The sequence below is a fragment of the Phoenix dactylifera genome, chromosome 16, assembly GCF_009389715.1.
Source record: "Phoenix dactylifera cultivar Barhee BC4 chromosome 16, palm_55x_up_171113_PBpolish2nd_filt_p, whole genome shotgun sequence".
NCBI lineage: Eukaryota > Viridiplantae > Streptophyta > Magnoliopsida > Arecales > Arecaceae > Phoenix > Phoenix dactylifera.
Window position 1 is genome coordinate 11,793,999 of NC_052407.1, and position 144,179 is coordinate 11,938,177.

The window sequence follows — 144,179 nt, forward strand, 5'->3', positions numbered from 1 at the left end:
GTGTTTAGTTTCACCTTGCTTGTGCACTGGAAATATCTTTGATACCTAATTAAGCTAAAAATGTTAAAAAAATAACTTCTAGTTAGTCTTTTTGGATAAGATTCAGAATTGCTATAAGTATGCTGATAAGATAATGTATGATGTGGATTCTTTAGATGGTTGTTAGATCATTCTTAGAAGACACTATATACATGATCGAGACATGATTATCTGCAAGTGATAACATTAGTTTCTGAAAGATAGGAAAGAATCTATCTACAAATAAAGCCATAAACGAAAATTGTCCATTTCTTTGGACCTCAGCTTTTTTATGTTTATACATTCTACTTTTGCCCTTCATCATTTTCTCCATTCCGACACCTATGTCGCCTCATGTTACTATTTTGTTTTTGTATTTCTCTTCCGTGACATTGTTGCCCACAAGACAAGATAGAGGCAACAATGAGTGGCCGCCCTCGGATCCTATCTTATTCATCTTTTGAGTTGGAGGGCTCTTGTTGTTGATCAAAGCTATCTATGCATTGCACGATTGACAGCCATTACATAGGTCCTATGAATACATAAATTAAACTCAACTCAACTAACACTTAATTCCAACTAGTCAAGGTTAGTTGCATGAATCTTTTCCTTTGTTTTGCTCCATTTAGGACCATACTTTCTGAAAGATATAAAAGTATCTAGTCTTTCTTTCTTGCTACTTTATCTTATGTGATTTTTGATCGACCTCTACCCTTCCTTTCTTCGACATGTATTAAATAAATTCTTCATACTTGTGCATTCCTTGGTATGTGTTATACATGTCTAAACTATCAATGGCATCATCCTTCTATCAATTTGTCCTTAATTAGTACAAACTTTTTATCGATAATTTTATTTCTTATTCTACTTTTTCTTGTATTACCACAAATTCAACTACACAATAAGAAATAAATAGGACTCAAATAGCGACATGTGCCACTCTGAAAAGAATTAAATACTCGAATGGCATCTAGTTCGAGCAATTTGGGATGCTTGAATGGTGTTAGTCCTGGCTTAAAGAAGTTTTCAATATTCAAGTCATTTGTTTTCAGTTTCAATAATCAAGTTATTGGTTTTCTTTGAAAAATAACCGCATTGTTCGTCTCTTCAGAGACATTGTAGACATTCAATAAGATCGAGGCAATAACTACATTATTCTACTGATAGAGGCCCCACCTATTGACTGTACAATAGTTATAACAACCATTTTTATCCTACAATATTTAATATTAATATTTCTAAAATAATAACTTTTATAATGGTTTTATGAAGAGAAGTATGGTGAAAAGTAACATTATTGTTTAACCAATTACTGCTCACTTGATAAAAACTAAAAATTGGCATCATAAAGACTATGATATGTTTTCCCAATATTTTATATGTAGTGCAATAAAAGGAGCCTAAAACTATATGAGCAACATGGTGCATGGTAGGGCACTATATGAGCAGCCCAAGCTCTCATAATGCACCAATTGGAGCCCATCTCTCAAGCGGAGACCAAAGATATCCATGGTTTAAAATAACAATGTTATAATGGTTTCGTGCTCCCTCCATTATATCATATATAAGAATAAAGAAAAAGATAATAGTTATTATTATAGCATGCTACCTTTTGTTCTAATTATCAATTATAACAAATAATAACAATTATTTGGCATTTTTATTTTTAATAACATAATCTTTCTACCAAAGTTTGATTTTTTAAGTTTTTCTTTCTAAAAAAATGTTTGTGACACATCAAAAAATAATTTTTTATTAAGTAAATAATGATTTGGATCATAGGGCATTGTTATAACTACTACAATGGTCAATAACAATTTTTATGGCGTCCACTATAATAATGAAGTCATAAATCAAACCTTACTAAGATCCATGGAAAGTGGGTATGCTTAGAGAGAATCTAGCATTATCTCAATATGACATGATAATCGGTAGGGAATAAGATTTTATTGTTAGAATACCTAGGCTTTTATGCTTGATAGGTGAAAAATGATTATTGGCAATCTAACTTAATTTTGAAATAACAATATGGTTTGTTTCTTTTCTTGAATCTTATAATTTTGATTGCATTAATAACAAAATGCAAATATTTCATGTAGTAAAGAGTTACTCCTCTACTGCCAGAAAAGAGTTAGTCGTATGTCATGTCTAATAAATTTTTTGCTGAGAATACTATTGTGAATCATTTGATGACTGAAATATGAAATTCTAAAATCCTCATTCAGTGGGATAGTAGATGGTTTGCTTATGCTCAAGACTCTATCATGATACTAACAAGAGGTAAGGGTAGTGGTTGTTTTCTTATAAAGTTCACTTCAAAGTGTGATAGGCTATAACTATATTCAAATTAGTCTATCTTGCATGTTAATATTTCATGAGGGTTATTCTATTATAATGATCCCTAGTGAAATCATGATTGGTTGGTGTAATGGTTATAAAGACTATTCTTTGTCACTTAATATGTGATATAGTTTTTAGCATTAAACTAATGACTTTTATAATAGTTGCTGTAGTGGCATATAATAAAAAATATTAGAAAATAGCAGCATTATTTTTAAATAATTTTTCGTTTAATAAAATTATTATTTTTAGGTGGTACAAACACTTTGAGAGGGAGAATTAGTTAAAAATTTAAATTCTAAAGTAATATTTTATTTAAAGAAATAATATAAACACAAATAACGGTTATTTTCTTTGTATTACAAGAGAGTGTTATCACACAAGAAGACGTAAAGATTGTAATCTTTTCCTCCAATATTACATAAATAATGTAATGGAGGGAGCGCAAAATGTATAGCAATTTTGTGCTAAATGTATAGCAACTTTGTTTAAGAAAACCTATTTCATCTGTAGGTACCAAATGGTAATTTCTTTCTGCTAAATGTATAGCAACTTTGTTTAAGAAAACCTACTTCATCCACACTTTAATTGATTTTGCATTAAAAAATTTTCCATTCTATACAATTAGAAGAAGGGTTGTTTAATAATTTATTTTTTCATGTATAAATAAATACAGTTGTTCACTTATATAGTTTCTTTGATTTTTGAGGAAGTAGATAATTTGTTTGGTCGTTGTTATATAAAATTTTTAATTTGACAATTATCAATTTACAAATGAACAACTACTTATCCATATTAACCTTATATATAGTTTTTACATTGAGTCATGACCCAATAAATTTCCTCATATTGCATACATGTTTAATATTTTGGTCAATTTTTGTTGCAAAATTGTAGATTATTCAATATTATCAAATAGCCACACAACTCATCTTTTTTATTGTTATATAAATTATTCATCTTTTGATATATACTCTCTCATTTGGTTCTGCCCTAATGTTCTTGTGCAGTATGCAGCAGCTCTTCTAGTTAATGCCTACAAACAATTTGTTTATTTGATGTTGAGAGAGATAGATACTTTCAGCAAAGATCGAGTTCTTAAACAGAGGTCTTGAACTCTAAGTCAAAAAACTCAAGGTTGGTAAGATATTTAAAGGTTTGGACATCCTGTTTTGATCTGACTAGGGAGAAGGAGGAAATTCTTTCAATCTATTTAACTCAAATTGTTAAGAAATAGAAAATAGAAAAATTGGGGAAAGTAAAGTCCAGGTCCCTTTTTTTTTCACTAATGAATGATAAAACTAAGTTACAAAGCCTCTATTTATGCGAGTGAGGTCCATTCTCTCACAATTTAGGTCAAATTGTTTTCCCAGTCAAAGGAGGTTATAGCTTTTTCGAATAAATATGACTAATAAAAATAATTATAAAATAATAAAAATTTTATGCGAGGTAGATCTAGATTTTTACATCGGCTAATTCTTTCTAGATTAGAAAATAAAGCCTGTCAAAATCTTTTTCAAAAAGAAAAAATTGCTTTGATTAGCCTATTTTGAGATCAAAATATTGAAATTCGGTCTTGATTACTCAGTTCCTGCACTCGTATAGGTTGTGTTGCATCATAGAGCTTGTCAAGTTTGCCATTTTTTTTAAAAAAAAAAGAGCACCTCAATTAGACATTGCACAGGTAAGTTAGGGACTGAATGTTTGGTGCATGATTTGATCTCACCCTTGAGCCTTGTCTGGTCCTCGTAATTCTCCTAAATCATTTTCTATATGTAATGATGGTGCACTTAGGAAATCAATTGAGCATGAAGTTCATTTGATTAGGGACCTGCACTTTGCTAACCTTGGTCTTTATCTCAATTTAGATATGAAGAATGAAAAAAAAGGACAGATAATTGAGCTCCTTTATCAACCGGTAGTTAAGCCCAATAGTTCTTTTAGACTACCTGTGGTACTATTGTTGAAGAAAGAAATGGTAATTGGAAGATATACATCAGTTAACATACCCCAAATAAAATTATTATCAAGAATATATACCGTTGGTCTTGGATTAACAGAACGTTTACTAGATTAGTTAAGCTTGCATGCTATTTTAGCAAGTTGGGCTTGTAATCAAGATACCGTCAAGTTTCGAATATGTTTGGAGGACACATGAAAGATAATCTTGAGGAATGAATATCTTATTTGGGTGGCTAGGGATAACGTTTGGTTTGTCCAGTGCTTCAATTTAATGCAACTAAGGAATGATGTATTATGGCCCTATATTGAAGACTTTGTTATTTGGACAAAGTATACCCATAGTTGGGAGAAGTATACCCAACACATCGTATAAGTCTAAGATCTTACACAAAAGAAATCAACTGGGGTTTAGCCTCAAGAAATGCGAATTTGGAAAGTAGTCTCTAGTCCATAGTGGATTTGTTGTGGGTGGAGGGAAATTGAAGATTGAACATAGGAAGATATATAAGTTATCTTTAGATTCCAGACAATGTCAAGGTAATGAAGTTTTATGGGAGAATATCAATATAATTGAAAATTTATGAATGAAACATGACTCGTTGATAACATGGAACCTTTAAAGAAGACAAATGGAACCAAGAAAGTTGCTCTAATACCTCGATATCTAGGGCCTAAAGGTCCTTGTCATGGACAAAATCCAACAACAAGCTTCAATTAAAGAATCATCGAAGAAGTGTGGGACCATAATCACATTGCAGTTTCCCCCCCTTCTTTTTTCATTTTCTGTTTTTTACCCCCATTCTGGCAACTTATTCCAATGAGACAAATACACGGCTGTCATGACCGGGAACCAATCAAAGATTTTTCGGAAATTCCTGTTCTCCCTCGACCAGAAGAGAAGGCAGCCAACCCTATTACTTTGGCCCCTGGTGAGTCCCGAGGGATGGCTACGACTTGTTCACTTTTTTTTTTCTATTTGGATTTGGATTATTGTTGCTTCATTATAGCCCAACATAAAGACAGCACCCTCTTTTTTTTTTTTTTTTTGTTCGTTTGTTTGTTATGCCAAGCTCTCTTATTTATTGGCGAAATTTTTAGTTAGACTAGATCTAGCTACTGGATCAATCCAACTGCACACCAATATGTCTGTAGTGCTCTCTTTTTCCTCCTATTTCTTTTTTAACTATGTTTGTGCATACCGATTTGTGGTTGGACTAATCCACCGCAGAACCGGTGGATCTGACCCAATCAATAATTTTTCTTTTTTAAGGTAATAGGTAGCATGTTCAATACATTGCTCATTTCGATCGAGCCTTGAAGCCTTTCTTAGCAAGCCTATTTGCTGTTTGCATCTAAACGTGAGATTTTTGTTGGATTAGATCTACTGCAAAGCTAAGTTGGTGGACTAATCTAATTATGAACCAACATGTATAGATATGTGTATTATTTTTTTCTTCTTTCTATTTTGTTTTTGTCTACTTTTGTGTATATTGATTTATAGTTGGATTGATTCATTTTAAGGTGGACCTAATCTAACAATAATTTTCTGTGTGTGGACAGCTGAGCCACTTTCTGGTGGGGGCCACAGAAGATGACCACCGGATGTGGATTTGGATAACCATGCCGCTACCAAGTGATTTTGGTGCCGTACGGTGTCTCCGGAAGCAGCCAAAACTAGCAAAAGTCCAAAAAACCGGAGAAAGTTTATAGTAAAAAAATATAATAATATTTCACTGGTGATATTTGCATAAATGTACTACCTTATAAGTCGCATCTTCATTGTAGCAGGTAGAAAACTTTTCGATGCCATTTGCTTGTTGAGCAAAAAAATATAATAATATTTCACTGGTGACATTTGCATAAATGTACTACCTTATAAGTCGCATCTTCATTGTAGCAGGTAGAAAACTTTTCGATGCCATTTGTTTGTTTAGTGCTTGCCATGGCCATGGTGCTTGGGCAACGTTATGGCTCCCTAATTAGGGAACGGCAGGCCAACTCTAGTGCAAAGCAAAGGCACCTTGTGCCTGAGAAATTATATCATGCATAGTGTGCACCGTACAATCATGTATACCGTCAATCACAGCTATTTATTTCTATAACAATGCATCAAGATGAACGTTTAACGGATGAGGCCTATAGAAACAAGCAACTGTGATTAGCAGTGTACACGATGATATAGTGCATTGTAAGGCCTAGTTTTTTGGTACGACCCATCATTAAAATAGGCCCAAAAATAATTGCGATGGGAGAGGAGGACTCCCAATGGGAGTTTGCTTCTTCCCAAACACGTCAGAAGAAGAGTTTTCCTGTTGTTGGACTTTGGCGAGACTTTGGAAATCGATCTATAAATCCACTCCTCTCTTTCCTCTCATGATCCCACTTCTGATTCTTGATCAAGTATAAAGGCCTTAGGTATGAATGCCACCTTATCTTTGATACCATCTTGCTATCAAATATGAAAGTGATGCAGTATTTTCAGTAGACAACACGATGATGGAATATATTATTATGCCTCCATTTCTTCTTTTCTCTTTCTTAAAGTGCGGCAAGGACTCTATGAAAGATGAGGGAGCATCGGAGCAATAAAATCCTCCTTTTGAGCCCACTTCTGTACAGATTGGAATAGTCCCAAATGCACCTCTTCTTGTTCTTTGATCACTTTCTAGAATTGTTCCTGATATATGCTCGAAAAATAGTAAGGCTCCTCATCTACAATGGATTCGTCTTCTTATGCTTTCTCGAGCATGTAATACATTAATAGGTATAAGTTTCTTAAAGTTGGTGCGGATAGAATCTCTTAATAATGTTAATTTTCTATACGTGTGGCGATAAGGGCCTTGATTTCGTTGGTTTGTTGAGGCTGAGGTTTTTACTAAGGTTAAGATTATGGTTGGGCTATGGTTGTGGTTGCGGTTGTTGTTGTAGTTGTTGGGGTTACTATTGTAGAGGGCTTGACAGACATGGAGTGGACTACTATTGGGAAGTTTGAGAAGAGGAGGTTGTGGAACAAAAAGTGTGGGATGAGGTTGTAGAATTTTGTGGTAGAGGTAACTGTGGGGCAAAGAGGGATCATTGAGGTCATGAGGCTAGCTAGTTGATGGTAGGGTTTTGTGGTTGGGGTTGAGGTTGTTGGGTCTGAATGGTCATTGATTTTTTTAGTGAGACTTCCATGAATATGCAGCATTGACTACATCAAATTACTTATTTGAGGGCACCAGCTTCATGTTAATTTTCGGCTTTTTGGATATAACTTCTTAGAATATTAGCATATTAAGCCTTCCTGCTTTATAGACCGTCTTAATCCAATTGGAATTCTGGCTTAGTGTATTGAATTTTTTATTAGTCGAGACCGAGAAGAATGATGACATGTAAGGGAGGAAATTCTTAAGATTATCATACTAATGGAATTCTCCATATGGTGGGCTTCTCTTTCATTCTTGTTGATACAATGCGCCACTTCGCTAAATAGGAAGTGAAAGACTCTTTAGCTTCCTGAGTAATGCCTCTAGATCAGCCCTCTTAGCCACAACATCAATGTTAAGTTCATAATGGTCTTCACTGGCTAGTTAGCCCATCAAAAGTTGTGATTTCAGTGATGTCTATAGAAGTTATCCACTCTTTTGCAATTCCATTTAGTATGTTGAAACATTTTTACCAAGATATGGTCATCATTGGTTGCCTCTGACATAGCACCATAGTATATTTTTAGGTGATTGGTAGGACAACCTATGGTGTGCCCTAAAATATATGAAGATTGAAGGATAGATCCCAATCTTGTTTCTTGTTCCTCAATTCTTTTTCCAATTTTCTCGACCTTTCCCCCATAGAATCCTATGATATTGTCATGGTCACCATATTGTTTTGGTGCGAATGATTAAGTCATTAAGAGGAAGATCGGTCCAAGGAATTGAACTTGAAACAAAGGGGTAAATGCATTTGGGGCACTTGAAGCATAGGTTTGATAGAACCTATGATAGGATATTATTCATCACTTGCGAGGCACAAGAGAATTAGCAACAACCAAGGAGGCCTCAGGAATGCCGGGAATCGAAAGTGGGTGGAGGCTATGGGGTTGCAAAGTGTCAAATTAGAGAAACCATGATTTAAACTAGGATTGCTTGAATTTAGATTTTGGAATGAGAGAGCCATCTTGCCTTATCAGAAAAGAAATTTGGAATGGTGGATGGCACCTCATGATTGTCGGGGGCAAAAGCAAAAGAAGATGGCACCTTGTGATTACAAGGGGGCAAGACTAGAAAGCACACTGGGATTGTTAGGAACAAAAGTAGATGACATCTTAGGATTATCCAGGCCAAAAGTAGATAGCACCTTGGTATTAATTATGGGGGAAAAGAGTAGATGGCACCTTGGCATTAATTATGGGGGAAAAGAGTAGATGGCATCCTAGAATTACCAGAGAAGAGTAGATGTGGATGACACCAAAGGCATAGATGATTCAAAGAATGCGGGAACCAGTAACCCAATGAATGGCCAATGGTAGACCCGCAGGAGCCCCCCCATCTTCGCAGCTCTGTGGTCCCAAGGAGCGGGATTTCAATAGAAAAGGGTGTCAAAAGTATGGGCTTGGTCCCGCCCCAGGAGCGTACGGTGCTTGCTGCCAAACCCATGACGAGATAGAACGACTCGTAGGTATACTCGGAGCTCTATTCCGGTTATCCCCGGAGTAGTTGGGCTGGAAAAGTGTCCAGATATCACTAACCACGGCTTCGAAAGAAGTTGATAAATCGAAACCCCTAAAAGGATCCGACAACGTGACCCTTAATACTGCTGGTCGGGATTATAACCTTGAGTCACCCTTTCTCTCTTCAAGCCCCCTTATATACAAAGGCCTGCCCGCTTGACTGACATTCGCTTCTTGCTACCTATGGAGACATCACCCTCTCCCTTTAGGCTGCTTGCTTCTGTCGTTCTTCCTATCTAGTCAAGTGGTTGAACCAAGCCTCAGGTAGCTCTTTCGATCTCTCTTCTCCGGCTTGGAAGCAAAAGCAGTTGAAGTGATATCCCAGCTAAAGCGGAAAAGAGTGAAAAGAGGAAAAAACGAGCCTGTCAATCCTAAGAGTGTGCGTCGAAGCACAAGCTGAGTTTCAAAATTTGGACTTCTAAGATGCAAATCAAACTCATGTTCCGACAGTCAAATTTTCTCTTTAGCTTGGTCAGCAAATTAATGTGACTTGTGAGGTACAACAATTATTAGGAAATAATCGAGTTAGAGCCGTAGCTATGAGTGCTATAGATGGGCTGATGAGAGGAATGGAAGTGATTGACACGAAAGCTCCTCTAAGTGTTCCAGTCGGCGGAGCTACTCTCGGACGAATTTTCAACGTTCTTGGGGAACCTGTTGATAATTTAGGTCCTGTAGATACTCGTACAACATCTCCTATTCATAGATCTGCGCCTGCCTTTATACAGTTAGATACGAAATTATCAATCTTTGAAACAGGGATTAAAGTGGTGGATCTTTTAGCTCCTTATCGCCGTGGAGGAAAAATCGGACTATTTGGGGGAGCTGGAGTGGGTAAAACAATACTCATCATGGAATTGATCAATAACATTGCCAAAGCTCATGGAGGCGTATCCGTATTTGGCGGAGTAGGCGAACGTACTCGTGAAGGAAATGATCTTTACATGGAAATGAAAGAATCCGGAGTGATTAATGAAAAAAATATTGCGGAATCAAAAGTAGCTCTAGTCTATGGTCAAATGAATGAACCGTCGGGAGCTCGTATGAGAGTTGGTTTAACTGCCCTAACCATGGCGGAATATTTCCGGGATGTTAATGAACAAGACGTGCTTCTATTCATCGACAATATTTTTCGTTTCGTCCAAGCAGGATCAGAAGTATCTGCCTTATTAGGGAGAATGCCTTCCGCAGTGGGTTATCAACCTACCCTTAGTATAGAAATGGGTTCTTTGCAAGAAAGAATTACTTCTACCAAAGAGGGATCTATAACTTCGATCCAAGCGGTTTATGTACCTGCGGACGATTTGACCGACCCTGCTCCTGCCACGACATTTGCACATTTAGATGCTACTACCGTACTATCAAGAGTATTAGCTGCTAAAGGTATTTATCCAGCAGTGGATCCGTTAGATTCAACGTCAACTATGTTACAACTGTCCAAGCTTGATCGAAGGTAGAACTTTAAGCGTACCTTGCGCTTCTTCCCGCTTTGGAACTTTTTGTGGATAGGAAGTAGATGTTGCTTGATCGAAGGTAGGTATGGCAAGAAGCTGAGATGTGGAGGCTTGCAAGATAGTCCTTTAGGCTTCTTGAACATGCAAATCAATGGTTGGTGTTGGACTATGTGCAGGTAAAGAAACCTGCACATCACTCATCGTCGAGTCCATGTCTAGCACGTAGGTGTAGCTACAAGTTTTATTCGAGATCTTCAATGCAAATATAAGAATTTTGGTCTACGCAAAATGATTGCCTAATCTAATGCACCTCCCATGCATAGCAAAAAAATAAAGGGCCATTCTTTGAAAATAGTGAAATTTGTAGATTACGTGGAAGATGCAGTTCAGACCCGCCACATCGAAGCGGTCATGAATAATGATCCTTTTATGGAAGGTTATTGTTGATAGAGATACTACTTGGTAGAAGGTCATGGAACTAATTTATTCCAATAGGGTATGGACCCCAGAGGACAAACCAAAAGGCTTTTAGACTATTGGTAAATGGGTTTTTAGAATAAAATAGCACCTAATGAAAAGGTGAAGACCTATAATGCAGGGCTAATGGTAAAAGGCTATACAAAAAGGCTGGAATTGATTACGTTTAGCATGCATAATGCCAAGAAAGTGGTTTCTACCCCTTAGACACGGAATTTCTCTCTCTAAGAAAATCTCTCAAAACACAAGAAGAAAGAGAGAAGATGAGAAACTATCCTTATCCTTCAGCAGTAGGTAATCTAATGTATGCTACGCTCTATATCTGTCCAAATATCTGTTATATTGTCAGCACTGTGAGTAGGTAACAATCTAATCTAGATCCTAAACATTGGACAGCAGTGAAACATGATCTTGAATATTTGAACAGGACTAAACACAATTGTTTAGTGTTTGGTAGAGAAAATCTAGTTGCAGAAGGCTACACAGATTCAAATTTTCAAGCAAATGCTGATGATAGAATATCAGCTTCTAGTTTTGTGCTCACTCTAGGTAAGAGAGCAATAAATTGGAGAAATTGCAGGCAAATACTAATGCAAAAATCTAAATTAGAAGCAAAGTATGTAGCTGCAGATGAAGCTGCAACAGAAGCTGTATGGATTCTCAGGTTCATACAAGAACGCGGAGTTGTTTCCTATATAGGCTCTCTCATTACTCTTTCCTATGGTAACGCTGGAGCAGTTGCACATACCATTGAGCCAAGAGCTCATGAGAAATATATAAAAAAAAAACATAGCCTAGTAGCATTTACTAGTAACATTGCCTACACTTGTTATGCCTCGAACAAAGAATAATTTGATTCCATCATTGAGATAATGATCTTAAGTAGGCAAGTGGGTATATTGTAAGAATGTATTTACCGTACAGATCTGGTTAAGATCAAGGGGGTGGTTCTATTACAATTAACTAACCGTCCTATGACTTGAGAGATCAATATGCATTTATCTAACATTTATATAACTTTGATGTTGCCGACCAGTTATTCTGAATTTAAAGACTACATACGAGCAACATTGGCTTATATACGTGTTGAATAAATTATATCAGATACTTAACAAAGAATTCACCATTCTCTTATATATAAGAGATATTCAAGCGATTTTCATATGAATGTTGGACTCAAACAAATCCATCTGTTTATTTTCTAAAAAAAAATAGTATTATATATGTATAAATATGCAAATCCAATTAAATGAAATAATGGTAATGAGATTACATGAGCTAGTGATTTGATAATGATAGAATTCCATACTTTATAGCTCATAAGGAATATGGTATGATGGAAGGACTGATTAGTATGGATTATAATGAAAGGGACCTCAATATAAATTCTCATCTCTGTAGGGATCAATTGCGATATATTGATAGATATTATTGCAATTGGTGGAAGCTCCAAAAGTCTTCTAAATTAATATGAAAACTGAAACAATGAGTAAGGAAAAGGTTTTCTAGAACCCAAATGATTGTGTCAACTACAATATAATGATGGATATTATTATTAATGACTATTACTATAATATGTCAAAGCTGTAAAAAAAGTCTCCTAAATTAATACTAAAAATGAAAGGAGAGAAAAGGTTTCTGGTGGTCAAGGATTGTGACACCACTAACCTTAAAAACACAAAATATTAGACGTAAATCGTGTGAATTCCTTTGATGGCTGGATACTTGATTCGCTAAGTGAGGTACTATCATGATTTAATACGAAATCCATATTGTTCATACAGTTGATCTTGGATTTCAAATAACCTATTATTATTTATTTAAATCTTAAAAAAATGTGCACAAACTTGCAATGCACCCTAACCAAATCTTATGCAAGTGCATGGCAGATAGCATAGCCTCAGAATCTTATGCAAGTGTGTGTGTACCTAGAATAGTAAGCTTGGTTATGTAATCTTTTCTTTTGGTGTGTATAAGAGAACTCTTGTAAGTATCTCTTTATTTTAATGGCAGTTATTGTCTGAATATTTATGTTATTTCATGTCTCTTTTTTGATTTAAAGCCAAAGACAGATCTGGTATAAAATACTGTAGCAAACATGATGATAATACTATAATAGAACTGTAGTAGTACTGTAGCAAACTACTATGGTAGTACTATAGCACGACATAATATTTTAATAAGTATTATTTCCAGATTACACTATAACCATCAATTAATCTAGATTGGACCATAACATACAATCAATCTATCTAGAATAATTATAAATATTTATATTTCATAATATGCTCATCATCTGCTTAGCTTCTTAAGCTTATAATCTGCTTAGCTTCTTAATCTTATAAGTAAGTGATCAGTTAATAGTTCGGAGTTTATGATTTTATCATGAGTTTCAACCACCTGGATGTGTCCTAGGTGCAGGTATGGTATATATAGTATATACTATACTATACTAGTATATACTAATAGTATATACTATACTACTATATACTGCTCTACTAGTATATACTATACTAGTACATACTATATTAGCGCATACTATACTAGTACAACCATAACTAGTACATACTATACTATACTGGTATATACTATATCGGTATATGCTATACCGGTATATCCTATATCTGTATATGCTATACTGGTATATCCTATATTGTATATGCTATACCAGTATATCCTGTACCGTATATGCTATACCAGTATATACTACTATAGTATTATATACTATACTATAATTGTATATACTGTATTATACTAGCATATACTATAGTATAGTAATATATACTATCCTACACTAGTATATACTATACTATACTAGTATATACAATACTATACCATACTAGTATGTACTATAGTATATATACTAGTATATACTACACTATACTATTATATACTATAGTATAGTATACTAGTGCATATTGTACTGTACTAGTACATACTGTATACCATGCTATACTATAATATAATATTATGCTATACTAGTATATACTATACTATACTATACTATAATACTACACTATACTATACTATACTATATTATACTATATTATGTACTATACCATACTACACTATACACTATACTATACTAGTAGACTCTAAAATTTGAGCACCCGGCTTTTTTGCTTCGCCATAGAACTAGATACCACTACTTCCCCCTATAAAAAAATCACCACATGGCTCTGATACCATTTTCCACAAGCTGTCAGATATATACTATGCCCGCACCTAGGACATATCCAGGCAACTCAAACTGAGGATAAAATCATAAACTCTTAACTATCAACTGATCACTTAATTAGAAGCTTAAGAAGCTGAGGAGATTATGAGCATATTATGAAATATAAGCATGTATAATTATTCTAGATAGATTGACTGCAAATTACAGTTCAATCTAGATTAATTGACGGGTACAGTATAATTCGGAGATAATCTTTATTATACTATGCCGTGCTACAGTACTACTACAATACCACTACTATAGTTTGCTATAGTATGCTATAGTTTTGTTAAAGTATTATTGTAGCGTTTTACTACAGTTTTTTATATTAGATCTTTCTTTAACTTTAAATTAGAAAAAAAAAACATATGAACAACATAAATATTCATAGAATAACTATCATTAAGATAAAAAGATAATTACAATAGTTCCCTCATACACACCAGAAGGGAATATTACAAAAACAAGCTCACAATTCTTATGGGTTTACATAGTAGTCCAGTTTGGTATAAGATGGGTTCAAGAGAGAGAAAGAAAGTGGATGGAAGGATCAAAGTTGGAGTTTGTTGTGGTAGGGGAAGTGTGAGTGGAAGTGAAAGTATGAAGAGTGTTTGAAGAGAGGAGAGAATAAGATGGAGGGAAATGAGGAGTAGTGGGGGAGTACAACGGAGAGAGTGTAGGCTGCTGATTTGTGGATCGATGCTTGCAAATTAACCTCCTATCCCTTTTTATAGGCGAGAGGCTTCTTAGACTTGAATTTTGTTGAAGTCTGAAACTTAACTCTTTTTAAAATCTAAAAGGTATTTTTATCTTTTGTTGTCTTGAAGAGAATCTTTACTGTTGATGTCGCTTCAGGTGATTGATGTGTCCATCTAGAGAATCTTTTGTTGCAGATGTCGCTTCAGCCTTTTTAATGGGGACTTCTGGAGAAATTTTACTAGCAAACTTTTCTTTTGATATAAAGGGGGGTGATCTTCTAGCATTACACTCCACCATTTGTAACAAAGGGTGTGTATCCTATACTGTATAACACTTTGATGGTATTAGATATTCCTACGTATCCCAGGCATCTTATTCTTATGCCACCCACCGAACCACCTGACCAAGCCAGCGGCTTTCAGCAAGTCAAAGGGATTAGCAGGAAAATGTCTTTGGCGAGCTTCCCCCTTTAATCCTCATCTTCTTCTCTACTATTTTGCGTCGTACTCGGGGAGAGAGAGTAGACAATCCATATAAGGCTGCAGCAGAGAGGGAAGCTTCTTCCCTGACCTATATCTTACCTCCAGCCTCCAGGCCAAGCTGGTGAATCCAAAATTCTATCCAACCCCCTGCTTTTGAGTCCATGCTCATCACTCATCAGATTCATGTAAGAACTTATTCGCTGCCACAAAGTTTATTTACCTTCTTTTCCGTGATTTATGTGGCCTCTAAATATGGGAAGCGTCAGTAGTTTCAACAAGCCTTGTCTATTTTGGGGTCATCTAAAACTGCTTGTTTGTTCGGAAATTTAACTTAATTCCGTTGTTTTTTTCTCAAGGAAAAAAAAAAAAGCCTAGTTTCTTAGTTCTTATTATATCAGATATTTTGTTTGCTTTCTGTTGGGTTCTCTCCATGAGAAAAGGATGGTAGGTTTAACCTATAAATCTGCGGTAGGTTTTGGTGGTAACGTAGGCAGAAAGATGTTCGGATTCTAGGTTTCTCTTTGCCTGAATCGGGCAGTGACTCCAGTAGGCTGAGATAGAAATTAGAAAGGTCAATTGAAGTTTCTGTGGAAAAGGAAGGAGGCGGGGAAAGATTTCCAATTTCAGAAGTTATATTAGGTTGAACTTGGGCTTTATATGCAACCAAAGGACATCAGAAGGTGGATCCTATAGAAAGGAGAGGGGGGCATTGCTTCAATCTGTTGTTCTGGATTCTAGGTTTTGGGAGGTTCTCTTCTTGGTACCTTAATACCTTGTGAATTAATTGACAAATATGCGGCGTGTTCGAGTTTCATCCCACCAATCCGCCGTGCACAAGCTAGGTGATTCCCAGATGAAACTATCTCCCAAGTTTAGATTGGCTATTACTCCACCATCCTCCTCATTTCAGTCATCTTCTGCAACATCAGAATTGGAAGCACCACTAGAATTAGGCCCCCTCATTCCTGGCCTCCCTGATGATATTGCCCTCAACTGCCTCCTCCGGCTGCCTGTCGAGGCCCATCTAGCCTGCCGGCTGGTCTGCCGGCGATGGCATCGCCTGCTGGCCAACAAGGAGCACTTCTTTAGCCAAAGGAAGGCTCTGCGCTTCCGCAGCCCTTGGTTGTTCACTTTAGCTTTCCACAGATGGACTGGGAAGATACAGTGGCAGGTCCTGGACCTCACTCACTTCTCTTGGCACACCATTCCAGCCATGCCCTGCAAGGACCGGGTCTGCCCTTGTGGATTCGGGTGCATCGCCATTCCTCCGCAGGATGGTGCCCTCCTTGTCTGTGGAGGTTTGGTCTCTGACATGGACTGCCCTCTCCACTCGGTATTGAAGTATGAAATCTATAAGAATCGATGGACCGTTATGAGTAGGATGCTCGCTGCCCGGTCGTTCTTCGCTGCCGGGGTGATCGATGGCATGGTCTATGTTGCTGGAGGGTACAGCAAGGACCAATTTGAGCTCAATTCAGCTGAGGTTCTTGATCCCATTACGGGGAATTGGCAACCTATTGCAAGCATGGGAAGGAACATGGTCTCCTACGACTCTGCAGTGCTGAATGGGAGGCTTTATACGACTGAAGGCTGTGTTTGGCCATTCTTGTCTTCGCCGAGGGGGCAGGTTTATGATCCGAGAGCTGACCGCTGGGAGGATATGGCTGTTGGAATGCGGGAAGGCTGGACAGGTTCAAGTGTGGTTGTTGATGGGCATCTGTTTGTAATCTCGGAGTATGAACGGATGAGGGTGAAGGTCTATGATGTGGAGTCTGATTCGTGGGACATCGTTGACAGCTCTCCCATGCCCGAGAGAATTCGCAAGCCTTTCTCGGTGAATTCCGTTGGTCGTAGGATCTTTATTGTTGGCAGAGGCCTTCATGTTGCAGTAGGGCATGTAGAGAAGTGTTACAGTGGTTTCGATGGGAAGGCAAAGAAGCAGAGATTCTCCATTCAATGGCAAGACATAGATGTGCCACAAGAATTTGGCGTCTTGACATCCTCCAGTGCTCAGGTTTTATATGCTTGATCATCTGTTTATCAGTTTGGCTTTGCTTATGTTGTATCAGAAAACAGAAAAGGCTTAACGACAAAATTGTACAGTTTTAGCACCTGTAATTAGATGCAATGATCCATAAGAGCAGGTCTAGTATTTTTGTCTCCTATGTACGCTTTGATTGACCTCATTGGACATGCCATGTATCTTATTGCAGTGTGCTTATTAGGTACTTCTAGGTCCCATTGTTGGTAAGTCATAACGGCTGATATGTTTTGTTAACGAGCTATGAGCAAGAACACCCAATTGTGTCGATGGTAAAACTGTAAGATATTCATAGCCATCACGAAGATGATAAGATATTCATAGCCATCACAAAGATACTCTTCATTTGGGGTGGGTTGATAAAAATTTTTGGCTGTCATATGCTGAATGCTTTTAGATTTACTTATTTGAAATTTGCAGCTTTATTACTTGCTTGTCCATGCTTGTAGCACCTCCTGTTAAGTTGTTTATAATGGCATTCCTCTCAAAAAAGTGATTTATGGTAGCATGATTCCTGAAGGAGTTATTAGAGCAGCATAGCTATACAAATCTTTCCTTAATGACAGTATTATTGACACAAAGGCCTTAGCTTGGAATATGTTGTAGGTTTGAGTCCTTGGTTTTACACAGGAGATGTTGGTGCTGACTTATCCAAAACTTGCTGTTTATTGCTGTGTTTTGCAGCGTCCTTTCGCTTATGTTGGCCATGCTTCAAGCCAAAAGCATGATCTGATGATGAGAAGACAAATTAGATGAGACAATTAGTCTTAAATTTGTTTGTTTATTCTTACTTATAGGGTGGAAAAATAGACTATCTACAGAAAGCAGTGCCATTTCCCAAATTTGTGGTGATGAATGTGATGTAAGCCCTGCCTATCGACGAAGTGGTGATGAAACTAGGGTTAAAAATAAGACTCGGGATCCTTTATAGTGTGCGATTAGCACCGTCGAGTGTTGTGTAGCACCCGATGGCTACTGTCAGAAGATGAACGCCTACAAATAGCAGCAGCCATGTATGGTACATAAGGCCATCTTATTTGATAGTCATCCATCTTCTGATAGCAGCCATCGAGTGTTGTACAGCATTTTGCAGTGCAAACTATACACTGCAGAGAATCTGTGTTCTAAATATAATCTCCATGAGCCCATTAGAGCACATTTGGCACAGTAACTGAGCAGAAAATGATGGAGACATGAAGGTGCTATCTAGCGGCTTCCTGAGGGCCTTTTTGGATGCTCGCAACCAATATTCATAGGCTAACTCCGTCTGGCCAAAAAAAGTAGATAGAAGCCGCTCAATCTTAGTTGGCTGAGACTGTTACATCCTGTAACCGTAAGGCCATGGGGTCACCACTCAGGAGGTATTCCACATATCTGAAGAATTAAAATTTCTTGTTCTCAGGGTCCCAGAGGATTAGGGATGTCTTCTTCCAAACGAGCCCCAAGTCTCTTACTGAAGATCTGGGATCAAATCTTTCCATGATTATGAGTTTATGATTGGAGGGTTTTAGGGGTAATGAGGGGAGGATGGCTCCATTTTTGCAGTGGAGTGCAAATTTTCTACAGGCATCACCTACCAGCGAAAAAAAAAAAGCAAAGAAAAAAAGAAAACATGGGAAAGCCATCTGCGTGAGAATTTGTCCCCCACATACATTGCTTGGACAACCAATCACCTTGGAGCAAGTCATTCCAGTCTTGCTTTCTGTGAGAAACTTGGATTCTTCTTTTCTTCTCAAGCAACAATTCCTATCTAGAATAGCAAAATATGCTGAGGCATCATAATCATTATCAGAATGTGCAAGCTTTTGCATAAAATGTGTTTTCTAAGCTTTCAACACCTTGACATAATGACCTCTCAGATATTGCAATCATGAAATTCTCGGAAAAAACCGATAAAGCTTATCATGATCTCAGGTCAATAGAAACCTCATGAACATTATTTTCTAAACCAAAGTACGCTATATCGGTACCAAACTTCATACCAGTGCCATACTATTATTATATTAATATGGTATGGTATAAGGTTAGTTCGGCACATTGAATATCGGTACTTCCTCTGTATCATATATCGATACTAAACTAGTACGATATTTTTCATACCATTTGGTTTGGTACAGTATGGTGGACCTTGCTATAAACATATCATGTTTTGCCAAAGATAGTCACGTTCCCGTGTCAAAAGAAACCTTATCAACATCCTTTGCCAGCGGTCACTGCACTCCGTAAGCAAGGATAATAGCTGAATCTTCGACAGATGTCTTACAAGGAAATCGAAATGTATTGCTTTGGCCATTGCTGCTACAATGTCATGTTATCAACCCTTTATTTCAGAATAGGGGATCATCCATCAAATCCATCCCTTGAAAGCAGCAGCTACTATTAATTGGAGAGTATCTCTATGAAATCTTGAATAAATAGTGCTTGGCGAAGTTCTCTCTGCTTCCTTGCTCCTCATCCTACTCTCATGAGGTGCTGAATAAGAACATGACACACAATATGTAGGGAAAGAGGAAATCATTGCAAGATGGCCAGATCTCTCTGAACCTTATCAAGCTAGTCAATTTGACAAAAAAACCTAACATCCAGATAGGTAAATAACTTTCTAAAACTCAAAAATACCGGTGAAGCACCGGACTAAAAAAGATACCTTCGCATTATCAAGACCAAAACCTCAAGGTCACCATGCCTTCTATAGAATGTTAGCATAGTTAAACCAACAGAACAAGAATACTTATAATTGCTACAACAGGAAACATTAGTTGAAGTTGACAAATGCCAGGCCATATCATGAAAGAACCATCACAAGGCAGAAGCAAATCAGATGGTATGGAAACACTATGAGGTAGAACCCCAAGGAACATGATGTTTGAGAACACAGGATTCCAGCTGTGATGCTAAAAGGAAAATAACCGCCTGCAAAAGCTTTCTATTGGCAGAGCTGCTCTACCGCAGCCACAATCTGTGCTGGCTGCACAAGAGTCCACTCCTCCAATGACCCAGCATATGGTGTTGGCACATCCTGCGATGACAAGCACAAGATAGGAGCATCCAAGTAGTCCCAGAAATTGTCAATGATGGCCGCCCTCAGACTGGCACCGATTCCACCAGTACGCATGCATTCCTCCACTATCAGCACGCGATGTGTCTTCTTCACGGAATTCCCAATGGTGTAGAGGTCAAACGGCTTCAACGATCTGATGTCAATGACCTCAGGATCGTATCCTTTGTTCACCAGAGTCTTCGCAGCCTGCATCACATGATACCTCATGCGTGAGTATGTCAGGATTGTCACTTGCTCCCCAGGCCGAACCATCTCTGCCTCCTCCAGACAACAAATGTAATCCTCATCAGGGATCCTTTCCTTCAAATTATACAGCAGCACATGCTCAAACAGTACCACAGGATTCTCACTCCTGATGGCTGCTTTCATCAGTCCCTTGGCATTGTAGGGGGTCGAGCAGGCAACCATTTGCAAACCTGGAATTGACTGGAAGTATGATTCCAACCGCTGTGAGTGCTCTGCCCCAAGTTGCCTCCCTACGCCTCCAGGCCCTCGAATCACAATTGGAATGGTAAACTGGCCACCAGAAGTGTAATGGAGCATACCACAATTGTTTGATATCTGATTGAAGGCCAGCAGGAGGAAACCCATGTTCATGCCTTCGACAACTGGCCGTAAACCCATCGTTGCAGCACCAACGCCCATGCCTGTGAAGGAGTTCTCAGCAATGGGAGTGTCAAGAACCCTCAGATCTCCATACTTCGTTGCTAACCCTTTGGTCACCTTGTATGAGCCACCATAATGACCCACATCTTCCCCCATTACACACACTCGAGGATCTCGGTCCATCTCTTCTTCCAGACCCTCTCGTAGAGCCTCAAACAACAGGAGCTCATGCCTGAGGATTGATAACACAAATTAGATTTCCACCAGATCTCATAAACTCGAGAAACAATATACAAGCTGCTTGCTTCTAAATTTTTACAAGGGGACATATTCGCAGCATAAAACAGCAATTATAATTTTAACAGTCCAGTGAGATTTTCCAAAAGAACCGTTCTTATAATGAAATGAGTCTTGTGTATCAAGTGCCAAGAAATGGGAAGCATACAGGTTCATGGACATAAGTATTAGTTCTAGCAGAACTTGGAACAGATCACAGATGAATAGGTAGACATAAATTTATCTCATGAAAGTAGATCCTAGGAAGCATCTTACATAAATTCTGCTAAAGTTGATAAATCATTAAAAGCTTATCTGTTGATGCCTTTTCTACAAGATTATTTTTGTTTGGAAAAAATAAAAAAGGAGCATAAAATTGATCCAGAGGTAAATGTGGTTATGACTTATGATAGTCATGCTAACAGTGAGTTAGAAGCACTTGACGGCCAGTACTAACAAGTACAAATTTCTGAAGGTTAACAAGTACAGAAAGAATAGTAGCGCGAGCAAGTACAAATTTCTGGAAGTTGGCACTTGAGGCAGATTTTGCAGTTACATGTCATTCTTCGTAGACTGTATTATGTATTATCTAATAACTAGAGTATATATGGCTGATGTATGTGGTCTTTATGCAAATACATGTACGAATCCAGCTTGAGGGCATACAAAGTGTAAAAAGCAGAACAGAGAAAAACAGGGAAAAGAAAAAGCCAAAAAGCATCATTATTGATTCTTTATTTCAAATCACGAACCACCTCATAACAACTGTAAGACATCCAGAATCATTCTATTGAAAAGACCTCCAATGTTATCATCCTATCACTATATTCACGAGGAAAAGGTACTTTCATACAATGAACAGACAATAGGCACATTTCTTCCTCAAGTCTCCTATTAACCGAACACAAATCCAACCCCCCAATCAACAAGCATATGAAGCAGGTATCCACACTGCATGTGGAAGTTATCATGCATCGATGATCAAGTAGTTTTGCCAATCTCTCTAATGAGAGTCATGACAGGCAGCAATTTTGTCCAAAATGATCAACCAAATAAATAACAGATCTTTCTAGGAATCTAAGGTATGAAATCATGCAAGCAACATTAGTTGAAACAGTCAAAAAGGAATTCATCATCAAGTCATTCTTAAAATTCTCATCTTATCCAATGTAGAAGACAATGATGATTTCTTTGATATTCATTTTTAAAGATTCTTCCAGGGCTAGGGGCACCATAATCTCACATCCCCTCTCCGCTCAAAGCACTGACTCATCACTCATCAGGGCCTTTCACCAATGTTTCACTTCTTCACCACTCTCCACCTCAATACCGGCCATAATGCCATAAAGCCCCTCTTTCCCTACCTCCAAAACTTCCAAGACAGAGCAGTGTCCGTAACATTCAAGTTGATTTTTAATCTATTCAAGTGAGTTTTATACTGATTTTCTGAATCATGGAAAAATATGAATTAGTTGTTTATTAATTTCTTTTAATAAGATATAATACTCTGTGTTCAAGAACTTACATCAATTAAAGAAACGCCTGTAATGTCCGGGCCCAGAACCTACTAGGCCCAATAAGAAATGGGCCCAGTTAAGGGTTGGGCCCAAATTCCACTGTGGGCAGTGCTGTATAAGGATTGAAATAAAAAATAATAAAAACGAAGGGATAAGACCGACAGGGAGGGGTGACCCTCAACCCTGCTGACAGCCGCTGCCGGCGCGCCGGAGACAAGGGGGGCGGCGGCCAGTCCCGAGGTATGGAGGAATGGAGAGGGAAGGGACCTCTCAGAGGGGGTCTCATCCTTAAACAGTCCTTTAAGCCTATGCCGGCAACCCCAAAATGACAGACCCCCTAAACACCGAACGAGAGAAAGAGAGAGAGCCCGGAAGCTCCAAGAGGAAGGAGGAACCCCTAAGTCGGCAGAGGTGTTGGAGAGGAGGCACCGCAGGTCATCCCCGGAAATGGTAAGCTCCTGTTACCAAAATAAAAATAGAGGAGGGACTCCATGGACCTCAGTTGCAGTCACTGCCGGCTCTCGGTAGGGGGCTGCAGTCGGCCGGAGTCCATTCCCCTTCTTCTTCTTCAGTGGGATAGGGGGTCTCAGTGAAGAAGAAGAAGGGAGGAAAGAAAAGAAAATGAAAGAAAGAAGAAAAAGGAGAGAGGGAAGAGGGGACTCACCCGTGTGTGGCCGCGGGCATCGGCCGCAGGCGCGGCTGTGGACGCCGCGAGCTCGGCGGTGGCACTGCCGACTGTGGCTCGGCCCTCCCAAACCCCCCTTCTTCCTTCACAGGGGAAAATGGAGAGAGGAAGAGAGAGGGTTTGGGAGTAAGAGAGAGAGAGAATATGGGGTGGTGCCGGAGGGGAAGGACCAAAGAAAAGAAAGAAAGAAAGAAAGAGAGAGGAGGAAGAGGCCGTAGATCCGGCCGGAGGAGAAGAAGAAGACCGGAGGACCGGCCGAAATGGCTAGGGCTTCCGATCGGAACCAAGGAGAGAGAGAGAAAGGAGAGGAGGAGGGGACTTGCCGTGTACGGCCGTGAGCGTCGCCGGTGCGGGCTCGGCCGGGGAAGCCGAGAGCTCGGCCGCGGGCTCGGCCGGGGAAGCCGAGAGCTCGGCCGCGGGCTCGGCCGGGGATGCCGCGGGGCTTGGCCGCGGACGCCGCCGGTCGTGGGCCGTCTCCCTCCGCTCGCCATCCTCCCCTCCGCTCGCCGTCCTGCCATCGTCGGAGAAGAGAGGAAGGGGGAGATCGGGAGAGAAGGAAGGAAAGAGAGGAGGAGGGGAGGAAGCTTCGGGAAGGAGAAGAAAAGAAAAAGGAGAAGAGAAGAGAAGAGAAGAAAAGAAAAAAAAAAAAAAAAGGAAAAGAAAAAGAAAAAGAAAAAGAAAGAAAAAGAGAAACAAAAAAGAAAAGAAAAGAAAAAGAAAAAGAAAAGAAAAGAAAGAAAATGAGAAGAGAAAAGAAAAGAGTGGGTTAACGGGCCGGAATCGGGTTCGGATCCGAAACACGTTAAGCCCAAATTAAATTGGGTCCGAATCCAATTAAGCTGAGTTGGTCTCAGCATACCTAATTGATTGTAAATCAGGCCCAATTCAAGCCCAATTTAACTGACAGAAGGTCGAATTGACCTTGGGCTAATCCTGACTCAGACCCAAATGAGCCACGTTGACCAAATCAGAGGACCCAATTGGCTAGAAAAGGTTGGACCCAATTATAAACGAGGCCCAATCCTTTAATTAAAAACCCAATCAACCCAGGTGGACCCAATCTGGTTTTAAATCGAATCCCAAAGGCTTCAAATTGGACTTGGGCTAAATCCTTGGATAGGATCCAAGCAAGTAAGTTCATAGTATGATGAACTAAGAAATTTTATAATAAATGAATGGGAAATAATGTAATCCCTATGATGTTTTAGGTGATTGAGGATTAGTCACCTGGACTTGAGCAATTTGGAAAGCGAATTGAAGTAAGTAATCTGTCTTAATCTTATCGTAGATCTTGTATTACGTTTTATAAGATAAACCAGTGTTTTTCATACAATTTGAATTGTATACATGATTTGTGAAGAAAGTAAGTAATCTGTTCTAATCCTATTATAGATCATGTCATGTTATTAATGTTTTCCTAAGCATTTATTTTAAGTACATATGTTTCATGCATGATATGTTACAATGCATAAGTAACTTGCATGATCCCAGAAGCTATGGCTATGTATGTGACATGATGATACTGATATTTTAATCATGCATGTAAGTTTGTAAAGCCTTAGCTAGCCCAGAGGCACTATAATGGGCTCAAAGATGCTACTGTGAATGACTGAGCCGCCAGTGGCTGAATAGTAACTGAGCTGCCCCGCCAGTGGCTGAATAGTAACTGAGCTGCCCCGCCAGTGGCTGAATAGTAACTGAGCCGCCCCGCCAGTGGCTGAATTGGAATTGGGCCTGCCCCGCCAGTGGCTGAATAGTAACTGAGCTTGCCCCGCCAGTGGCTGAATAGTAACTGAGCCTGCCCGCCAGTGGCTGAATAGTAACTGAGCTGGCCCCGCCAGTGGTCGAGTCTGACTTCGCAGTAGCATCCAAGAGAAAAAGGACCACGGTATGCCGGTGGCACGATTTTTCCTACATGTGCATATTACATGATTCCTTGACATTGTAGGATACTGTTTTATTTACTCAGCATGGATATTTTATTGATTTAGTAGTATTTAAGAGCATGACCACGGTATGCCGGGGGCACGGTTTCATATGCATATTTATGAAAATGATATTTGAAGCATGGTCATGAGGCTCGTTTCAGAGATTGGGTATATGAGGCGGGTGCTTCCAAATCCTGCAGATGTATTTTTGGGGAGAAGCAAAATCGGTGAGGGGTGAAGGACGCTTGCGTGAAGCCCCGGAACCGGCCAACATCTGGCAGGGGAGCCCCGTGTTTCCTCCTCATGTGGGCCCGATAGTCACGTGCCCTGCGCAGGCGGGCCGTGACATTTATGAACGTGCCTGACCAAAGCATACATTGTTTTACAACGGGTTTTGAATATATCGTTATGAAATGTTGTATTTTGCTATAACCGATATCTCCTTTAAATTGCATACATATTATGCCATGAAGATGATTAGATAAATATGCATGTCAGCTTCTCAAACCCTGCATAAACATGGTTACCGTTATGTTCGATCCGGTAAGATTATGTATGATTACTTACTGAGCCGTGTAGCTCATATCCGTTCATTTACTTTTTCTTTCAGATCCTCACCACTGATAGCTGCCAGAGACACGTTAATTTGGTATTAGCGCTTCTTTCTTTTGGGGTAAAGCAAGTATATACTTTTGTGTATATAAACTACGTAGAAGCTCTGTATTTGGGTACTGACCAGCATGTTGTACTAGATGAATAATAATAAAAGATTTGGTTGGTTTGACTACCCTATTTCCCAGGTATGAGGCTGCGTGCTATTGTGGGCGGTAGTCGGCAATAGCACGGCCGTGTCACGGATCCGGATCCGGGGCGTGACAACGCCAAAGTTCACAAGAAAGCACTATGGGTTTCTACTAGCTTTTGAAATATTTTAGAAGATTAAAAAACAACAATCAAAATGTTCCCATCCTTTTACATACCAGTTTAAATTACTATCCTTGAGTTAGAAAAAGGAATAATAAAAAAAAATCTTTATAACCTATTGGAGCAAGGAAAACTGTCAAAGGCCTCAAAGGAAATAGGAAGTGCAGATGCCTGATAAATGCCATCTATATAAACCCCCAAATAAGGAGAAGAGCTCAGCAATAGGAACAAAATTAATATTTGTATTTAGAGTGGCAGGATGAGGCACGATGATTTTGTATGCCCGAAGTAGAATTTGTATCATTGAGACTTATAGAGATGATAAGATGAAGATTAAATGAATTTGACTTTGTAGGAAAAAAAATACCTCACTCGGTACAAGCTTCATGTAGGCAAAAGCAATAGTCTAGTAACATTACAAGTTCTAACAGCACCATGAAACCCAAAAACAGATCAACGAACAATTGACTTCAAAAAAAGAAGTAACTTATATGCATATTTCATGTGGGAGTAAAATTTAATAATTGATTCAAGGTCAAGTTAAAATATTTTCTCCACCATGATGGTGAACATGTTGGAACCTAGAACTAAGGACACAATGGTTCAAAAAGAGGCACGGCTGTTCAAGTAAAGGAAATGACTTTCTTGACTGATGGTTGAAAGTGCAGACTATAGATGCTTGCCTTTTGAATCCGGAATAACTGCAACCATATGATCATGGTGCATGGCAATATGTGATGCACTGCAAATTGTCAACTCTTCATCAATGAAGGAAACTGTCTATGGTCTATACAAGAACTTTTGATTCCTAGGCTCCTAAGGAAGCATAACAAGTTTTTTGCATGCAGAGAGCATTAAATGAAAGATAATTAACAGAGACTTGGTTATAGTGATGTCTAAACAGCATGAAAGAGCAGATGGTATGAATTTGAACTTCTATGATAACCTGCACAGGAGAAACTAAAATACCTACTTTATACTGACATGTTACCAGCAGGCTGAGAAATATTGAATAAAGGTTCCTCAGACTCCCAGTAGCTTGGAAATAAGCTGCAATTTGATTTGGTTTAATATGTTGGAAATGGAGTTTGCTGGTTTCCCATCGAATTATATATTGTACCAGATTTAACAAGAAACTTTCAACAATTAAGGATGAATAGGAAAACATATTGGTTTACATATTTCTAAAGCATGACAAAAAAAGGGATAGCAGAAAGTCTAGTAAATGGAGATGACTTGGAGAATCAGTAATTGTGGTCTACAATCAACTTTTCATCTGATCTTCACGAATCTGAATGAAGAGAGAAATGAGGTAAATCCATGGAACAAGAAAAAAATAATGATAAAAGGAAAAGCAATGGAAAGAATTAAGGGTCAAGGAACCAACTGTATATAGCTGTTTGTTGTTTTTGAAAGTAATATTAGCTACAAGATCTGCAATCTTGGTACCAAATACCATATCAATATCTTACTGGTTCAGTACGATACAATCGGTATAGTATGACTAGTATAGTATAATATACATCTTGCACTAAAACAGCTCTTTAACAATTTTTCTCACTTTTTATCTTGGTATATGTCGATATAGGTCGGTGCGCCTCAGTATGGGTTGGTACACATGTCGGTACATCTTGATATACCTCGGTACGGGATAGTACGTCTCGGTACAGAATGATACGATGCCCGTACTGATATGAACTTGAGTTTCGTATCAGTTTCCATCTGGTACAGTACGATCCCCTCGTACCATCCTAAGTTTCATACTAGTTTCCATCTGGTACAGTATGATCGCCCCATACTGAATGGTCGGGGCGGTACGGTAGAACATAGTTAACTATAAATGCCGATATCATGAAAGAGAAAGAAAAGAAGGAACAAAAATCAAGGACCAAAAAAGAAATATAAAATAAATATTAAGTGCTCTTGTTGCTAGCAGAGAGGAAGCTAAAACAAAATTGATTTACTATGAATGAAGATATTTGAAGATCACAAAAGCCCCTCATTTAGAGACCAGAAAACCAATTTAAAGTAAATAAACTTCCCTAATCAAAACTACAACAGTCACTATCTCTTTAACATATCAATCCTAATAAATTCGGACACATAAAGGGCAGAGCAGGATGCGGGCCTTGTGGGGGCCAATCTATACAAGCACACATGCAAGTGCAAAGACACATACGCATATACATATATAAATATAATAAAATGTGTGTTAAAAGATAAAGTTTTCTTTATAATATTTCTATACTGATGTTTTATTCGGCATGAAATGCGAGTCCTTTAAACTAGATTTGTTGCAGATTTTATTATTGAAATTGCAATACTACTCTATAGTAATAAGGTAATACAAGCAAAATTAATTGGCTCAAACTTATTTCTGGGCGTGGCTTTAAGCCTTTGATTTCCATATATAAGTTAGTTTCAAATTTTAAGATTTGAACAAATAATTTAATTAGTTATCTTGGATGCAAAAATGAATGGACCACATTTTTTCGATACTAATTAAGATAGCGAAAACTGATTTCCTTCTTAGAAGGCTAAATTAAGGAGTGAAATTTTTGAAAACACCTGATTTTTGGGGAGTTTATTATTAGGAGAAGGGGGTTGGCATTTTTTCGTACTAGGTGGAGGAAAATCCAGTGAAAGAAATTAAAACACGGTGGTTTCTCCAGAGAAAGAAAACAGAAGACAGTGGACAAACCCCTTATAATTGAACAAAAAAGGAGCCAATGGCATCTGCTTGGGACAAATAAAGAAGCCTGGAAGGGAAGCTGAAGTTGGCCATGAAATCCATGCACTAAAAGAAAAGGAGGGGTGCGGTGGGGTGGGGGGGTGATCCTCTCCTAGAATCGTAATTGGATGTCAACATCTTTTGCACTTCCGAGAGAGTTAGCATCTCAGCTGAAGAGATCTTGGACCAATACACAAAAATACATCAAAAAGTAAATGCAATAATAAATCTTATATAAATTTAAATTATCTAACCACTGACAGCTATGCAAGAGTAGTTATCCCACTTTCCATGAAAAAATTAAAAAAACAATTAAGATAATTGTGCTTCTTCTCGCCACAGATCACATCAAGCAGAAAATATTATTACGAGGGAAATGTTCAATAATGGTGCCTCGAATAAACTTGAAGCATCAAAATGGGTGGAAAAAAAAGCAATTTTCTCAATGCAAAACATAATGAATAATTGAATATTCAACAACTCATAGTCAAGATTATTGAAAAACCAGGTGTATGGAGAGCTTACCCAGGTTTGGAATCTGTGGATTTTGCAGAAGCCTCACTCTTTGCCTAGAAACACAGAGTACAAACCAAGTTAACAGAAAGAGCATATTTCAATAGCAACAAGCGTATAAGACCAACTAAGTATAGATTCTAAAAAAACCAAAAGTCAATCACAAAAAAAGGCAGTCTCATCCAGGAATAAATAAATGTGCCCACAAGCATGCAATCTAAATTAATGGAGGTTCCAATAACTAACTGCAACTGCATTTGCGATCAAATTCCCCCCACGCAACCTGGTGTTAAAGCCAACAGAATGTCTTCCATCAGATTTCACAACCAAAAGGCTTCCTTTCCTTCCTGAAAACCAAACATGGAAAGCAATAATTAACCTGCGATCCAAATTAGCTCAGAAACTTAAGCATTCATAAGTTTCCGAAAGCCCACTCCATTCTCTAACAAAAAACCTGTATAAATCAGAGCCCAGTTGCTATAATTTACAAAATAAAGCGAAGACGTTGAATTTGAATAAATTTCCACCAAATAATCGTAAAAAAAAACGCAAGAAACAGCAACTGTAACATATCCAACCACTGAAACAATAAAAGAGCAAGAAGAAAACCAAAAACCAAGAAATCTTAAGGATAAACCCATAGATCAACACTATCTCCTCAATTCTTTTTCGGAAACGATTCAGATGGATGAAAGAGGACCTGCGGGAGATCGGAGCAGCGATCCGAACCGAAACCTCTCGGAATTGGCCCCGAGATTCGAGGAAGCCCTTAGGGGTGCCGCCGTCTGAAGCGCCGCTGCCATCCTCGGACCGATCGAAAGGGAAAAAAAAACTCTCGAGAAGAAGAAGACGAAAGAAGAATCGGAATGGAGGACAACGCGCAAGGAGAGAGAGATCTGGGGCGCAGATTTATACTGCAAGGGAGGCGGAGATACCAAGACGAAAACAGGCGAGGAGAGAGAACGCTCTCTCTCTCCCCAGGACTCCAGGGGGCGGGTTTTCGGGGGGGCTCGGTTCCATCGCATGAAATCCGCGTCGCGTTTCCTCGCCGCCTGGCCCATCACGGCCGTTGGGAAAATATCGGATGGTGGGTATTGGTGCCACTGGTGGATCATACGGCGAGATCTGCGATCACGATCATACGGTGGTTGTTCGAGAACAGCGGGGATCGGACTGTGGGTATTGCTTGTTTTGGTTGGTCCGTCAGCCGTTTACGGTTTTGAAGGTGGTCTGAAAGTGCAACAGCAGGCAGATACCAGTTAGCTAATGGTATTATTATGAGCAAATCAGTGACTAAATAAATGGTTAGCTTTTTTCAATCTCTTTTAGGAATAAATAGGAAGCAAGTGGTAACATCAAAATGGTCATTTCATTAATTAGCAATCACAGATTCACATGAAATCTTTGCGAGTACGTATCTATATGCACCAAAATATAATTGATTATTTTTTTTGGTACATCGGCGGCCCACACATAACGGATGTGAGCAATACCCAAAAAGTTAGCAAGTAAAATAGATTGCAGGAAAGACGGGACAGAAGCCTGGTCCATCCAGTTAAAGTGGCCTAAATGATGAGCCGCATAGGAGGCTACCCAATCTGCTGCACTGTTGCCTTTTCTGTAGACATGAGAGGTCCGATGGAATATGCATTCACCTAGCAAACGATGAATGTCGTGGAGCAGTCACAGTCCCCCATTAGCGCCTCTAGTCCTCTGGATCCCCGAATCATCGTGGCAGAGGGATAAACTGATAATTTTGACTCAAACCTAGCAATTTTTTCTCTAATAATTAGATCAAGTTTGGATAGTCAAATTTAATCGGATTAAAAATAGATTGGATTTGGGCTTAGCATCTCAACCCAACAACTCACCATAGGTTAAAAGATCTTAAAATCTTAATTTTAGATATCTGAAATATTGTGAAAATACCAATAGGTCATGCATTTGTTGACGATGGTTCATGTGATTAGAAAGTTTATGTAATTAACTATTCGAAAAACATAAAAATAAGATCTAAAGTGCATAACTTGTTCAAAATGCCATGCTTTGTGCTCACTTTAATTTAGTCTCCTTTCTCTCGCTTTATTTGGATGTAAATTTCTAGAGGATGACAAGTTTTAGGTGAGGACCTCAATCTTCTAAGTTTCCCCCCCATTTTGCAGCTGTATTGTTACCCTCCCTAATTCTTTGCCAATTTTGAAGCACAATATCATTCAATTCTGGTTCTTAGTCCACTAATGTTCAAATCTGAAAATTTTTTGCCTTTAGAATCATAGGTTGCACTACAAGGCAATTGGAATGTGGTCTGAAATAGAGCTTGAAAGAGCTTTTAGGATGGAAACCGAGAATGTGTCATTCACAATTTTGACAAAGTAAGAGGTGGTTTCTGGGGTAGAGCTGCAGGCTGCCTGAGCAGATCTTTGACATGCGAGGTGAGTGCTGCAAGTCAGTTCGGTTATCTTGAAGGGCGATTCAGCCACGGTGATCAGGTGGATTTAAGAGGGCCTAAGGAGCGAGAGCACGGACCACCCCTTGATCCGGGATATTGGGATGATGACTAGAGATGTGCTGGCCTTTCAGGTCAAGCATGTATTTAGAAAGGCCAATGGGACGGCCGACTGGGTGGCTGCTTATGCAGCTACCACTCAAGATACACCCTGTGGTCAGGAGAGGGGGAGCTGCCACGGGCATTCTGTGAGCTTATGCTTTTTGATTTTATTGGATATATTCGTACACGCACTGTATGATGAACCCGCCAAAAAAAGAAAAAAAAAAAAAAGGAAAAAAAGAGGTGGTTTAATGTGGCCAAAGATGATGGTCTATTCCATTACTCCAAGTATAATCCCTTCCTTTCAATTCAAGGTCAATCAGGTCAAAGGAAGAGACAAAGTCAAGAAATGCTAGGTTGTCCATGACACCACTATCATGGCAAGATGGCATCACTAATTGGTACGGGGAAGAAGGAGAGCAAACAATAATCCATAAGATAATCGCTGTAATGGGGGAAGGGAATGGCCATGATTTTGCAAAATCCAACCATCCATCCATCAAAATCACTAAGGAAGAGGTATTAAACTAGCTTAAGGGAGCTTCAACACTTTGAAACAGCACAGATTGGTTTTCAACTATAGTAGATGACAACCAAAACAAAACAATCCCATACAAGGAAAAAGAAACATGGGAGAATCTGATCTAGATTCCTCCTACATTCAGATAGAGAAAAGGTGACATAGCTTGGGTGGATGCCTTGGATTTTTCCAAGGAAAGGATGGATTCAGCTATCCTTGGATTTCTCTTTCAGAAATATGAACCCACAAGTTTTGCCTCAGTCCAACAAGAGTTGATGAGGCACCGAGCGAAGAGGCATTGGTGATTCAGGCTGAGATTGGACTAAGGTAGATTAGAAAATCATACCAAGCCGCCCTCTTGAGCCCTCTCCAGTATGAGAGGGCAGGAGGAGCTCTCCCTAGGTCCCTTGAGGAGATAGCATAAAGAGGGGTCTTGGCTTTCGATTTGAACCATAGGGTTCACCATGGGCGTAGGTTCAGCCATGGGGATCAGTGGACTTGGGGGTGCCTCCCTTGGAGGCTAGTCTGCTTCCCATTGTTGATGAGGAGGTAGGACTGAGGGGGGCGGTCTTCTGAATGCAGCATCCTTGATTGAGGTCAATATTCTGTAAGTGGCATCTCTGAAAGCAACAAAGATGGACTTAAAAGCTTTCACAAAAAAGTATAAATCTGATAAAAGGAGAGGTTCTTCCCGACTAAACATGGAGGCATCACACTCTCGAAAAGGCTGAAGCCAGAAATAATCCCTGAACTGAATCTACATCCCAAGCATGGAATGGCACTTCATCAAGTTCTAAAAAGACTTTGATTTAAAGTTTTGAGGGGCTGCTCATTTTCTCAGAGACCAAGGACGAACTCAGAAGCTGAAGAAGCTTTGCTGCTTTTTCCTCCATGATGGCGAGCTTGGAGCAGGTGGTTTCGAGAAGTAAATAAAAAAAAGGGAAGAGGAGAATCGTATCCAAGTTCCAGAGGATCTCAACTATTGTTTGGTGCAAATATACTTCTAAAAGGTTGAACTTTGGATGATATCCGTATGGGGTATATTTAGTTTGGAATTGGCTATTTGCTCGATAGATTTTAAATATTTATATAGAAATAAAAAATTTAAATAATATTTCTCGAACAGTTATTTTGGATGAGGCTCTAATTTATTATAAATAGTGTCAGAGTGAACTCGGTTTATAATTTATGTAGACTAGAAAATATTGCTGTATAAATTCATTAAAGCTGACCATTGGAGAATTTTTGCACTTCATCTTTTTTTTTTTATATATATTTTCATCTTTATTATTAAATAGATATTATGAAATAATAATTAATTTTTATTAGAAAACTTTATTAATATCGCTGTTTTAGGATGTCCGCAGGTTCTTAAATAAGTATGACTTATCACAGGCTTCACACATCTACAAGGATTAAAGCTGCAGATGGGTTGGGTCGATCCATAACCCGACTCGACCCGCCCCAATTAGACTTGACCCGGGCTTAAATTGGAGGATCCGCAAGGCCGGAACAGATTCTAAAATTGGATCCGTTTTATTTTCAGATTGAGTCTAAATTTACTAAATTTTAATCTGATCAGACGACCCAAATATAAAATATTAAAATATTATTATAAATAATAAATAAATTGGTCAAAAATTTGTTTACGACACTATGCTGGTTCCACACGAAATGTTACGTTAAATGCAGTTAGATGAGGCAGACCAACCAGCCATATAATATTATATTAAATATCTATTTGACTTCATGAGGTAGATCAGCCAGGACATTTATGGCTTTCTTGGTGCCCATCATTTTAGGAGCTTTGGCTACCTCACTCCTGTCAAAAGGAAAATCTCCAAACTTGAGAGCCAGTACTAAATAATTGGCACACCCACCCCTCCAGTGATCCACCATCCGGCACGGAAGAGGAGGTAGCGGCGGAGAGAGAGAATGGAGGCAGTGTACTTGGTGGGTTCCATTGCCTCCACCACCGTGACCTCCTGCCTCCTCTCCCTCTCCCTCGCCGTCCGTTCCCTCCTCTTCCGCGCCCTCGCATCTCCCGCTCGCAACCCAGGCGGTAGCGAACCAAGTACAAACGGCGGCGGCGGCGGCGATGGAGACATCCCCGCCGTCCGGCTCTACGAGGGGCGCGTGCGGCATGCGCGGAGGCGCCCCGTCCCCCATGACTTCGAGTACCCCGTCCGCTACGCACTCATCGACCTCGACCGCGCCCCACCCCAGCTCCGCCCCTCTCACCTCTCCGCCGATCGTGCCCGCGAGGTCGCCGCCACCAACGGGCCCGTGTAATACTCGAAAGCCCGTAACTTTCCTGTTCTTTTTCTTTCTCCGTTCCCCTATCTTTCATCAAAATCCAATCTTTTCTCTCTCTTTTTCAGTCTTCTCCTGACTATACCAGCGAGTGTGGGATACGAGCAGAACCCTCTCAGCGTTTATTACTGCTATGATGCCGCTGGAGAACAAGAACAAGAAGGAGATGTGTCTTCTTCTCGCCTCAGGATGTGCATCGCAGAGGTGGGTAATTTCGAATGCCGTCTTCCCCTTTTGTTTCGATTAGAGCAGCATAGTGTGAACAAAAAGTCATGAACTTGAGGGGGTCGACGACGATGGGTCTGTGACGGTTGATGGTTGCTGGCGGTATTTCAGGTGACGAACACGCCGTGGGGGGAGAGAGTGTTGTTTGTGTTCAACCCAGGCTCCGATTTGGTTGCTAAGCCCCTGCATGTCAGCCCATTCATGGTAAAGTCTTTCTAGCAACCATATTTTATTGATTAGTGAATATGTATATATATTTTCATATGAATTATGAAGTTCTAGTTTCTTTTCTGCTCTTATCTCCTGCAACAGCTCCTATTAGTGTTATTTTTGCTGTCGCACATCTTTACAGAGAACGGCAATGTGAAAGTGTATAGTAATGAAAATGAAAAGGTACTTTTCCTGAACAAGGCAATAAGATGATTAAGAACAGTTCATAATAATCGGCGATTTCTTTAATCTTTTTACTAGCCAATATGAAAGTTTATCATAGATAAGTTGTCAAACCATGTCTTATTCTGGTCTAGAGTTCTTATAAAAAAAACTTTTCCATTTCCTTGCAAATACACCGATTAGACCCTTCAAATACCCCATCTAGATTCTATAAAAAGAGATGTCTGTTTCATGAAGTCCATTGTTGTCACACTGGGAGAAAAATTTTCGTTTCAGGATAACAACATTTACATGTTCCCTGTGAAGTCATAAGTATATAATAAATGTCGGACATAAAAATTCCATTTCATAGAGCACATTCTTGATATCAATACTCATTGCCTTTGCTTGAGATTGACCCCAGTTGAGATGCAGTCCAATATAGCAAAAGCTTGAACGTTTAATGGAACTTCGTCTTCTGGCTTTTTCTTCAACACTGACATATTGACACGTACTTTCCTTACGAAAATCTAATCAGAAACCATGCATTGCTTCTTGATTTTGGATCCTTTTCAACTCTTTCTTATTATCCAACTTATTGGGGACAAATTCATACTTTATAGGAAAGCAATTCAATTCTCTTAATCAAGATTTTCTTGAAATGGGCCTCCATCCATCTTCCCTTTCTTTGTGTATTCCAACCACTATAAATGTCAGCTTATTGAAGCTTTGTAAATATTTTTAGTTCCTTAAGTCCTAAGCCTCTTAGTTGCTCAAATCCTATGTTCCACTTTTTCATAATTTGCTTTTTAAGCATTCAATTAGCTGAAATTAACTAAAGATTGCTGGATATTGACACATGGTACACGATTCAAAAGTCTAGATAAGTTGATTTAGAAAAGTAAGAACTAAGGACCTTCTGGAAAACAGATAAGAAAAGCTATCAACAGCTTCTTAAGTCCACCGGTTTTTTCTTTCCCACATTCCTAGCCTTCCAAATTCCCCAAAAAAAGCCCTAAATAACTGTTTGGGAACTCTTAGTGACCACAAATCTTCCGTAATAGACTTTTCTAATTCATTCATAATACTACGTGAAAGCCTTGTTGAAATTTAATATTTAACAGAACATATGCACTTAAAACTTTTTTTATTTAGATAATTTTGATGAAATAATTCTTTCTTTTTTCTTGTCTTTTATGAAATTTATGAAAACAAGAGTGTTAGTCATAAATGGGATGAGTAATATGACCAAACAGCTGTATTACTTTAAATCCCTCAGCTAAATCCTTATACCCCCTTATCAAACTCATGGAGCACCATGTCATAATGGTCAATATCAGTGGGAAATCAGACCTTCACATCTTTTGCTGCCAAAAGTTCCTTCTCATGACCCGTTTGTTAAACCAGTATGTTTAGATGTCAAATGCGAACTTATAAACAAAGCATCCAACTACTACCGGAACTCAGTTTCACATGCAGGCTTAGATGTACATTGCATAATCCTTAACGTTATTCGCTTTCTAGAGATCTCAAATTGCTATTAGTTAAAAGGTATATCATATGCAGACAAACAAGATTGTAGAATGCTGCTAGATCAGCAGTGCCCTGCAGCATACAATTTTTATCTTGTGATCAAAATGCGCACCTTACTGATGAACTGTTGAAGGGGCAAATTTTGTGTGTTTCCTTATGGAATCTCACTTCATGGTTATTGACACTTGCATATTGGGAGGAGATGTCATGGGGAATAAACAATGTAGATATGATGAATTACGGAGCAAGAATGATCTTGTCAGAGGAATTTCTTGTGTATTTCTGATTTCAAAGATACCCTCTCAATTGAGAATGGATTGTTGTAATGTTACCTTAGCAGCTTATTTTTGGATTCTTTTCATATTTCCATCACTTTGTTAGGATTACCATAGTTACTTCCTCTTGTCAGTGACTAAGCATTCAGAAGATTAAGTTATTGTGTGGAACTTTGCTAAAACTGCTGTGGAAGATAGAAAGCATCGGCTCTTGCAATAATCTGGTGTGGCACGAGGTGTATAAGTGAGGAATCATGAGGTTTATGAAAATATAGACAGGACAGTGGTCGTGTATACTTCTATGTTGCTTCTGATGTCATCTTTTGGAAGAAACTTATGGGGACTGGATCATCACGCTGTTTTCTTTCTAATGGTAGGCCTAAGTAGTTGTTATTCTTGCAAGCTTCTTTCTTGGTTTCTTATGTGCCTCTCTGTTAGATATCTCGTACTTTCTGTTTAGAAGAGTATGCCCTCTTATCTCCTTGGTGATGGAACAACAGCAAGCTCATAGTTAGAACAGTATGCCTTCTTATCTACTTGGTGATGGAACAGCAACAAGCTCATATGCCTCCTGTTTGTACTCTTATTATACTTTGACCTTATAATTCTCTTTTGCTCTTGGTAAGTATGCATGGGAAAATTTTATGCTTCAAACAACAGTAGTTGTGTGTCTGAGGCTGTGAGCCTCTAATGTGTGCATATTGCTGGCTCCATGCAACTGTTGGATTCTTGTCATGATGCAGCATGGTTTCCATCTATACATTAGGGTTGAAGTTATGATTGGCAAAGAGGGACTGTCTGCTTCACCGAAGAACTGCTTTCTATATTGCTACTACAGCTCTTCTAGTAATTTGTCAAAGAAGCCATAAGGTGTATCAGTGGTTTTCAGTTCCGATCCATGCTAATGCGACAATGATATAATGGATCAATGATGTAGCTGAGAGCACGTCTAAGAAAATCTATGGAAAGAATATGTAAGTTTATGGAGTGAGGAGATATACTAAATATGAGATTGCTTCTAAAATTTAAGATGTTGGAAAAAGCTTTTTTTTTCTTGTTTTTCCTTTTTTGTTTCTTTTTTTTTTTTGGTACATAAGTGGATCAACAATTAGCTTGTAGATATTATTTCTTGTTTATGTCAGTGAGAATGTTGAAACGTTGAATCTGTTCTTGCAGCCTAATGATTTCTTTTCTTTTTTGAGTATCAGAAAATAAATTGATACTGTATATTGCAAATTGAATTTCATTTACTTTCTGACATTAAGTAGTTTGTATTCAATGGTAAATGTAACTGCAAAATCAAAAGTCAAATTTACTTTATATCGCTGTGCAAAATAGAAACGATTTCACAAAATGTTATTGGAAAAGAAGGCTAAGTGAATATATTGGGATGTGCTGGTAAGAGGGCAAATTTGAACAATATTCAGAAAGGACTTTAATTAAAGTGCGATTTATTTTCCTATTATCAATACTGACTTAATAAAATTCACCAAAGAACTCCAAAACCAATAATTCACCAAAGAACTCCAAAACCAATATCAATTGAAGTGATAATTGGGAAAATGTTTAAGATGGAATATTAAAAACAGTTGAAGTTGAATAGAAATTAATGTGACTGATGTCTGCTTGCTTGGTGCTCAAGCCTTGAGTAATTGAAATTCTCATGTTATCATACGACCAATATCTATGTACAGCTTTTTTAGCTTTATTTTGGACTGTTAACTAGGATCTTATTCCTAGCTTTCTTCAACAAGCATGTCCTTGACCATCGACCTAGATACTCTTTGAAGTTTGAATTGATGCCAGTTGTGGCTAAGGTAACTTTAGGGAAGAGATGGGTTTGCATCAAAACCTAAAAGGTGAACTTGTGGAGAGGGAGACCTAAGATTCGCCGTCTTGGTATTGGTGCCACACTAGCACGGTGTTGGTACGGTACGATATGAAATTTTTTTGGCGTACTAAGTGTCGGTACGCTACCTGTATCGGGTACCGGTATTGAACCGGTATAGTACGGTACATCTCGTACCGTCTGGTTCGGGCCGGCACGACATATCTTGAGGAGACCTGATTTTAGCTTATACATTAATGCAATGGGGAAACAACTTCCTCTAGGTCAAAGCAAGAATCTACAGAAAGAGGTAAGAGGGCAAGTTTTAATATAGGAGAAAGTGTCCATCTTTAAAACACAAATTACGATACAACTCCTTTTATTTGTAAACACGAGGCTTATGAAGTGGAAGGTTGAAGTGGCACCGTATTGATGACTATCTTACGGTGACCTAATCAGTAAATATCTTTGATTCCTATGTACTTGTTTCTTGAGCTCTCATTGCTTGTGTCATTGTTATCATTAACATGTTTCTGCTCATTAGCTTTCTTTTACATTTTCTCTTTAACTTGTTTTCTTAATTATAATTGTTTTGGAACCAAATGCAGGATATGCTGGGAAATTGGAGTATGCATGCTGATGCACCTGGAGAGGATCTTTCCATTGCAATCTCAGTTGAACACCCCACACTTGGAAACTATTTCACTGCTACTTTGCATGCCAAGCAAGTCTACTCTTCATCTAGTTCACTAAACTTGGCAACATTTTTCTGGATGATGCCCCATAAGGTTGCAATCTGGATATACTGGCAGGTAATTACGAATATATACTATTGCTTCCATGACTAACACTATTGCTAAAAATTATTGTTTAAAATATAGTATGCCGTACCGGCCCAAACCGGATGGTACGGGACATACCGAGTGTCGGTATGTAAAAAAAATTCTGTATCGTACCGTACCGACATTATGCTAGTGTGGCGTCGGTACAGGGTTCGGTATTGAGATGATGAACTTTAGTTTAAAGCACTTATCATGCACCTAAAAGTTTTTTCAGCTAGTCATATGAGTATGTCTCTTTTTTTTTTCAAAAATGAGTACATCTAAATAGCATGTTTCAGTTAGGGCCTACCGGTGAATCTTGCCGGAGTTCACTCCTTGCTATTGTTATACTTAGATGAAAATACATTATTTCACGATGGTGGGGGCTTATCATCTGATTTAAGGTGAAATTTCAGTTTGAAAAGTTGCATTATAGTTTAAAAATTCAACATGGGAGTTTGAATTGTGTTAATAGATTATCAATCTAATAGTAAGTTCCTATTGCTTAGAATTTCGTGTGGGCTAACTTTACTACCTCATCAAACTAGGCCAGTTTTGGCCATTTTAATTTTCATGAGATGATATGATGTAAAAAGCTGATGCGCGAAGATTTAGTCTCTACTTTGCAATCAGATTTTGAAAATGACTCGTCAGTTTTGAAAATAAATTGAGATGTGGGGATCCTTAAGTTACTTTGACCAAAGAAGGGTAACTCTTGTTTTGATGCATCTTCCTTTTTCCAAGCACTCTAATATACTGTTGCTCTCAAGCAGGAGAGAGAATAAAATTATAATTTATTCATTCTTTAATTAAATTGATGTTTGTCGATAGTGTCCTTTTTAAAACACAGACTGGTTATATGTATTTCCACAAACTACTTATGTTACTCTGACCTTCTGGCTTAGTCTAAGGTACCGTTGCCTGACAGTTAAACATGAGTATTTGTGTCTCTTGGACAGCAGTCATTGCAAAGCTCTTATATACTAGAAGGATCTGATGCCTAGACATGCAGCTGCACTTGACACATATTTGCATCCATGTAATGTATCACCCTACATCTGGGCAACCCGTTCTCACCTATCTAAAACTCCACCCCTTTTTTGTTACCAATTGAGAAACTTGATTACAGGAGTTACTGACATAGACTTATCATTAAGTGCAAGGAAAATGAATTAAGTCGAAACATTTTGTCTGCACTCTGCAGTGATTATGTTACGAGAAAGTGAGAGAAAATAAATCGCGGGAATAATAAAATCGTGGTCATAGGAACCATTTATCTCTGAAAGTAGATTTTCTCATGCAGATTTCTGTTGGTTATGTAGAGGCCCATTTTACATTCAGTTTCTAATGAAGTGCAGGTGTATGCACGCATTCTGTTGCTCATTCCCCAAGGTGTTTTGAACTCATTGAGCATTTTCCTAAAGTGAGGATTCAAAATCACTTTGGCATGGGTAATTGATGCAAGAATAGTTGGGGATGGCTTGCAAGGTATGGGAGGACCTTAGGTCTAATTTTATTGCTCACTGTTCAGAACCTATGGTGGATAACAGTGATCATTATTTAATATCAAGGACAAACATAAGGCCAACAAAATACACCCTGGGGTTTTGGTGGTGGCAAGAATGGGAGGAATAGAATTCTCAAGAGTTTTGAGCTAATAAGTTGATTCATGGTAGCTTTTAAGCACAAGTTAGTAGATATGGAGAACATATAATAGTCTAAAGAAAATAAAATAGAGAGAAGAGGGATTGAGGAAAGAAAGAGAAAAGAAGAAAATAAGAGAGACAGAGAGAGAGAGGAGAATGGTCAACCTGGCCTGAACTTCTTTGTTTGATTTCTCAAAAATAAACCATGTGACCTTATTTTTCATCTGGCTCTAGTAGGTCCTTCTATTGACTCCATACAATTAAACTAGCAGGACCAACTCTTTCTCTTCCTTATAACTCCAGTTAAGATTCAAAGAAAAGGAATCTAAGCTATATACTACCAACCACTTTTGACCCAACTTGGACTCATGAAAACACAAAAGAGGTCACTTTTTAGCGTTCAACTTTCTTCATTGGTAAAATCAAATGGCAAGCCCATAATATGAAGTCGTTTAACTCTAAAATCAAACTCCGTACAAGCTTGAATAGATTAAACGTCAAAAAGGACTCACAACTGTGAGCTTCTATTGATGATCCATCCTCCAAACGACATCTGATAATAGCACTTTGCCATTAAGTGGCCTTGAAGTATACTCCTGTATGAATCATCCATTCTAGCAAAAAAAAAAAAAGGTATACTCTTGTATTATTCACTTCCAATATGCAGATTTCATGCTTGAGATCTTATTAATGTCTCCCTGAAACTTGATCATCATTGATAGGGAAGGAGCTAGGATTCAACCATTGAAATAAAAATTCTATCAAGAGCCCTCTATAATGCATCATATAGAGGGTCCTCCAAAATATGTCATGTCATCTAGTTTCACAATCTCAAAGCATATTAGAAAAGCCCAAATGGAAAGTAATGGAGAGAAAGAGGGGGGACCAAGCGATGACTCAGTCTTCCTCTCCTTCCTCCCATGACTTAGCCCTCACTTCTTGTTATCCCATGGAAGAAAGAGGTTTAAACTTACCTTTCTTTTCATCGCCATCGATGCTTTCACCACCTCCATGCTCCTCTTTGCCCTTCCTTGCCCTTCTTTGTCTGATTTAGGTCTCACACCCCTCGGTATTGGGGTCCCGTATCAAATCCCACTGTCCCACCGCCGCCCGCGACGGTGAAATCCGAAGTCCCTTATGATGGGCATTGCAGCCTCCATTGTTATTAGTGGAACCTTGGATGAAAGAAAATTCTCTCAACCTAATACACCCAGTCTCAACAGCTCCTAAAACCCCTTCTTCGCCGCCCGACCTATGATACCACCTCGTGCTCCTAGGAGAAGCCCTGCATCAGGTGCTTTGCTGCCTCCAATAGTTGAGCTGTGAAGGGGTAGGCGAGGCAGCGGGGCTAGAGGAGGGAGTGGTAAGCGGTGCTGATGGTGGGGATAGGCGGTGATTGGGAATGAGTAGGACAGCCACAGAGAGGATAGCCATGGAGAAGGCGGCGAGGAGGGAGTGGAAACAGGGGTGCATGAATCAAGGCATGTGGAGAAAATGAGGAAAGGTGGGTAATCTCTCAGAATAGAGAGCTCTCCCATGTTAGTTTCTGTTTGGCTTATTAAAAGGTTGTAAAATTAGTTGATGTGGCATATTATGGATAACCCTCTATATGATGCATTATGGAGGGTCTTCTTTAGTATTTTTGTTCCAACCACCGGGGGTCCCAAGCTACTTGAAGCCTAATTCTACAATAGGGATCTTGGAGATGTCTTTATGTTAGATTATATCTTAATCTACAATTTAGATTTGAAAAAAAATATTTACTACATTGGACAAAAATAAAAAGATTTTTTGAACAACATTAACTTGTGATGGTCTTAATCTGGCATTCAGAAAAAAAGATGATTAGATAAATGATTAGCAAGTATTTTTTTTAACAAATACAACTTAAGAGTAAATAAATTCTTGGTACCAATCTTTTCTTATCCAAATGTAGTACATAATTTTCAAAAAACAAAAGAAATAAATGATGCAGTTGTATCAGGGAGCCGCTCACCTATGTCCTTGAGTTGATAATCCCATGATTTAGTGAATGATAAAGAGTATATTCTAATGCAATCTGTGGCTGGTGTGAGACTCGATATGTTAATACCTGCAAATTGTCAAATAAGGAGAGTTCAAAATGGATAAAAGGCATAGATGTTGAGTTTGCTCTTTCCCAGGATCGTGATGAGATTAGGCTAAGATTAGAAAGAGTCCATTCCGTTAATAACTTTTTAAAATATTGTGATTGGACTCATAAGCATGGACATGGGGTTATGGAGAGAGGTGCAAAATTATGGTAGAAAGTAACATGTGAGGCAATCAATCACAGTTGTGAAATTCGTTACACATGCTTCTTGCATAGCTCTTTGTTGTTCTGATTTTTCCTTCAAGAAGCGAGACAGTTCATTGCTTGCAAGGATCTTGACTACAGTACTTCAGTTGGGGCATTTTTGCCTGATGAAGCCTCAATCACAGGCTCTTCACATGGGAAGCTTCAATTAAGGGCTTTTACTGCAGTTTTTTAGCTTCTTCATCTTCGTTACATTTAATCTACAGTTTGGCTTCAAGGAGCTTTCAACACCTAGTGTTATTGTAGTTGCTTCAACACTGGTCTTTAGAGCAGCTATTGAAGAATTCATGGATGTTATCTCAGCCTTCATGTTTCCATATCTGCCTTTTCATATTTCAGATCGTCTTGTAATTAGTTTTTGCTCCTCCTGTAGTCTTGAGCAAAATCCTCAAAATGACTGATGAGTTTAAGCTGACGCCATGTTTAAGAGAGAGGACAAATTGATGTAAGAAGAAAGAAAGGAAGAAAGAGGGGAAAGAAGGTTGACGATTTAACCCGAAGTTTGGTTATGATACCATTAACTACTTGGCAGAAGACCAGGAATATGTTGTAGATAAATGCAACGCAGAAAGTTTGAAACATGATGACTGCGAAAACTCAACGTAGTTAAAGAAATGTTAATGTGCACATGTTTGCCAAAGAATGAAGGAAACTTTTATTAACTAATCTACAGTAATATCTAAAAAATTGATAAGATATCAGAAGATTATGTGATTTGGTCAGAGATGAAGAATGCTCACTTATCATTACATAAAATCTTAAATTATTTCCATGAATACCATAGTATCATGCAAATATTAGTTGCCTATAACCAAGGTTCGTCGAATTGGTACCGAGACTCGTATTGGTCGGCGATCGGTACGGTTTGGTACCGGTTTGAATCGGATGGAACCATCCGGCTTTGTCCGGTTCCGGTTGGTTCCGGCCACATCCAATCAGGTTTTGGCCCCTAGGGGGTCGGAACCATTTTCCATTGGAGAATCGACCCTGTCGGAGACCGGGTCGGCTCGGTTCGGGCTGAACCGGCTGGTACGGCTCGGTTCAGCAATCTTGCCTATAACTGCTTCCATGATGACCATTTTTTAAATATAAAAATAACATATTATGATCCAAGTAGAATTGCTTGGGATGATAAGTTATAAGCAACAAAAACTAAGTCAATGGAAGATACGAAAGAACTTTGTTTCACTTTTTCAGATCTGAATTCCACTATCTGGAGAAAAGGGAAACATGTTCTGTCTAACTTATGCTCAGGAATCTGCATATTATTCTACCACTAAAGCAGATGAGAATCTTATTTGTCTCCACGCCCTTGGGTCCATTTTAGGGATATGTCTATCATTTTTCAACAAAAAAGGACATCTGTCCTTGTGGGTTTTGTAAATCTTTCTTTGCAAAGTTAATCCATGTTTTCCAAAGTTTTTTGCTCTAATTATTGACCTGTCCAAACAAATGAATGCATCTTGGTTCATTATGCTTCTTTAGAAGATCTAGAAGATCATTCTGGCATTGATCGAACACCATGCACCTAGAAGTTTATGCATCAAATCTTTCATGAAAGCAAGGTGGCTGCAACTTTTGATTCCTTCGGCATTACTGAAACCCGTTTTATGGTTATCTACTTAGATCAAGCGTTCTCATTTCTCTTTTGTGCATTTCTTTAGGCCCTCAAGCTTTGGTGGAAAAATGTCCCTTTCTTGCAACATCCCAAGTACATAAATCCTATGTACAGAGATGATGCTCTAATACGAGATCAGGAGCTCCGCTGCTGTCCCAGCATTGGAGGGAGCAAGAACCATTCAATTCATACAAGCGATGAAGACAATAAATATAGATGGCGTGTATTCAGTTGGTCTTCATGATGCCAGCTTATCTCTGTATCGCCAGCTCATTTGTTTGTGCTGACTATATTATGTTTTTTCATGTACATCTTCCACAAATTGCTGGGATATATCCTTGTCTGAAACTCCTCGCATCTGACTGTCCCATTTATCTAGTGAAACAATGGTGGTTGTAACGGACACCTGGTTTTGACTCCACAAAACCTATGGTGCCTTTCAACCCTTATTTTTTATAGGAAAAAGAAAATTGTGTATACGTTAATTGTTGCTTACAAATCGCATGCGACATTGTATATTATGGAGGTCGATAAACCCAGTGTTTCAGTTTATCTGTTTTGATTTTGGCCATCCTATTTGTAGACTTTTTTAATTTTTTTTCAATTAGTAATGTATTAGGTAACTCTTGTATTACTTGTGTGCTGAAGCAAATAAACAATCATGAAATTCTCTTCAGTCTTGTTTTCTCATTTCTATTGATGATTGACTGAAGCAAAAAAAATTCATTCCTCATTGAGCATCTGGGCATTTGGGTTTTGAATTTTTAATGCTCATAACTTAATGCATTCCTAGACTCTTCTTGGATATTCTGAGTATCTTGTATGAGTTCAATTTTCAACTCTGTCCAGGTGCCAGAACGAGAAAGCAATCTTCTTCAAAAGGTAGGGTAAACGGGATGATGCCATGAGGTAGCCAGCCTCTGTGTGAATGTTGAATCTTTAATGCTCATCAGTTATTGCATTTTCAAAAGAGCACTTCTGTTCCTCCAAAAAAACAGCACTGCTCTCTCTCTCTCTCTCTCTCTCTCTCTCTCTCTCTCTATATATATATATATATATATATATATATATATATGTATGTATGTATGTATACAAACACAGATACATACATATGTACATATATATACATGCATACATACATACATATTATATTTATACATGTATATGTATATATACGTGCATTCATATAGATACATGCATATATACGTACGTACGCTCGCTTGGAGCATATATATATATATATATATATATATATATATATATATATATATATATACATACATATATTTATTTATTTTTACAAGGGGTTTGGAGCCCTTTTTCAAGAGGGATTGTGACGGCGCCATGCTAGCTTTTTCTTTTTTTTTAAATGTATATATTCTACAGTAGTGCAGGGCTTTTCCAAGTTTTAGTTGGTTTTAGCAGAAAATAAAGTAAATCTAGTTGAACTTATTAAAATAGTTATTTCATGAATTACATCTACGTTTTCTTTTAACTACAATTTCTGAAATAAATCTACTTTGAGGCTGTTTGTATCTATTAAAAAGAAAAAAAGGCAGGCATAAATGAGGATGTAATGTCAGGAAAAATTAGGAATAATTGTACCTTGATTGCCCTGTGCCAGCTACATTTCTAAGCCAAAACGTTACAAAACGTTGGCTTAACAAAGTCCACGACGTTTAAGGACCTCCTGTCTTTGCGAATAAAAAGACTGATTTGTTTATCCTAATTCTATTTTTGGGGTGGGTTCGGGTGGTATCTTTGGTACAAAAGAATGGTTGATTTTTTTTGCATGATATTAACCATTGGATCACATCCTATACAGATTTGAAGACACCCCGAGCTTCTTCATCGAAGGGGTCATTGTGCAATCCAACTATCTTGTGCAATCCAACTATCTTGTGCAAAGAAAGATGAATTATTTTTTCATACGAAAGATACAAACCTCTCTTCCTTTCTTTTGTGGTGTACCACAGCAATCACAAGTACTTGCTCTTGTGGACTCCATTCATGCAGCACTTATTATCTTAATTCGCTTATAGAAACAAGCATCTGCGATTGGCATGGTGCACCATCATATGATACATGTAGTGTAGGATATAATTTGCGAATAAGGTGGTATGAACTACCAAGGTGATAAGCCTATGGCCTTTCGGCCCCTAATCTCCTGTTTGGCCTCAAGATTATTGTCATTGAAAATGAGACCCATGGAGGTTGCCTATTGATAGGACTTGATGTGAGTACAGAGTACCTCATCGAACAAGTGACACAAATGGTAGGGCCTCACTCGCATGCTGTCATCTCAAATCCTTTTCAGCATCTTCTCCATGCATGACCGAAAGAGGTACCTAAAAGTTAGGCACCCACATCAGCATCCTCATCTAATGCGGATTCTCATGTTCGGCAAAAAAAAAAATTACCATCATTAATTGCTACTCTTTTATTTTTTATTTTTTTATTAAAAAACTTTTACTCTACGAGTACCAATGCAGCTAACAAAAGCAAAAAAAAATAAAATACTGTACAAAATTACTGGCAAAGATGCACGGTTCATCTATATAAAGCCATTTGAATGATGAACCGCAAATGAAGCTATCCAATTGATAGCACCGTTTGCGTCCTAGTATACATGTGTGGCCTGATAAAAACGAGAAAAGGTTTTAAATATTTTATAATAGAATAAAGATCTGATTCTATCCCAAAAAAAAAAAAAAAAAAAGAAAAAAAAAGAGGCATGCACAAAGGCAGCGGTGGAAGTTTGCATTGGAGGCAACCTCATGAGCTCCATCAGCTTTTATGGACGAACAACGTGGACAACGCTTCACAGTTTTTCCCGACTTAGCCATGAAGCATCCAAGGAGAATAACATGTGACGGTGGGACCATGCCAGCTGTTGCATCCACCGGGGAATAGGCATTAATTCTAAGCCAGATGACATCAGATAGGTTCAGAATCACGTCTTCCATCCTTCCAAAATCAATTTCTACGCATCCGAGTCCTAAAGCAAGTTTGAATGATACCCTTCTAAATTTCTATAGACTTGATCAATGTATTATTATTTATGCAACTTTTTAACTTTTATTTTTATTGATATATGTTTTTCTTTTCTTTCTTGGTAAAAGATTGGGAATACCAAAAAAATAGGAACTGAACCATACAAGTGCATTGTTTTTTAAGCAAGATTTAAGTGTCTACCATTTGTGTGATACAAAAAGCAAAGAAGATCGGACAATGCTTCAATTTTTATCTTTTTTTAATATGAAGAGAAGAGCACAAGTCTAAAATGAGAGTGTAGAGAAGCTGTAACAAACCAGGATCTCATCCAAAATGACTAACCGAAAAGTATTATTTAGATTCCTTGATCCTTTATAAGTATCCAAAATCTATCCAGCAAATAATTGATGTGAGACTAAACACATGCTCGCACGGATCCTCACATACTTTTTTTATTTAAGCTCCGTCAGGCTAAGGGTTCAAATCCATTCAAATCTAATTACAAATACCACGATCGACCTATGATCAACCCCAATGGATTCGTGATGCATTATCCCCTAGTCCAAATAGGTTATAGGTTGGATCCGCTCTGATACTATTTATCATAACCCAAGATCTCACATAAAGTGGCAAGTCAGAACATATTATTTAGGTTTCTTGATCATATATAAGTACTCAAGATCTATCTAGCAAATAATCGATATAGAACTAAACACATGCCCGCACGGATCCTCACAGAAGCAATCCATTATTTGTCCAAAAATTTTGCGCCATAATAATAGGGATAGTACCAATAATGTAAGTAATTCAGCTCCTTCTTCATCTCTACCAACCCTAGCATACATTTGATATCATGTGTCATCCTGTAGATCAGTGCGAAACAATCATCAAGAGTATGTTATGTTACATTTGGAAGCTAGTGCATTGGATGCTATGCGATAACAACAACATGTCCCATTGTCTTGGGCCGCAAGTAAACTAAAATTATACCATATTTGTTTTGTTAGCTCTAGTTTTCCTAGAGTTTAGGGAAATTTTTCAGTATAAAAACCACCTACCTTAAATAAACCCGCTCCCAGGCAAAATGATGGGGTTATTTGAGGTTGCCACAAACCTTCCACTCTTTAAGGACCTTTTTTTTGGTTTGTGAGAAAAAAAATTTCTCACTCAAACATTCTTTTTAGAAAATTGATGCTTGAAAAATTAATTTTTGCATATTTGGTTGACCACGAAAAAATTGACGCAGTAACTTACATTTGGTTGAGTATCTACTTTTCTGAAATAATTGTATAAAATACCTGATATGTCTTTAATAATTGAAAATATTTTACTCCATCTATATAAAAGCTTAAGAGCACTTTTGAAAAAAAAATAATTCCAATGACTAGCCAGTGAAAATTATGGATTCTTTTTAACAAAATATTGAAATTTTATTCCAATGGAAAAGCTACTTTTCTGTTTTTCTTTCAAAAATTTCAACCAAATATAAAGTATTTTTTTTATTTTACTGTTGACTATATTTTTCTCTCTATCTTCCTATAAACCAAAGAAATCCCTAGATTGGCTTATATACTCCTACTACAGGTCTCTCTTTCGCCCTTTTGCAAATTTGATCACTAGGTTATAAACATAGCATGTTTAAAAGGTGCATGGCAATCCTAGTGCAACATTCAAGATCTATAGGGTTTATAGAGAGAAAAGCTGCTGCGACCAAGGGGATTGCCTTGTTGCATCAATTATATGGAGCCTGTGGAAAGAAAGAAATAGTACAAACTTCAAATTAGAAGTGAACTCATCAGCCAAAACTATAGAACGCATATTGTGGTGCGATCTTGCCTAGTGTTTGTGTCATGTACATTCATGTTTAATGTTTGATAACAATGAAAAATCTATCAAATTAATCATCTTATCATCCACCGTTGCTTCTCCTATGCAACACTACCTGCTTGACTTTAGCCTTACTTATAAGAAAAGAAGCAAGGAATGATGCTAGTCTGAAGGCTAACAGCTAAATTCAGCATGAGTCGCTTTCGCAGCCATCCATTCAATCAGAAAAGAAAGAACCCGAGCCCGAGCAGTTGGCAGTGATTTGAGAAGAAACTTTCAGACAACAGGGAGTAGGAAGCCAAGCATGCATAGCTTAATAATCTGCCTTTACCGGACGGACGGGATTTCTCGGCATTTTTTCCCAGTGCACAACAGCTAATAGCTAAAGCGACGTACGTTGACGTTAGGATGCCCCAGGGGAAAGGTGGCGCAATCCGGCCACCACTCCAGAAGTCAGGGAGTATGGAGTAGCGCCGGTGGAAGTCCGAATGGAGGTCCGATACCCCCACAGGGCCGTCTGGTTCCCCGGTGGGGTATTCATCCATTGATCGACCAACAGATTATAGAGAAGCAAAAGTCTCTTGAATCTCAGTCTGAAAGGAGGTTAGGCGGGATTCCCACTTTTTTTTTTCAATCAAGGTAGGGGTCAATTTTAGTTGTTTTCCGCCGGTTGTCTGCATACATACCTGCGTGTGGAATTTCGAGAGGTTTGAACAACCACAATCCCTGTGATCGTACCTTCTCTACTGCTCTTCCTGCTGTTAACAGCGCTTTCCTTTTCTCTTTTGGAGGTTTCAGGCCTAGCTTGACGCGGCAGTAGGGACTGCTTTTCTTGCTGTTGCGGGCTGGGATTACTTCTAAGCGGGCTTTTGGTCCAAAGGACACTTCCGCAACTTCGTCGGAGAGATCAATGGAAACTCATAAAAGCGGACGGCATTGTTCATACGATCGCCGGAAAAGTCAGTTCTCACGCCGGCTATTCGCTAGTGAGCAATGACATCTGCGGGGAATAGGCTTGCATAGGAGAAGATCTGAGTTTGATCCTGGCTCAGAAGGAACGCTAACATTTGACTGATGGAATCCAAGATTAGCTATGCAAATTACAGTCTTAAACTCATGATCGCTTCTATCTGCATCTTACTATACTCGCGATCCATGACCATTAGGTTAGCCTAATAGCTGCTGTAAAGTTTGCATTCATGGATTCTAGAAGCCAATGTATAAGATCTTTTTTCCCACCTCACGTTTTGAATGCAGCATGACTCTTCTAATTATATAAGAGAACAAGTAAGGGTCACTATAATTTTGACCAAAATCTTAAACATGCAATGCACATGATGGAAGAAAAGGTATAGAACGGTGGGCAATAAAAAATAAGTTGGGAGGCCTCTAGGGAAGAAAATAATCCATGAGAAAAATCTGCAATCCTTCCTCCATCGAAATTTGCCTTTTCTCTCCGAAATCCGATACAAAAAAATGTTAATTGCAAAACCGGCAATAGTCCACATATTGAACCCAACCTTCTAGGTCTAAGATAGAGGTGATATTTAACTTGATGCATGCATGGTCTCATGCACCTCATTGTGGCCACCGCGAGTCCAAGTCCACATGGAATGCAGGAGTCGACCCCTTGGCTATCTATTTTCAAGAGTCAAGTCAAGCTAGGGTTGCCCGAAAAAATTTCATATTAGGTTTTTGGGCTTTTACCAAGGTATTTATAGCTTTACCGACAGAAGCTAACATAGGAAAGATAAGGTCTCAATAATTGTGTTATTATGTTCGACCCAATTGGATTTGTCATTGATCATTATAACTATTTTATTTATCATTATAATGAAAATTATAGGCAACAATGAAAGAATGATTATAGCATTATGTTCAAGTCACTATTTACTCAATAATTTTCTTTTAGATTTTATATAATCATCTTATCTCTTTCTAAAATTGTAGAAATATTGCTATGTTTTAAAATATTGCAGCATAATCCTCATACATTTTAGAAATAACCATGTTACTATTTCTATCACATTATACCCTACACTTGCTTTATGTCCGCTGGATCTGAGTGTAGTGAAAATCCCTTAATATGTACCAGTTCTAACAGCCTAAAGGTTTGGGTCTATTCAGCTTGTTTTTGTAACACTCTTTTACATCTCATATACACAGTTTACTAGTTAATTCATAATGCCAAGTAAATCCTTCAATTAATAACGCAATAGTAAAAGAAATGTTTGTGACAATAATACTTGCATAGTATGTACATAGATCAAGTGTTAGTGCATATGATGCTAGTATTCATGCATATTATGCTAGAGGACTATCGTAAGAAATATGAGGATTATAGTACAATAGCCTAAAATGCAGGAACTTTCCTATAATTTCAGACAAAAAGATAGGGATGATCATGTAAAAATGGTTCTTCTCTCCCTAGGTGATAACAAATTTTTTGGAACAAAAATTTAAATTTTGAGAAAAATATTATACTGATTAGAAAAATATTGAAATGTTAAAGAATGGCAACCCGACAGAAATCATTTTCACAATGTTTATCATTAACATGCATGCGCTATCGGATTCCCTTCATAATTATTATAATGGTCATTATTTTTAAATTATAAAAATAATATTTTTTGGTGAATTGGATATTATACAATACTAAATACATCCATAAAAATTAACATGCAAAATATTCAAAAGCTGAGTAGGCACCACAAAAGTAGAAGTCCATAAAATAGTCACTGTATATGATTGGTCACATAAACCCAAACTAATTCACTGCATATTGTTTGCATTCCTATAAACATGTGTCGCCTTACAAGAATGCAGGATGACAATCATTTGCTGACAATCCTGTACAAATTGGTGGGAGTCAACCTCTAGAAATTATGAAGCTTGTCGTAGCCATCTAATAATTATCAAAGAATCCCTCTCCAAATAATGAGCAAGACTACCAAAATTTTTGTTGCATATATCAAGCTTTTCCATACATCTCGTAGTTCTGCCATCAAAATTGCAGTATCAAATGAAGTCTCTGACTCCACCAGCAGCTATAAATAAACACATAGAACTCCTACTAATAATACTTGAACCACCATAATCACCTCTATTTTGAATAATGCCTTCGAAGTTAATCTTGAGGAAGCAAGAAGATGATGTCCTTCAAAAGAATAGAATCATTTGAGAAAGTGCAGAACCTACAACAAAAGAGTTATAGATTTCTCTTGCTATCAAAGATTCTTCGAGGGCAGTCACTTGGATGAATTGCTGAGTTTGAATGTAGGCTTCCATAATAATCACTCTCGGACTTTAAACCACATTAAGCTATATAATAAATAAGGATACCCTTAGACATCCATCCACTTCTAGAAGAGATCTTTAATAGTCTGGAGAAAAGCATCAAGAGAGAGATAAGCAATTGAAGATGAATTCGGAAGGAGAGCCTTCCTCCAAACTTGCATTGCCAGCCTATAGCCCAGAATAACATGAGAGATGGATTCCTGGACTCCAAGACACAAATTACAATAGGGTGAAAATGAAGATCACACAAGTGCATGGTGGCATGGCAAAAGAGTTGGTCCCATGCAACCTTCCACATAAATAGCGTTAACTTGTGGACAAACACCATCTTCCACACCCATTCTGTATTTCGAGTCGCGCGAGGGTAGGTCTGACAGTAAAAGTTCATTAGAGATCCGACACCCTCATTGTACGTTTGTCACGTCTGTACTGTCAAACTAAATAGTATTTGAGAAATATGGTATGGCGCCACAGGTTTTAAATCCCTTTAATCTTTACCTCGCGAACAGAGATGCCCTACAAGAACCGTACAAACATATATTTAGTCTCACATCAATTATTTACTAGATAGATCTTAAATACTTATACAGAATTAAGAAACCTAAATAATACCTTCTGGCTTGCCATTTTGGGTGAGATTTTAAATTGTTACAAATGATATCAGTGCAGACTCGGCTCATAACACACTAGGGGACACTGCAGCACAGATTCATTAGGACTGACCACGGGTCGATCGTGGTGTTTGTGATTAGATTTGAATGAATTTCAACCTTTAGTATGACGAGGACGTCAGGATTTAAACAGGAAGAGTATGTGAGAATCCCCGTGCAGGCGTGTGTTTACACATCGCTTTTTGACTGAGTAGATCTTGGGTACTTATATAGGATCAAGGAACCCAAATAATATCTTTGACTAGCCATTTTGGATGAGGTCTTGAATTATTATATGCTTACCGGCTGATCTAGGACCAAACCATGAAAATAGCACCAATCAACTCATATAAGCATTTTCTCTAATATGTTATCTTTCGTATGATGAAATTTAGTTTCACTGAAAAGCAATAATGAGGTTTTCCATCCAAACCCACCTACTGCACACAATACTTTTGAGATTTATTTTTTTTTAATATAACAACGCCCTCTCACACACATTGGATGTGGGTGCTGCTAATGAAATCAGAAAAAAAAAGAGGTGGCACAAAGAAAAAAAGAACAAATATATGGTTTTTCCAAAAAATCATCGAAGTGATGAACTGTATAGAAGACCACCCAGCCAGCTGTACTATTTGCTTTTCTGTGGACGTATATAGCCAGAAAGCATTTGCACTCTTCCAAGATTTTTTTTTTTTTCCCTTGTTACTCATTAAACGCACATGAAATAGTGCATCCCAAATTGCGAGGAGGGCATTTCAGACTCTTAAAAAGCCTTTATTGTGTGGTTGGCATGCTCAAGCAAGAGTTTTTGCTTCACAGTGAGCCGAGAACCAACTCATCTCCCGTACGGTAGAGAGATAAGATAATTATATACAATTGACCTGAAACCTAACAATTACTGATAGTTGCCATATATTGAAGCCTTGTGTTATGTATCGGTCAATTTGATGCATTGTTTTTTATTTTCTTACTCAATCTCCAAATAGATGTTTTCCGAAAGGACATGTAGCATATTATTTTTGATCAATGAGACAAAATAATTGCTATTATTTTACTAGTGATGAACTTAATCTTTACCTACTTAACAATAAAGTCAATTAATTAAAAATGAGTGGAGAGCAGATCATTTATCCAAGCAGCTTGTGCCATCACTAACAGTAGGAAATTTGGACCAATAATCATTGTTAACAAAATAGTTTCATTTGACCAATCAAATTTGCCATTAGCTTAATAGTAATGATAATAATTATTTATGTTCAATGACCAAAAATTCCAATACTTTATGGCTGGCGTTGACTCTAGAGATGCTGGCTACATGTGTTGTATATAATTTAAATCTCATGAGCCATGTGCCAGTCCATAGAAGACCCCCTGTAGCTTGTCAACGTACAGCCATGGAAATAGGGTTTTCGTGTTGTCGATATAATACATATCACATGCCAAATGAGGAAGGTACAATAACGCCGTTATTTTTGCTGCAATGTTTCACCGGAAGATGCTTATGCCACATCATCGACACCGACGAAGACTTGGTATAGAGGACCATTACAATGGCGGTGGTGTGGTCATCACTCTATGTCGGAAACAACATATTGTTGGCATACAACTACCATGTGGCTAACCGCTGGAAGAAAACAGATAGGCGCACTTTTTTTGTTGTTGGGATCGCACTCCTAAGAAGTCCCTGACGTCGGTGCATGATTTGGTTGATTGTTCGTTGCACTGGCCACTTTGGCTTGTTTTATATGTATAGTTGTTCACTTCTTTATACCTCATTAATGAAAAAAAAAGATCGGATATTATAAATAGGTTGGTGTTGATAATAATGCAATCCTAATTTTTTTTTTTTTTATAGATGTTGGAATGATATCATTTAATCATAGGGTTATGTAGCTATTCTAAATCGACATCAATTATTTATATATATATATATAGACACACTCATTAGATATTAATGATCCAAACAAAAAGTATCGTGCCTATTTTTTAAACGTAACTATTGAGATGGTCGAGCAGTGTTCTATAATAGCTTTTCATAAATTTTATTTAATAAATTCATATGTAGACAGTGAATTTGGACTAATTTCAATGATTATATCCGGTACATAATGGTCAAATATTTTGGTTCGAATTCTGAATGATATATTATAAATATGGAGACTTAGTGATTATAGGATGGGCGGTCTTTACACTTATATGGCAAAAAAAAAGAAAAAAAACGTGCCTAGGTAATTAAGAGTCTGGATTTCAACCCAATAACCAATATAGTTTATTACATCATGACATATAACCCATTCAGTTTCAAACATTTTATTTTTTTCTCTCTCTATTTATATTTGCACTAATTTTGTATGAGGATTCAAAAAGAATATATATTTAGTCTTACGTTAACTATACAATAAGTAAATTCTGAATAATTATATAGAATTAAAAATTTAAAATAATATTTTTTATCTTTTTTTTAGCAAAGTCCTAAATTGTTAATATATTTTTGAGTTTAGAATATAAAAGTATAATTTTTATATTTATTGCCATTGATTTGGGTTTTGAGCTTTTTATTTTTTATTTTTTGCTCAGAAAAAGGGAAGAGGGGGGGGGGGGTGAGGAGAACCTCACCCGCGTAGCAACCCTCACTGGGCCCCCTCTCCGCTCGAGAATGTTCAATATGGATAGACAAATTTTACTCATATCCTCTCCATCTGTGGGAAGCCCCATATGTGAGTACGTTACACCAGCACCATCTAAGCAACCGACAGACTAGATAGCGACTCCATCGGGCAAACAAGGCGGGGAGCATTCAGTCTCCATATTTAATCGATGTCGGCCACTTCAGTGAAATCAAAGCTCTGTTCCCATCGTGCTACCATCTCGTTGGTGTTTTGAGCAATCAGGTTCAGAATAAACCCTTCAATTCTGTCCCTTTGATGTGACATACCTTAATTGAAATCTTCCCAATAGTCATAGATGTCACCATTTCAATGGTTCAAGGAGAAAAAAAAAAAAACCGGAAAACATGTGTTTAATTTTCTCCGTTCTTGAGGGGGAGAAAGCGAGTCATCCACGGTGCAACGTGCTTTGAGGTCATATCACGAAGTCTACCGCAAGACACCACAGACTTGTTGGCTTTTAGCAGGCTCCCAAGCACGTGATTTGAAATGCACCACAGTAGTAGCGCACGGCTCCTAAAGCAGATCCCAGGTTCAAACTAGCCGTTTGTTCTATGCATTCGTTTGCAGCCAACCAATTCCCATTTATTTACTTTAGCCTGAGTCTAATCAGATTGACTTGGGTTTATATTTTAAAAATATAATGATTTATTAGAAAAATAAAGTGTTGTTGAATTACCATGTCCTTTAATTTTTAAAGGTTATCTTAAACATAACTTATTAAATGGTTGACCATTGAGTTAACAATTGGGCCTAGAGATCAACTCCGTTTGCTCTGGCATTTTAATCTAGAGTTATTGGGAAAAAAAATCTTCATGATGATGAATCTCCATATGGGTTTGGAGTGGGTCTAGCTTTATTAAATCCATGGTTCACAATAAGTTTTTCCTAACTGAATCTGGTTTTAGTAGTCAAACTCTGACCTAATGACTTACTTAATAAAAGTGCTTACCTAATAACTTTTCCTAATACAAGTTATTAGGTTTAGGTTTCTTTCGCAAGGATCTGTTTCAAAAGATTATGAGTGTAATCATAACTTGGTTAAATCAATTTTTTGTTTTGTTAAGGGCTGATTTCAACAAGATTATGGACGGACATCATCACAAATTGGTTAAATCCAAACTTGTGATAGAGATCAAAACCACGTAGCTTACAACTTGGTCCACAAGAAATCAGGTACATTTGATGGTGACATACCATAATAATTGTTTTAGGCACATTTTTTTGCTAGTGTTTTAGGCACATTCATTGGACCGATCCAATTAAAAAATGTGTGCTCGAAGCCTTCATTCAAACCCCTTCAAAAGAAAAAAAGAAAGAAAAATCTGTGGACTAGTAGGCGACCACGATATCCGGAAATCTATCATTTTCCACAGGAGAATCCAGCCTAAAGAAAAAGAACAAGGATAAAGAAAACGTGGCGAGGGGAGCCAAATGGGATCCCAACTGAAGCCAGGAAAAGATCTACTTGCGTCTTGTGCCGACTCGAAGAATTTCCCATGCAAAGCCTGTGTTCCACATGCGATTTACACCGCCGTATCAAGTCTCTCTCTCTCTCTCTCTCTCTCATCTTTCTCTCTATATAAAACCCTCTCTTTTCTATCCCTCCATCTCCACCCACTAAACGCGAAGCCTTCTTCTCCAAGAAGAAGAGGAGGTTTCAGTCGAGAAGAAGAAGATGATCGGAGATGGTTGCGAACCGGAGCTGCATCTCAGCCTTGGCGGCAGCCAGGATTGTTCTTCTGCTGAATCCAGTAGGTATTGCAATCAAGATGCCAAGAAAACAATATCTATTCATCCATTGCACTTGCAATTTTTGCTTTCTGTATATATTCCATTGTTTTCTAATGGAAGTTTTTGAAAATTTTCAGGATCGGTGGATCGTCGGCAAACTCAGAACCGAACCACCAGCAGCGGCAACAGCAGATTACTATCTTCTACAATGGTAGGATTTGCGTCTGCGACGTCACAGAGTTTCAGGTTAGCCTTCTTTCTCAATATCTTTACGGTTTTCTTGCTTACCATGATCCCTCAAATCAACATTAGCACTTCTCTCTGAAATTCTACATTATTCTCCTTATTCTAGAGTTTAGATTATATAAAAGAAAATTTTTCCTTTGAGGGAGAGAGAGAACAACACAGTCGGACTGTTGGATGGGAGGAGATGGTGGTTGTGTGAATGGACTTGGTTCGGTCGACGTTTTCTATAACGTGGATGCCTTGCAGCCACTCTCTTCCTTCTCTTTTGGTTCTCTGATTTCAAACCAAAATCTAGGCTTTTTTGACAACAACAACTCTAGCTTCTGAATCCAATTTAGCAGCGTATAAAGAGTGGTGTCGAAACCCATCCAATTGTGTATCTCTTTATTTCCTCTCTTCTTCTTTTTTCCAGACAATCTATATGTAGAAAAATTTATCATAATTAAAATGGATCGAAAATATACTTACTTGTTATAGATCGAATTGTATCAGTAGCCATAAGTATAATTACAGGATTGAAAAACGCTTGTTGATCATAACTCAAAAACCCCTTTTGCCAGAAAAAATATGAAGAAATATCACTCCTCTTCTAATTTTTTCTTTATACGTTGTTCTCCCTTTTCTCTTGTTATTTTTTTATTTTGCAACTGCCCATATATATAGATGCAGAAAATAACTACCTTTGGTAGTTATGAAGAATCCAATAAGTATCATTGAAGGATTGTTTTCCTTCAAATAAAATGGATCAGGTCAACCCATCATGGGCGGATTGACCCAACACCAAAAACCAATACTATAACATGTTAATGATCTTGTTATGCTTAATTGGGACAGGCAAGGGCCATCATATCTATGGCCAAGCGAGAGATGGATGACAGAATGAAGAAGAACCAATTACACCACCAACAACAACACCAACATCAACAAAACAATCACAACAAGTCATCTCCACCTCAACCTCCAGTATTCTCTCCTCAGGCCTTGCCACAGACTCTTGACCAAGGGCTATCGATGAAACGATCGTTGCAACGGTTCCTTCAGAAGAGGAAGATGAGAATAAATGCTGCCTCTCCTTACAATTATCGACACGAGATATTATTCTCTTCGGCATCATAGGTAGCTTGGTCTTTCGTTCCTTATTTCTCCCTTTAGGGGTTGTCAGAAGTGTTTGATTTTGGTTTCATGTATCTAAATATTATGAGAACCGTATACTTTCTTTAGTGTAACATTTTGTGCATGTTAAAATCCTTTGGTTGGTTTCAATAATGAATTATGGTGGAATTATCACGATCCTGGTTTTCTTAAAGACTTTCGCACGACTGATATAAAGTTTTTATTTTTTCCAAAGAAATATACAATTGTGTAGAGTTAAAATGAAAAATAGAACAACAGAGATGGAAGCATACCATCAAAAAATATGTTGCCTGATTAACTTTGGGGAGAAACCTTTACCAACAACTGTACATGAGTATGTATATTCCAGTTCTGGTGAACGAAGAGATAGCAAAGTGGATTTACACTCCTTAAGATGTTTCTTATTCCGACTTGAAAGTTGTCAAATAAATGGATTGTATTTAAATCCAAATGACATCCATATATTACTTGGAGGCATGTTATTCATGTAGTTAAAGAATTTCTTTATGTATTGTAAGATATTAAGAAAGGGTTGCTCAAAGTAGTGATGCCATCTTTTTCGGAGCTTAAAATGTTAGACTTATCTCCTAATGATTCAAAGCTGGCAAATTTGGCACGAGAATTCAAGATATTTTCTTAGAAGAATTCTTCTCTCAACTTAATTCTCCAAAAAAAAACTTATACCTTCAATCTTTGCGGCAGTCCATGCACAGAGAAAACATTGGATAGCCATAGAAGGCCCCGAAGTCCCTTGCCCCCCTTCTTGTAAATAATCTCTTAACCTCTCTTCTACTCTCCTTTCTGCTCCTATTACTCATCTATTTTTCCTTCTGAAAATACTTACTAAGTTCAATAAATTGGAGGTGTCTCACTTCCTCCATTATTCCTAAAAGAATTTTTTTGCTGGTTAAAAAATTTCTTGTGAGTTATATGCACCGAAGGATGTACCGTACTCATGTGAGTTACATGCACCAGAGGATGTATTGTACTGCACGCACATACACTCTCTCTCTTGTTTCCATTGAATCTACTCCACAAAACACCATGCATCAACAAGTCCTGTCACATCGTACGTTGTAGGGTCGCATTAGGTCTTTTCATGTAGATCAAAACTATTCGCAAACAATGTCCAGGAGGCGACAAACGCATCAAAGTCGACATATAAGTTGGAACCGGTCAATCACATATAAGTTGAAAGCCACGTGCTCTACGATTTTATTTTTTTCTTTAAATCCTCCAAGTTGGATCCTATTTGAGTGATTGAGCTGAAAATATTTGGATTTACAGTTGAATCAGTAAAATCAACAAAATTATAGGATTATATACTAGCTACACCTATATTCATGAGTAATCAAGAATAGTCTTGAAATAGGCCGGCCCGAATCCTGTAAAGAAAAAAAAATTGTCTTCTTAGATATAACGATATTATGATCCTTGATTTTATGGGCAAGTAAATCTATTTTCCATCTACTTTTTCTTTTCTTTTCTTTTTAAAGGAAAAAAACCTCTTTTGTTGTTATAAAATTCAACTAGCGTGAGTAAGGAATCACCTATTAAAGATATCACATTTATTGGTTTTGAGAAAGTATAGTTCCATATCGGATAGTTAAGAACTTTTGTAGTGCTTATATACTCTTGAGCCCATCTATTTAAATACTTAGGTTTTTAGATAGAATATTAATGGACACTAGAACAGATTCCAATCTTATTAGGTAGACTTTTGGATTTTATTAATCTTTTGGGTTGTTGTTGGATTTGGAGTTAACTCATCTATAAAAGAAGTTAGTCATTTAAGTCAAAAATATTAGCCAATCAGGTTAGGGGATTTGGTTTAACTCATCTACTCGATTTGGAGTTAAACCAAAACCCCTAACTTGTAGTGCATGAGACTAGTTTTAACATTAAATATAAGTTTAGTTCAAGTGTTGATCCAAAAAGTTTGATTTTGATGATACAAAATAATTGAGTAAAATGTACACTAATCAGATCTTTGGAGCGTACTAAAATACTTGCCAGAAGTCAAGAAGACATTTTTCTATAACTCTCAAATAAAGAGAAATAGAATTTAGCTATTCAAAAAAAAAGATCCGACTCAAAAAACACTTTGAAGTGATCCTTGAATGCTCATATGAAATGATAACAAACTTTAACTTAGGCTATCTCAAGAGTCGACCTCTAGAATATAATGAGTCAAACCTGGTACACTAATATAGATTGATGTGTCTTCACGAGTCAACCCCAGAAGCAAAGGAGTCAATCTTAGAATAGTCTCAAAAGAAAGACAGAGCCAAAAAAACTTAGCATATAAAAACCACAAGCCGACTCCTGCTACACAAGAGTCGACTCCAGAAGCAAATGAGTCGACGCATAAATGGCCACATACAGTTGACAGAGAGTAGCAAAATTCGGCAAGTTTGTGAATCGACCCATGAGGATCAAGAGCTGACTCCTGCTACACAAAAGTTGACCCTGAAAGCAAACGAGTCAACCCTTGAATGGTCATAGATAGAAGATAGAGAGTAGTTAAAAATAATTTATTGGAGAGTCGACCCATGAAGATAACGAGTCGACTCGTGTCAATAGTTGAGTCGACCTCGAAGATCACGAGTCAACCCTTGAAGATCATGAGTCGAGCCTTAAAAAAGACGAGTCGACTCGACCGTGCCTAACAACAGTAATAGCTAGTTTTTCTGTAAATCAGAACAACCTTATCTCACAACAGCTCTTTCGGCTTGTATAATGGCTAGAAGTATCTTCTAATTACTCCTTAGTGGTATAAATGCGTGAAAATGCCAAAAGAAAAAAAGAAGAGAGAAGTGATTAAGGATAGGAAAAGTAAATTAAAAATTCAAAAGAAAGAAGAAAAGGGATTCAAAAAGGAGAACATTTAAGTACATTCATTGAGAGCCGAAAAATCACATCCTCCACTATTGAGGGAGTGGGTAAAGAGCATTTAAAATTATTCAAGGCCAACTAACTGATTCAAAGCTCTATTTATTCTTTATATTTGTCTTTAAGGAGTTGTATTTTATTGTGTTACATACTATTCTTTGTACTCTGTTGCGACAAGTTTCAGAGACTGAAACTTAGGGAAAGGTCCATCCAATCCTTAAATTGGATTGTATTGAGCCTGAAGATAGACTCGGTGCTGGTTTTGGTTGATTTCCAGTGAAAATCAATTCGGTTGATTGTGATCCCGATCAAAACATTTGGACTGTAATCTTGGAGGGATTATAGTAAAAATTTCTAAAAATGGTGTTTGGGGGAGTAGATTTGATGCAGGGTTGTTACCAAACCGCCACAAATTTATTGTGTTTGTAATGTTTGATTTGTGTGCTTTGAACCCTTGCGTGTTTATCTACTTTTCATTATTAATTGCAAATCACACACACTCGTCAAGTTTTATTCCGTTGTATTTTAAATTAAAGTTTTTGAAAAGCCTAATTCATCCCTCTCTTGGGCTGCATAGCTGAATAACATCAAGTCAGGCAAATAGGGAATGTGTCTTTTTCAATCTCAAGTGTCTTTTTTGAATGTGAAGGATATGCTTATATGTCGTCAATGAGAGAAATCATTTGTATTGATCCTTTTCAAGGTCTAAATAAAATAGAGGATGGATTTTCCCATCTTTCCTTTTTTTTTAAAATAAACTTTTTATATTTTAACTATTATTATTTGCAATTATTTGTACGGTTGGTTCTTCATGTTTTTAAAAATTTCTATCAAGTTTTCAAGTTGACTCAATTCAAATGTAGATTAAACCATGCTGAAGGATCTGATTTATGATCCATTGGATCTACCATTAGACAAATAGAAGCTATTCATTTCCTTTTAAGTTATTTCTTGAAAAAAAAAAGAAAGAGAGGAAAAATCTTAAGCCATGAAACATTTCATGGAAGGATGGGATCTAATTATGATGGCTATCTGGTGGTTGATCTGGGGACACAGAAACAATTGGATCTTCAACAAGAAAAATTTGTTTTACTCCAATTATCTATTTTTATCTACTTCTACTATATAAAATATAATGGGAAAGGCCTTGAAGCCGGCCCCAATTAATGCGTGAAGCCGTGCTCTATCATTGTAAATGAATCCTGAAAGTTTGCAATTCTTAGGGACCACATAACTTGCAGGAGTATTAAAGAGGCAAAGAATGTGCAGGAACTCTATTTATCAATAATGTTAGAAGATGCTTGAGCTGCCTTCTTTATATTCTGCTAAGAGAGCTAGTGGCTTATGTTCTATAAGCAAATATATATTTCTCTAAGCTTTTCCTATGCTTGCATTCACTTCACTCCCCATGAAATGAATTGATAGATCATTCCCATCATTCTCTCAAACTAAACTCCATTGAGTCTGGTATCTGAAAATGACAACTATTCATGCACTTAAATCTCAGCATGGTTTCTCCTATTCCACATGCATCACATGTACTCAAGAAGCTTGAAATTAAAATATTAATGCCATGAGGACCCAAGGTTTAAAGTCTTTCTTTTGGAGTCAGCTTGAGGTACAAACTTGCATGAAAAACTATTGACAAAACAATAATCGCATGTTTAAGAAAATTTCTGATTTCACATGCATAACTTTTAACCTTTTCCAAGGGGAACCCCCCATTTGTCTGTGGAAAAGAAGGCACTCCATCCAACCAGTATATGATCTGTCGAGAATTAAGAAGTCTCTTATTCTAGATAAATGAACATTCAAACATTCTTTGCATGGAGTCTGGATATGAATGTGGAGTGAGAAGCAAAGTCCTACTTTAATTCCTAGACCTACTGCATTTAAACTCAATTATTATTAACCAACTGCAAAGGTTGAGTATTTAGGGTGCCAAACAAGCAAGCAGAAATTATCATAACAGGCATCGAAAAGCAGAGGATTGCCTATTTTGTCTTTCTTTTCACTAATTCTAAGTTTGATAAAACAATGGACTAGAGGTCAAAACAATATCTTGCAACAGTTTTGCCAATTCCTGTCAGGCACCTGGGCATTCGCATCAAACATTTCACCAATTCCTGTCGAGCATTCCAATAACGTTTTTTACAAGAAGCATAAGAATGCTTCTTGTAAAGTTTTCAGTGAGCAAATTTTATTAGAATAGAACAGAACTTTCATTTCAACTGGACTGTGAACATCATAAAATAGCAGAAGATTAGCATGCCATCATACCAGCATCTGGTAGGTATTCCAGAAAGCGGATTCAAATTCCAAAATTTGAAATTTATGCTAAGGTTAATAGGTATCTAATAACAAAAATATACAGAGGAGGCAGCATTTATAACAGTAAATGAAAATATAGACTTCCTGGAATCCATTGCAATTCTATCCCCTGGACAAATAGGCTCCTGGAATTATATGTAGCTCTCTGTCCTTGGGAGGGAATGCAATCATCCTCGAGGTGATTTATAACCTGGATACAGGGCGATGCAGGTCTGCCTCAGTCACTATGTGGCTGCGAGTGATTTCTTTGAGTGAGGTGCAACCGCTTAATGCCATTGTCAGCTCGAATTCGTCGCGAAGCATCTGAAGCACCCTTCTTACACCGGCCTCACCTTCAGCAGCCAAAGAAAACACCACGGGCCTTCCAATCTGAAGCCAGTGTGAGATACTAGAATGAAATCCAATCCTTGTGACATGAGGAAAATAAACTGAGCAAAAGTAATAGCCGTCCTGATGCCTAAATAAATTTAGTATAATGATCATGCAACTAGAACAACAATGCAGGGAAAAATATTGCAAGACCAATTCCTATTGCGTCTCATTCCTTCTACCAAAGCAATTCCAATTTACACTTACAAATACACCAGAGGCTCCCAAAGCTAAAGCCTTGAACACATCTGTTCCACGACGAACACCACCATCAAGAAAGACAGGCACTTGGCCTCTTGCAGCTCTGACAACCTGAATGTACCACCACTCAAAGCATAAGTTAAATCTTATTTTAAAATGCCTAATAGGATGTTGATGTGCAGCCACAACTGAATTACGAACATGAGGGTGTATCATTAAATTTCAGCTGATATTGCAAGGAAGCACTTTCACACAATATATTTGAAGAATCCAGAATACTAAGATTGCACAAGGCTATTTCATCTTATGTGAAAAAAAGCATGCCTTAGTTTGTAATAAAAGGCCCATTCAGACTAACAATGGCACACTAAAGATTTTCATCCTTTGATATAATCTAGAGTGGATTGTCTTTGTTATACAACGACTAAAGCTGGTATAATAAGCAAATGTACCTCCTCCAGAGCAGTGATAGTAGCAGGAACATAGTCAAGCTGGCGAGCTCCATGGTTGGACACGATGATACCAGCTGCACCATTTTGTATGGCCAACCTTGCTGGATTTGTTAAATTAAAAAATAATATTACATGTATGGACTTCTTGAAAAAGAAAAAAAAAAAGAAGAAGGAACATAATATAACAAAAAGAGAATTTTTACTATCTTCTGCAGTGAGAACTCCTTTCACTAAAATTGGCATAGAAGTGATTGTCTGCAACCACTTAACATCCTGTCCGGATCCAAAGCAAATAACCTCAGAAAGGATTGGAGAATTGAAGAAAAAGATACAATATAACTAACATTATTATAGCGTGTGTGTGTGTGCACATCTTTTTTCTGTAGATTTATGTACTTTTTTCTTCTTAAAAATCAAGATCTTGTATGTATGCGTATGTATGTGTATGGATATATATCATAACCATAATCACCTAACCTTTTCCCTATTTGGAGTCAACTCTAGGGATCCTCATCCACCAAATATTCCTATCTAGTGGCACCTTTGATGTTATTCCAAGTTTCTCTATATTCTTCCTCGGTCTCATCCATGTTAATTTTGGTCTTTCTCTTCTTTTCTTACGATCTTCAACTCAAACTACAACACCTCTTCTTACAGGAGCCTCTTCAAATCTTTGTTGTACATATCCATACCGTACCAATTAATTTTCTATCAATTTGTCCTTAATTTGTGCAACTCATACAGCTCCTCTAAAAATTAATATCTTAATCTATCCTTCCTAGTTTTACCATGCATCCATCTTAACATTCTCTTTTTTCCTGCATACAATCTGTTTTCATGTACTTTATTTATTTCCCATCACTTAATTTGTTAACACTGCCAGTCCTAAGCCTGGAAGAGAGAAGTGGAGGGTTGACATCAGGTTGATAGCTGGCTGCAAAAATATGTTAAAGACTATGAAATGGATCCAAATTTGATATGTATATATATACATCACATATACATACATAAGCTAAAATTAAAGTACTTATTTGTAGGAATACATTTGGTGCCAACTTTAATTAAATCAGCGTTTAAAGAGATGGTATGTAGTTTTACAAGTTCCTAAGCCTTTAAGAGGGAAAAGGGTTATATTGGATTGACATTTTTTTCATGAATTGAAACAACTATATGAACTGGAGACAATGGTTTAATTGTTACTAACCAAAAAGACAGATCAAATCAGTTTTGGGTTATTACTATGATAGACTTGCAATTCTCCAAACTGAGAACCAATTCATGCTTGTCTTGTATAGACAATTAATGAACACATATGGAAGTGTTTAGTTGTTTGAATTTCACACCAATAATGAATGCTATCATCCTGCTGGGCATAAATCAAGTAAAGCAACCCGAATTATTTGCTAAACTGCTTCAATATCAACAGGTGGTACAATAATAACATGATCATTACATGGCCCCAGCCTATTGGCAGCACATTTAATGTGGATTGTGGTCAAAATCCCAAACAACTCAGGCTAGTAATAATTTTTTAATCAAACACTAACCAAATAACTTTGACATACCTTCCAGCTTAGTGATCGATCAATTTGTCCAGCCACATAAGATGCCAAACCAGAGTCATTGGTCTGCACAACACCACAAATGTATTGGCGAGATTGATCGACAAAGAATTAAAATTGAATGAGAAATTTAAACTCACTCCATCCATCCTGCCAAGGTCCAACCCCTCAAAGTTCTTAAGCGTCAAAAATGGCGGCAAGGTAAATCTGTACAAACAACAAATGAAGAGATTTATTTGTTAAAAAACTTAAAGAGCATAGAAGAATAGCATCCATTCAAGGTATTCAGAATTTGCAACTGGCATTTGACATGACCCTTTGTCAAGTGGAATCTCGCAACTTCTTCATATGCCTTTTCAAGGTATTGTGTTTCGACAACTCTACAAGTATACTGGAGTTAGTGATTAATTTTATGCCAATTTCTTCTTGCTTTTCTATGAATGAATCCATGGATGATATGTTGGGAAAGGTGATTTTATAAGCCAGTTACGACCAAGTGCAACCATGTTAACAGAGTCTTAAGCCCAAAAAACTTGCAGATAACACTGGCATTGATTAGTTTTGACTAACAAGCACCACAGAAGTCAACAGTCTCAAATTATTACAGATATAACTCGTTCGAAGCAATTAAGTGATTAATTAGCATATACCTGTTTTTGATGTCTGCTTCCCTGCGCCCAAGTCTTGGAGTATCGACAGTGAGGGCTATTGCCTTGAAACCAGCCCTTTCAGCCCTTCTTACAAGCTGTGCAACTACGTTCCTATCTTTGTAGACCTAAGAAAGTAAAGAATAAATGATGAGAACAAACAAATCCCGGGAAAACTTACAGAAAACATATAAAGAGAACTAAGAAACAAAATTGATAAGAAAGAAGAAGAAACTATTTACATAGAGCTGGAAGAATCGAATTCCTGGTCCTGTCGAAGCAACCTCCTCAACACTGGAAGTAGCCCATGATGACAGCGTCTATAGAAACAAATGGAGGAATAAAAACATAATTAATGCGCACATTTCATGTTGAAATTGGCAAATCAAAGTAACACAAGCATATATATAATTGATATATGGGAAAACAATAATATGGTAAAAACAGTTACTCTGAAAAAATGAAAAGTTTGGGGTTGAAGGGAGGGGAAGAGAGAGAGGGAGAGGGAGAGGGAGAGACGGGCATATGCTCAAAATTGTGTCTAATAGAGAGCACAAAATAGCAATGTCTTTTACTTTTAAAAATAGGCAGCATTCTTTTTTCCTATTGAGAAAAGAGCAATGGAAGTGGCAAGCTTTTTGACGTAGACATGGCATTTGGCAAGTGGACAAAACTTGACATGAAATCACGTATGTTTATCAAAGGAATATTCTTTTTGAACAGCTCTGCCAAGGTACTGCAACTAACTTGGCAGACGGCCAAATTAGGATTCACAGATGTAATCTCAATTCTTTGATTTTTACTACAAAACCTAACCTACAAGGCAAGAAGCACTGGCATGCTGAGTTCATACATGACAAATGTCTATTCTGCAATCAAATATTCCAGGTCACAAGGTGCTGCAGCCAGTTCTTTTTCTTCTTCTTTTTTTCTCTTTAAGAGGTAACATGGGTTTCCCCATGGTTTCATTTCATGAAGCAGGAAATGAATACAAAAGATAGCATCAGAAGGAAAATAAATTTGTGAAACACAACAGTTTCTGAAGCTCTAGGAGTGCCAGTATGCCATTCAGGCGAACAATGAATCATCTCGGATGGTAATTGGTCTTCAGTTGCATCTTGTCCATCCTCCTTCCTTTCAGAATGAAGTATGTTTGTGAAACAAGGTCGGGAAGCTGATTTTGTCGAAATGAAACCAGCGAAAGCATAAACAGGACTCAAATACGTAAAGCACCTGAAAGGAGCTATATCCTGACTACTGAATCTAGAGCTGGGAATTCTTATTAGGGCAGGATTCTACTAACTGGCTTCTCATCCTGATATAATCAAATTTTGACATTCATCATAAGGAACAAATTGTTTGGCAGGGAAGCAGTCATTTGTTCTATTAGGGTAGACAAATTTTGCCTAACCAGCTTGAGATAGATTCAACTCAGTTTCAAGTATGTACACAATAGAAAGTTCTACCAGAAACTACATAAATAAAACATGTAGAAATCAGAGACAAAACAAGTGTTCTTGCCAATGGCAATCTCCATGTGCATTATTCTTATTTCTTGGTTAGTCAATATGGAGAGGAAGTACAAATGAGCTATCTAACAATCAAGAGCCCATTTCCAACAGAATTTTGAATGGAGAGGCATCTAAACTTTTACAGTTATTGAAGCTAAATGCAAGATATCTTTCTCATCAACAAGATAATATGCTAAGGTTCCTGAAAGCCAGCTGCGGTTTGGTAGTGATTAGTGCTTGTCTTGGCAGCAGAAACTGATGTTTGCCATCCAATTACAGTAAGGCAAGTTATTTCTTGAAGTCTGCATAAGTTTTGCCAGTGGTGTTACTTCCAAATCATTAAACTGTAAAGTACAAAAAGGCAATGACAAACCATAATGGTGCCAGCTGCTGATGCTGCCCTTGCAGTTGCATATTCTCCTGAGGCATTATATCAGACTCAATGTCAGATGCTTTTTCTTAAGAGCAAGCCCATGCAAAATACTATTTGCTATGTGAGGTAACTTATAACATCGTCATGAGTCAACAAGATGACTCAAGTTAACATAGTATCCTGATTTCTTTAAAAACAGTTAAGATATATACAAATACCTTGAGAACTCATTCATGTTTGGAAAAGGTAAAATTTAAAAATGGAGACACAAGAATACCATATCTTGTTTTTCAGCTTGTAGTATGAAACTGAGGACTCACACATCCAACAATACAGTTTCATTTTGAGTCTAACTAGGCTTAAAGCACCCAATGGAGTTATTACAAATTCCTAAAACTTGGTGCAAGCATGATGGGTACAAGGTCAGGGATACAGATACCTTCTGGGTGGGCCATTTTCTGCATTGCGGTGGGAGCAATCATAATTGGCATTGATATCTTGAAACCAAGCACAGTTGTAGCCATATCAATTCTGGAAACATCAATAAGTATACGTGGACGAAACCTAGTTCACAGCCAACGAAGGTTCAGTAAGATGAATTCTAGGGTACATTGTCTAGTAAGATGAATTCCAGCATGCATTGCAATTCTATATAAGATGCAGTGCATTACATATCTGTACCATTTTAAAGACAACCAAAGGTGAGAAACACGAATGCATACCACACATTCAGATAAGGCATCTTCATCTTATTGCAAAAGGAAAAAAGGGAAAAGTATAGGGACAAACTCTTAGTGAACTTAGTACTGACACCACATTAAACAGCTGAAGGATAATGTGCTCAATGAGAGGCATAGGAAAAAATGAAGTCCAATCCTGCAAGTGACAGAGTTGACAAGATTTCTGTACTTATAGTAATTCTTCAACGATATATTCCTTCATGCCACCCATCTTTCCAGTATATCAGAAAGGATGAAATATATAGAGATTTCAAAGAAAGGGAGGGAAAACAGTTATCTTAGCACTGGCCTCATATTAACCAGCTGAAATATATGAAATTCTCAGTTTAAACATAAGACAGAGGATGGGGAAAAATCTTAGATACTGCAGCTGACAAAATTGCATATTTCCTATCTAAGTTTAATTATAAAATGATTTATTACTCCATAAACAATTATCCTCATACTACAGCTTTGCCATATGAATTATATTTTAAATAATGCGACCTCTTAAAAAAAAAAATTCTAAACCATGTCAAGCAAATATTCTCTCTGGTTAGGATGAACTACTGAACTTGCCATGACAGTTCTGAAAGACTCTCATTCACATCTATTTGCGCTAACCACACCATGAAAAGGTCAATCTCAAAGGAAGCTAATGTGCTAGTTGCAGGAAGAAGAGTAAATTACACGAAAGACAATAGCCTCCCTCCTAAATATAAACAATTGAAAAAAGATGCACATAGGATTTTTAGTATGAGTTTGCCTACCAAAATAAAGGCCAAAAGTTTGTGTCCACAACCATCAAGAACTAAATGAATCATATGCTTAAGATATAACTATATTGACAATTTAGACGACCTGCGGCAACGAACAATATGTCCAGAAGTGCAGTTCTTTTGGACAGTGTTAAAAAACTGCCACTTATGAAAGAAAGGAGCATTTGCTGGTGTACCATCAATATAAAAGACTATGTTTCTGGCTTTAATGGTACAGGAATAAGTGTGGAATTTGGATCATCCTTATCACTATAAGAAGAGCACCAAATCCAATCTCAAATCAATAAAAGCAAACATCAACATAAGGGAAACACAGAGAATCAACAGAAGAAGCTCACAGAATCCTGGAGAATGCTTCCCTATTCTCCTTCAAAGTCCACTGATCCTCTGCACCAGAGGCATAGTAGTCATAGACCATCTTTGGCAGCTTTTGCTTGGCGATTGCCTTATACTCCATAACGTTGGTGATCTCCATGCTCAAGGCTGCAGTATCACTCACCTCTGCAACCCAAGACAATCAACAGAATCAACTGTTAGAAAACAGATGATCTGAACATCAGAGCACATATTTCACCTCATTACAGCAGAGTAAGCAAGAATTCAATCAGAAAAAAAAAAAAATCATATCAAATCTAGCAAGCTCACAACCTAATATCTACAATCCAATCCATACTAGTAAACACAGACTCTAATCATGTCTACCAGAAAGAAGAGAAACTTACATTTCCATAAGCATACATACAAATATCTAACGTAAGCAAATGTATACATGCATGCAAATACACTCAAACACAATCAAAATGAGAAAGAATCCATCACCTTCCCCCCTCAAAAAAAACAAGATAAAGAATACTGCCCCAAATGGCTAATCAGTGATTAAATTTAGCCAATAAAACTCATAAGAACTAGAGAACACGATTAAGCAAGGAGGAAAAAAGAAGAGCAATGGAAGAGAAGAGAACCTTTGTTCCTTAGAGGAGGAGAGTGAATGAAGTGAAACCAGAATATAGCATGTGGTGTGGATTAAAGTATTATATGGGTCGGAGATAAGAGATGGTGGTTCGTTTATTGGAGAGAGAGAGGGAGTGTGTGTGTGTGTGTTTCTACGTGAAGACAAAGTAGTGGCAGCGGGCGGGCGGAGGTAAGAAATTGTTTATTATTTAGTTTTAGACGAACGGGGGAAATATTGGGTTGGTTTTGGATCAGCTTTTCGAGGTGGGAACGAAGAACGGCATCTTTAGCACTGCTTCCTCATCCACAAACGTCATACTGCCATTTCACATCACACTTCCATTCCCGTTAATCTCTTCCATTTTTTTCTTTTTGGAATGCCGCAACCAAATTTCATCATCAAAAGATAAAAGAAAACAGACAAAGGCAGGAGTAGCCTTATCGATTTTTAGGCTTGTCTATTTTTTTCCCTTCAAAAACCCTGCTCCAAGACAATCCAATTGGAAGAGGAGAAAGACGGACCGTCGCATGAGTTTGTTCGGACGCTTCTCAAGGAATCTCAGCTTAACGTGAACCAGCGAAGTTTATGATTCTAATATCACTCCAATTACCTGAGTCTTGTTATTGTGGGCCAATCACTGCAAAGATCCATAAAATGAGATGATTCGTATGGTGCACAATCATATAATAATATATTTTTTTAAATATTACCGTTACTTTTGATTGGGTGGTATCCTATGTAGCTCATCACTTCGGAGATTTTATTTAAAAGACTTACGACTTTGTTTTGCCTTCCTTTTGAATTCTCTTCTATTGTCTAACTCTTTAGACTATACTGACATTCGATGTGGATGAGCTGTCGTTGTAAAATAAATAAATATTACTATTACTCCGACCCAAGGTACTTGACTGGGCTGGTGCCAAGCCACACCTAACCTCGAGGTCCCTGACCAATTGTTGGCACATTAAAAATTTTGGACCTAGTTTAGTTTTGGAATTTTAAACCCAACACAAACAATTTCAAACTAAATAACTTGTTTATATATAATATAGACAGTAATTATAATGACTTCCACTCTCCCACTTGGGGAGATGGTAAGCTAGGGCCCCCCTCCAAGTGCAATGAGGCCCCCTAACCTAAGCCATGGGCCTTCTTGATCAATCCATTGACCAAGTATTGGACAGCAATTATAATTCTTCCACTGGAGCAATTATGCAACTAGCTCTTACTGAGAAATGGCAAACCTTCCTCTCATGTACTTCACTCAACACCCCATAAATACATGAGTTTATTCATACTCTATTTTGTAAAATCTTGTTATATAAAATTTTGTTTTATAATTTAATGAGATAAAATAATAAGTAATTACATGTTAAAATATATTTGAATATCTGTACTGGACTTTAAATTAAGTCTATCATTTCATTATCTAGTTAATCATATAGAAACTATTAAGTGCTTGCTATTCATGATTTAATTTCATGAGCATTTGATTGATGTTTCATTGTTGAACTCCTTGAAATATGGTTGGTTTTAGCTTCATTTAACATCTACTGTTTGATAGCTAGTGAGGGCTCGAATCCAATCTATATCAACCCAAATCCAACACATATTAGATAGCGTATGTGTCATAACACACCCTTACATGATCTAAAGACTCACGATTTTCTTATGATAGCCGAACCTAGAGTAGACCCACTGTTTCAATAAACCAAGTATGGAACAAAATTTAGATCACAAATCCAATAGGTTTGGATCTGGAATAATTGAAACCCGGAGGATCCCATACATCCATAGAGAAAAGCCTAGTCACCATCTAAGCATTGTCTGGACTCAAGATTTTTAGGTTTTCTTTTAGCATTTCTATTGCTGCTGATGTTATTATTGCCACGGCGTTCCAAAAAGATAGGGATTTTATCAACAACCTTATCCACACCGAAAATAAATCAATAAATAAATAATTCTATCAATCCAATTAGGCCGTCAAATATCAATTACCCTAAAATTTAGCGTATATGTTGTATGAAAGGTAGAAATGCAGGAAAAAGAGAGTACATCACGGAAACAAAAAAAAAAAAAAAGTCACCCATGGTGACTCCAGAGGAGTGGGACAATGAGCATCCCAATTATAAAAGGGCACTTGGTCAAAAACAATAAATAACCTTTTCTTGTTCAAATAGTAGATAAAAAGGACCAATGAAAAGGACTAGAATTGAGTGGATCCTGAGTCAGAGATGCACAGTTGAAAATCGGCTGCTACTCTATGATATTCGCAAATTACTAGAAGAGTGCGGCTCCCACCAGACCACGCACATTTATCGAGAGCCAAACGATGGTGCAGACTGAATTGCTTTTTTTGTGGCTCATCACTTTGGAAACCTCATCTGGACGAACCGCGTATCTGTGCCAAAGCTCTTATGTAGTCTTTTTGTTTTCTGATTTTATTAGCCGCATCCACATTCGTCGTGTGTGAGCCGGTGTTGAGAAAAAAAAAAGGACCAGAATTGGATATCAACATAGGAAAGATTAACCAAAGAATAAAAGAAAATGAAGATGATGAATGTGACCTAGACATTGTTTCTTGTGTTATGTCCTTTACTCTCTTTTTTTTTGTTATAATCGTTAACAGCATAGACTTTTTAGTCAATCCAATCATACCTTAGCAAACTAATGGCTCCAAACTTGTACATGATACAAGGTACGTCTAACCTGACCCGATTACAAAGGCAACTCATATTGAAACCCCTGTTTTAGGTTGGCAAAAGCAACTTGTTTTTTTCTTTCTACTTTTCCTGGATGACAGTAGGACAGACAAAATAGGTGGTTGTGTGCAAGACCACTGTCTGATAAAATACTCTGCACTGGATGCCTACCTGCTGGTAACTTTGATGCTCCTATTTTTTATCAGGAGAAGTATAAAAAAAAAACAGTCAGGAGATCAACTGGAATGCCCTTTGCTGTTCATGTGTCAATGTCCTGATGCACCATGTTGGTGTTTTATTACTCAAGGTTTATAAATTACTTTAGGCTGGTTCATCTTGGGAGAGGGCTGTGTGGATCCAAAATTCAGTTTGGTACGACAAGATTCCCACAAGCCAAGTCAGTGCTAAACAACATTCAAACCTAAACCTCATTCATAATATGAAGTCTTAAATGGTTCATGTATCACTTTTTCATGATCAATTAAATATACGAAAACTACTTTCCACGACATTATATACTCAAACATTAACTAAAGAGTCTTGGACATCGTGACTTCAACAAAAATTTTAGAATGTAAAGAGTGTGATGCACTATCCCTATGAGTACAGCATCGAGGGTGGAAAATAAAGTAGTGTTGTCTTTAGTGTTTAGCATCACAAATCTTTTAATTTATTTTTATTATTTTTTTGTTCATTTAACAAACAATTTTTTCTTGGCACACTTGTTACATGGAGTACGTAAAATAAATTATTATAGATGATACTTGATTAAGAATATGCTATGGAAGGCGCTCTCTTTAAACTAAAATTTGCTCTGTCCTTATGCAAGCAATTGATAGCTAAATCCAGAAGCCGTCGGTGAAAATCAACAAAATTGATCGATAAAAATCTCTCTCATTTCTCTTTCTTATGGACTCTCTTAGGAAATACTCAAAGGATGCATTTGAGTTCACTCACTTTGAGAAAAGAGAAATAAACATTAATGGGGGAAGAGGAACCGGTAAATATCCCCCTCTCAGGTTGAATCCCACCCCAGCGAACAAGGCAAGGAAATCGACCTCGATGAAAAGCACCCGGATATGGGAGGCGCTGCCGCAAGGGTTCCACCGGAAAACAAAGATGCCTCCGGCGACGAAGATAATCATCACAATTCCAACTCCCCGAGGCAAGATTCCGGCGAAAAAATCACCAATCGAGCAGAGAACGGCCAAGATTTCGAGGGGAAGCTCGCCGGAGATGATCAAGTCGACAGCGAAGATTCCGAGGCAAGATTCCACCTTCCCCCTTGCCGCAACCGGCACCACCGCCGGGGCTAGCGACCGCTCGGCCCGCCGCGCAGGAGTTTCACCGCTCTGATCTCAAAGTGATCGTGCGGCCAAAAGAGGAGCTCGACGATGAGGATGTCCCGATCGACGGCCAGGATCGTCGGGAAATCAAGAAGCGGATAGCCTTCTTCTCGCGGTCCAGCTGCCGCGACTGCGGGGCCGTCCGATCGTTCTTACGGAGAAATCTCTACCCTATATCGAGATCAACGTCGACGTCTTCCCATCAAGAGAGAAGGAGCTGATCCAACGGACGGGAATCGCCGCAGTGCCCAAGATCATCGTGAACGAGAATCCGCTGAAGCCCTGCACGCGCTGCGGCATAGGGGGAGTTCGATCTGACGGTGAGCGAGATGGCCAGGGAGCATAAAGATTTTATCATAACTGTCCGCATAAATATACTAGCGTTCTATGCGGAAAGAGTCCGCATAGGCTTCTATGCGGCATCTGCCCGAATAGGTGTTTCTATGCGGCATCTGCCCGCATAGGTGTTTCTATGCGGCATCTGCCCGCATAGGTGTTTCTATGCGGGAGACACACGCATAGGCGTTTCTATGCGAGATCTGTCCGCATAGGATGTATATGCGGAATCTGCCCACATAGGATGTCTATGCGGAATCGGCCCGCATAGGCTTTCTATGCGGAAGCTGTCTATGCAGAGGCTGTCCGCAACGATGTCTATGCGGAGGCTGTCCGCATATGCGTTCTATGCGGTGGCATATGCGTTCTATGCGGTGGCTGTCCGCACAGGCGTTCTATGCGGACACCCGCATAGGCTTTTTCCTATGCGACCATTTCCGACTAGCGTTCTATGCGGACACCCGCATAGGCCTTTCTATGCGGTATATGTCCGCATAGGTTGTCTATGCTGATATTTCCCGCGGAATCCGCCCGCATAGGCTTTATATGCGGAATCTGCCCGCATAGGCTTTCTATGCGGAAGCTATTCTATGCGGAGGCCGTCCGCAACGCTGTCTATGCGGTTGCTGTCCGCATAGGCGTTCTATGCGGACATTTTTTTTCCCCCCTTTGTGCAACCACGTTTTTAAAAGACTTTCTATGCTACAGGCTAGGCATCTTTTCGAACGTCAATGTTACCAAACTGGAGCGACTTGGACCACGTTTTGCTCTCCAGCCGTCCAACCACCTAAGCAACTTCAGTTCTTTCAGCAATATCTTTTGACGGTTGTTTAATTCTACCAATTTTTTTGAAAATATATGCAACCTTGATGGCATACCTTGCATTTAAGCATTTTTGTGTTCCAAATTTCCAGACGGCTCTTGAAATGTCACGCTTGCTGATATAATAGCCTTTGTTACTTGTAAGTCAAATTAGCGGGAAATCATGGGAAATTAGCGGGAAATCTGTAAAGCATTGCCATTTTCAAATTAACCAGCTAAATCGTTAAGTGATAACCCTTGGGAAATCGCAGATCTCTTTAAATCATATTCAAATTCACCAATAAAGATCCACAAATTTACAGTTCGGTTAGTTCACTCCACAAAATCGTCCATAAATCGTTCAGAGAAAGCTCAGGAATTCAAAGACCCTAATCTTACTCGAGAGGAATTTTGCTGGAGACGCAGCAGGAGGGCTGGGAAACTTTTTATTCGAGGTCTCTACTGGTTGCTGTGATAACACTCGGGAAAAACAAGGACATCATCTAGAGACCAATTATAAGGATAGCCAGGGATGGATTTCTGATACCTGGTGATGCATCATAATATTCCAGGCAGCATTTGATCTGATACATCAAAATGGTGGCCTCGCATTTCTCTACAGGAGAATTCGGGATCTGGCAGGTGTCAGCTCAAGATTTTGAAGGCTTTTGCAGCATAACACCATTGGTACATAGGGAGGCTAATGGTTTTTGTATCTGGTTAGGAAGTCAAAAAAAACAAAAGAGCCTGGAAATATTCGATGCAGACTTAAATTTAAGAGTCTCAGCTCAATTACGATAACGAGATTAGGTCAAGCACCTAATAAGACTACATACTGGTCTTCAGAAACGAATGAATTTATATGGATTTTGAATTCTTATGAAATGTAAAACTTGTTCCTGTAAAATAGTTAGGCATTCCCATAATTGTATTTGCATGCACCTCAATTCTCATGAAATGAAAGGAACTGATGGGCTGCCTCATCTTTCTTCTCAAATAAAATAAGATACGAGTCTTCAGACTTCAGAGCAACCACATGATAATGCTAAGAATAACCAGAACACTTCCACTGATAAACAGAATTTTCATCATCAATAATATATTCTAATCAGTAGTCATAACTGTATGGAAACCTGTACTAGCATAAACTTAACTAACAAGTATATTGGGATAGATTGCATCTGTTCTGGAATTTGGTCGGCAGATAAGATATGAACAACTAGAATATTCAAGGGGCGGAGAGCCTTCTTCTCGCGGTCCAGCTGCCTCGACTGCGGCTTACGAGAGACATCTCTACCCAACATCGAGATCAACGTCCACGTCTTCCCATCAAGAGAGAAGGAGCTGATCCAACGGACGGGAATCGCTGCAGTGCCCAAGATCTTCGTGAACGAGAATCCGTTGGGCGGGCTGGAAGCCCTGAACGCGCTGCAGAATAGCAGGGAGTTCGATCGGACGGTGAGCAGGATGGCCAGGAAGCACAAAGATTTTATGCGTAAACGGTCCGCATAGACTATGCTATGCGGAAACGTCCGCATAGACGTTCCATGCGGCGGAAACAGTCCGCATAGACGTTCTATGCGGAAATACTCCGCATATTATTTCTATGTGGACTCTGTCCGCATACTGATCCTATATTGTCTATGCGGACGTTGTCCGCATATTATTTCTATGCGGCCACTGTCCGCATATTATTTCTACGCGGGAAATGTCTGCATAGAGATATTATGCGGAAACGGTCCGCAAAAACCTTGGATGCGGAAACTGTCCTCATAAAGTTTTTGTGCAGAAAGAGGCCACACAGAGTTTCTATGTGGAAACAGTCCGCATAAAATACTATAAGGAGAAAATCCCTATGAAGATTCTATGTGGAAACAGTCCGCATAAAATACTATACAGAAACTGTACGCATAAGTATTCTATGCGAAGATAGTCCGCATAAATATTCTATCTGGAGAAGTCCGCATAAATATTCTACTCGGAAAACAGTCCGCATAAATATTCTATACAGGAACAGTCCGCAAAAATATTCTACGGAGAGAACATATAAATATTCTATGCGGTAACAGACGGCTGCAAATGGTTGCCTACAGAACAACAGCAGCAGACCATCCAAGATTGCCTCGCCGTCGAGAGAATAGCCGCTTTCCTCTCAAAATGTAGCAAAACACTCGTCTAAGAATCATCACATCCTCCTTGTATAGAACCCAAAAGCAATGCTGCTCTCCCAATTTGGGAAACAAAGAAGAAGAAGAAATGCAAAAGAGATGAAAGGGAAAAAGGAAGAAGAGGCTCAAATCCAGAAGTTCCTCTCGCCTATTGCTAGAGAAGCTGACATGCAAAGAGGAGGAGAAGAGCAATTTTACAAGTCATCCATCATCTCACCAATATACGTACATACATACAAGAAAGAAGGAGAAGATCCCCCCTCCCCTTTTCTCCTCGGTCCTTCCAGAAATGCCTCGCCTATTGCTAGAGAAGATGGCATGCAAATAAGAGAAGAACAATTTTCGAAAGCACCCATTGTTGCATCAATATTCATACATAAATACATCCATACACACAAAAAAGCGAAGAAGAAAAGGAGAAGGAACAGTGCTTGAAGGGTAACTGAGAAATCACTATAGATGCTCATCTCCTCTCTCAAGTAGAAAGCTAGGAGATAGGAGAGGTGGAAGGTTGAGCCTTGTTTACCAACATACAAGAACCAGCTCTTTGAGAAGGCGATTATCTATCACATTGTATGCCTGCCCATGCTCCTTCTAATTCTTGGAACCCTTATTATAAATATAATTTTGAAGCTTATGTCTTACAGGGGCGTTTGGTATGAGGTGATCGTCTCAGGATCAAGGGTGATGTGGGTAGAGATGATGAGATCACCGCGTTTGGTTGCACCATAGTGATCCTAAATCACCTCCACTTCTCAAATTACCGCCCAACTCGATGATGGAATACCCATCCTTGAGGTCGAGAATTCAAGATCACCCTAGGGCAGTAATCCTTGAAAGTTAAAGACAAAAATACCCCACAATTTAGTAGAAAAATTGATATATCAATATACCATCAATATATTATGTCAATGTTATATATATATATATATAAAATATTATGTTGATATTATATATTACTTTAATGATATATATATTATATTATAATATATTACTAAGCATATTATTATCCTATTATTATTGAAGGATAATTTTAAATTATAGTAAAAAATATTATTATATTTTTTATTTATATAATGAAAATATTTAATATATTACTCCTATTTACCTTACTTTCCTAATCAAACTAAATTAATTAGCCAATCGCAACAAATGGGAGAAAAAGTTATCCAATGGTGAAGTAGGCATTTCAAATAACTTAATAACAAGAGACATAAAAGAATTGCAGAAAAACATAGCACAATAAGATTCACCTATAAACTGGTAGTTCATGTAAAGGAGCCCATCTATTTATGATCAGGATTTTGTGAAGGAGAAAATGTAAAAATGTAACACATTTTAGTATTGAGCAAACAATTTCTGATTTTTGACAACCAAAATACAAACTTTGAGAATTTGAGTTTTCGAAGTCAAAATCGTACCTTTATTGATACCATCCTTATCCCGAAACTTTCATCGGCCTCCAAATCCTATGAATTCTTCAGGAACAACATAAAAACACATCAGAAGAAATTTAATTACAGTAATGTAATTAAAATATTCTAAAAAAACATAATCTTCAAAAAACAAGAAATTCAAGGCAAAAAGGGAAGAGGAAGAAGAGGCTCAAATTCACCACCTTCCAGAAGCTCCTCACCTATTGCTAGAGAAGCTGACACACAAAGAAGAGAAGAAGATCAATTCTACAAGTCACCCATCATCTCCTCAATATACATACATACACACAAAAAAGAGAAGATCCCCCCTCCCCTTTTCTCCTCGGGTGATGACTCTCCAACTTGCAATGAATACAGATCGGTTGCCAGCTGTGTAGCAGGCCTTTCAGAAATGCCTCGCCTATTGCTAGAAAAGATGGCATGCAAATAAGAGAAGAACAATTTTAGAAGTCACCCATTGTTGCATCAATATTCATACATAAATACATCCATACACACAAAAAAGCGAAGAAGAAAAGGAGAAGGAACAATGCTTGAAGGGTAACTGAGAAATCACTATATATGCTCACCTCCTCAAGCTAGGAGACAGGAGAGGTGGAAGGCCGAGCCTTGTTTACCAACATACAAGAACCGGCTCTTTGAGAAGGCAATTATCTGTCACATTGTATGCCTGTCCATGCTCCTTCTAAACATGTCTACTACCATAAATAAATAAATAAGGTTTACTGCATATCTGAATATGACTCAAGAGACCCTAGTGGGTTCCCTCCCAACTCACAACCTACCAGTACTTTCAAATCAAGATCTGGTCAGAACAGGTCAGCAACACATGAATAATTTAATCTAGTATACTAGTCTAGAATATGATGTCCAGCACTATCGATGCTTGTTCAACGTCAAGAACAGGCCAAAAAGCTAATCTGATTGAAGAAATCACAGCCATAAGCAATAAAAGTAATACTAAGATAAATTGTTGGGAAATAAATCAAAATATACTTACATACTTCAAGAAATACTGCGATCAGATGGTTTTTCGACCTTAGTATGCTGTTCCACCAATCAGATATGCTAGCTAAAAAGACATCAATGGTTAGGGATTTATCGAGGACAGCTTCCACAGAAAATCATGAATCTAGCCCCTATAAGATGAGATGACCAGGAGTAGTAATAGTTCATTTGAAGGATATCACACGAATTGGTAAAGATGTTGTCATCTTCACCCAAAAGGTTCGGGCTTTAGCTGCAGCATAGGGTCCAACAATAGCTCAGAAGTGAGTTCTAAGAAACCAAAGCAGACAATTTACCTACAATACTCAATATTTGGCTTTGTAACAAATCAATCTCAGTTTCAAGAATAAATCACTGAGTCAACCAGTATATGCTAATTGTTGGTCCATTTGAACTTCAGCAGATATGACTACATCCTACAAAATGATAAGGCTAAAACAATCATTCACAACTCAATAGAATATAATCATTCCTAGATATCACAAATCTTACCTTTATGATACATAATACATTCAAAAAAAAGGCGTCCCCAAAGTTTCTGCCACACAAGATCTCGAGAAGTGTTTCAAATACATGATATGCACAGGTCAAAATGGAGCAGCTTTGCCACTGCACCAAGCCCTGCCAAGACAATACATTAACAAACATACTAAAATTACAGCACAAACTCAGGCATGAAGGCATGGAAATTAAAGAGAAAGAGAGGATGAAAAAGGAATGGTAAAGTATCTAGAACAACATGCAGAAATGATTTCCAAGCAAATGGAAAGTCATGCGGATTCAATGTAACCAACAAGGTTAATAAAAAAATTAAAGGATTGGAATTACCACACGGTATGTCACAAGGATATAACCATAACTGATGGCCAGCAGACAAAACAATGAGAAATTCTTCCGATTCTGAACTTGTTCAAAAAGGGATAGGAGCTATATAGGAATTAGTCTAATAATTCTGAGATTATGCAAATGCATTTTCAGAATATCATGTCATTGTCTCGTGGCAACGGCAAATGATACTATTTGAAAGTTGTACTAAGAGAACCAAACAATGTTGTCAAATAAAAGATTAAGCAACATACACAGCACATAAAAATGGGAGCAAAAGTAGTGGTATCCCTATCATGATGTACAGAAAACAAGGATGTAAAGTCAGCAAAAGACCAGAGCATCCCAAATTAACTGAGAGCAGAAAAAAATGAAAAAACAACTTAAATTAATTAGTCAAGACTCAAACGCAACAAATGGGAGAAAAAGTTATCCAATGGTGAAGCAGGCATTTCAGCTAACTTAATAACAAGAGCTCTAAAAGAATTGCAGAAAAATAATAGCATAATAAGATTCACCAATAAACTGGTAGTTCATGTAAAAGAGCCCATCTATTTATGGTCAGGATTTTGTTATGTCACTTCAGTTGTGGATATGATAAGAATAAAAACGGGAACAAAGATACATTCCAACACAACTGCAATTAATATAAGTTATGACGTGAATGCTTTAAGGCCTGTAGCATCACGTGAAAATTGAACTTAGGTAAGATCAACTGAATAATACTTATTGAGCATTGAATTAAAACAACAAAATGCACATTACCATAGCCAAAAAAAAAATGTTGGATTGAAAATTAACTATTTATCAATGCCAGATACAATGACGGGAAGTGCAATCATCTAGCAGACTATTTCATTCACAATTTAGACTTTAGACCAACAGAGACCTAGAAACAGCATCCATCTACTATGAAAGGCTTGACTAATTAAAAATGGGGGCAAAAGTAGTGGTATCACTATCATGATGTACAGAAAACAAGGATGTAAATGTCAGCAAAAGACCAGAGCATCCCAAATTAAATGAGAGCAGAAATAAAAATAAAAAACAAATTAAATTAATTAGCCAATCACAACAAATGGGAGAAAAAGTTATCCAATGGTGAAGCAGGCATTTCAACTAACTTAATAACAAGAGACATAAAAGAATTGCAGGAAAAAAACAGCACAATAAGATTCACACATAAACTGGTAGTTCATGTAAAAGAGCCCAACAATTTATTGTCAGGATTTTGTTATATCACTTCAGTTGTAGATATGATAAGAATGAAAAAGGGAACAGAGATACTTTGGAACACAACTGCAATTAATATAAGTTATGACGTGAATGCTTTAAGGCCTGTAGCATCACGTGAAGATTGAACTTAGGTGAGATCAACTGAATAATGCTTATTGAACATTGAATTAAAACAACAAAATGCACATTACCGTAGCCCCAAAAAAAATTTGTTGGTTCGAAAATTAACTATTTATCAATGCCAGATACAATGACCGGCAGTGCAATCAACTAGCAGACTATTTCATCCACAGTTTAGACCAACAGTGACCTACAAACAGCATCTACCAAAAAAGGGTTGATCATATCATTCAAAGTTGACAGCAAGAGGTAACAAATGCACAGAAATTACTATAATCCATCCATGAAAACACTAAAGTTATATGTGTGTCTCAGTCACAGTGGCAAAAAAATAGCATACAAAACCACATAATGCTAACATTAAATAGATGTTGGGGCATTCAACAAATGTGGTGCGTGCAACAACAAATTAAAGCAGGTGGATAACCAATTGCATCACCAAGACTAATGGACCCAAAAAAGGTTTGCTCAAAATTTGATGACCATCATTCACATGTCATCAAATGGAGCAGGCAATGGCAGCCAACCAAAACAACAACCAGCACAAATTTATGTACAACAACCAAGCAGGATGAGAGATATAAAAGCAATAAAATAATCCAAACTCTTTATATGAAGAAGCAGATAACTAGTCTTAGCATCTAACGAAATAAGCCTCCGAAAAACAAAACGCCCAGCAATTAGAAAGCAGAGAAGGCGAAGATGAAGAGGGAGGCTGAGATTCACCAATTAATCTGTAACTAATAAATCAAAATGGCTGCAAACGGTTGCCTGCAGAACAACAGCAGCAGACCATCCAAGATTGCATCGCCGTCTAGAGAATAGCCACTTTCTTCTCAAAATGTAGCTTGTATAGAAGCCAAAAGCAATTCTGCTCTCCGAATTTGAGAAACAAAGAAGAAAAGAAAAGCAAAAGAGAAGAAACATAAACAGAAAGAGAAAAAGATAACAAGAAGCACAACATTGCAGCCATTATCCACCCGAGAGTCCAAGAACAAGTAGAAGGAGAAGAAGAAAGAGAAGACCAACCAATCTTGAGGAAGAGATCTGGAAGCCGACCTAGGAAAAAGATCCCACACTGTCTTCTTCTCGTCCCACTATCTAACAAATGCTTTTTGTCTGCGGAACAGCAGACCTTCCAGATCTGCTCGCCCTATCGCTGCTGAAGGAGGAGGCATGCAAAGAAGATGAGAAGAAGAACAATCCCTTCCAGAAATGCCTCACCTATTACTAGAGAAGCTGACATGCAAAGAAGAGAAGAAGAGCAATTTTACAAGTCATCCATCATCGCCTCAATATACGTGCATACACAAAAAAAAGAGAGGAGAAGATTCCCCTACTCTTCTCCTCGGGTGATGACCTCTGCAACTTACAACGGCTACAAATCAAAATCCGTTCCAGGTCTGGGGGATGGCAGAGTTTCCAAGCTCTCATTTGTCGCAATTCGTTAAAAGGAAATAAAAATAAAGAATGATGAAGGAGAAAGGAACAAAGAGAAGAAGATCAAAACCCTTGTTACCTGTAGTTACTCAAGTAGTTCCCTTGAATGTTATAAAAACCTAATGTCAAGCAATACAACTCCGAGTTTTCCAACAGCCTGAATAGCAATTTGAGGGTTTGGGTTCTTGAAACTCTAATTTGCTATGAATTCTTTGGCGGCAATACTAATCATAGTAAAGAAATTCAAAAAACCCTAGAAAAAAGAATATTGAAAACAAAAAAAAACTAGGATTAGAAAGCAGAGAAGGTGAAGATGAAGAGGGAGGCTCAGATTCACCAATTGATCTGCAACTAATAAATCAAAACGGCTGCAAACGTTTTGATCTTGCCTGCAGAAGAACAGCAGTAGACCATCCAAATTGCCTCGCCGTCAAGAAGATAGCCGTTTCCTCTCAAAATGTAGCAAAACCCTCGTTCAAGAATCATCACAGCCTCCTTCTATAGAACCCAAAAGCAATGCCGCTCTCCCAATTTGGGAAACAAATAAAAAGAACAAAAGCGAGAGAGCAGAAACATAAACAAAGAAAGGGAAAAAGATAACGAGAAGCACCACATCGTGGCCATTATCCAACCTGGGAGTCCAAGAACAAGGAGAAGGAGAACAAGAAAGAGAAGACCAACAATCTTGAGGAAGAGAACTAGAAGCCGACCTAGGGAAAAGATCCCACTGTGTCTTCTTCCCCTCCCCCATCTAACAATGGCTGCTGCTAGCTAATGAAGAAAGAAGGAGGCGGAGGCATGGAAAGAAGAGGAGAAGAAGAACAATCCCTTCGCAAGCTGCCTATAATCATTGCCTCAACATACGAAAGGAAAAGAAGAGGAGAAGGAGGAGAAGAAGCCGGAGAAGAAGAAGAAAAAGAAAAAAGGGAGAAAGAGAGAGAGGAGAAGGTTTGTGCGAAGGGATGGGCCTCTATTTATAGTTATAGGCCTGCCAATTAGAGCCGTTATACCTGTTATAAGCTTGCTTACGTCTTAAACGATGGGGTTATACAATCTGAAGCATCAAATAAACATATTCACTGATAAATTTTTGCATGACTCAAAATTGTATCCCCTAGTCAGTTCGCAGCGCCAACTCAGAGCCCACGGATAAATCAAATCGATTAGAATCGGCTCATAGTTGATCAAGCCCAATCTGCCATTCACAGAAAGCTTATATTGAACATTTTTGCAACTACACGTGAGATGATCTCTCGAGCCGATTTCTGTAAAGCATTTGATTGTGTTAGTTGGGGCGTCGCTTCAATTTGAGAGGCTTTAACTCTAAATGGATGGAATGGATTAAAGCTGCTGTTTGTCATGCTAAATCTTTGTTCCTTGTTCATGGAGCTCAGAGAAAATGGTTCGGACATTGAAGGGGGTTGAAACAAGGTGATCCACTTGGTTGCTCAGTTTAGTTGTTGGAATGATCAAGTTGGCATCTGAAAATGGAGTTATCCCTCTATCCTCACATTCTCATTCATAAAATTTTCATTGTCGAATTTGCAAACTACACCTTCATCATCTGCAAAGCTGATGAGCTTTTAGCTTCAACTCTTAAGGTGAACCTTTATCACTCAGAGCAAACCCGTATCCATCCGGACATGATATTGCCACCCCTACTATATGCATATGTATTCCTAAACACAATCTTTTATTTGCAAAGAAGCTCCTTTTGATGGGGACATCAGGGACATCAGAGCCCTTCGTTCAGATGATCCTGAGCCCCCGGATTGACTCAAATCCGGATTGGGTCCATTTGAGTCCGAGTTATTTTCTTTTATTGCATTATTTGTTTTTGTTTTAGTCAAGTCAATTTGGTCCGTTATTTTGTTATTAGACTGGTCAATTGGGTTTATGTAATTGGGTCAATATGTAAGGTCTATATAAAGACCACCCCTCTCATGTATGAGGGAATTGATGATTGAATGAAAAAACCCTAGCCTCTTTCTTATTCTTCTTCTTCCTCCTCCTCCTCTTCTCTTCTTCCGGCGTCTCTATAACCTCTTCTTCCTTCTTCCTCCCTTGTTCTTCCTCCTTCTTTTCCTCTTTTCCTGCAGTTGTGCTACATCGGCTTGGTATCAGAGCCAGGTTGGCTTTGCCCCTGCTGCCAAAGCCATGATCCAGTTTTTGTTCTCCTCCCTCTCTCTCTTTCAGTTTTCACCCCTGTTCCCTTTCTCCCGGCTCTCACACGAAGAATAGGGAAAACACCTTCGTCGATTCGCCACGCACTCACCCCCTTGCTCACAACTCCCGATCCCACCCCCTCTCAGCGGACTCACACCACCACCCCGTAGGGAAGTAGGCCACACTTCCCTCCCTTTCTCTCAGCTCCTACCAGAACGGAAGGGGAAAATCCCCGTCGCCGGATCCTTTCCACCCGCCGTTGCACCCATGCCCATTGCCACCACCAGGTGCCGCTAGCAACGCCAAACCACTATCGGTCGCCCATGCCCCTGGTATCAAACCTCATGGAATCGCCGCCAGCAAACCCGAGAACGCCGCCCTTCCGCGTTCGATCCCGCCTTCGCCGTCACCAGCCCCCTTCAACCACGGCCGCCTTCACCGCCACTCGCCGGCCGAAACCCGTGACCAGCCGTCCCGTCGCCGCAAAGCCGCGGCCAGGATCTCCGCTCCAGCCGCAAGCGCCGCCGCAAAGAGTGGCACGCCCTTCCGAATCCGTCGAGAGGTTGAAGAAAACCAACCTAACGGGTAAGATCCAAACCCGTTACCCGTTTCTCTGTTAGCCCGGATCCATCCCCCCAAAAAAAAGCTACGCACGTGACTTGCACATGATGGACGCTTAATGGGTTTTCGGAGCGGGTCACGCCCGATAACCCGGATCCTAATGGGTCTGAGTTGAAAAAAAAAGATAAAAAAAAGAAAAGACAAAAAAAAACTTACCTTTGTTCATCTTCCCTAACCGCACGCTGCGCCGCCGCCCTCGTAGCGCCGCTCCGCCCGTGCCGCCGCCGTCTTCGCCATCGCCATTCCCGCCTTCGCCGCCCCGCACTCACCATCGCCGCCTCACGCTCTTGCCCGTGCCCACCGCCCGAACCCCATCGCCATCTCCCCCCCCCCACGCCTTCGTCCTCGCTTCCGCCTCCACCCGACACCACTGACCGGACCCAAGGGAATCTCCCCTGCAGCGCCGCTTCCACCGTCGCCATCCGCTGCTTCACCACCCGAGAGCGCCGCCACCTTTTTCCCCTCCGCCGCTCTCCATCTCCTCCTTTCCGCCACTGCGACCACCACCTCTTGGAGGCCTCATCTCCGGCCCTCACCCTTTCCCCTTTGTTTCCTCCCCACCCCACACGCACCCTGACTCCCGATAGCCCATCGAATCCAACAACAAGCCGACACCACCATAACACCAGACCCCTCCCTTTTTCTTTATTCAACGGGCCCAACTCACAGGTCCAACCCGCCACTTCAAAGCCCACACGGCCGACTCTCTGTTTGTCCGATTCTGAGCCCGACAGGCCCATTTTCACAGCAGGCCCAACAAGTTGCTGCACACGGATCTAATTGGAGCCCTTTGACGAGTCTACTTGCTGCGCCGCGTTTTTGGTCGTCGCCCCAGCCCACAAGCACACATTCTGGTCGTCTACTTCACGACAGGTAATAAGGGTTCCACTTTTTTGGGTTTGTTCATTTAATTATGTTCTAATTCTCTTGCATGATAGCCATATTCTTGCAACTTACTTTGGCTGTCAAAATTTAGAACATAGAACCCCTACTTTCAAACCCATCCTATTTGCCCTTTTAAAATCTAGATATTAAATTAGCACACCCTAGCAACTGGATGTTTCTCAATATTCTTCGATCAGATTGATTTAGGATCAGAACAACTGTACTACTTGATTGCAATCTAATTTCTTAAATTGAATAATCTTAATCCTTAATTCCGAATAACCGAAATAAAAAATCAGCAACATTTTAAACTTTATGTTATTCTTGTGAAAACTTGCTGATCTCTGAAATCATAATAGATTGCATTAATAGGTTGTCCTGCATCAAATTTGGTCCTACATCATATCTATTAGGGTTTCATTAGTGGCATTGCATTTCACATCATCACCTAGTGTCGTCATTGCATGCCAATCCGTAGTGATAGGGAGTACTATTTCAATCCACCTAAAACCCCTGTAGCTACCATGAATTCCGACATTTTGAGGTCTCTCATAGAACAACTCGATGCCATGCGGGCTAGACACGAGGAATTCAAACAAGAGATCCGTGAGCTCATGCGAAATTCTTGAACCCCTAAACCACCAACCCCCATTGCAGCCCAACCTAAAATCGATTTGAGGGCACCACCTATAGTCCTTCCCCATCCCCCTAATAACCAACCACCTCCCGATCATCAACGCAATCTAGATGAGAGGCTGCTGCGTACCATAAGAGTAGAGGCTCCTACCTTTGTTGGTCAACCCGAGCCAAGCGTGTATCTCGATTGGAGAGCCGCTATGGATAATTACCTTAAGTGGAACGAGATGACTGACGATAAAAAAGTGCGATTTGCCAAAATGAAACTTATTGGGCAAGCTCACTGGTACTGGCATAATGTCGAACATATGCGTGAGACCCAAAGGCTTCCTCGTATAACTACATGGGAGGATATGAAAGAAAAGCTAAATGAGAAGTATCTGCCATTTTCGTACCGACAACGCCTTATGGTAGGTGGCAGAAGCTAACTCAAGGGACATCGACGGTTGCTGATTACATCGCACGATTTGAGGAGTTTCATATGAAGTGCGGTGTAATAGAAGAGGAGACCCTTACCCTCTCTAGGTTTCGGGCAGGACTCCGCGAGGAGATCCAGAAAGAATTACTCCTCCGAGAGATTACCACTCTTAACCAAGCATACTAGTTGGCCCAAAATGTTGATAGTTTCTTAAGACTACCCGTGGTGAGGCCCATCGATCCTCGACCACTAGCCCTAGGAGTCCGACCTAACCAAAATTATCTCTCACAACCTAGACCGCTTTTCAATCCTCTTAATCAGCCCGGCCTAACCCAAGCATTGACTAGGACCTCCCCGATGCCTGTCCCGAACCCTTCAACTGATAAGGAAAAAAGAATATTAGGTTCCAAACCTCCTTCTCGAAACCAAACCCAATGCTTTTAGTGCCAAAAGTCCGACCACATTGCGTCCCAATGCCTTGCCAAAACTTACCTGATTACTGAACCAAAAGCTAAGATCCAAGCGACCGAATATATCGAAGAAGTCTATGAACTAAATATAGGAGATTATGTAGAAGACTTTGAAGACGAACCCACAGAATTAGACTTTGTCCAAAATGATTCCCAAAGGGAGACTATTGATCTAAGTACAACCAAGCCACTTCACATTACTACTATCGAAGAGGTAGTGAAAGATATTGAGAGCCAGTCACCTGAGTTGGCACTTATAGCTAAAGATACCCATGCGGAGTCCAATCTTGAACATTTCCCGGTAGTAGTTTCCCTTCTAGAGAAGTTTCATGATGTAGTCCTTGATGATCTTCCGGATGCACTTTCTCCAATGCGTGATATTCAACGCGCAATTGATCTAGTTTCCGGAGCATCTCTGTCTAACCTTCCACATCATAGGCTCAGACCGAATGCATATGCTAGGACCTGGAATTTAATATTGTCGACAGTTGAGTTTGCATATAATAGTTTGGTTAACAAGTCCATAGGTATGAGTCCATTCGAAGTGGTGCATGATTACAAACCTAGGCAATCCATAGACCTGTTTTTCATGTCTCATCAGTATAGAGTCTTTGAGTCTGCACAATCATTTGCATCGCATCCACATTCATTGCATTAAGAAATCAGCAATTGTAGTCACTTTAATAACTTAAAATATAAATCTCTTGCTGATTTACACAGACGTTATAAAGAGTTAAGTGAAAGAGATCACGTCATGATAAGAATTAGGCCTGAACGACTTTCTTCGGAAATGTTTAAGAAATTACAAACTTGTAGTGCGGAACCGTTCAAAATCTTAAAGAAAATCAGTTCGAATGCATATGTTGTGGATCTTCCTGATGACTATGGGATCAGTGCGACATTTAATATTGAAGATTTAGTCAAATACAAAAAAACAATATTCATGCCTTCTGACCTCTTTATTGATATACCTGCCCATGTTGGACACCCTGACCTATTACCTGCTGTTGAGCCACCACCTTCCAAATGTCATGCATGCAGAGAACAAATAGAACATATATTAGATGAGTAGGTTATATCAATCAGGAACGGTGGTTACCAACGTTACCTTATTCGGTGGAAAGGTCGACCAAAGTCTGACGTGACGTGGATTTCCAAAGCCCAGTTGCAGCGCCTTGACCCCGATCTTCTGGAGCAGTACGACAGCCGGCCAGACCTGTACTCGACGGGGTCGAGTTTTTTCTCACCCGGAAGGAGTTGATGGGGACATCAGGGACATCAGAGCCCTTCGTTCAGATGATCCTGAGCCTCCGGATTGAGTCAGACCCGGATTGGGTCCATTTGAGTCCGAGTTATTTTTTTTATTGCATTATTTGTTTTTGTTTTAGTCAAGTCAATTTGGTCCGTTATTTTGTTATTAGACTGGTCAATTGGATTTATGTAATTGGGTCAATATGTAAGGTCTATATAAGACCACCCCTCTCATGTATGAGGGAATTGATGATTGAATGAAAAACCCTAGCCTCTTTCTTGTTCTTCTTCTTCCTCCTTCTCTTCTTCCTGCGTCTTTATAACCTCTTCTTCCTTTTTCCTCCTTCCTCCCTTGTTCTTCCTCCTTCTTTTCCTCTTTTCCTGCAGTTGTGCTACATCACCTTTGCTATTATTTTGTTTAGGCACATGCTTGTTCACTAAACTCAGAAGTCAAATGAGTTGTAACTAATTCGGCCTTGATACATGCAAGTTTTTGTCTTATTACTTCCTACTGTGTATAGGTGAAATGGATTGGTTTTCAATTATCCCTGGTAGTGAGTGACCTGCAAAGAGGGAAGATTCATGCTTAATTAGTTTCCTTTGTTTTGCTTGGATCCTAAAGGTACAGTACAGTCCCATCAAAGTTAGTGTATTGAACTTACTCAAAACAATCTTTTGGATTCTAGCATCCAATACCATTCTTTCTTTTCTTCTCTTTATTTCTTGTTTTTTCTATTGAAAAAAAACAGTGTGATTGCCACCATAGGCTTCAAACCTAGGACCTCTTCCAAGCATAAGCACCAAGGAAAGGGGTCCTATTGGCTACCTTTGATTACAGTAACAATGTTTTCAACATTCATATAGATTACAATAATTATCCCAACTTGGATAAAGTTTTTTGAGACATTTCATTGGATAAAAATTGTGAATAGCTCTCTGTATCTGTTGCCTCTGCACAAGTGCTGAGAGCTGAGGGCAAGTCTTGTCCACCAGTTTTTTTTTTTTTTTGACTGCATCACTAGAGTTTCGTGACTAATTAGTCTTTTCTATGCTATCGGTGAAGTGCAGCTTGAAGTAGCTTTAGGAATTTTTTTTACCATGTCTGTAGATAGATAGCCTTTTTGAGACAGATCGGTTTGGCTGGAGTAGCTTACTAGATGAGTAGGGTGTCTAGTGAAGCACTCAGATTCATCTTTCTGGAAATTCTAATGAGTAGTGCTACAGTAAATCAGAAAAAAACCAGAAGTCGCTTTTTGTCGATCCTAAAGGGTTAATTTTGATGATGCAAAACAGTTGATGCAAAAATTGACTAATCCATTCCATGGTCCGTAGCCTCTAAGAGGAACTCATTAATGGCGATAAAAGCAGGTATGGAGAAAGCTTATGATAGAATGTCTTGGAGATATTTACATGCAGTCTTGAAGCAACTGGAGTTACTCAACTGAGAGTTAGAGATGTATATAAAATCATTTAAAAGTAGCAAAACTATGATATCAACACCAAACTTTAAATAGGTGTGGAATATGGCTGCCCCTGAGTTAAAATTTTTTGGTGGGAAAGTTAGTTCGGGCAGACTACCATGCAAAAAGGTTTTGGAAGAAAGGGGCCTATTGCACCCGAATAATGCTAGTTGTGACATTTGTCATAACATAAAGGAGGACATCAACGATTGTTTGATCAGCCACCTTTTCACATCACTAGTTTGGCTTGAACTTAGCAGACTAGGACCTGCAGCTCCTTAGTTCCACTCACTTCTGTTGACCTTTCTCTCCTGGAGTTTGAAAGAACTGGAATGGTATACACTGGATGGTGTATTTGGAATACAAGGAACAATAGGACTTCTCAAAGGAAACGATGCACGGCACTGCTGATCAAATTGTTTATATTGCTTTACATCTAGCATCGGAATTTTATGAAGCAACGTGGAAGGATTTTGGATCTTTTGATTTGTAGTAGTAGAGCATCAGCTGTAAGAAAATACAAAATATATAAATAAATCTATCTCATTCTATCAGCTTAAGTTTGTAGGATAAGTGATAATTTCAATATGATATCAGAGCAGCTGGAACAAGAAAAATTTGAGCAAGCTTGATTTCTGAAGCGGGACTATGGACTGCTTGGAAAGGGATCATAACGACCCTCAACAACTCAATCTTATAAGAATATGGGTTGAAGAAGATTTAGCAATCGTGATCCAGTGGATCAACAAGTGTTGCAAACATGCAAAAGCCTAATTTTCATCCTTTGGTTTCTGATCTTCATGTGAAGCTTTTCTATATCTTTTCCACACTTGTCATGTTTTAAGAGAAGCAAGCCAATCTGCCAACCTGTTAGTGACTCTGAAGATAAATGCTGATTTTGATTCCATGCCTTTTTTACTCGGTTATGGCTGATGCATCTTATTATATTTTTTATAGACCTGGGATAATATGATCCTTTCTGTTTCTCTTCTTCTACCCACTTTTTGTACCATAAAAAAAAAAAAAAAAAAAACTTAAGGACTCCCAGCTCCAAAGATCCCGTCCTTTAAATTTGCTACCTACCGAGTCCCGCTGGTCTCTTCTTCCCTTTCGCTTCCTCGCCCGGACCCAAAGGGGTGATTATTACGACTCCGCCCGGTCCCATTCTCGCTTTCTCTCTCTCGTTTCTCCCCCATCCTCTTTCGCCGCGCGGCGGTACCCCAAGAAGAGAAGAGCAGAGAAGCGAGAGAAGACGAGGCGGCGGCGGCAGCAGCGAGCGGGGGAGGACGAGGGCGGCCGGAGGAGGCGATGCGATCGGATGAGGGGGAGGAGGAGAATCCGGCGACGGGATCGGAGCAAGAACGAGAAGAAGGCCCAACCACCAGCGCGGCGGCGGCGGCGGCTCCGGCGAGGGCCGGCGGTGGTGATGGCGTTGCAGATTGACCTGGCAGCAGCGGGGGGCGTGCAGCGCCGCAAGCGGGTGCCCCTCTCGGCCTCAAGAACCTTCGGCAACACCTGTTACCGTCAACAGCGTCCTCCAGTGCCTCACCTACACCCCTCCCCCTCGCCCAATTCTGCTCGCCTCCCAACACTCCTCCCTCTTGTGAGTGAGCCCCCCCTTCTTCTGCATCCCTTCTTACCCTCCTCTGCTTTCGATTCGAAGACGATTTTTTTGGTTGATTTTGGGGGAACTTTCTTTGGCAGGCAAGTCAGTATTCACGGAACCGGGACAAGGAGTGCCCTTTCTGCATCCTGGAGTGGCAGATCGCCCGATCCCTCAGCCTGGACGGGCCCTCGACTCGCCCTCCAAGATCCAGAAATGCCTCACCCTCTTCGCCGAGCACTTCCGCTGGGGCCGCCAGGAGGACGCCCACGAGTTCCTCCGGTACGTCATCGACGCCTGCCACAACACCTCCCTCAAGATCCTCAAGCGCCTCGCCGCCACCTCCGGCAATGCCCCCAATGGGACCCCCAGGCCGGCGCGGAGCGCTCGGGGGAGGCACCGGAGGGCCCTGCACGGGTGATGATGGATATTTTCGGGCGGTGCACTGCTCAGCCAGGTGAAGTGCCTCACCTGCAAGGGGGAGTCCACACAGACCGACGAGATCATGGATATCAGCCTCGACCTCTTCCAGAGCAACTCCTTGAAGGATGCCCTCGCCCGATTCTTTCAGCCTGAGGTCCTTGACGGCAACAACAAGTACAGCTGCGGCAAGTAAGGAAGCTGTGTCGATATGGATATTCCATTGCTTGTTTCATTGGTGGATGTAGCGATTTAACTGGAATTCTTTGCTATGCTTCAGGTGTAAGAAGCTATCTGTAGCAGAAAGCAGATGTTCATTCTTGAGCACCTAATAGTACTTGTCATCCAGCTCAAGGTGATTGTTTACTTATCTGGTGCTATTCCTTTGATTTTTTTTTGTTGTTGCATTGTCTAGGGTTTTACTGGGTTTTGCAACTGTGTTCTGTCTGTAGAGATTTGAGGGCATACATGGTGGGAAGATCAATCGGAACATTGAATTCGAGGAGGTTCTAGTTCTTTCAAAGTTTATGTATAATGCAACTCAGGTTTGTCATAACCCATTTTGTAGCCTTTCTTCTTTTTCCCTTGAAGCTGTCTGTCAGTCTCTTCTATGAAACAAATCGATGGGCCATCAAGAATGAGTAACGTTAATGCCGGTGGAACACTATTAATTGGTGGAAGGTAGAATATGATGTATGAATGCTACATTCTACATGATGAATGCAGCTTAAGCATCTTGCTCCTGTGTATTTTTAACTATGTTGTTGGATCATAATTGAGCATTTAGCAATGTAACTGTTCAGTTGTATCAAATAGAGAAATGCGGTTCCTTTGGCGAATCACTAGCATATGCAGCTGAAAGTTTACTAGTATGCATGCACATGCTATCAATGTTAATCCCTATTAAAGAAGAAAATATATGCAAAAGTATGTAAGAGAATTATTATAGGACATAAGAAATTTATATGTACTAAAAAGAGCAATAATATTTTAATGTGTCATATTTATTTGAGTTCACTAGAAGAATGAAAATAAGTGATAAGCTGAAGCATCTATTAAAGGTGGGCTTTGTGTGGTGAAGATTAGGAGGGAGGAGAAAGAGGCCTAGTAAATGGGGTGGTTGCTAATATAAGTTGTAGGATGTGGGACACAGGGAGGAGGACATTGAGAGAGGTTGGAAGCTTGGGGGAATAGAGGGAGAGGCCAATGGGAGTGATCATTTAAGAGAAGTTAGGTAATTAGAGGCATAAAGATGGAAAGGTTTATCAATTTATAATCTGGTTATATTAAGATAAGTTGGTTAAGATGTAAACCTTAAAATCTTTGAATTAGTTAGGATAAAGGATTCAACTGCTGTCCGCGTATTTTTTTCAGTTTGTTTGCGTTTCACAATATTTTAGAAATATAGTTTCCAAACAACAAATAGTTTTTATAAAAGCTCTACTGCCAATAGTTCTATAGAGCCTAAGGAATTGGGAAGCAGAATAAGAGGGGGAACAATCCATTTTACCCTATTGTTCCACCCTCTTTCAGCCAAACACTTGTAGCAGCACTTGGGTTAAACCACTTTTTTAGAAGGCAAAATGGTATTTCTAAAATGTTTGTGCACAACTTTTTGCATTACAGCTTCATTTGTCCCACTTAACCTAGCATTTCCTCCAGGTTAACTTATTCCACTTCCAACCACAACCTGAGGGCCCGTTTGGATGTTGCAAGACATTACTCAGGCGATAAGATATAGTGGCGGGAGTTTCAGTTTAAAAAGTGTTAGTAATGGAAGAGTTAGAGGACTTGGGCAACCCATGGATCTCATATCTGTAGGTAAATCACCCTAGGGATGGAATATATTGTCCCTGAAAAATAGAAAATAGTAAGATTAAGCAGGCTGATTGAACCCCTCTTCCATTATCTCTTTCATGTGAGCTCTCCCTTGTCTGACCTTATCTCCAACATCTGAATGGGGCCTAATGGAATATATATCGACAAGAAAATTTAAGGAACTCTCATTTGGCATAGATCTAATTACTTATCTCTCTCTCTCTCTCTCTATATATATATATATATATATATATATATATTGATAACATCAATTTTAAACAATCACCTATCTAATTTGAGCAAAATTCTGTCTTATTTGTTTGTTTTTTTCTAAATGTATTACTGGGGCATGCTTGTTGTTCCTGATGTGTTATTATGTTATGCATAGCTAGGCATAATATTGACATAAGTGATTTGTGTAGACTATTGGATGTCAAGTGATTTTTGTTATCCAAGTTTGGCTACATATGCATTCCACCACTTTATCTTGATAATATGAACAGGTGCCTGTTATTGGGTTTTTGAATGTGTTATTTGAGGATTAGGGTTGTGGAACCAAAATTGCTCTGGTCTTGCAAGCTTTCTAATATGAATAGAACCTTAGTTCCCAACAGGTTTATTTAAGAGTAAGGTTTAAAAAATGTTAGTTTATTGTTGAATTATATCATTTATTCATCCTTAATGTTGTATATCTGTAAATTGCAACTCATGTCAAAAACGCTCTCTGAGCTGGTACAACATTTTGTTATCGGATTTCTGTTTAGCAAACCTTGATGACGGGAAATATTTGTGACAATATTAAGTGAAGAAGGTGGCTAAAGAAGTCTGAATGTATCTTAGTTATCTGGTCTGTTGACTGTTGAATGTTGAATGGGATTTTGGATATATTGATGAAAGCAATATAGGGCTCAGCTTTGTTATATGGTTTGGAGAAATCTGAAGGGCGTAGAGCTTTAGGTTCATTGGAAATGTTGGATATTATGGAAGGATAGAGATTGATAGGGAGAGAATGATGGTAGGTTCTGGGGGAATGGAGTGACTATGGATGGATATTGAGCCTTCCCCTTATTTTCATTTCTGGTGGAGGGACCAAATGCCCGGTGCACTAGAAGTTTCAAATTGGTGCAATACCTTCAGAAACTGAAGGGTTCTAGAAAGCTGCTGGGATTCTGACCTTATTATTAAAAGGATTCATCATAAAAAAGAGAAGGAACATGGTTGTCAGGGTCAAGTCAGTGGATATTGTGTGGAGAGTGAAATGAACTTCTGAAAGATGTATGCTTGTCTAACAAAATTGTAGCTTATCAGTACCTATCTGGCTGCTTTCTGCAACTTTTCTTTTTTCCTTTTTCAGGGTTTCCCCTTTTATTTGTTCATTTTCTTCTGTTTTCGTTTCCCCACCTTCACTGGAGTCCATGGCCCATTTTGCTGTTATCAGCTAGTTCGAGGGAGTGTTAGTTTGGCAAACACTTTTTCTGTTTTAGGAGTTTTACTTCACCTACTCTGCCTTGTAAGATATTTTGATAAAAAGGGTAAAACTCTATTTACATCCTTTAGACTTACTGGTTTTCAAATGAACTAAGGTGCCTTATCTTTCATATCTTGGACAACAAACAACTTTCATTATTCTTTTTCTTTCGAAAGATATTTTCTAATTGACAAAATCATTGGTGTCATGGTAATGCAGAATTCACAGCCAGAATATAACCTTTTTGGCAGCATCGTTCATTCAGGCTTCTCACTCTGAGTCTGGACACTATTATGCATACATCAAGGTCACCTGTTGTTTATTTTTTCATCTTTTTTATAGTTCAAGCACTTGAACTTGTATTCTGTTCCTATTGATGCTTTTGCATACAGATGACTCCAATTTTTATATTATCGTTCTACAGGATGCTTTTGGTCGCTGGTATTGCTGTAACGATGCTCATGTTTCACTTTCAAGCACCACAAGAGGTTTTGTCTCAGAATGTCTATATCTTGTTCTATATACGCAGTATCAAAGCCCCACGATCTAGCAAAACGGGTTCTCCCTGCCATTTTATGAAGTCTTTGGATTCCAATGGAAGTGGGTGTATTACCAAGCAGTAAGTCTGCCGAGGTTTTGAAGCCTCCAATAATAAAGCCAAATGGGGGTTTCTTCTTTTAAAAATAATGGTTCCATTATGTTGAAGAATGGTAAGATATCTCAGAATCCACAAATCAAGAACCCTTAACTTGAAATAACCTTAGAATAAAAAGAGCTATTTCAATGAACAATGACAGCATTAAAGTTTGTAATAATTGTGTCTGCTCGAAAGGATTCTGCGTCACCTGAATGTAGCTCGTCCAATGAAACTAAAGTTATGCATAAGGTTGAGGTGTCATCAAGACCAATAATAATGCTGCTGAATGAGAGCACTTCTTCTAATTTAGTGACATACAGTGGTGCACAGACATTGTCAGTACCAAATGGAAATGGATGTGTTAGTATTTTGAAAGTAGAAGTACATAAGGACAATGGGTTCCCAGGTGGTGGAAGCTGTTGAGAAAAGATCTTGATGTGACAATTCATCCAACCGCATGAATTACTGAATGCCGACTCCTGGCGTTTCAGCATTTAAGAGAAAAATCACGCGTAATAGTGACAGAGCTGAAAAGTCCGAGTACTACATCTGAACGATCTAGCAATTTGTCTAGGGAAGATGTGCATTCAGGACTCAGAGCACATGTTTCAAAGAGCAGTTTTATAGGGGAACTTGAAAGTTTAAAGAAGTGTAAGTCTCTGCTTCTCACTTCTCCAGTATGATATTTGTTTCTTTGACAATTATTTGTTTCAAGGAGAGAACTTGCTATTGGCAATTTAGCCACTGTGCTCTTTATGGTTTTGTAAGGCAAAATATTTATTTTCCAAATAATTTTTGGGTTAATATTGCAAAGGTATCACCATCTTTTCTGATATCATATTGGCTCTTTTTAGGCTTGCTAAAGAAGCCCCGTTCAGAGCTACAGTCATGTGGTTGGGTTCATGAACTGGATAATTTCATGCGCACCAGAAAGAAGTCATGTTTACAAGCAGCAAACAATGGTCATGTTATAGTTCTATAAAGTAAGAGTTCTGCTTCATTCTGCAACTAATATGAAATTTTATATACTTAATGTCTTTTTTATAAATTTACGTTTGCAAATCATCTCTGTGCCTTTATTTTAATATAGAAAAAGGTAACTAATTTCACACCGCTGCTTTGTTTTAGGGTGGAGCCAGGAATTTTATGTAAAAGGGGGCACAAATACATTATATTATTTGAATTCTAAACTACTGATAGATCAAAAGGAAAATCAGATCTTGTTCATGTTATTATATTCTCTAGCATGCATAATAAGCAAGTCTTTTTTTAAATATTTTACTTCTAAAAATATACTTATGATTCTCTCTGTTACACTTTTCACTATAATTTCGTCTGTACATCTGAAGTCTCAAAACATGCATCAGCGCAAATAACAGATTATATTATAAATTGATAATTGATGTTTGTAGAGATGAATAAGAGATAGTAGGAAAAGTTGATTTGCACACCTTGGTCAACCAATGATGCAGTCAGTTGAGGGACAATGCAATGCCACGGTAGCAATATCTGGATATCTTCTCTCTCTCTCTCCTCCCCCTCCCCCCCCCCCCCCCCCCCCCTCTCTTCCTCCCTCTTTTTTTGTGTGTGTGGGGTGGGGGTGGACATTACACTATAATGACAGCAAAACTCATTAATCTTTCAAAATTGAGAAATATAAATGTATAGAACGTGAGAGCAACAATATTAAATACTTCATCAACATCAGATAAGTTCCAGTGGTGCCATATTTTTATTGTGCTCCTATAGCATCTTTTGCTGCGATTTGCCCAAGTCTTAGAATCCTTATCTAAGCTTTTGAACAATGTTATGCTGAAATCAATTTACCTGCTGTCACAAATAACATTAGCTTAATCAGCTCTCCAGAAACAAAAGGCAAAGAAAATGCTTAATATGGCCTGAGTCCAAAGTGCAAACCCCATGTTCAGGTAGATAATTCTTAGTTTCCTAAGATTGGTGAAGGGAGTTTGGGGGATGGGTGGGTATGTGGGGGCTCGGGGGGTAATGCACTTGCTTGACCACAGGAGATTGGTGTGGGGAAGAGAGGGAGCGACAGCGAGTGAGAGAGAGACCTAGGCAATGTCATGGTGGCATCTTGGAGTGTGTTGTACGAGCTAGCATGGAAGGGAGCTTCTAGGTTGGAAGAAAGAGGTTTGATTTTTCTTTAGAAAAAGATGGGAGGATGGTAAGCCTGCCCAATGGAGACAACACAAACACAGAGATAAATTAGACAGTAATGGGATTGTAGATCTAAGTTAAGTCCTTTTTTTATTATTAAATATTTTAGCGGTTTGTGAAATTTGACATTGGGAAAGCATCTTGCTAAATTTGAAAACATGAAGGTGGGAATTGACATTAAAATTTGAAACTATTTAGCAGGATAGGGCCCAAAAGAAGAGGTTCAATTGACACCAAAGGAATGGGCTCCTAGCCCCCGATTAGAGGAGGCCCAACCGCCCAAGGGGGGAACACCATGTAGATTTAGTCTTAGAGGGGGCACAGACTAAGAATGTAATAGAGGAGGTATGGGTTTTTTCTTTGGGCCAGGGGGCATATGCCCATGAGTTCTCTCTTCCCTCTGCCGCTTTGCTTTGGATAAACTAACTCTTAGCAAATAGTAAAATTATGAACTATTTTCTGGAATTATATAAGCAATTGTATCTAACACTTGCTACCAGTTTATTGTTCCTGCTAATCCTAAGTGACCACAGAATACAAACCCATTTTAATTTAGGTTACTGTTGAGGATTATATCCTCTGTCAACAAAATTCCTGTGATTTGTTTATGTTTCCTTTTATGGATCTTGTAGCATAGCCCTGCTCATGTTATAATTTCCTGTTGAGGAATGTCATATTATATTTCTGTATTTCACTAAACCAAATTCTTTAGATTTCCAATTTGTTACTAGATTTGCCATCAATGTTAAAAATAATAAACACGTCTTTTGATAATCAACATTAGCTGTAATTTACACCTATATTCAAGTCCTCATAAGTTGGATTGACCATGCTTGCATTATACTTGTGGTCTGTTTGTTGTTGTGTTTGCCTTTTAAATGTCGTTCTCAAAAAAATATTGTCAAAGACCATTTTTTCAAGGAAGTGCTTTCTTAAATTCAAAAGCTACAGGCTTTTTCTTTTGAACATCACCTGTGCCATTGCCCCTTCGCAAATATGTGAAAAAATGAAAGAAATAAAGACTAAAAGCTCTTAGTGATTGAGCAAAATGGATCCAAGCAGGCAAGGTAGAAAGGGGAAGGGAATTAACTAGATGTGCAGAAGTTGAGCTCTGCTTGATGTAGCATGACTGACAGCTGCTAAAGCGAAGCCACTGGTCTCATGAAACCCGCCAAGCAATTTGGTTACCTTGGCTTCTTCTTGTAGGTGTGTGGCTTTTGTTATGCTTTCCAACTGCAAGTGCCTCCTTACCTGTACTGCTACTTATATGAAGGTCAGAGAAATTAGTAAACATCCTGAGCCTGAGCCATAGATGCATAATGGGGCAACTGGTCTGCTGCTTACTGTAGGCAGCCTGGTTTCCACCTGTCATCTCCCTGTTAAAACAGTGTCTATTATCAAGTTTTAACCTTTCGAGAGATGGGCCTGCTGTCAGGTCTGTTAACTCGTATAACATTTGTAGAAGTTTGTTGTCAGCCCTCTCAATACTGTCGACTTCCTAATTAATCATTGTAGTCAATTTCTAATTGAGCATTACGGAAGTGCATCAAAGCTTTAGAGCAAATATTTTCATCTTTTAGTACATAATCTAGATAGCTTATTTATTTTAGAAAGTACAATGGTGCAACAAATCTCTCAATTTGAATGATTTCTGCTTATGTTGCTATTTACTGTAATGCAGGAAGCAGTTGATCATTGACGCTAGGAAGACCTTTATTTCGCAAATTCCAGAATCAGTAAAAGAGCACTTCATTAAGCGTTTCAGATCATTTAGTAATGGCAAATTATTATGGGATGCTTAAATTTCAACTTATGGTATGCTACCTAAGTACCTGTCTTGGGCCGAACTATCAAACTGTATATTTCAAAACAATTTCTTTTTTACTCCATTGTTCTTTTCGTCCAATTGGTTTTTCAGAAGACTATAATATCAATTGAAGAGACGTCCTTAAATAGGTATTACTTTTGCAGTCCCTTGGTTGCTGCTGGACTGGGTGTAATAGTCTGTATAATTTCTGCATCCAAAACTCAATAGCCTATTTTTCTTTTGGAATGCAGAAACTGCTGGTACGTGTTGAACCTTGAATGTTGTACTTTATTTCAAGTTCCATAAATAGCACATGCCAATACCATGATTAAACATTGTCACAGCTTTTTAATACTTGACAGTATATTTGTTTTTTAGGAACATGTGAGAATCCTCATTGACTTCATCACTACCTCACTGTCAGTGCTATTTACATTTTTGAGGCTGATACTTTTATTTGCGAGAAGAGATTGAGTGCAGAGTTACAGTCCTGTGTAAGATATCTTTTTTGTCATGCTGCGATGCTCCATTCATAGAGGCAGAGTCTCTCTCCTTTTTTCCCCTCTTTAATTCCAAAGAGGATGGAACATTATCTTAAATATAATCACAGTTACTGAGTTACATGAACTATGCAAGTTTTTGGCTTTTCTTCCCTTGAAATTCTTATATATTTCTCCTGTGTTTCCTCATGATTACTCTTTATTAAGTTCAGTGGCAGAGAATATGATTTGTTTAAAATATATATCTAATTCAAAAGTGAAATCTTCTTCTAGGCATTTCATTTTCTTATAAAACTGGAATGCATATTGCGGATTTTGTCCATGCATCTGGTTGAAATAATGTGTTCCTAGTCTTCTTGTATACTCAATTGTTGCATTGAGCCTCTACACTTATTTTTTGTCACAATGTTTGTCATTTTAAACTTTCTATAACAAGATTTTCATCTAAAAACTGCAATAGCTGATAGAAGGCCTTCATTGTCATGGAGATTTTGTCTGGGCAGCATCAACAAGCTATCAACATTAGAAATATATTATGCTCAATATATTAAAAGCAGATAGCGGGCAATGTAGCAGCCTGAAGGTTGCGTAGCGGATAGCATATGGAGCTATAGCAAGCACTAGGTACCCAAAGCAAGAAGCTAAAATATAATAATATTTTTTTCTAAGTGTCAAAAATTAATATTTTGCATCAACTTATTGCAAAATATTTAAAAAAAAATCAAGGACCAAGCTATAAAATACCATCCACTTAATATCGCAATATCATGTCAATATCCATATGATATAAAGATTCATAATCTTATAACAAATATCATCCTCCACTGAACGTGATAGGATCACTCATAAGATAAAAATGTCCACAATCACATTAAATGTAAAATAAAGGCATCCATGACAAGAACCAGAGAAGAAATATGTCTACAATCATATCGCATGATTCACTGAACAAAATATCATCACCAATAGATTAATAGGCTTTACTAGTGTATAAACAAAAAATGAAATAACAAATTGGTAATTGACTATCTTAATAATCAATCATCATCTGCAACTTCTAGGAGGTTTGCTCCTTGAGCAATAGAACTAGAGACGCCCTAGTCATCCAAATGAATCTGATCTAGTGCGCCGTGGAATAAATAGTTCGCATTGAACCTGAAGCGTAGCGGCCACTATAGCAGGTTTTTGCCTGATATATCGGGTGCTTCATACCCAAGTGCCATATAACACAGGTATGATAATGTAGCAGTTTTGGGCCAAAATTGCTATAGTGGCCATGGTGTTCAATTTTTATAGCAATGATTATGCTACTAAATAACTATATAATGAAATATGAAAACTTTATATTCCCTTAAAATTTACCAAGCTATCAATGAGAAATTCCAGAGGCATGCATGAGTTGGCTTACAGTACTCACTGCAAAGGTATGATAGACCAAGTGATTGCTAGTTTAAATCTTCAAATAGAGCATCTTTCTTACACAGCATTAGATTTAATCTCTCACATTATATTTAATGATTATCTATTGGTTTAGCTTCCAATGTTCTAAATTCAGTGAATAAGTTTGTCACATGTTTCTTTGATGGATCATCTAATGCTGTAGAGAATCACTGCTAACTGAACTCCATGTTATACACATTCTTTTAAATAACCATATAAGGTATTAAGCCATGTCAGACGCTCCTGGTAACAGTATCAGCATAGACTAGCAAGATGTAATACTCAAGGCTCTTTTCAAAACAAAATCTAGGTCTTGCAAATTATGCCTTTCTTCTTCATCAATCACAAAATATCATATAATCTTTGCTAGACCAATATATTACATGTGTACATACATCCATGCATACATCTAATATGTGAGTGTCTAGCGAATTTTTCCCCTCCAGATTTTTCTCAATAGGTCTTCTAACGATCTGGAACTCAGCAGATGCATTATTGTTTACTAAGGAAAACCAAATTATGGTTCTTCAAGGGGCACATCATAGAAGATAATTTTTTCCTTCTTGTACATTGCTTGGGACTAGTACGAGGGACTATATGGAAGCAACAATACACTATACATATTTTAAATATTTGGGGCTCCATCTAGACACAGATTGAGAGTTTATTATTTCATAATAAGTTAAAAGTAGAGTAACTACTTTTAATAGGAGGCAAGGTTTTAAATCCTATGGGACTAGGATGTCCCAGTTTCTTTTTGGAACAGGATGCCCTGCTGTCCTACCCTGTCTTGGCAGTGGTCTTGATCATGCATCTTGGTAGATATCCTTCGTCGTTCTTCTTCTATCTTTCTTTCCTTTCTTTCTTTCTTTCTTCTTCTATCTTTCCTTCCTTCCTTTCTTTCTTCTTCTTCTATCTTTCCTTCCTTTCTTTCTTTTTCTTGTACCTTTCTTTCTTTTCTTTCCTTTTTCTTTCTTTTCTTATCCCTTCCTTTATTTATCTTTCCATTTTCTTTTTCTTTCTCTTTCCTTTCTTCCTTTTTTCTTCTTTTCTTTCCTTTTCTTATACCTTCCCTTCTTTGTTTCCTTTTTCTTCATCTTCTTTCCTTACACTTTTGTCTTTTCTTCATCTTTCTTTTCTTTCTTTCCTATTTTTTCTTCTCTTCCCGCGTGGATGGGTTTCAGAGTCCCGACCCTATCCCGATCCCATCTCCGCACAGGAACAGGATGGGACGGCCAGAACACCCCCCGTCCCGCCGGGACTTAAAAACCTTGATAGGAAGGTCTTCTTACCATAATTGCTTTTTTTTTTATCGAGTTGGAATGTTCGTTAGCAGTCTGTGCTAAGTAATCAATAGCAATTGTTGCTATAATTGAAATGAAAAGTTATGGAGAAGAATCATGAGTTATAAAAAGTAAAAAAAGTTTGCAATTTGCATAAATGAGGTTTAATCTCTAGAATGATGCTTAGTCTTTCGAGAAGATGACAATAGTTAAACAGGTAATTATGTGCTAAAGGGTAAAACAAATCCATATCCTAGCTATCTCCATTACGTGAAGGTAATTTGAATCTGTTTATGCCTCTATAGTTTAATTTCAGGAAGTTGAACCTTAATATAAAAAAGTGATCCTTGTTTATGCAGTTGTTTACAAGCATAGTCATTTTGGTGTTGACAGCTGCATTGATGCTTCTTGGGCCAGGTCTATGTGAGATTGAAGTTCTGCTTTAGCGTGTTGCACCATTTTTTGGGGGTAGTCTTGTTATAAAGGATGAATATTGTGGCAAAATAACGTCAGGGACCTCAGGACTAGATAAGAAAATGTTGTTCTCATTGAGGTGATTAATAGGTACATAAGTCTAGTTTGAAGCGGCAGCTTGTGGAAAGTAATGCGTGTGTGTATGCTATCATTATTTTCTCTTGTATCCTTCATTATTCGTATCATGTATGTCATGTATTCAGGAGAGAGGAGAGTAACTCATACTTTGTGGTGGCCATACCACATAGTAAGTCCTAGGTCAGTATTTTTTCTAATTTTTTTTCCTCTTTTCCTTTTAGATTTGCCTTAAGGACTAGATAATGATTGCTTTGTGAAATCTGGGAGATCAATCTTTTATGAGACCTATGTAGACATGCAAGTACTAATCCCTCAACCCTTCTTGCACACTGTCTGTGGACTCTATCTCTGAACTACTTGCCTTATAACTTTATCCAATTACTTATTCCTCCCTTCTCTTTGCTTCTTTAATGCTTCTCTCTCTCTCTCTGTGAATATGTATAATTTGACATGCATGATGCATATATAGATATGTGTGTGTGTGTGTACACAAACATGCACCTGATGCATGTATTCTGTGTGCATGCATGCTTTCTTGATTAGGTTTTTTTTTGGTTTTCTTAATCTTCTCTCTCTTCTTACTGCTTAGTGATGATAGTAGATATTCTCACTCTCTCCTTTTTCGTCCTGGTTATCCTTTCATTTGATCAATTTTTTCCTTCTGTTTTTTACTTAACCAACTCCCCCTGTCGCCCTTCTTTTTCATCTAAACAACCTGATTTCAAGGTCTTTTAAAATGAAACCCCTGCCCAATCTCTACAGCACTAGACTAGAGAACATCATTATTCTTTTAGATCAGCAGTTATAACAATCTTCATGCCAACTATAAGACCTTCAAACCAAGCATACCACGTTCATTATGAGGATGCATGAAAAACATATTAAGTGCGATATAATATGCTAGTTCTGAATTTAGACCTTAATTTTATGCAAAGAGTAATTGTTGGAAGATAGATATTTGGGCATTTTATAAGAGTGATTTTTGGCAAGCAAGGACTTTATAAATATGAAGCATTTATTATGTGTTAAGAGGGTGATGGGTAGATAGAAATATGACATGAGCTACTATCAACTTTCAAAAATTTGCACTAGAGGAGGTGTTGAATTATATTGGCTTCAAGATATGACTTATCAGCAAACAATCAAAAAGGGGCCTAAGAGGTGAGGAAGGTTGCAGTCTTAATGATTATTTTAGGTTGCAGTCTTAATGATCACTTGTAAAAGGGATATATTTAGCTGGAAGGATAATGTTGAGGTCCACTTATTACTACAAAACCCAGAAGAAAGATGAAAGTAGAAAGTTTAAATTGATTCTAACTGTTAAAGTGGTTTTGAGATTCTCCATTGTGATCAAGTTGCTTTATTTTTTCCCTGTCCAACTTAGCCTATCCTAGATAAAACATTTTGTTGATATACATAGCAGTCGAAGATAAATTATCAGCATGTAGATTTATATTCAGCTCGTGCGTCCATGCTGCACAAAAAAGGACAGTCGCATCTTATAGGAAGTTCTGAAGGCAAAAAGTACCTGCTCTAAATTTATTTGGCTTACCATTTGTTTTATACGAGTACCTCTTTTCTTACCTTCCACTTTTAGGATGTGTAGGCCCAATAGCCTGCAGAATAAATAAAAAAAAAAAAATTTGTTTGTATAGTTTAGAGATAGTAGATCACATTCAATAGTTTGGACCTTCACTTTAGAATCCCAATCTTAGAATTTCATCTTATCAGATTCCTCTTCAAATCTAGTCAACCTTATTGTAGCATGCCTATTAGCTCTCTGTATGAATGTAAATATCTTGGCCAACTGTTACATTTTACTCTCCTAGATTGCTGTGAATAGAAAATTCAGTCTTTTCTTTAACAGAAGTATGGCCTTTTATTTGGCTAATGCTGATCATGAAAGACGAGTCCACCATTATTGTTAGGAGAATCATGCTAGCTTGAAGGTCAAGGCATCCTTGCTAAATTGTTCCTCGACCAAATACCACCTCCCAAGATAGGCATGCGACAACATTGCACAACCACAGGGATTAGCCCATATAGAAGCTGACAAGACAGGAAAAATATCTCCTTGTACGCATCGCAGGTTGAGGTTCATCAGAGCATCTAAATGCTGAAAATAATAGAACAAAAACTAAAGTCCATGACAGAATAATCATACAATCCAACACCCTCGCCTAAATGAAACTCCAAGTTATAATTATCAACTAAGAAAATATAGTACAAATATTTAACTAACAAATTCTCAGATGGGAAACAAAATTATATCAACTTCCACTAAGCTCCAATTGCTCTTGCTGTGACCTAGCACCCACTAGAGTCTGCTGGTCCCTCTCATCTGAAAAAGTGAGGAAAAGGCTTGAGCTATATATCCTACTAAATTCTATGCGGACATATATGTTTTAAGCAAGGTTAGGATTGAGCAATTTAATGTAAATATGTAAGTTTGAACATGTTTCATCTTTTATTGAAATATAGAGTGTAAACACAATATGTAAAATCATATGAAAATCACAAGACAATGTTTTGCAAAATTCACAAGATAGGTTATACCAGATGAAAATCACGAAATAAAAATAACAAGATGTTTCAAAGTTTCAACTTTCTCAAGTTGCAAAGTACAAGCTCACATTACCAATGGAGATCTCGAGAATTTAAAAAAAAAAAATCATATGGTTTGTGCGAAGCCGGTAAACTTACAAGCTCTAGAGAGTTTCTATTCAGCTCCTGCGGTGGTGTAGAGAAACCAGCTAGGTAATGGCACCAAAGAAATTTCCTCAGAGATATGGAGGATAACATCACTTAAACGGGAATGGAAAAAAAAATAAAGAATGGAATGAAGGATAAAGGAAAGAGAGAACATCAAAACCCCTGAACGGCGTAAGACTCAAAATAAAGAATGGAATGAAGGAAAGAAGGAACTGAAATAGTTTCCTCGGAAAGGAGTAGACTCAAAACCCTAATCCCAAACAAAAAGAAATGCCGAATTTTCAAAAACCAGAACAAAATATTTGAGAAGCAGGGATCTCAAAATCCTATCAGTTCTTTAAGAATCCACAGGAACAACTCACCAGATGAGTCAACCATAGCAAAGAAATCCAAGAAAGCTTAAAAAAGAATGAAATATTTGAAAAACGCTCAGATTCACCGTTTAATCCAGCAAGAATTATGTTGTTCATCCGCCACTCCTACAGCGGCTGCAAATGGTTGCCAGCATGCCATCAAAGATTGCCTCACTGTCCGGACGTAGCCATTTGTTGATTCCCAATGTAGCAAAACTCAGGTCTAAGAATCATCATAGCCTCTTCAAATAACCTTAAAGAGATGCCCGATTTTCGATTTGTAAAACAAGAAAGAAGACGAAGAACATATGAAGAGAAAAGAAACTAAAACAAAAAGGAGAGAGAATCCCATCATTGCGACCATCACCCACCAAAAAGAAGAAGAACAAGAACAAAAACAAGAAAAAAGAGAAGAAGGGCTCCAAAAATCATGAGCTAGGGATCCTCGTTCGACTTCTTGAATCAATCGGACAGAACGATCTTCTCCTCTGGTGATCTCTTCACCTAACAATGGCTACATGTCGGTTGCCTGCGGAACAGTAGGCCTTCCAGAGCTGCCTCGCCTACCGTTAGAGAAGAAGGCATACAAAGAAGAGGAGACGAAGAACAACACTTCCAAGTCTCCGATCTTCGCCTCACTATACAATGAAGAAAAGAAGAAGAAGAAGAAGAAGAAGGGAAGAAAAAGAGCAGCTTGGATGTGTAACAGAGAGATGTCGCCCCCTCTCGAGAGGAGAGAGCCATGAAAGAAGTGGAGGATGTTTTCGGGCAATCGGATGGGAATCGCCCTTATATATAGAGAGAGCACGCCTGCCCAACAGAGCCGTTGCAAATCTTGGGGCGTTACGAGGGGCTTGAGCCTAAACTTATTAATTAACGTTAATAAACTAATTTGACATCCAGGGACCCCCACTCCACCAACTATGCTGCCATGGAAGAAAGCTTTAATGCGGAAAACCATGAAGGACTATTATGCCCACTTATATACGATACACCGGCAAGCATGCAATTCATCTAGGCTTGTTTATTAATTTTATATTTGATTTTCAGTTATTACATTCTTAGCCAAAGTAAGAGCAGATGCAACCTGGTGCCACCCTGAACTCAAATAATTTGGGAATTGGGAGGGATCTGAGTTATGCTTGTCCCTGAACCAACCCAAATTACCCACTAGGTCTAAAATCTATTTCATGTGTAGGCCCGAAACTTTGACCTGATCGACCAACATTATAGGTCCTGGACCAAAATCAACACCTAAAAATGTAAAAAAGCAGGTTGTTGGGGTCCAAGCGTGCCCCAATCTGACGCGATCCATTTGCAGCCCTAGTTAACAAGGCTTTAGTTTTGACCAGTGACAGTCATTTGTTTGCAGCATAAATCTCTCCCAGTGCATGATCTGGGAGAATGACTCACCATTGTTGGTCACCGTCACATGAGGTGAAATTAACTTCAATAGAGTTGTTTATGGTGGAGTTGGCATCTATTTTCTGTTTTCCTTTGGTTTCGATTCTGTTTGCTGATTTTGTTTCTTTGAATAATTGCCTTATACACATGGATGTTCTTCTTCTTTTCTACTTCTTTTGCTGGCGCGCGCGCGCGCGAGAGAGAGAGAGATAGTGGTGGGATATAGGTGCATCAATGTGCTTATCTCAGTCTTTGAGCTTCAAGAATTTAGATTGAAGTTGATTCAGGTCAAGTTAATGCAAAATAATATTACACAACCAACCCCACCATCCATTCCTTCTGTGGACACTAAGCGTTGAAAGGCATATGCTTGTCCATTTGCTTGTACTGTTGACCTGCCATATTTTATTAGGAGGCTTACTGACTGATAAGTTGGCTTTGGTAGATGGGCGGTTACTGATTTGATAATTCATGTTTGGAGGAAATCTTTTCCAAGCAAGGGACTTTCTCATGCAGATATATCTTGCCTTTTCTATTCCTTGTAGGAGGCTTAGTCATGACTGGTTAAGCCTATTGCAAACCCAAAAAAGAATCTAATGTCTGACATTTAGAGGACTTGTTTTGTGAATGTACACTCTTTATATCCTATGCCGACATTTTTAGATATCATTTTATTTTAACAACTGCATTAAGGATTTTCAGCAAACATGGACTAAGGTTGATGACCTTTATTAGATTTACAGAGCCCTTGGGAACTATATGTTTCTTTACTTTGACAAATGTGGTGGAGTTATGTTTGTGACACATAAAGGTGCCTTGTCTTCCATATGTATTCCATGAAAAATACAAAGGCTTTTGTAGGAGACATATTAGCAACGAACAGCACACAAGGAGACTGACCAATGACTCTGCCTCCACACACAAACATAGAGGTCCCCAACTCTTTAAGGTAATGCTCAGAAGGCTTTGGTTTTTGGAGGTTGAGAAATACTCCTTTGTATTTTCAAAATATTCTTATGCGAACACTAGTTGGTGATTGTTGCAGACCAAATACAGGGTAATATTGTTTCGAAGTTTCAAACTTCTTTTATACATGACAGTTTGAGAAAGATCAATTGCGTAATTTTTTGTAACAAGATAAGGAGCAGTGTTTGGAGATCTTCATTTATAAGGAATTGGTTGCGAATGGAATCTAGGAATTTCCTTTTGACAGTGCGTGCTAATTTTCGTTCATATGCTTGATGATATATTGTAAGTGGCTGTGCAAGTGTGACGCTCATGAGTTGTAATCAGAAATTTTTTTAAATCCTGCTTTTGACTAGATTCTGTGGTGAAATTGCTATGAATGTTCAGACATTGTCAAAGTCATAGCAAAAACACTGCTGACATAAGGATCATTCCAAGCAAATTGTATTTTGGCTTTCAAAACATGAGAACAAACTTGCACCAAAAATCAATTATAGACAGCCTAGGTAAGGGACTGAATGATGAGGGATAAATTGAATTGTTTACTTGGCTGCATTCAAAAGCCGTACAGATATTCTAAAGATCTTTGAGAAAGGTTATGACATATCATGGATAGGTTTTATTTATGGGTTTGCCTGCCTTGATGATCTGGATAGAGCATGTTAAATTCAGTTTTGGCGTCGGTTGCTTCTGGATACGGTAATCTACACCACTGGTCCGACCAGGATCCAAATTTTCTTGTCATCTGGACTCTACAAAGTTTGTTCGTTCAAAGCTTGCGTGGTCACTTCAACCTACTCACACAGACCATGAGCATGCGTCCATGGACGTATGCACGAGCAGCAGACAGTGTTTAGGAGATGGTGATGAGACCATTTTATCTTGTAGAATTAAGCCTGACAACAAACAGTAGAAGCATGTAGAAGACGGTGCTAATCATTGAGGTTGACTCACTTAAAATCTTAATTAAAGTGTTTTAGTGGCAGCTGCAAAAAATCGTATATTAGAATTTGCACCAAATTAGTCTAAAATTACATGCTCTTAAATTCCTGCAAAACATAGGAGTAGGTAAACCAGCTGCAGAGAGCTCTAAAATTGGGATATCAAGCAGCTCCTGGCCCAAACATTATTTAAAATTACATTTCAATACAAATAGCAAATTTAGTCTTGAGCTAACAAACTGTAAAATAGTTGAGAATACAATGACATACATCAGGGTCGCTATATGAACATTCCTTGGAAAATGCCCTCACTGATTCTTTCGATCATACATGTGATATATATCCGCTGTTTCCCTCTGAATACTACATAGAGCTTCAACCTTGCATAACCATTAGCTTACCGCATCTTAACTGGCTCCCCTAACATCATCGCCCCAAACATTGTCCCAAGACCCAGTGGTCGCTTTCGGGCCCTCGATGTACTGCTGCCCATTCCCATCAAGACCGGGTAGTGTACCAGGTCCCAGTTGGGGGTCTTTCCTGGTCCTTGTTTTGATCCCTAGTAACCTCAAAACAAACCTTGCAAGTTCACCGTATAGCACACCAGAACGATCAAAGAGCTGCAAGAAAAGGCCACATTACCAGTGAATGAAAACCACCCCAGTTCTGAAACAGACGATGGGACCAAAAAGAAGGATTTCGCGGAATCAAAGAGTACCTGCAGGAGAGCTGACATGAACATGTGAAAGGCCTGTGTGTTTTGATCGATAAGGACTGAGATTCGGCCAAAGAAATTGACAACACCTTGCATCTGCCATCAGTGTCAAGACATAGGTCAATGTTTCTGAAAGGATGGGCACAACATGGAATAAAACAAGAGAAGGAGCTCTGGCAGACATGCTTTAGAAATGCCAACTAAAAATCTGTTGGTGCGGTATACTATATACTAGGTAAAAGACAGAATCTGGAAATCTTAACTAATATAACTCAGAATATGTAGTAACAAGACAGAATCAAGTCATATATTCTGTTATGCACTATCAAGTAAAATTGTAGTGTTAACAGAACAATGCAATGCTGAGAAAGACCATCTACAACTTCAATGGTAGACAAAATATGATTGCAACCCAACTGCTTGTAATCATAGTTCAGTGAACAATAACAAGCATCAAGTCAGGAATACCAAGCAATGTTCCATATGTTCGGATCTATGCCAGGATGGTATGCAACTCTACTGGGAACTCCTCACCACCAATCAGCCTAATGAGGCTGAGGCAGTGCTGGAAGCCCTGTTGATCACCTTTTACGTACATCGGTGTTATCAACGAATGAAAAAAAAAGAAGCAAACTTTCATATGACTGGATGGGCAGATGGCAAAGCATATGCTTGGAACTTGAAGACAAACAGCAAATCAAAAGAGAGTTTTGTATGATTGGATGGTAAATCACATGCACAGAACTTGAAAACAAAAACAGGACGACTTTTGGAAACATGGATTTCCAAGTTACCATGACTACCACACCCAGAAACATCTTACCACTCGGATGAAGGAAATCCAAAAGCCTGGTGGCGATGAAGGAGGGCCGTACGGATTATTTGGATCTGGATTACCATAAGGACCACCCATGCCCATCCCGTAGCCACCCATGGGCCCCCCAAACCCACCGTTATACATGCTTCCTTGGTACATTCCAGAATTTCCATATAACCCTCCATATCCCGAGTACATATTATTATTGTAAAGCCCACTGGACCCACCAAATCCTCCATATGAACCGTACATGCCTGAGCCATAGCCCGAATTGTAATTTGTATTTGAGCCATATCCTGTATTCAAAATGGAAGTTCATAACCTGCATAGAAAGAAAAATCAAGTTGAGCATGACCAAATTAACAATTACCTCCATAACTAGTTCCATAGTTCTGCTGCCAAGGTCTTGGAGGTAGCGGCCTCCCAATAGTGTTTCTGTTTGGCAACACACTCCTCTCAGTATTTGGAACGGTCTCTCCAGGTTTTGCAGCTCCAGAAGCTTCAACAACATCACTTGTGCTGCCAGAAGATGGGGGCTTGAAAGGTGCGGGTCCAGATGAAGTCGTAGCTCGCTCCCAGGGTTTTGGTGGTGGAGCATCACCTGCAGCAAATGTATCCATTTATTAACAAAAAAATATAACTTATTAACGTTACGAAGTTCAAAGTTGGGCTTCTATTTAAATAATCACCAAGCACAGGCAGTGAGGTCATCAGAAAACACATTGACCAGAAAAAGTGAGGGGCAGGCAGAGTCCAGTTATTGCAGTGAGAGGATTTACACCCCAAGGCATAGATGTGCAGGGTTGCACACATCATATATTGAATGGTTGGCTCTTGCTATTTAGACCAACACAAATCTCCTAGCAATGAGTCAGGACTCAGGAGGCCTCCTGAATCCTACATGGGCCTTTTGAGTTAGATTGTGTAGGGGCTCTCCTTGGGCCTCAGCATCCATAGAGGCCCCTATGGTGATACCTTAAGGAGACCAATTAAGACCATCTGAATTCCAAATAAAGAAATACAGCAACAACAAGCATGTTTTCCTATAAAAAAATGAAAAAATTCCTAAATCTTTATGCATTTGGTTAAATGACCACATACTTCAAAAATATGATCCCAAAATTGATATGTTTGCAAGTTCTACTCAAAATTACGAAGAAAAAGATTTTAAAATGCTATGCTTAAAATCTCCATGCTTTGTGAATGAGGATCTATAAAGCCGACCTAAGTAGATAGGACAAGGACGGATGGTTATAGTTTATAATTATGCACTAAAAGCTCCACAACTGCTACATATAACCAAATCAGTAATTTAGCAAATAATAGTACTTTCAGCTGAAACTACTGAAACTTTACTAGTAAAGATTCTGTAAAACAAATAAAATGCTCCAAAATCATGCATATTAAGTTAGCTGACTTCTTTTATTTTTAACCTATGTTTCTATTTTTTTACTAATTATATTGATCAAAACTTCAAAATTTGGAGCAGAACAGATGAAAAAGTTACTCCGTAAACCTGACAAACACCAAGTTTTACAGTCTTAGCTTTCCCATCTTGCCACAAAAGTGGAATGGATATTAGCACCACAAAAATCACATTCATTTATTTGTTTCATTTCCAAATTGTGTACAGAAAGTTATAGCATGACTTATCACAAAATGACCTTGACCAACCAACTAGGACAGAATCATAACTGTGTACAAATGACAGAAAGCAGAATGCAAAGTGATGGAGATGAAAGAAAACCAAGCATGACAAGATGGAACATAAAAGAACTAGCATTGAAAGGCGGAATTCAAGTCAAACATATTACCCTAAGGAGATCAAGTCGAACTTTAAAACGTCTGCAGATATAATCAGGGACCAGATGACTAGATGCATGTAAAGAGGTCCTTATACAAGAATGTGCAAAGCAAGGTGGGCCGAACCGCCCGATTTAGCCCATACCGAGCCGACCCAGTGGAAAACCGGCTTGGTTCACCTATTGGAATCAATCCCAACTTTGAACCGGCCGGAACAAGTTCCGAACCGACCAGAACCGGCTGGAACCAGCATGAAACCAACCGAAACTATTCAGAACCGATTGGTTCCGTTCAAACTCGATGTGAACTATCCGATTCGCACCGAGTCGACCCAGTTCGGAACTGGCCTTCTTTTCTTCCACTTCTTTTGTTAAAAGAAGTGTTGGGAACAGTATTTTTATGAAGTTCATTTAGTTGTAAGACGGCTAAACAACCCCCCTTCCCTCTAATTTACGAAATCACACTGATTCAGCACGATTGAAGAAAGATCCAAGCCTAAATAAAGTGTGTTTCCTCTCCCCTATCTCATTCCCTCTATTTTTTTAGTTTGAAAAAATAGGTCGAAATTTGTAAAATAAGGAGAAATCATGCCAAAATTTTCTGATTTTATTATATGTTGTAGATCTATAGATGATCTACACAATGACAAAACAATTTATAATTTTTGAATTATATATATTTTTAAAAATTAAAAATATTTTTTTGTATTAAAAAATAAAAAATAATAATAATAAAATAATAAAATTTCAAAAAAATATAAAATCAGAAGGGTAATTAGGGGCATGCAAGCAACTCTCCAGCAAAATTTAGTATCTAAAAAGATAAGTAGCCATTGATGCATGCCTACGAGCCTAGAAAAATTTATGTAGCATCCATTATTGGGTTCTACATAGATCTGAGTTGAAATTAATTTTTTTAACATATTTATATTTCAAAATTATTTTTAAATTTAACAATAATTAAAAATATATAATTAATACCGAAAATTATGAAAAATTAGTAGTACATATTCCATAATTCAGAAGTAACTTCTGAAGTAGAAAATATATGTCTGAATTTATGATATTTAAATATATTTTTAAATTTATAAATTATTAAAAAATAAATAAATAAAAATATATAAAATATTTGTATTATGTATTCGATAAATCAAATGTATTTTCTGAAGTAAAAAAATTATTTTCAATATAATAAAATTTTACTATTTTTAAATAATTGATAAACTGACGTATTTGATAAATCTACAGAAATAGAACCATCAAGAAAAAAGGAGCCAGAGCATGACATTAGTTGGAATTATGTGTAAATATTCTTGGATCGGCACTATTGAAAGTGCAACTGGTGCAACATAAAGTTCAAGAGAAGAGAGATAACCAAGTTGAAGCAACACTTAGTTGATGATTACTCCAACGTATTTATGTCGAAAATGCCCATAGGAGATTCGGTAACCGATGAAGAAGTACTTCGCTGATTTCAGAGCAGCAAAGGAGAGAGTTTCTAAGAAAAAAGCAGAGATAGATTGCCAAGCGACAGAGCCACCTTCCTATTTCTAGAGAGTTAAAAGAGGTGTTTGCTCCAAATGATGAGGCACAGATCCAGGCTGCCATGTAGAGACGAGCCTGAGTGATCAATGGCAGCAGGATGAGGTGGCCAGGCATAGGGCTCGATTTGGACCCTTAGACTACAAGTCGGGCTTCGGTTCTGCGAGCAGCAAAGCAGATCTAGAGTTTAGGAGGACCTCCTCAATCAGAGAAGCCTTTCATGATATCTCAGTTAGATAATGGATGCTCGAGTTTTTTGTCTTTCTGTTGGGTCCTATATTATCACATGATCATATGTTTCAATCAGCATTAATATTGCATAGATGCCATATATTGGTGCGGTTAGATTTGCTATATGACAATTCCAGCATTGCTCTATAATTTAATTGTAAGTTTAATCTCATCTGCAAACATCTTCTTCCATTACCAAAAGGTTAGAAAAAAAGAAGCTAGAAGGTTGTGAAGTAACTAGTATAGTTATTGTTGTTATTGTTATTGCTATCATCATTATTATTACTATTTTTATATCATCCTTCTTTCAAATTTGGATTAAATTGCGTCCTTTCTGCTTAATTAGATACCGAACTAGTACCGTACCGACCTGTCCACCGACCGGTATGGGTCCCGGTACTAGTTCGGCAAACCTTGGTGCAAAGAAAATTTGGCTGTGAAACATAGAGGTCCAAGAGGCTCAATGAGAACAGAATTGTCTTTAGAAAATGGCAAGATATGACTCTTAATGACTTTGAGACATTTATAACTACAAGTGAGAATAAGAATCTAGTAAGGCAAATTGTCTGTGGTTTGACTTTCATTCATTTTTCAAACAAGCTTAGAAGGGCATGAGAATACCTACGGACTAAGAGAAATAATGGAGAAAAGAAGTAGAAATATGGATAACTTATGCATACAGAACAAAAGTTGGTGTGGTAATCCTTAAAGGTGAGATAACAGCGAGATGGGGATTATATTTTTTTCATGAGATGTTGAGGTTTGAATTAGAACGAGATACCCATAGATATTGATGCTCTAGAAAGATTTGAAAAGATAAGAATCTACAATCAATTAGGGCCTGAATATATGCATGGAAGATAACAGGAAAAACTAGGATGATTTGGTTAACAATCTGCTGTGCAAGTGCAAAAGCTAGGAAAATCATATATAATATAGACACACTTGTAGAGGAGGGGAGATAGAGAGTTGCATGATTAATCATGAACCAATATTGGGCCTAACATAACTAAATTTTTGAACAGGGTAAGCCTGAGGGCTAATGGAAATGAGGTAGTTACTAGGAAAATGAAAACTTTTTGCACAGTCCATCAATGATTTAGAAGTATGAACATATATTCATTAAAACACAACTATAATTAGATGACATGGCTTCTATGATCTTTTTACTTAGTTAAGAGTTTTTGCATAACATATGTTAGTGAAAGTAGGAGTTTAGGGTTTTTTTCATTCTTTCCACTTTATGGTGCCTCTTTCTCCAAATATCATGCTAGATAATAGTAGGCTCCCCATGGTCTGTCCAATTCAAAGAGGAAAAACGTTATAAATTCCTATCTTGACCTTAAAAGATGTTTGATATAGTCCTATAGCAATTACCTGTGTTATGGAATTTTTTTAAGTGTTTCTGATATATGGTCCACAGTGATCTGAATTTCCTAACCTGAAAAATGACTAGAGCAGCATGATACAAAAAATTTCATTGTGGATTTGGGATTGATTTACGTTTTTTTTTTCAATACCTCTCTTGCACTACAGTAAGTGGTATGTGGATCTGAACATTGCTGGAAAAAGATCAGATGCTCAAACAAGCCATACTCATTGCATCAATGGAGATACAAGCAATTAATCAACTAGTAGTGATGAATTTGATTCTTTTGCAATCTTGTTAAGGCCATTGAATAACAAATCTTCATGAGAAGATTAGGATCAATACCAGTATGCACAACATTTTATTCGATGCCTATACTGCATTCACAAGAAAAATACATAACAATATGCTAGGACTTTTTTGTTTTTTTGCATCAAGGCTATACTTAATTGTTTTCTGGTATGACATGGCAATGTTTCAAAGCACGAACAGATGTTTCATGCCCAAGCTGAATCAACCATTGGCCTAAACTTTACTGGAAGTGTAAGTTGAATGTTGATTGCTGATAGAGGTTCTTTGCATATTAAATTCTCCAAAGACAACGAACATAAGAAGAAGCATGAATTAAGACTATAATCAACAAATGATAAGCAGCTAAAAGAGATTGAGGGAAATATTGGAGACAAAACAGAAATTAAATTCAATTTAATAATTATTTAATGTCAGGTAGATGAGCAACTCAACTATGTATAGAACCACACAGGCATGCTTCATAGCATATTGGTGCACTATGCTACAATATTGGATGAAGCAGGTTGATCCTAAGTTACAAAAATAGATCAATACCTCCATAGCCCATATGGTGCTGGCAATTATGCAACAGGATACACCTTACACAACATGACGTTATACAAACCAAGGTCTAAATCGTTGGTTATAAGGCAAGCTAGGGGAATCGAAAAGTTTCATGTATCCTTGATGTAATTTGTAGTTGACAATCAACAATATTAAGTACCACCTCCAAATCATGTTATTCTCACCAAGATGAGTCAAGCAAAAAGGGTTCAGAAAGGAGTGAATGCAAATAATTGTTTGAAATTTATATTCACCTCTCTTGCATCCTCAAAAATCCCTAAGAATGGCAAGCAGAAGGCCAAAGATTTCAAGAGCAAGATCATAATCTATATATTAATAAACATCTTAAAATTCTCCCAGGTTTCAATAAGTTTTTCCTACACATGGAGATCCCAAAGGCCACAACCATCATTGATTTTCATTGGAGAAGCATTTGGGACCAAATGCATTTGAGTGCAGTCTAGCCCAACTCAAATTATGTGTGTATATACATATATACCTATGTACACATAAATACACGAACACATTTATGCATGTATATATACATCTATAAAGATGGATTTCGCTCCTCTCAAGAGGAGAGGGTTGTACTTCTCTCGACTCGAAAATCAACAGCAGACCATTCAAATCGAAGATTCACACCGTTGATCTATACTACTAAAATGCCTAGAAATCAAAAATCACATATTTTGATGGTCTCTAAAGTACGCATCATATGGATTAAAAAATGGACGGTTTTCAATGTGATAGTACGCTAAAATACATGCTAAAGCATATGGATGGAGAATCCACCTTACTGATCATGATCTACACATGTCAACAGATGTATAAATTGAAGATCAATAGATTTTAATCCTTAGAACATAGTGAAACATAGTCACAACATTGAACAATACATTTTTAGACCCATTTGTTGCATAGGTTAGAGAACATTGAAACATGTGATTCATGATTTCTAGGCATTTTTATTGGAACAGATCATGATCTATGGTATAAATCTTCGATTTGATTGCTCTATTATTGGTTTTGGACGTGAAAGTAGATAACCCCTCCCAAGCAGTCCTTTCCTATATACATGCATATACATCTATATATGTGTGTGTATATATGGGGATGGACCATGCTCCTCTTGAGAAGAGAGGATATCTACTTCTCTCAAGTCCAAAATCAATAATGGGGCACTCAAATCAGATGTCTGATTGGGTCAGGTCAAATTTTGGTCAGGTGAACTTTTAGCAGACATGAATCCAGACCTCAAAAATTAAATAGGTCTATTTTTGGACTCAGGACTTAGGCGTATGATTCTAAAGGCTTTCATATGGGTCCAAGTAGGGTCGGCGGAACTGGTACCGGGCACCGTACCAGTTGTCCGGCGACACAAGTCGATACGGGCCCGCATCGTGTCGTATCAGGCCTATGCCGACAAAGTAAAAGAGGCAAGGGAGAGGAAGAACGAGAGAGAAAAAGAGAGAGAGAATAGGGAGGCCGAGAGAGGATGGCTGAGAACCAACGGAGGGCCAAAGAGCCATTGCCCGGAAGAGGCAGAGGCTGGAGAGCCGCCGGAAAGCCACGGAAGAAGGGCACCGCTCCGGTCCCCTATTTTGCAGGGGTCGAAGGAGGCCCCTCTTCTAAGGCTCCCTCCTTCGAGCGGTAGCTCCCCGACCTCCGCTGGCCGACCTCGAACTTCCTCTCTCTTTCTTTCTCTCCCTCTCCCTTCCCCGCTTTGTCTCTCTTTTTTCGTCTTTTTCCTTCTTCTCTCCCTCTGGCGTCAGTCTCGTTTTCATTGCCAGAACTATCCTCGAGACGCCCTGAACTGGGCAGTTCGAGACGGTTCCGTCGACACTGTGTCCAAGTAAGGTGTAGGTCAAGTACGAGTTTGCATGTCTTAAAAGCAGCTTGTATAACTCTACCACGGGACACTGGCTAATCAATAAAGAAAAGGAATCGTCATAGATTTATTTCTTATTTAGAGTGTTCCAGCTAGAATAGGAAAGGGGATAAGGTACTCAACTAATAAGTCTTTTGACCCAGCCATTAGGAGTGCATTATGACACTATATTTTGAAATGAAGAAAGAGCAAAAGAATGGCCTCCTTCCCTTCTTCTTCTTCTCATTCTCATATTTCTACTCTATTCCTTTCAGATCTTTTCTCTTCTCTCCTCTTATTCTTCTATTATTCTTCTTACTCTTCCCTTTCTCCTACTATCCTACTTGTACTTCTCTACTTCTCTTTACTCTCTTTTGACATTATTTTCCTTGTTGTCTCTCTTGCTTTATTAAAATTAGCAGATTACTTCAATTTTCATATCTAAATCTATCTTCTTTATTGTTATCATTGTGTGGCCCTAATCTCAATTTGAAGTTACATCAAAATCAGTAATGATGCATCTAATAATCTAATGAGCAAGGCAACTACACAAGATAAAGGTGGCCGATAGGTGACCGGGCACTCAACTTGGCCACCCAAGCCTAAAAGCTTGGAAAGCATTATATACCATGATGGTTGGGTAGTCTAAGGCAAACTATGCTCTTATGGTATGTTTGTTTGCAAGAAAATGCAGGAAAAGAAAAAGTAAAACAATGAGTTTTCATGAAAAAGAAAATTCTTTTCTAAAAAAATATAAATTTTCCAAATTAATTGATTTTTTTATAGAACAACAAACAAAAAACTAGACTTTCTTTAAAATTAAATCTTTCAAACAATTTTCCTTGCAACAAAATATACCCTTAGCGGCCAGTTATAAAGCCCTTATAACTTTTTAATGACTTGTTAAGTAAACTAAGACTCTTGCAAACCAGGTCACTAACCTCCACTCCAAAATCGTTCCCAAAATGCAAAATTCATAATTAGATAAAAGCTTATAACAACTGAAGTAACGCTATCCAACCCAATGTACACCAAAGTAGGACCAACCTAATTAAAACAAGATTTAAGCAAGGCTCAACCCATTCCAGAATTACCTCAATAAAATTTCTTCTTTTATTCCCAAAAAAAATGTACTCAATGTTAAGAATCTACAGAAATATTATAAGTTTCAATGCTCAAACAGAACTTTAGATCATGTACATGGAGAACTAATAAAAATACAATATAGTTGGATAACACCACAGATCTTTGGAAAATAGGACATGATATAGGTAGATACAACAATAGCATATACTTATACATTGATATATTTTCATATAGATATACTTATATATGTATGTATATCCGTAGATATGTATGCATGCACGCAACATCCATAAAGCAAAATAACTTGACACAATAATATAGACCAACTTCATATAATAACATGAACATCCACAAACTCCAGCATTTAGCCATCATTCAAATTCATTGACCATGCTTCATACTCAATAAATAACAAAATTAAAGTCTAAATTAAGCATCCATCATTAGGAGGTCACATTCATTGGAGAAAAGAAAAAAGAATGACCATCTCTCTCATACCGGAAGGTATCCAGGATGTATCCAAAACACAGCTGATCCAAAGCCTTTTATAATTTTAAAAAATAAACAACTACAACTACAAAGCTGACATGTATCCTAGTCATATATGACAAGAAACAACATCTAATACATATCAAACATGGTAGAAGAATGCTTAAAGTCAATATTGTTTAACAAGCTAATATCCTGACAAAGTAGAAGAATGTAACATAGCATTCAACACCTTAATAGCTTAACCTAACCAGTTAAAAAATCATTAGTTATTACCATTGCCCTCAAACTTTCAAGAGAATTCCCAATTCCTAGATAAGCTGGTATTACATAAAACCTTGTAGATTTGTGGTTAACTATATTTTAGGGTATGTACTTAATAACGCAATCAAATGTATGTATCCAATATACTACTTACTAAAGTTTCTGTTGGACACATGACTTAATATCCAAGAATCTCACGTACATCAAATAGATTAAAGGTGTTACCATGCACATTTTCAAACAAGGTACACAATTTCGGTACCGGATACCGCATCCTATTGGTTCAGTACTATACGGTCAGTTCAATACAATATGGTAAGCACCACGTATTAAGACAGCTCTTGAGCCCTTTTTTGTCACTTTTTGTCATGGTAGAGCTCAAAATCGAGCCATACGGGCCGATATGGTATCGCACACATCCCCAATTTAGGCGGTACGAGATGGCACCTTCTTGGTTCATATTGCTATGAATCGGTTCGACTCATATACTGAACTGAACCTCAGTATCATACCGGAATGGCATGGTACGGGTTAGTACTATAGATCTTGCTTTCAAGCTTCAAAATGAATGATCACTCCTCCAATAGAAAATCATTTTCTATATAGACAAAATAATTTGGTGAAGAAAAATTTCTAAAATTCTTTCCTTATTGGTTAAAAGTCATCTTTTCCTTTTAACTAGTACAAAGTGATATCATTGAACTGGCAGATTCTGAAAAGCTTTAGGTTGTTTTAGATGTGATACAATACGATGGTTGTAGTTCCAACCACCGTGCAACTTTAGTACACTATGATTTATTATTGTAATATCAACAATATATTATTAATAAAGCAAAGAACCATGGAATTGATTAAATCTATCAGTCACAACATCAGAAGTAGTTCAATTAAAACCGAAACAAAATCCTCAATCAATTTTTTTCAGTTTCCCAACACAATTTTATAACCAGAAAAAACGAATAGAGGAGATCTCATCACATCTGTCAATGTCAGGATGAGTAAGGTTCTCGAGCTGGAAAATCTGTATCTAAAATTTATCGTCAAAGAAAATTTTCTATTTCCCTTCTCAAAGAAGAACAAGGTAAATATGTAACAAAATCCCCAGCAAAAAAAAGAACAGAAATTAAAGAGTTGATTATAGATTTTATCAGTTAGGTCAAGCAAAGTGTATATGAATTATCAAATAATACCCATCCCCTACATCAAGATCATACACTCTAAAAGCAGTTCATTCTGATAACCTAAATTTAGCGCAAAAAAATCAGATGACAGACATCTCGAGATCATCTGAAAAAGAATCAAAATACTATCAAATCATTACCAAGAATCGCTCAACAAAGACGAACCAACCCAATTCTCCATTTCTATGCAACGTTTCAAATCAAAATTCATCAATTCGAGCAACTCTTGTAGCACAAACCCAGTTCATAACCTAATAAGCATAAGCCGGACTCATCCAATTCCCGAAAATCCAAAAACCCCAATCAAAACCATTGAATTTAGTAATAACATAAGAGGGAAACAAATCGAGTACTCTCGGTGTAAAGCTCTATAGACACGAATTGGAAGAACGGGAAAAACAGAAAGCCATCTATCTACCAAGTTCCTAAAGAATCCGAGGAAAATCAGATCTAAATCTATATTTCTGCACTTGCTGAAGGCCGAAATGGCCGAAAACCTCAGGAATAATTAGGTCAGGCTTTGTTCAGGGTTCAGATCAGAGAAAGGCTAGAATCCATCTCCAATATAGCAAGAGAGAGAAGACGGTTTGGGATTCGAACCTGGCCGTGGGGAATTGGATCCCATGGCGATCTCGCGAAGGGAAAGCTACATGCAAAGAAGCCGCCGTCGCCGTCTTCGTGCGCGGAACCCTCCTTTCCTTGCAAGCCTTCCGCCAAGGAAGCCGAGGAGAAAATGCCGACCTCCCTCATCTCTAACCTTAAAGGGTAGTTCTATATACACCCCCCCTATTGCTCAGGACACCCCCCAAAAACTAAAAATAAAATACCCAAACTAACCTTTAGTGTAATTACCATATTGCCCTTGAAATTTTCTCATACACCCCCCCTTCCTTTTCGTTTTGAAAAGAAAAAAAAAAAAACACCCCTCAAACCCCCCTTAAACCCCTCCTCCCCCGTTCCCCCTTCTCCCTCTCGTCGCCGGCATTCTCCCGATCTCCGACCACCTCGCCGGCTTCTCCCGGAACCACCTCGCCGGCTTCTCCCGAAATTTTTTTTTTCACGGTTCGTGCTCCGTTCGGCACTGGATCGCCGAACAGAAGCCTTCTGTTCGGCTGAACAGTGCCGAACAGAAGCCTTCTGTTCGGCAACCCTCAACCGAACAGATCTGTTCGGCTGCACAGTGCCGAACAGAAGGCTTCTGCCCGGCACTGTTCAGCCGAACAGAAGCCTTTTGTTCGGCGATCCAGTGCCGAACGGAGCACGAACCGTGAAAAAAAAAAATTTCGGAAGAAGCCGGCGAGGTGGTTCCGGGAGAAGCCGGCGAGGTGGTCGGAGATCGGGAGAATGCCGGCGACGAGAGGGAGAAGGGGGAACGGGGGGGTTTTGGGCGTTGGCGAGGTGTTTTGGAGGGGAAGAGCGGGGTGGGGGGGGGTTTGGGGGGTGTAGAGAGCAATTTAGGTGAGGGGGTGGGGAGGGTGGGGGGTAATTTAGAAATTTTTAATTTTTTAGGGGTGTCCTTAGCAAATGGGGGGGTGTAGAGAGTATTTAATTTTTTTTTAATTTTTGGGGGGTGTCCTGAGCAATAGGGGGGGTGTATATAGAACCACCCAACCTTAAAGCGTATAAGTACTGGGTTTTTTTTCATATATACCCTCTACAATATACAAAATTATGTAAATATTCTTGTAAAATTATTATTTGCATATATATCCTCATAAAATACTTATTTTGCATGCATGCCCTTTATTTTCTTTCTTTTTAATATATGTATTCATACTATCCAATGTCATTAAAAAATAAATAATTTAAATTTGAAATAACTGAAATATCATTATAGGTAGATGTGTAAAAAGAAGGCTTTATAAGGATACACATGCAAATAATAAGTTTGTAAGGATATTTATGCAATTACACATATCTAGGAGGGTATACATTTAAAAAATGTTAAAAAAATAATCAAAATTCAGTAAAGATAATTCAGTTGTTCTTAATAAAAAAGGGTTAAAAAAAATACTATCATGTCATATGATCTCATGTTAATATCAACTCTTATAGAATGAATTATGTTGCTTTTACGAAATTCTCACCTCAAAAACAAACAACTCAACATTTACGAATCACTAATTTACTAATCTAAGTATCTATAATTAATTTAAATTTAATATACTTTAATCTTTTAAAAATAATGAAGAATATATGATGTCATGGATTCAATAATAATTCATTCTCTATCATCCATCCACTTGTATGAATCTCAAAGCATTTCATCTTTTGTCGTCTACGCATCTCTATAGATCTCAAAGTACTCCATCCTCTATCATCCATCTGTCTATATAGATTTCTCATCTATCATTCATTCCTTGCACAGATCTCCAAGCACTCTATCCTCGGCCATTCATCCTCCTAAATAGATCTCAAAGCCCTCCATCCTCAATCATCCATCTATTCACAAAGATAAAATACTTCACTCTTGGTCATTCATCCACCTACACAAATCTAAAAATGCACTATCCTTTGTCATCCATTTGCTTGCATAGGTCTCAAAGTACTCTATCTTTTGTCATTCATCTACTTGTATAGATCTCAAAGTGTTCCATCTACATGACTTTTGTTTTCCTTCCTTTTAGTCCAAATAAAAAATAGAGGTACAAATGGGTAGGATCAGACCGAGTCGCTTATGACTCAATCTGACCCAGCCCGGTTTCTTGTTCAGGTTCTAATGCTAGACCCAAACCCAATCTAGAAGAAGATTGGATTGGATCGAGTCGAGTCCACGACCAAAATTTTTGACCTAATCAGTTATTTAGGTCGGTTCGAGTTCATGTGGGTCCGGGTCACACATACAGCAATGGGTTGCAAATTTTAATTCAGCCTATTTATTAATAATAAGTTCATACATTAGTAGGAAGAATGGCTAGAATTTTGTCATACAATTTGGACTCCTTGTTCTATCATTTTTAGCTAGAATGTTGTTTGAGTTATATAATTCCAAAAAATATTTTTTGGGAAAATGCGAAGGAGTCTATAAAATGGGTTTCCAAAAACCCCGTGCCTTAATACTGTTTAAGTCCTCCAAACTCATGATTATATCAGGAACTACATGTATAACCTCCATCTTCTATATTTTTTGAGTGAGAAGCTTGGAAAGTAATGTAATGGTGTATCTTGAGGATCACTTAAAGATAAAAAAACTTGCACATGATTACGATGGATAAGTAAATGACTTCTATTTGTATATTATAAGGCTTAATTGAGAAAAAGGTAATTAACATGTTTAAATTAGCATCACTATCTGCCATTTGAACATCAGCTTTGGCAATAAGGCCTTCTAAATCACAATCTCTTGTGCCTTAATAACAACATCCATTGAATCAAATCTCTCTTCAACCAAACATTCATTGGAGCACATAACAGATTACTAAGGGTGAAATCGATATTTTGCAGAAAATGGTATATGCTTTACCTTTTCTTCTTCTAATCTATTTATTCTACTCAATCTATGACTAATTTATTCCAATAAAAAGATGAAACAATTTAACTCTCTCTTTCTCTTCCAACTTAATCCATTTAGCCTAACTATTCTATTTTTCATTTAATGTAGGCTTAGATCATTCGGGTCACTTTCTCTTTCAAAAGAATTCTATCCAAAGCATTCTAGCATTCTACTCACTTGGAAATCAGTATCCCCTAGACTACTGAAGATCATTTATGATAGCTCAATTAATCCTTGCATGGAGTAGCTAAAATTTTTCTTGTGGACTAAAAGACAATTTGAATTTGTTAATTATCAGGTATATGGGCTGGTAATGGATCTTTTTAATTGTGGTTAAATAATTTCCTACTGTGCCTCTAATATCTTGCCTGAATGGATAATTTAGGTGTATCCAAGGTAGAATGTCATAACAAATTTTTAATTAAAAAGAAAATATGTTCTCATAATTTAGGAAACTCTCTGAATCCGAAAATGATATATGTTAGTAGCATTTACAGTTAGTGATGTATTGTTTATAAAATAATTTATGATATTACTAATCTATAACCTATTAAATTAAGAGTTTTGAAATTGAAAAATACTTTTATAATAAAATCTACAAAGATGTCTATTCTAGCTTGGACTCCAAGGCATAAAAAAAATTATTTTACCAAAATAAGGCAGTAAAGGAAATCTATAGGAAAGTTTTGATAAGTAATAATAGTATGCTAATTTGACTAATTTCTTTGAAATTATTAGGGTACCTACTTTCCATATTTACTTTTTTTTTTTGGTCATAAATATGTTAGCTTAATTTTCCATACACTATCTATTTCTTCAAGCAAATTATTTGTTTTATTGTTAATTTATTTTTTATATTTTTGTTATCGTCCATAAAACATGTATTGTACATGCCTTTCCTTCAATAGCAACAAACAAATATGCAGAATATCTCCCTTTAACAAAGTTAAATTGATTCGTATAAAATTCAGAAGTGCATGCAAACTGCAAATAGAATAACAATGATATGCTTGCAGTTAAAAAATGATAGCGAAAATGCAATAATGCTTGTAAAATTAAAATATTAAATTGTTAAAAATGGCCTCACTATTTTAAATTTGGATCCATATCCTTTCTATCACAAGTTTTGGGTTTTTTTGCCATCGAATGGAACTGCCCTTGGCCGACGTTACATTAGCATACATGATTATGCTCTCTACAGTGAGATTTTCACAAATTTGTTCCTCAAAACTAGTGATTTAAGTACAACAGAATCCTCCAAATATGATGCAGGTAGGTATACTATTATTCTAGGGACCAAGAGCATTTATATCCAATAGAACAAGGTGCCAATTCCACAACAACAAAAAATAAACATGCCAAAGTTGAAAATAGTAAAATCAAGTATATTTTTCCTAAGGTTTTCACATTATAACTATATTAAAGACATCTTTTTGTAATTGGCTCAGCTATTTTATTTAGCTATAAAGAAATAATTATATGAATTATATCCATCCTTTTAGCAATACTGTGGAAAAGACCACCACATGTCTCATTAAAGATGAAATGGCTTTAGAGGGGATCAAAAAGAAAACATGTAAAAGAAAAAAAGTAATAGAAAGGGGAGGAGGCAATAGAAACCAATCCGCTAAACAGGCTCAAGCCCGCAACAAAACCTAGCTCTTACAAGAAAAGCCCACTAGTAGAAGCATGTGGAATTCAAGCCCAAGAAGATAAATGGCCCATAGATCGCCCAAGAAGATAGATGTAACTTTGCATCTCCTCTCTATCTCCATGCTTCACACACGAATTCGCCTTCACCACAAATTTAGAATTTTATCCGATTGAGCCCATTCGTATATGGCCCACACTAACATACATCGAGATTTGTTTTAGTTATTTTAATTTGATCATCCAAGATAAGACTCAGATTTAGTGATGGATTATATTTTCTAGCGATTGCGATAAAGTTAAATTTTACACAACCATAGTGAAAATAACACCCATCTTAGTCTCCATAACTAATTCTGATATTGCCTTTGATGGGTGAGGCACGTTAAAAAAGAATTCCCTATATATTTGGTCTCGAACTCATTCGGAAGTGCTCGTGAGATCTTTCTCATCGGAAATGCTTGGAGCTGGATTTGGATAATCAAGATGCTGCTCGTGGGAGTGCATTCGGATTTTCTTCTCGTGATTGCAGTCATGCTAGTTTTGAAGATCAAGACATCAATGGCTTCATCTTCCAATAAAGTTTATTGCCCCATAAAGTTTAATACATAGGACTCATCCTTGCCAAACCTTTGACGACCTTATCAATGCCAACCAACCACCTTGCTACTATCTCCTCGATCTAATGGTGGCATTATCTCGCAGATTTGACACTTTGGTCCTAATCTTGTTGGTCCCAAAACACTTAACAACCTTGGTCGACTGCACACCTCATCTCAGAAGTCGATTTAACACCCAAGGAAACCACTACAAAAGAAAGGATATATTCTTGTGCTTTGTTGAGTCCCAAAAGCATGGGTAAAGCGTCGGGCAGGTGGGGGTGGGCATAGTTTGCGCCGACGCTTCCAAAAAAGCGTCGGGCAAAAACAGAATTTATGCCGACACTTTTAAGCGTCGTTTTACTTGGAGTTAACCGACGCTTAAAAGCGTCGGCCAATATGCACCGACGCTTAAGACCATGGGTTTGTTTTAGACAAGCGTCAGCCTATCTTCCTTCTTGCCCGACGCTTTAAAGCACCGGTAAAGGCGTGCCAGTTTTCCGTGCCATTTGCTATTGCCGATGCTTAAAAGTGTCGGCCTATCTTCGTTCTTGACCAACGCTTAAAAGCGTCGGTAAAGACGTGCCAATTTTTCATGCTATTTGCTATTGCCGACGCTTTTAAAAAAATTTATAAACGCTTTTTTAATACTGTATACATTAGATTCCAACCAAACAAATACACTAAATCACATAAATAACAAAATGCACGCCACAAACAAGAACTTTTCATTCGAAATGTTCATATTATTATATTTGATTATATTGTACTTCAAAAATATTAAAAACATACATATCAAATTTCTAAATAAACAATCTACGATGTATCAAGGGTCGACGTCGTCATCATCATCTCTACGAGTAGATGAAGTATCAGTAACCTATAAGAAAAAAAAGACACTTTAGAAACTAAGAATACGTAAGTCATCACGCTCGTAAAAGAATACATTATAATTACGTAAAATATTCATATAGATTTAGTTATTTATCGGGGGGTAAATCTCTGCAAAAAAGATGAAATATGGTCAAGCTGATCCTACAAAGATAGTATCTTCAACTCTTGGCTCTGCTTCAACTCCGCCATATCGGTCATATGACTCTGCCTCATCTCTTCTATCCTTGTCTTATATGACTGCTTTATCTGTGTCATCTCTGTCTTCAGACTACAAACCTCTGCAGTGCTACTACTTTGTCTGGCATCTTGGGTATATCGGCTCACTGCAGACAACTGAGTGGGGATAATTCCAACGCCATAACCCCTCACTCGACTATAACGTTCTGGGCTCATCAATTCGGCATATACCTGAGCTTCGACGCGACTGGCCGCATCAGATGATGATGACTCCCCGACGCACTCTGAAATAAGAGTTGTAGCCCTTTCCTATATCTCTCTCAAAAAAAAGTCATATTAATATTTTAAAAAAATAAAATTAATAAAAAAATTTTTGAACAAATCAAAAATGAATACATACAACTATATCTCTCGACTCGTCCCGGACAAAGCTGCCATCTCAGTAGGTGTGAGTCATCTTATAAAACTCTACCTCACCAAGCTGCCTTCCATGCTCTTCTATCTACACACACGGAAAGTATATTGACAAACTATATATCATGATACGTGCTATATGTTAATAAAATTTTAAATAGTTTCAAAAGAGCTTACGAATTCATTTCTATGTCTCGCATAACTCTTCGAGGCTAAAGTATGAGGAACTGCTTGAGATGCTCGTGCAGCTCTACCAATATTAGAATATGTCTGCCAAAATAAAAGTACACAGTATAATATGATTTAATGTATATATTTGCAATTCATATTAATAATAAAGATAATACAATATATTGAAATAACATACGTGACCTGTCTCCCTTTCATCTAGACATTTCAACATAATATTGTTGGTTTACTTTTTTATACAACCTATCCCCACATATTACGGACTACATGGCTAGTTTCTGAATGGTCTGCCGATCTCTCGGTCTAGCGTCTGGAGTGGTTGCGCATTAGTGAACAAGCTCCCTCCACTGCTGAGGGTATACATCAGGAGGACAAACATGAGCAATCTCCTCCTCTGTCATACCCTCGCACTTGAAGTCCGTCTTCAATTTCGCTTTATATTCTTTCCATTTGCAGTTGAGGGACTTTAGCACCCAATCATGGCTTTTTGGAGGGAGTACAAACTTATCCTACAATAGGATACAAAATGTTATAATAATATTAAACCTCAAAATTAAAATTATGGTAGTAAGCAAATTAACATATAGGAGGTGTCAAATTAAAAAGAATAAATTCAATTCACTACATGTATAAGTCTAACAAGCTCAACCTTATATGAAGAAAGCATTTCATTCTACTTCGTATAGTTGAGCGGATACAACTGACCCTTGCGTGCAACCGATCCTAAAAAGCTTGATAGAAGACTTCCAGCTCTATTGATGGGTTGTCCCAATTCGTTGCATCGGATAATGATCTTCTCACCCTCACGAAACTGCCACACATCCTTTACTTGAGTGAGTCCCATCAATAAAATATGCCTTAAAAAGTTGAAGACAAATATGAATATAAAATATGAACTTTAAATCGAATTACCCTGGATCTGGAGCTCATCCTTCGGACAATCAGCAGGAGGCTCGCGCTAAGATCCTGACTCGTGCTGTTAGTGCTCACATGGCTGCTGGGGCTGCAGGGACTGATCAGAAGTAGATCCCATCTGAGAATGCTGGAACTCCATCTCTAAATCATCTCCCTCGGAGCATATTGTTACCTGGTATGCACAAAAAAGAATCAATATTAATTAAATGATAAATTTATACTAAATGAATTGCTAATAAAAGAGAACACAATAACTTATTCAACGTATAGATCATAAATTTCACTTACCACAGTCAATAAAGAATATCAATTCATTTGCAGCACAGTCAATTGTTAATTCAGAACTTACGTCCTTGTTCTCTGCATTACTTTGATTGTACATAGAAAGGACTGTAGTGTCCATTCGTTTCATTTTTTTTGTTTATAATTTTGTATTGAAATGCATTTGAGTTGTGTTGGTGCTACAGTGGTTGAGAAATGGACAGTTTAACTCTGATGTTGTTGTCTACTAATGCAACAAAGATTTCACAGTTCAACGATCATGAAAAATGATGAAGAATCGTGAGAGTAACATGAACAGAAGTTTAATAACTTTTGTAAGCAAGTCATGACAGAGGATGTAGCTGGTGAAAAATTCATTAAGCAGACTCAAGCTCATGTAAGGATAGTCGACCAAAACTTTAATTTTTAGCACATCTACACCTCCATGGTCTGATGCTTTAGATGAAACATATTCCAGAGGCCTGTCGCAGCATATACAATGGCCTAACCTCAATAACCCTGACATGCAGATATGCAAGAACTGATGATTACTGATCAATCGTGATTGTCTTATAAATTTAGGGATGAAGGCAGGTAACAGGTTAAAATTCAAAAGATTTTACGCCAATAAATCAAGCAGATTTGAACAAATCATTCCATATTGATTTATCATTATAACTCATATTCTTGTAGATATGAGAACACCAAAAACAATTAATGATGCATGGTGCAATACCTTGGGCGGAGGCGGGCCTGGATCGATCGGGACTTGGGGCCGGTCGATCGACGCTGAAGAGGAGGAAGGAGGAGAAGATTCTCGGACGGAGGCGAAGCTCGATCAAGGCTTGAGGGCAAGAGAACAAATTAAGGAAGGAAAAAAAACCCACGAACACACAAAGAAGAGGAGGAGGAGAAGGAGGAGAACAAGCGAGAAGGATAGAGAGGAGGGAGGAGGAGAAAAATATCTCGGGCAGAGGGGGTTGAGGTCAGTCGGTCGACACCGGAGAGGAGGGAGGAGGACAGGAGGTAGGAGTCGGACGGTCTACACCGGAGAGGAGGAAGAGGGGGGCTAAGGCAGCACTGGAGAGGAGGAAGACGAGGGCTAGGGCAGCGCCGGAGAGGAGAATGAGGGGGCTCGGAGAGTCGCTAGGGCAAGTATGCGGGCTCGAGGTCGGCCGCTGGGTTTGGAGGGGCTTCGCCTTCGCTGATGTTTATAAGCATCCTTCAACGACGCTTATAAGCGTCGTCTTAGGCGACAACAACGACGCTTTAAAGCATCGTTTAGCTGTAGGCCTACTACGACGCTTTTAAGCATCGTCCTCTATTTCAAATTGCCGATGCTCATTAAAAGCGTCGGCAAAATTTGGCGCGAGACCAAAACTTACCGACGCTTCTCCCTAGCGTCGGCATTTAAGTGTCGGCTTTTCCCTCTTTTTCTGTAGTGAAGCCTCCGTCTAGTGAAGAAAAAGTCCCTACCGTACCATAAGCGTCCTCCTGCTGCAACTAAGAACTATTCTCTTAGTTAGCCCTGTGACTCCACCATTAACGTAGGCCGCTCTACACTAGTCCACAGGACGAGACAGTTGCTTGCTTATGCTTTATCAACAGGACTCCACCTACTATTGGCTAGACCTCGCTGTTGAGGGGATTAATGAAGGGTGTCATTGGCTATTTGGCTCCCTTCTTGATGTTGATTTTTGATCTCCTCGCCACTGTCCATGATGAAGTCCCTACATCATGGTCAGCAATAAAAAAGCAAAAGGGTTTTAGCTGCCAATGAAAAGGGTGGAGAGAGAGGGACGAGGAGAAGGGAGAAAAGAAATGAAATTGATTTCATCTAGGGGTGCAAATGAACCTCCATGATAAGAGATGAACAAGAAGTCAACAAACCATCCTCCACTTCCATCTAGGGATGCAAATAAGCTGAGTAGCTTGCGAGCTACTCGAGCTCGACTTGACTATTACTGAGCTCTAGTAGTTCAAATAATTTTTCGAGTCGAGCTCAAGTAGCAAAATATATTTTAATAATATTATATTTGTATAATATATATTATCAATTTAATAATTTAAATATATTATTTATATATATTTTTAATCTTATCTAATTCCTAACTTTTAATCATATTTTTAATTATGTTCAAGGCTCAAATTTGATATTTGAGTCGAGTCGAGTCGATTTCGAGTATTATTTTTTTTTATTGAGTCGAGCTCGAGCTTGAATATTAAGGTTCGATTGATCTCGAATCAAATTTCGAGCTCCAATATTTTTGAATCTAGTCGAGCTCGAGCTTGGATATTAAGATACGATCAATCTCGAATCAAATTTTGAGCTCTAGTATTTTTGAATCTAGTTGAGCTCGAGCCTTTACTTACTTGACTTGGCTTGATCGGACTTGTACTTCCATCTACTTCTTTTTTAAAGTGTGTGTGTGTGTGAGAGAGAGGGAGGGAATTCACCCCTACTATAATTATTCAATTCTAAATCCCTGGAGATGTATCATCCCAAACTTGAACCAGTATCCTCTAGTTGCTAAGTTGAGGGATGTGATCATTATGGCAAAGCCCCAATTCAGCACCTCCATACATGCATTGCATGCATAAAAATCACATAAATTAACACTAAAAACCCCTAGATTTCAATTTTATTTTATTTATATATAAAAATTAGATTTTTTATATATAACATCTTGAAATTAAATTTTTTATGCTCCTTTGTATTAATATGGTGAATTCCATCTCTGTGTTCCTTTTCAAAAAATAGTTTCAACCTGCCCATTCGTCAAGATGAAATTTTTCTGAACAAAGTTTTTGGTGAAAGGAAATTTATTTTTTGTACATTAAAACTAAATATATTTCAAGTGAAAGGATTGCCTAGCCCCTTGTAGCTTGTTGGTATAGAGAAATAGAAATGCTATGTAATCCAACCTCCTTGCCTAAGATCATTACATATTTTACTTGGAAACTGCTATGTTTGACCAAGAGCCTTTCGGGAAAAGGTGTAAAACTAGCTATTATTCAGCACCACATATTAATGGGATAGGGTTGTATCATTTATGCAAAATAAGGATTCAACTTCCTTGGCATGAGTCCATTGTTGGATCATCCACTTGTCGCTTTGAGGTCTATGCAAGTAGATGAATGATGAAGTTTGGAGTGCTTCGAAATCTATGTGGTGGGTGATCCAACAGCAGATTCTTGCGAAGGAAGGTGAATCCTTCTTTTGCGTGAAAGATAACATCCCGATGCTAGCTTTGTTAATTTGGGGTCAAGGTGCCAGCATTACCCCTGATGGTTCACAAGAACCCATGGGTTGAATATGCTTGAAGTTTTAGAAAGAGCGAGCATTTTTTATTTATCTTTATATATGAAAGAAAGCAAATGCAACAAGATCCAAATTATGAAAAACACCTCTCACACTTAGCAAGCCAAGGAAGAGAAGAGATTGATGTTTTATACTGCAAGCCCACCGCAAATAGCATCAATCATATAAACTGCATCAGCCCCCTCATCTAGACTATGTTAGAAGAAAAAGAAAAGCAAAACCCCTCTGAATTCTTAGAGTTAATGAAGTAAAAAATGCCGAAAACCTAAAACGTAAAACATAGCAGAAACAAGAGAAGAAAAACAAGCTAAATCCAATCCTATGTTTATGTAACACTGTCCCGAAGCCCCATGGCATGAGAAAATTGGATTAATCCTTGTGCCATCTAGACTATGAGATTTGGGTGGCTATCATATATAAAACTGTTTCCATTGTTTAATATTTTATTGAAAAATTAAAAGAATTTTCCACATGTACTACAAATGAATCACAACAGCCCCACATTTGCCAATATATTTGCATTATCTGACATTGATTCTTTCATAGAAAATGGTTGTACAAATTTATTACCAATATTTCAAAATTATAATCTGCATACCTTGACATGTAAAGTTACTTTTACATGTAAGCTAGGTTCCTTCCAATCCAATCCCAAAACCTTTTCAGCAAACATTGTTTAGGATCTCACTCCAATGAAGTGAAAAGTAAAAAAGATGACACCGATAAACAATGGAGAGCAGAAAGACAAGCCTAAATGCTCCAATTCCACGCAAGAAGTCCATGATCCTCACACTATAAAAGTTATCTTTAGTATCCCTTCAAGCCAACACATTGGAGTGGCAGAGCATCAACTCAAGAAAGTTGAACTCCAAAGGCATGCCACCAGGATTCTCCTACTGATAGATTATTCAGCAAACAAAGGCCGCTTTCTGTCTTAATTTTTTATTAATTCTGAACACCTAGGCCACCCAAACTATTAGCTATGTTTTCTTGCATCAATACAAAAGATTTTACCAACTAACCAAATTAGCAATCCCAGTTTATAACTTAGAGTTCAGGTCTCCCAAACATAGATAGCCGAGACGAGATCATGGACTGAATCAATCTATCCAAGCCACTTGCAAGTGATTAGACTCATCTTTTGGATAGATCACAATCCTAGATCTTGATTGATCAAATTAAATTTGCTTACTTGTGGGCCATCCAAATAAATTGGCTGACTTTATTCACCGTCCATGCAGTGGTCCTTTGATCGCAGAGCAGCAGGAGCTAATTTCCACCACCAGTACGTGGATGATTCCCACTCTCTAGATTTCAATTATTTTTGCCCACAAAACATTGATTTTGCCTTTGAACTCCCTCCTCTGCCCTATAAAAGCCCCCTCAAACTTCCACAAACCCAGATTATAAGAATTAGAAGAGAAGGTTCACAGCCTTGCACCATCAAACTCGCAAGTCCAAAGATGGAGCAACCACCAAACTTCTCCAAAGCTAAGCCCAACTCCAGTTCCAGCTCCAGCTCCAGCTCCAGCTCCAACTCGAACAACAGCAGGCCCCCCAAGGCGAAGAAGATATCCATCTCCATCTTAGTAATCTCCCTCCCTGTCCTCTATGTCTCTCTCCTCCACATCCCCCCCTATACACTCCTCAAAGACACCACCTTCTGGTTCCTCATGTCCAACTCCATCATCGTCATCGTCGCCGCCGACTCCGGTTTATTCTCCTCCTCAAGCGAGACCAGCGATCTCTACGAGGAGTTCATCAAACACAGCAGGGCAAGGAGTGCATGCCTTGTTGCCGAGCCACCACCCAAGACTCGCATTATAGAGAGCCCAAAAGAACTATTGCTTGCTCCGAGCCAGTTGGATGTGACTGCTGACAAAAACATAGCCGTGAGAGAGAACTCAGTCCTCCAGTTAGAAAAACCTGCCGATAGAAGTGTAGATTTGAAGGAGAAATCACTTCCACAGCCGGGAACAGAAGGTGATAAGAGTATAGTTGTCTATGAGAAGCCAGTATGCCACTCGGTGACCGAGAAGAAAGATCATCTCAGGTTGCCGCTCCGACGGTCGGCGACAGGGAGGGGAAATCATCACAGATTGGTGGGAAGCGGGCATTCAAACTTCCCGCTCCAACGGTCGATTACAGAGAAGAGAAATCATCAATATTCGGAGGAAAACGAGTACTCGAAATTGTCGGATGAGGAGCTTAATGAGAGGGTGGAGGAGTTCATCAGGAGATTCAATAGGGAGATCAGGCTTCAGCTGAGCAATGAGTAGAATTTGCTTAATTTTCTGTTGGTAGTGTTAAGTTCACTGTGTAGTGTATGCTGTTTTTGAGACATCTCAGTCCTTGTAACATGTCAGAACAAAATAATGTTCAGATTAGTGGCAAAAAAATTTTCTTTCCGCTTGATGAATTGCCATCAATATTTTTGAGCCAAATTAAATAGAAAGATATTAAGGCCATAACAGTAGATTAAGTGACAAATGGATGAGAGATATGACTTGGACATCAAGGCAAATACGTCTTAAAGATGCTGATAATTAATACGCTGATTTCTATATATCTATCAATTGAAGTAAATTTTATTTTTCTTGCAATGAAGTGTAATTAAGGTCTCATCTTTGTATTCAAAATCAGTTTCAAAGAAACTACATGCACAAGTGGGTTACACAGCTGCAACATATTGTCCATAGGATACTTCTGTTCATATTGGTGCCAATTCCTCCTTTTTACTTCAAGACAAATGAAACATTTGAAATATCTCAAAGACATATCTTATGTTTTTATTCATATCTGTGGGAGTACATGTATACGGTTCTTTAACAGTTAATTCTCATCGTGATCTCCTGTGCTCTGCTTAAATCTCTGTGCACAAAACTGGGATTAATTAATTGCTGATAAAGAGATGGTGGGGTTTCTCTTATTGAACTTGGTCACGCTTACTCATGTTATTCTGCTCCTTTCTGATGGAGCATCACTGTCAGGATCCTCATTTGGTCGGATTAAGATCGCGAAAATGTTACATTATTGCTTGTTAAAATAATGACTATGGGGATAAGCAAAGACTAAGCTATCTTGACTGCTACTTGGTGCTTCCATCTCATGAGCTGCGTGGAGGCCTCTGAAGTACTTGAATAGAGGAAGCCTCTTCATGTACGATAAGTTTGGCAGGGCTCAGCTCTAATCATGACAAGTGCCATTGTTGCGATTAAGAGTCTTGATCTCAAATCATATTTACAAACTTGTACATTAACACTAAGTCCAATCCATTGATGCAATATCCTTCATGTGCGAAGTTGTCCAATCCCTGCATAACATCCGAAGGTTTGCTATTTTGTTTCGAATGTGTGTTAACTATACCATTTTAATTGAAAACTTAAATGTGGCAACCCCACCAATGTGGCAGCCCTTTCTACTTTAAGTACGTTACCCCAACACCACCTTAGTACTGGCGGACCAGATGGCGACTCCACAGGGTAAATCAGGCGGGAGGCATCCGGTCCTCACATTTAATCGATGCCCTTGCATTTCGAACCTGGGCACTCCAGTGGAATCTTAGCCCCGTTCCAACCATGCTACCACCTCGGTGGTCTCTAGGCCTACTTTTAGGAAAAAAGAAAAAAGAAAAATCCATTCATGGATTGGTGAGGGCAAAATAAAGATCTTGATCTTCCAATTCTCATCCTAGTCTTTTTTTTCCCCACAAATCTTAGAAGTCAGATACTATGCGGAACTACGAATCTAATCTCTGTTATTAGAAGCTAACAAGCTCCATCATTAGTATTAGTATTTGAATACTAGATTTACGGTAACTCATTAATAGTAAGCAGTTCGCGTGGATAAGATAAATACGCAAGTTGAATGCCAACGATAAAGTCAATCTTAGAATACATAATTTTGATAGCATGGCATCTCTTGATTCCTCCCAGTTTGCATGCAGCTCCCATGCCCAATTCCATGTCTTCTTTGCCAATCCCCAAAAACCCAGAAGACACTGATCAAACATTTCTTCCAGAGTTCTCTGTCTCTTTCGTTGTAGGCTTGCCCATGCATGCAGGCAATCAGTCTCCTCTTCGCTCGCAGCAAATGCAGGTCCAGTCAAAACCTGGCACCCTCGCACTGCCCATCTTTACTTCCTATTTATCCTTCTACTTTCCCTCGAGGTCAGGGCAGTGAAGCTGGTGGCCTCACCGACCCCACTAATGGGGTTGCTTTCACTGAGACCCACACACAGATGCTTGCCACTTTGTCGTCGTCTCCTCTCTCTCCTCGTCTTTGCCTTCCTTTGCAGAAGGGGAAGGCTTTAAAGAGAGGATATATATATATATATATATATATAATATGGGAGACTATTTATGATGGTGATAAGCACTGCTTCTGATCACACGGTCCGAGCGACACGAGGACATACAAGTGGTCTTGATGGAACTCCAAGGTGCAAGAAGACTCCGGGTATCCATTCGATGTGAGGTCTAGAGGAGTTTGGTTGTGGTTACACGTGGACGCTGTGATTGTCACAAAAGGCTTGGAGGGTTCCTTTGTGGAGCAAATATCTTTGGCTGTTTCCTTGGGGGGTGATCATTAGCTTCTTTGGCCCCAGATGACGTGGGTTACCCTAATAATGCATTGGCCGTGGCTTTCTTTTGAGTCCATACGTTGCCACTCAGCACGCCTCTAGAAGCATCCATGCCACTTCATTTGGAATGTGCAAAACTTTACCTATTATATATGTTCCTTTCTTTCCCCTGGTCTCAATGTAAAGCAAGGAATACTTGCATTCATCTAGTGTTTAGTTTTTTTGTTTTTTTGTTGGTACATCATCTAATGCTTAGTTATAGTTAAAGCAAGAACTTTGACGACACCTCTCTACTTAGCGACCAGAGATTAATCTTCCGGCAAATACTACCTGCTCACTCCAAGATTTCTCGGATCTTGTCTTTCTTTCATGATTTAACTTGTTTGTTAGGGTTTCGAGCAATTTAAAAAACAAGGCGATGATTTTTGATGCATGAGTGCTTCTTGAGTAAGTTGTTAAAGCTTGTGAGTAGAATAGTCCAATCAGCTACTTCAAGTAAGTGAGAATAGTTGAAAGAATCTTTTGGCTAAAGAAAAGATCAAGATAGCAATCTTTTTTGATAATTCAAGCAATATTATTACAATATATTCTAAAGAGCAAGCACGAACATCTAATCGTCGGTTTGTTCCTTGCATCATATGTTAGCGTCTTTGGCAACTATAAATTTTAATAAGTGGACCATGTAAAACATGTTTGGATATATAATCAATCATGTCCGGATGACTCTTGAGTTTCAGACTTAGACCTAAGCTACTCCATGATCAACTCAATCAGTATTTGCTCTGCTAATTCTTGACAGCTAACCCCTAGGAATCAATATAAAAATATAGTTATGGCTCTCTTGGCACCAAATGATTTGTAGCCTGAATGATGATGCTTGATAGTAACATGGATGCCCAATATTTTGCACTTATAACTTATATACGTTGCTAATTAATCATAGTGTTGCATTGACTTTGTGCGATATGTTTCGGCGTGTGAATCTGGTATGATGGAAGACTACAGCATTCTGGACCTTAAAAAACCATATAAGCTAATGGAAGAATGGC

At 38.3% G+C, this 144,179-nt stretch overlaps 8 protein-coding genes, 1 long non-coding RNA gene and 2 pseudogenes across 33 annotated transcripts in view; 6 read left to right on the forward strand and 5 right to left on the reverse strand.

Annotated features, from left to right (window-relative positions):
* The window catches only part of LOC120104094 (ATP synthase subunit beta, chloroplastic-like), a 22,143-nt gene extending 11,661 nt beyond the window's left edge, over positions 1-10,482 (forward strand). The window contains exons 4-5 of the mRNA XM_039114626.1: positions 9,106-9,111; positions 9,494-10,482. Of these exons, the coding sequence (XP_038970554.1) occupies positions 9,106-9,111; positions 9,494-10,482 (995 nt within the window). The remainder of the gene's footprint in view (positions 1-9,105; positions 9,112-9,493) is intronic.
* Positions 10,483-15,535: 5,053 nt separating this feature from the next.
* Positions 15,536-17,719, forward strand: LOC103695743 (F-box/kelch-repeat protein At1g30090-like). The gene has a single exon (XM_008777147.4). The coding sequence runs from the start codon at positions 16,148-16,150 to the stop codon at positions 17,381-17,383; it is 1,236 nt and encodes a 411-aa protein (XP_008775369.2). The 5' UTR covers positions 15,536-16,147; the 3' UTR covers positions 17,384-17,719.
* A 2,292-nt stretch (positions 17,720-20,011) lies between these two features.
* On the reverse strand, positions 20,012-30,646 carry LOC103695744 (pyruvate dehydrogenase E1 component subunit beta). Its single transcript, XM_039114541.1, has 4 exons — positions 30,337-30,646; positions 29,883-29,983; positions 29,649-29,692; positions 20,012-21,294 (listed from the first exon to the last, which is right to left on the reverse strand). Exons 1-4 carry the CDS (start codon positions 30,437-30,439, stop codon positions 20,322-20,324), a joined length of 1,221 nt encoding a protein of 406 aa, XP_038970469.1. The 5' UTR covers positions 30,440-30,646; the 3' UTR covers positions 20,012-20,321.
* Positions 30,647-34,501: 3,855 nt separating this feature from the next.
* Positions 34,502-46,346, forward strand: LOC113462627. The gene is made up of 5 exons (XM_039114542.1): positions 34,502-34,992; positions 35,086-35,221; positions 35,354-35,446; positions 39,859-40,062; positions 45,717-46,346. The coding sequence occupies exons 1-5, from the start codon at positions 34,640-34,642 to the stop codon at positions 45,912-45,914; spliced, it is 984 nt and encodes a 327-aa protein (XP_038970470.1). The 5' UTR covers positions 34,502-34,639; the 3' UTR covers positions 45,915-46,346.
* Positions 46,347-58,545: 12,199 nt separating this feature from the next.
* On the forward strand, positions 58,546-60,377 carry LOC103705750 (protein TIFY 5A). Its single transcript, XM_008789598.4, has 3 exons — positions 58,546-58,865; positions 58,979-59,087; positions 59,922-60,377. Exons 1-3 carry the CDS (start codon positions 58,786-58,788, stop codon positions 60,201-60,203), a joined length of 471 nt encoding a protein of 156 aa, XP_008787820.2. The 5' UTR covers positions 58,546-58,785; the 3' UTR covers positions 60,204-60,377.
* A 4,999-nt stretch (positions 60,378-65,376) lies between these two features.
* Positions 65,377-73,146, reverse strand: LOC103705751 (peroxisomal (S)-2-hydroxy-acid oxidase GLO5). Of its 3 annotated transcripts, XM_008789601.4 has the most exons (12): positions 73,020-73,146; positions 72,396-72,558; positions 70,999-71,123; positions 70,560-70,606; positions 68,918-68,995; positions 68,679-68,803; positions 68,169-68,235; positions 68,032-68,094; positions 66,670-66,739; positions 66,467-66,567; positions 66,021-66,125; positions 65,377-65,813 (listed from the first exon to the last, which is right to left on the reverse strand). In XM_008789601.4, exons 2-12 carry the CDS (start codon positions 72,530-72,532, stop codon positions 65,628-65,630), a joined length of 1,104 nt encoding a protein of 367 aa, XP_008787823.2. In that variant the 5' UTR covers positions 72,533-72,558; positions 73,020-73,146; the 3' UTR covers positions 65,377-65,627. The 3 variants fall into 3 exon arrangements, with proteins under 3 accessions (XP_008787823.2, XP_038970471.1, XP_038970472.1); XM_039114543.1 differs by having other exon boundaries at positions 66,467-66,739; XM_039114544.1 differs by lacking the exon at positions 73,020-73,146 and adding an exon at positions 72,877-73,013 and having other exon boundaries at positions 66,467-66,739.
* A 930-nt stretch (positions 73,147-74,076) lies between these two features.
* LOC120104147 lies at positions 74,077-74,184 on the reverse strand (annotated as a pseudogene).
* Positions 74,185-78,058: 3,874 nt separating this feature from the next.
* LOC103707222 lies at positions 78,059-87,364 on the reverse strand. 23 transcript variants are annotated; one of them, XR_005506553.1, is made up of 7 exons: positions 86,328-87,364; positions 86,017-86,226; positions 85,714-85,858; positions 82,368-83,427; positions 81,999-82,204; positions 81,784-81,840; positions 78,059-79,622 (listed from the first exon to the last, which is right to left on the reverse strand). It is a non-coding gene; the product is annotated as an uncharacterized LOC103707222 (long non-coding RNA). The 23 variants fall into 23 exon arrangements; XR_005506554.1 differs by having other exon boundaries at positions 82,368-86,226; positions 86,361-86,390; positions 86,507-87,364; XR_005506548.1 differs by having other exon boundaries at positions 82,368-86,226; positions 86,328-86,390; positions 86,507-87,364.
* A 3,571-nt stretch (positions 87,365-90,935) lies between these two features.
* On the forward strand, positions 90,936-105,005 carry LOC103695838 (annotated as a pseudogene).
* Positions 105,006-114,495: 9,490 nt separating this feature from the next.
* Positions 114,496-127,380, reverse strand: LOC103695839 (peroxisomal membrane protein 13-like). Its single transcript, XM_008777263.4, has 5 exons — positions 127,235-127,380; positions 116,319-116,549; positions 115,955-116,244; positions 115,135-115,227; positions 114,496-115,036 (listed from the first exon to the last, which is right to left on the reverse strand). Exons 1-5 carry the CDS (start codon positions 127,257-127,259, stop codon positions 114,824-114,826), a joined length of 852 nt encoding a protein of 283 aa, XP_008775485.2. The 5' UTR covers positions 127,260-127,380; the 3' UTR covers positions 114,496-114,823.
* Positions 127,381-139,941: 12,561 nt separating this feature from the next.
* LOC103695848 lies at positions 139,942-140,977 on the forward strand. The gene has a single exon (XM_008777271.4). It carries the CDS (start codon positions 140,012-140,014, stop codon positions 140,825-140,827), a length of 816 nt encoding a protein of 271 aa, XP_008775493.3. The 5' UTR covers positions 139,942-140,011; the 3' UTR covers positions 140,828-140,977.
* The last annotated feature ends 3,202 nt before the right edge of the window (positions 140,978-144,179 follow it).

Bases quoted from the DNA above. Each gene is read 5' to 3' on its own strand.
- LOC103695743 (XM_008777147.4), top strand. From the start codon at position 16,148: ATGCGGCGTGTTCGAGTTTCATCCCACCAATCCGCCGTGCACAAGCTA.
- LOC103695848 (XM_008777271.4), top strand. From the start codon at position 140,012: ATGGAGCAACCACCAAACTTCTCCAAAGCTAAGCCCAACTCCAGTTCC.
- LOC113462627 (XM_039114542.1), top strand. From the start codon at position 34,640: ATGGAGGCAGTGTACTTGGTGGGTTCCATTGCCTCCACCACCGTGACC. The intron at 34,993-35,085 runs GTAATACTCGAA...TCTCTTTTTCAG, and splicing joins GCCGCCACCAACGGGCCCGT to TCTTCTCCTGACTATACCAG. The intron at 35,222-35,353 runs GTGGGTAATTTC...GCGGTATTTCAG, and splicing joins TCAGGATGTGCATCGCAGAG to GTGACGAACACGCCGTGGGG.
- LOC103705750 (XM_008789598.4), top strand. From the start codon at position 58,786: ATGATCGGAGATGGTTGCGAACCGGAGCTGCATCTCAGCCTTGGCGGC. The intron at 58,866-58,978 runs GTATTGCAATCA...GAAAATTTTCAG, and splicing joins TCTTCTGCTGAATCCAGTAG to GATCGGTGGATCGTCGGCAA. The intron at 59,088-59,921 runs GTTAGCCTTCTT...TAATTGGGACAG, and splicing joins GCGACGTCACAGAGTTTCAG to GCAAGGGCCATCATATCTAT.
- LOC103695744 (XM_039114541.1), bottom strand. From the start codon at position 30,439: ATGGCAGCGGCGCTTCAGACGGCGGCACCCCTAAGGGCTTCCTCGAAT. The intron at 29,984-30,336 runs GTCCTCTTTCAT...TTTGGTTTTCAG, and splicing joins GCTGCTCCGATCTCCCGCAG to GAAGGAAAGGAAGCCTTTTG. The intron at 21,295-29,648 runs GTAAGCTCTCCA...ATCAATCCTCAG, and splicing joins TCCACAGATTCCAAACCTGG to GCATGAGCTCCTGTTGTTTG.
- LOC103695839 (XM_008777263.4), bottom strand. From the start codon at position 127,259: ATGGGATCCAATTCCCCACGGCCAG. The intron at 116,550-127,234 runs GTTCGAATCCCA...CATTTGCTGCAG, and splicing joins ATCCAATTCCCCACGGCCAG to GTGATGCTCCACCACCAAAA. The intron at 115,037-115,134 runs GTACTCTTTGAT...CTTTTCTTGCAG, and splicing joins TCATGTCAGCTCTCCTGCAG to CTCTTTGATCGTTCTGGTGT.
- LOC103705751 (XM_039114543.1), bottom strand. From the start codon at position 72,532: ATGGAGATCACCAACGTTATGGAGTATAAGGCAATCGCCAAGCAAAAG. The intron at 68,996-70,559 runs GTTTGTCATTGC...TTGTTTCTATAG, and splicing joins CAGCAGCTGGCACCATTATG to ACGCTGTCATCATGGGCTAC. The intron at 68,095-68,168 runs GTGAGTTTAAAT...GGTGTTGTGCAG, and splicing joins ACCTTGGCAGGATGGATGGA to ACCAATGACTCTGGTTTGGC.